The 144,179-nt window shown below is 44.0% G+C and overlaps 1 protein-coding gene across 1 annotated transcript; it reads left to right on the top strand.

Annotated features, from left to right (window-relative positions):
* The first annotated feature begins 53,525 nt into the window (after nucleotides 1-53,525).
* GPD1L (glycerol-3-phosphate dehydrogenase 1 like) lies at nucleotides 53,526-116,180 on the top strand. The gene is made up of 8 exons (XM_059390784.1): nucleotides 53,526-53,800; nucleotides 67,273-67,450; nucleotides 78,626-78,766; nucleotides 80,332-80,470; nucleotides 96,046-96,158; nucleotides 106,677-106,910; nucleotides 107,410-107,516; nucleotides 113,271-116,180. Exons 1-8 carry the CDS (start codon nucleotides 53,754-53,756, stop codon nucleotides 113,365-113,367), a joined length of 1,056 nt encoding a protein of 351 aa, XP_059246767.1. The 5' UTR covers nucleotides 53,526-53,753; the 3' UTR covers nucleotides 113,368-116,180.
* The last annotated feature ends 27,999 nt before the right edge of the window (nucleotides 116,181-144,179 follow it).

Below are 144,179 nucleotides of genomic sequence, written 5' to 3'. Positions count from 1 at the left end.
TGCTGTGTGGAAGGGTTAATGAGACTATCAGAATGCACACCAGAAATCTAGATGCCAACTTCACTTTTAGGATATAGCTGGCTCTGATAGTCAATTTTTATAGTTTTCATAGCATTTGAATTTTATCTCAGGTTCTTTTTATTATTTATAGTTTTACTGAGATATAATTTATATACCATGAAATTCACCCATCATAAGTATACCATTCCATGGTTTTAGTGAACTTATAAAATTGTACAATCATCACACTCAAATTTAATTTATTTATTTTTAAAGATTTTATTTATTTATTTGAGAGAGAGAAAGAGAGAACACAAGTAGGGTGAAAGGCAGTGGAAGAAGCAGACTCTTGCTGAGCAGGGACTTGATCCAGGGACTCTGGGATCATGATATCAGCTGAGGACAGATGCTTAACCCACTGAGCCACCCAGGCACCCACACTACAATTTCAGAACACCCCTCTCCCTAGTTCCTGTGAATCCATTTGCAGACAATCTCCCTTCCCCACCCAGCCACAGGCAACCACTGATTTATTTTTCTGTCTCTCTAAATTTGCCTCTTCTGGACACTTTATAGAAATAGAATCACATTATATGTATTTTCTGGCATTTGGCTTTTACCCACTTAGCATAATGTTTCTGAGATTCAATCATATAGTACATGTACGATTCTTTTTTACTGCTGAATAGAATTCATTGTGTGGGTAGGCTACATTTTGTTTACCGATTCACTAAGTTGATGGACGTTTGGATTGTTCCCCAAAGTTGTTTAATAATGCAGCCAAAAGTAATTGCGTACAAGTTTTTGTTACGTGAAAGATGGAATGCACTGGACTCTCAGGGAGATGATTTTAGTCAGGCTATTGCCATCGGGAGAACATTCATTAGTGAGAAATATCTCCAAGAAAAGGAAGAGGGTCTGGGATTTTTATAGAGGCAGATAAACAAGGGAGTCATCACTGGGTCTCGTTAGACTCTTAAGGAAGGATGGAAGGCACAATGCAAGGGGGTGGGGTGCAAAGGCAATTAGCTTGCTCAGAATACAAAATGGTGGAGGGATTTCTCCATGCTGCTGCTTTCCAGGAGCACAGCTCACACGGAAAACCTCAAAGGATCCTTGAGGACTTGTGTATTCGTTTTTGGGGGGGGGGTTAGGTCCCTAGGAGAAGAATTGCTAAGCAATGTTTAACAGTTTAAGCGACTGCTTTCTAAAATAGTTGCGCCATTTTACATTCCCAAGAATAATGTTTCTCCACATCCTGGCCGGTACTCAGTAATTTCTTTCTTTTCCGTGATGGCTAGCAGATGGGAAGCGGTATCTCACTGTGGTTTTAATTTTTTTCTTTTTAAGATTTTTTTTATTTATTTGACAGACAGAGATCACAGGTAGGCAGAGAGGCAGGCAGAGAGAGAGGAGGAAGCAGGCTCGCAGCAGAGCAGACAGCCCAATGCTGGGCTCGATTCCAGGACCCTGGGATCATGACCTGAGCCCAAGGCAGAGGCTTTAACCCACTGAACCACCCAGGCGCCCCATCACTGTGGTTTTAATTTGTATTTCCCTAATGATTAATGGTATTGAGCACCTTTACATGTACTTACTAGCCATTTGTACATATTGGTGAAATGTCCCTTCAAATCTCTCCAAATTGTGCAATTTTAAATTGGGTTTTAATTGGACCTCTGCATTGTTAAGTTGAAGAAAATTTTGTTTTTATTTGTATTTATTTATTTTTTAAATATTTCATTCATTTATTCTAGAGAGAGTGGGGAGGGACAAGCAGATTCCCCACTCAGTGTGGAGCCCAACTTGGGGGCTCAACCCCCATACCCAGAGACTATGACCTTCACTAAAAGCAAGAGCCAGTCACCTACCTGACTGAGCCACCCAGGCACCCCAGGTTGTAGGAATTTTTTAATATATTCTGTATATAAACCCTTTATCAGATACATGATTTGCAAAAATTTTCATTCAGTCTGTATAACTTGTCTTTTTAATTTTGTTAATAGTATATATTGAAGGGCAAAAATTTTTTAATTAAGTTCAGTTTATCAATTTTTTTCTTTTATTCCTACTGAGAACTCTAACTCAAGGTTACAAAGATATTCTATTTTCCTTGGGAAATTCTATAATTTTTGCTCTAAAATGGAAGTCTATGCCTACTTTTGAATTAATTTCTGTGTGCGGTATGGGTTGTTTGTTGGTTTGTTTATTTTTTTATATTGATATCCAGTTGTCCCCACACAATTTTCTATGAAGACTATCCTTTCCCCATTCAGTTGTCTTAGAACCTTTGTTTAAAATCAATTTAGCATAAATGTAAGGGTTTATTTCTGTTCTTTCAATCCTACATCATTCCTGTATATGCCCCTCCTTTTGTCAGTACCCTAACAGGCATAGTTCCTTATGCCGTACCATCCTGATAACAAGTAGCTTTTTTTTTTTCCAGATTATATTTATTTATTTGAGAGGGAGAGAGAGAACGAATGGAGGTGGGCAGAGGGAGAATGAGAAGTAGGCTCCCGGTTGAGCAGGGAACCCAATGCAGGGGTGGATCCCAGGACTCTGGGATCATGACATGAGCCAAAGGCAGACACTTAACCTGACCGAGCCAGCCAGGCAGCCCAAAAAATAGCTTTAATAGTAAGTTTTGAGATTGAGCAATACAAGTCCTCCAACTTTGTTATTTTTCTTCAAAACTGTTTTGGCTGGCTCTGCAAAGTTATTTACACTTACATATAAATTTTGTGAGCAGTTCACCTATTTCTACAAAAAAGTCGTCTGCTGGGATTTTGATAAGAATTGTGTTGAGGGCGCCTGGGTGACTCAGTAGGTTAAGTCTCTCTCTGCCTTTGGCTCAGGTCATAATCTCAGAGTCTTGGGAATGAGGTCTACTTTGGGCTCTCTGCTGAGCAGGGAGCCCTCTGCTCTGCAGGGAGCCTGCTTCTCCCTCTCCCTCTGCCTCCTCGTGATTTCACTCTGTCTCTGTCAAACCAATAAATAAAATCTTTAAAAAAAAAAAAAAGAATTGTGTTGAATTAAATCCATCTGGGAGAAATTGCCATTTTAACAATATTGAGTCTTCCAATCCATGAGCATATAGTATAGTATCTATTTATATTGTCTTTAATTTCTTACAGCAATATTCTGTTGTTTTCAGTGTATGTATCTGACACTCCGCTTAATAAATTTCTAAACATTTTCTTTTTGATTATCTTCTAAATTGAATTATTTTCTTAATTTCATCTTTGTTGCCAGAATATAGAAATATAATTAACTTTGTATAATATTGCTCTTGTTGTCCTGTGACATTACTGAACAAATTTATTAGTTCTAGACTTTTCTTGGTGGGTTACTTAGGGTTTTCTACCTAAAGGATTATGTCATCTGTAGATAAAAAGTTTACATCTCCCTTTCCAATAGGAATAGTTCTCACTCTCTCTTTCTCTTTTTCTTTTCCTCTCCCCTGCCCCCTCTTTTCTTTTTTTCCTTATTGTACTGGCAAGGACCTCTAGCCCAGAACTGAATAGAAGTGATAAAGAGTAGATAGTATTTTAGGAGGAAAGCATTTTGTCTCCACCATTAGGTCTGATGTTAGCTATAGATTGTTCCCAGATGCCCTGTACTAGTTTGAGAAATGCCCTTTTATCTGGTTTGTTGAGGGTTTTGGGTGTTTTTTTGTTTTGTTTTGTTTTGTTTTGTTTTTTTTATCATGTATTGGTGCTGATTTTTTCTGCCTCTATGGAGATCATCTTTTTTTTTTTTTTTTCAATTTTTGGACTTAATTTATATGATACATTAAATTAATCGATGCATTAATTCAAGCTTTCATTCCTGGAACACAAGATAAACTGGAAATACACTAGGTTAGGATGTAGGGGTTTTTTTTTATGTTGATGACTTTGATTTGATAGTGTTTTGTTAAAGCTTTTTGTGTCTGTGCTCCGGAGAAATATTGATGCATAATTTTATTTTCTTGTCATATCTTTGCCTGGCTTTGGTATCAGGATAACAGTGCTGTCAAATGTGAGGGCTCTTTATTACTGTAGCCTAATCTAGCCTAGCGTGAATGATAGAGTTTCAGAAAAGAATGATGCAACTCTTTTTGTTTTTAAAGGATTTTTAAAAGATTTTATTTATTCACTACATCAAAAACTAATGTACTGGATGGTGACTAACATAACAGAATAAGAAATTAAATTAAATTTTAAAAAGATTTTATTTATTTGACAGAAAGAAAGAGCACAAGCAGGGGAAGCAGTAGGCAGAGGGAGAGGGAGAAGCAGGGAGCCTGATGTAGCGCTGGAACCCAGGACCCCAGGATGACCAGAGCCAAAGGCAGATGCTTAACCAACTGAGCCAGCCAGGTGCTGCTTTAAAGGATTTTTTAAGAAAAATTATTTATGTATTTGAGAGAGACACAAGTGTGGGGAGGGGCAGAGGGATAGAGAGAATTAGAGAGAGATAGAGAAAAAGAGAGAGAATCCCCAAGCCAACTCCTTGCTGACTGGGGAGCCCTATGGGGGGTTTGATTCCAGGACCCTGAGATCATGACCTGAGCTGAAATAAAGAGTCGTATGCTCAACAGACTGAGCCACGCAGTCACCCCAGAATAATGCTGCTCTTCATTTACAGTCTTCAAGATACAGTGTTAGGTGTTAAAAGCATGTTATAGACTATCTAGTATATGGTGTGTTATCCTTTGAATAAAGAAAAAAACATATATACATATGCACAGCATTTCTCTGGGAGAACACAAAAGGCATTCAAAAGAAGATTGCCTTTGTCAAAGAGACATGAGCCACAGGGATAGTGGGAAGGAGACTGCTTTTTCTTGTTTACCCTTTCATACTTTTTGAATTTTGTACTATGTACAGGTATTACCTACACGCACACACACACACACACACACCATGCCCATGCTTTTATTTTATATTAGAAAATATATTTCTATTATAAGTAAGCATAGCCACCAAAGCAAGATGAAAGTCAAAAGAACAAGCTTTTTCTGAGAAAGAAGCTAACCTAGGGCACCACCTCTGACTGTTGCTTGATAAACCCTTCTGATTACAATTTGATTTGTCTTGGAGATCTATCTGTAGAGAGAATGTGTTATCAGATCCCCTTGTTATATATTGTTTACTTCTAAATTAATGAATGGACAGCCCGAGTTTTGTACATTATGGCGATTTTCTTTTTTTTAATACATAAATATCTTTTTTTTAAAGGTTTTATTTATTTATTTGTCAGAGAGAGAGAGAGCACACAACAGGGGGAGCAGCAGGCTGAGGGAGAGGAAGAAGCAGACTTCCTGCTGAGCAGGGAGCCTAATGCAGCACTCGATCCCAGGACCCTGGGATCACGACCTGAGCTGAGGGCAGACACTTAACCGACTGAACCCCGCAAGAGCCCCGCCGCCCATTTCCATTAATGAAAGTCTGCTCCTGAGAGGCAGTGCCAACACCATGAGTAAGTAGGTGTTCAAGACTGAGGACCAGAGCCCAGGCCATGGTGACTTCACCCAGCTTCTCCCCGCCTCTAGTTATATCTGACTTGCTACATAGTCTTTCCTTCTAACAAAGCACTTGCCATTCGTAACATCTGTCCTGTTTGTAGCTTTACCAAAGCACCTGTAATGTATTATATCATGTGTTGTATTATATTATGTTGCATCACATTGCACTGCTTTTTACTTAAAGTATAATATACCTACAGAACAGCACCTAACATGCAAACTGAATGCACCCAAGTAGCCATGTCTAGATCAAGAAACAGAATGCAACCCACACTTCAGATGCCACATTCTTGCCCCTTCAACCATGACTGCCCCAAGGGTAAATACTATTGTTATTTCTAATACCGTAGATAAGTTTCATTGGTTTTTGAATTTTATTCAAATGTAATTGTACAGAATGTACTATTTCCAAGCTTCATTCACTCCCCATTGTTTTCAGATTCATCCATTCTTTTCCATGTTGTAGTTCATCCTGGATGCTTATATAGTTTTTATCGTGTGAATTCTCAACACTGATTATATCCATTGTACCATGCGCCTGAGTGGTTTCCAATTTGGGAACTACAGTGCTGCCATGAATATTCTAGCATACATTGTGATGAGCAAATGTGTGCCTTTCTGTTATGCATACACCTTAAGTGTGAAACTACTGGATCATATCATGAGTGTATTTTCAGATGCAGGGGATGATGGTAGTCAATTGTCCAGCTGGTTGTGCCAACTTATGCTCTCAGCATAAGTGGATGAGAGTTCCACTGCTTGATGTAGTCAGTCTTCCCCATTCCATTCATTCTGGTAGATATGTTGTAGTGTTATTATATTGTGTTTCTTATTTCACTCAGCCCTTTGTGGACAGTCTTCCAATGTCGGTTGATTTCCTGTGTGTCCTGCCTTCCCAGAGTAGAGAGGACAGTCTGTCACTTTCCTGGTCTTCCCTGTGACCCAGGCTGTACTGGAAGACTTCAGCTCAGAAGAGGGAAGTAGCTTCATGGAATCCATCATGACAGCACTGGCAGAAACATGTCATCTGGAAGGACAATGTGAACCTTCAGGCATCTAGCCTCACTGGTGGGAGCCATGGGGTCTGTGGTCAGCAAGATGGTCGCGATGTTAATGCTGGACCAGGGCATCCTCTGGGTACTGTTCATGGCTTCCTGGACAACTAGCCCAACTCCCTGGGCCCCACAGAGATTTCATAAGAACCATAATATTCTTTAAAAAAAAAACAAACTTTATTTACTTATTTGACAGAGAGTGCGCGCACATGAGTGGGGGGAGGGGCAGAGGGAGAGGGAGAAGCAGACTCCCTGCTGAGCAGGGCTCAATCCCAGGACCCGAGGGTCATGACCTAATACCTAGGCACCCAGAACCTTAATATTTTTAAGAACTTCTTTTAAAGTTTTATTATTTAAATAATCTTTATGCCCAACATGGGGCTTGAACTCATGAATGACATCAAGAACAAGAGTCACATGCCCTTCCAACAGAGCTACCCAGGTACCCCAAGAACCTTAATATTCTTTAAGAAGTTCCTTCTCTGCTTAATATAGCTTTGGGTCTGTTAATTTCAACTTAGAACCCAGATGGATGTGATTTCACGGATGTCTAGCATAAGGAACAGCCAAAGGAACTACTGTATATGGTTCTAAAAGGACCCTAAGTGCATACTCCCTACACCAAGGTGCCTCTTACTGAATGCACCACCGGTCATGGGAGAAAGACACATAAAGTCCTTCTTCCAGTTAACATCTGCATTACATTTTGCTTAGTGAACAATGACAGTGCTGGGGAAAGGACCAGCCATACTAACGCTCCCTTCATTTCAGAATAGGGGGCCCACAGCTGCGTTGTGCAGATGGTAAAGAGCTTCCACTATTTTTAGGAGAGATCTCTTTAAGCTGGGAAAACAGACACGGAACCAAAATTCCCCCCAGAGCCCGCTTCACTTCCTCAGCAACACCCTTCAGTTCTGGGCCAGACATGCCTGCACAAGCATCCACCCAGATTTCCATCAGCGCCTCAGCAGGGCTGTTGTCACGCTCTGAGAGAGCATAACTTTGGAGGTGTAGGGCTCCAGCTTGACAGATGATAGCCATAGCCAGCGGAGGAGTAATTTATGGATAAAAAGATTGGTGAAATGATGATGTCTGAAAACTGTAGAGTATGGATTGGAAGATACGGATCAAGCAGTGCGGATAGAAATGAGGGCACAGAGAGGGAGAAGATGCGGTTGGGTGGTGGTTAAAGAAACATGAGCTTCGTCTGTAAGGTTTCATATTTGTTAATGGAAAGATGAAGCAGTGACCCAGGCTTAGGGAACAGTAGTACAAAGATCCTGAGACAAATCACTGGAATGTGACTGATGCAGTGAGTTCCAGGAAGGAAAGCGTCTGTGCAGGGCAGGCTGGAGCCTGGGAAGCTGGAAGAGACAAGGAGGGTTTCTCGCCAGGAGCCTCTAGAGGGAGTACAGCTGGACTCCAGCTTGACCTCAGCCTTCTGGCCTCCAAGACTGCGACAGAATACATTACTGTTGATAAACGCCATCCAATTTGTGGCCATTTGTTATGGCAGTCTTGGTAAATGAATACAAGTACATAACCATTTTTCTATTTTTTTTTAATTGCTCACATAATTATCAAGTGGAGGTCCTGGATTTCATAACGACTAGAGTCATTGATGAATTGTATGTTTATTCTTCACCTGTAAAACAAGTGGTGTTGATGGTGCATAATTGAGGTAAATGTTTTCTTTCTATCTTGTTTGTTTATGTCTTTCCATGGTAAACTTACTTATCAAAGTCAAAGCAAAAATAAACATTAGCCTACTCAAAAAAAAAAAGAACAGCACAAAAAATCCCTGGAAGCAAATAAGACAAATGTTAACAGTTATTACTATTAATTCTTGATGTTGGAAATGGAGTATTCGCTAAATTTTTCTTTCTTTTTTTTTTAATTTTTTATTTTTTATAAACATATATTTTTATCCCCGGGGGTACAGGTCTGTGAATCGCCAGGTTTACACACTTCACAGCACTCACCAAAGCACATACCCTCCCAATGTCCATAACCCCAACCCCCCTTCTCCCAACCCCCCTCCCCGCAGCAACCCTCAGTTTGTTTTGTGAGATTAAGAGTCACTTATGGTTTGTCTCCCTCCCAATCCCATCTTGTGTCATTGATTCTTCTCCTACCCACTTAAGCCCCCATGTTGCATCACCACTTCCTCATATCAGGGAGATCATATGATAGTTATCTTTCTCTGCTTGACTTATTTCGCTAAGCATGATATGCTTTAGTTCCATCCATGTTGACGCAAATGGCAGGATTTCATTTCTTTTGATGGCTGCATAGTATTCCATTGTGTATATACACCACATCTTCTTGATCCATTCATCTGTTGATGGACATCTAGGTTCTTTCCATAGTTTGGCTATTGTGGACATTGCTGCTATAAACATTCAGGTGCACATGCCCCTTTGGATCACTACGTTTGTATCTTTAGGGTAAATACCCAGTAGTGCAATTGCTGGGTCATAGGGCAGTTCTATTTTCAACATTTTGAGGAACCTCCATGCTGTTTTCCAGAGTGGTTGCACCAGCTTGCATTCCCACCAACAGTGTAGGAGGGTTCCCCTTTCTCCCCATCATCGCCAGCATCTGTCATTCCTGACTTGTTGATTTTAGCCATTCTGACTGGTGTGAGGTGATATCTCATTGTGGTTTTGATTTGTATTTCCCTGATGCCGAGTGATATGGAGCACTTTTTCATGTGTCTGTTGGCCATCTGGATGTCTTCTTTGCAGAAATGTCTGTTCATGTCCTCTGCCCATTTCTTGATTGGATTATTTGTTCTTTGGGTGTTGAGTTTGCTAAGTTCTTTATAGATTTTGGACACTAGTCCTTTATCTGATATGTCGTTTGCAAATATCTTCTCTCATTCTGTCAGTTGTCTTTTGATTTTGTTAACTGTTTCCTTTGCTGTGCAAAAGCTTTTGATCTTGATGAAATCCCAATAGTTCATTTTTGCCCTTGCTTCCCTTGCCTTTGGCAATGTTCCTAGGAAGATGTTGCTGCAGCTGAGGTCGAAGAGGTTGCTGCCTGTGTTCTCCTCAAGGATTTTGATTTTTCTATCTTTCTTTAATGTGTTTAGTTGAAAAAAATGAGAAAATAATCAAAAATTGAATGTGTTCAGATTTCTTTTTTAAAAGATTTAACTTATTTATTTAAATATTTATTTATTTATTTAAAGAGACAGCAAAAGACAGAGTATGAATGGGGAGAGGGACAGAGAGAGAGAGATTATTTCAAGCAGACTCCACGATGAGCGGGAGCCCAACACAAGACTTGATCCCAGGATCCTGGGATCATGACCTGAGCCAAAATCAAGAGTTGGACCCTTAACCAAAAGAGGCACCCATGTGCCCCAAATATGTTCAGATTTTAAGTAAGAGACACCTCTGCAAGAAATGGAGATAGCCCTTCAGATGTCATAATTTAGATTTTTCTCACAGCAACACAAGACCTGTGCTTCTTCTTGTGCTTTTTCTTACAGAAATTTGGTGAGAATGGAATAACTTTCCCAATCCATTAGCCATCTCGGGGTTTTGGAAATAACTAGCCACTGGGTCCTGGAAGTGGGCTCAGCCTTTTCATGATGGGTTTGCCACTTCTTCGGGTCCACCCTGTAGGTGATGTCTTTGAACCTATCTCAGCCCAGACCTTAGGTGACTCATGCTCAAGGAGGAGGACATACACACACTCTCTTTTACACACACATATGTAAATGGGGGGGGGTGTCTCGATGTCAAATGTATTTCTAACTGTGGGTATAATCAAAGAGGGTTTTACTGAGAGTCACTATACTAAGCAATTTAACCACAACATGGCCAGATTAGAAATCTTCATTTCATTGACTTTCCTTCCTCTGAACTTCTAAAGATTTTCCTCCTCCATTTTCTCCATTTCAATCAATGGTACCATCAACCAACCCAGTTGCTTAAATCAAAGGCTAGAAGTTATCTTGGCTATCTTCCCTCATCTCTACATCCCAGCCCTCAGTTACAGAATAGATCATATATAATACATGCATGGCAAGTACTGGTTGGGAAACTTGTGCTTTGGACACATATACACATGCCCACACACGTAATATGGACACTGAATTGCAATATGCTTTTATTTCCCTTTCCCTGAAAGGGGAAAATGTTAAAAGAAGGTTTTTATACTCCACCCTCTTTAAGGAGCTTGGAAACATCTGGAGCTCATAGATTCTCTCTCTTTTTTTGTATTTTTAAAATTGTTTGGTATCCTCCTTGTTCTGTTGTCTTTCCTTTTCTACTGCTATGAATCTACTCTTGTGATAAATTGATGGAAAGTAGGAGAAAAGAGAGAACACAGAAGAGACTGTATTTTGACTGTGTTATTTCCCTATCAATAGGTGTGAGGACCTAGTAGATAGTCCATTCTCCCCTCTGGATTTTGACAGCATTCCATTTACAGCACTTACCATTTTGACCTTGTGTTTCAACTACTGGAAAACAACTTTTAACCTTTCTAGTTATCTGTACCCTGGTTTGGGAGAATTCCTTCTATATTTTACCTCTGTGTTTCCACCCCACCCATCCCATCCCCCCAAAACCTAGCACAGTCCCTTAGAAAAAGTCTTTCGAGGGACTGCGTAATTGTAACTTCCTTTCCCCCCTCCCTTCCTTGTCTGCCTGCCTGCCTGCCTTTCCTCCACTCTTCCTCCTTTTATTTCTTAGTGAGCAGGAAAACTGCTTTAGAAACTCTGCTTTCAGCTGGAATTGGGTACAAAAGGGGCAAGACCTTTGGTACCTGCCATTGAATGGTCCGGTCAACTGGCCTGCAGAGAATGAAGTGCACAGTGGGCGTGAGCAAGCGGAAGAAAGGCCATGCTTACTTGTTCAGGTGCAAACAGAGTTTGTCAAGCGTCCTTGCCAGTGTTACAAAAGAAATCCCTTTATCGCATTCCCGTGGAGAAGTTTCTCTTCCAGTGAGTTTTGAATGGCTCTAATCTCCAACGTTATTTCCAACACCTACAAATTCGAGCAATGCCAACGTAATATGGGTCCTGGCATCATGAATCAATGTTATGTGTTAGCAAAGGTCATTCATGTACCTTACTCCTCATAGGGAGTAGTTTCCTCTTAGAAAGTTCAACTTAACTGCTAAGGAACTAATACTTGTGGGAAGCGAGCCAATAAAAATAACGTGACAATGAATCATCTCACTCTAAACTGTGTCCATTCCCTAAAGCAGAAAACACTGGAGGTAGAGCCAGAGGAACCATATAGGAATGTATCGTTTTTATTTGCCAGATATAGGACTAAGGGCAGTGATTATGGCGTCTTTATGTCTCACATTACTCCAAGTACAACCACTGGCAACCAACAAATAATTTTTAATAATACTAATAACGTTATATCTGAGGGCAAGAAATACTCCAACACAGCCCATTAAAAGTAGCCTGTAAACCGTTTCTTGAAATTGCTTTCCAGCCAGTTTCAAACAGGATTCTATTAAACCATTATATGAAAGAGAAGACACTATGTCATAAAATGAGAATAAGTATTATGTCAAAGAAGGTTAGAGGCTAAATTTAAAGTACCTAAATTTTCTTAAGAAAGCAAGTGATAAAATTATACTAAGCACCACCCTTAAGTTACATAAAATATTCTCAGGTTGAAATCACATTTTGTCCAACAGCAATTCTTTATCTCCAGGGTGTGATAAGATTATATGAAATATTTTAACAGGGAAATAGAAAGATTGAAAATAATCGAGAACTGAAGTGAACTTCACCTACAAAAAAAAGTACAGTAAAAAGAAGTAAAATGTTTCATAAATGGAAAGTAAATGGGTTTGTCCTAGCTGAATTTATCTTTAGCTCACAGATGAAAATAAGATTGCTGTAATTTAGAACTTTTTTATTGTCATATGCTGGATATAATTTTTTAAGATATAATTTGGGTCAGAAGCCTAATTCTATCTAAAAAATTTGGGGTTGTCTTCAATTGTTTAATCTGAAAGGCTCTGTATATACAAATGCTGATGTTACTAACTTTTTTTTTAAGTAGGCTGCACACCAAACATGGGGCTTGAACTCACAACCCCAAGGTCAAGAATCAAGACTTGAATGCTCTTCCGACTGAGTCAACCAGGCACCCCTGATGTTAGCAACTTTTAAAGGAAAATTGAGAGACAGACTCAATTTCTCTTAATATAGAAACTGCATAGGAATTGCATTTTCCCATAAGTAAGAGCAAAGAGTGAGAAATACAACATATAAATGCAACAGAAAAAAGAGTCTGAAATCTTAGAATTTTTCAGAACCCCTTGCAGATATAAGGGCAAGAGAAATCGTTTTAAGAATTACTCCCTTAAGGGCACATGTGTGGCTTAGTCGGGTTGGGGTCTGCCTTTGGCTCTGGTCATGATCTTGGGGTCCTGGGATCGAGACCCATATTAAGTATTGGCGTTTTGGTTTTGGCTCAGGTCATGATCTCAGGTGCGTGAGATAGAGTCCCACATCAGGCTCACACTCAATGGAAAGTCTGCTGGAGATTCTTTTTCTCTTCTGTCCATCCCCCCACTTGTGCTCTCTCTCCTCCTCAAAACAAATACATATATCTAAAAAAAGAAAAAAAAAGAATTACTCTCTTAAAATCTTAAGGCAAGTCATATATTTTGTTTTGTGAAATAAGTTCCTTCTTGCATGACATTCCTCGCTTCTCACCCATACACACACACAAAAAAAAAAGCAGGAAAAGGAGAATGATGAAATTTTAGTTTCTTTACATTGAAATGTCGTCTAATCAGGACAGTTTCTTTGGTGAATATGAAAAGAAACAAAAACACAAGGTTTACTATATCTCCAATATTTAATTCTATTGAACAGCTGACTCAAGTTAACACTAATAATTCCCATTTCTTTAATGTCTCTGAAAGAGAATTACATGTCAGCCTTCAACTCAATAGATGTATGTTTCAGATTCTTATTAACAGAACAGGAAAACCAATAGGAAAAATTACATCTGGCACATTCCCAAATAGACTCTCCATTAACATAGAATTTTATAAGATAACATTAGTTGTTGTTAGAGGTCCAGTGAAAGAAAATTCATGTCTTTACTCAAGAATATCCCATGTAACTTCTAGTAATAGTGTAAAAAAAAGCCATCTGAATTATTAATGCCTGTGGTCAGCAGTCATGTTTAGGGGCTTATCAAACCACAATTTATGGGGTTCCTAAAATAGTTATTTAGACTTAACACATTGTGTGTTACTGAACATGTCCCTTATTATTTCCAATACCCTGAAACAATTTGAAATGTATATTAAAGCTCAATGTTTTGTTTGTTTGTAGAGTCATTCTGGCCCAACCTGTCAAAATTTGAAGATCTTAAAAGCTGTTTCAATTCCAAGAAGGCTTTCAAATATCTGTATTAATCTTGTAAGATTAAATTTCATCTTACAGGAAGTCTCATATTTTTAGTGCCTAGAATTAATTAACTTGAACTTACATGATCCAGTAGAATTTAAAGTCTGGCAAACCATCGACACCAAGTCCTAAGGTTAAGAATTTAATTATAAAGTATCTGGCACCTAAAAGAGTACTCAATAAATACTTGTCAGAGGAGAGAATGGAGTGGAGGGGTACCTCCTGGCTAATAAAAGGGTGATATCGTTCTGAATTGCAGCCAATGAATGCTCTGTTAGAAAATACCTAAGAATATTCAGATTCTCATTTCATTGTCAGCTATAAATGACATCAACTTCCACAGCTGGTGTAAAAAAGAGAAAGATTCCATTAAACCTCTTTGACTATTTCTGATCTGTTTCACAGGACATTTAGCCCTGAGCGAGAAGATGAGCTGCCCTCAAGACAACAGGGCAATGAGCCTTTGTTACTATTGGATTTTCTTATTCTGTCTGTACAGCAAAAAAGAAACTTAAGCACTTCTATCAAACATAAATGTCTTCGACTCCAAAAGTTCAAAGGTTCTCCAAGAAAAGTATTCAATAATTACAGAGTCCAGTCCAGAGACCTAAAGAAGAATCAACACCAGGATTCACAAGTGGTCAAGGACAACAATCATTATACTGCTTTGTGAGGAAACAAAAAACTTTCCTGTTCTGGATCCACACTGTGGAAGAGTCTTATTTGTCTCCAACGCAGTACCCAATACACGTAGTCATTCAGTTAACCTCGGTCAAGATACTGTATTTGCCAAGAGAGACCCTGTCAGTGTGAGTTCTGTATTGTTGAGCTTACAACTGTATCTACACTGTGCCAGAGAGTTAGTTGCTATGAGAATGAACCTTCATCAGCGTATGGTCAGTCAGTTTAGAGGTACAAAAATTTATAAAACACATCAAAATAAACACAAGCTACGCAGCTATTCCAGAGTCCAAGAAAAAGAAGATATAGATATAGATATAGATATCTGAATATGTATTCATATAGTCACAGAATGATAATGCTGGCAACAGGGAAGAGTTTTAGTAGCTGACCATTGGATTTTCTTGTAACTGCTACTGAGCTTGTTTTATGGAAGCTTTGGTATCTAGTGTCTATATTCAATCTCCTCAGATGCACAGCTAGTCACATCAGAGAGCATTTGCAGACAGGGAAGTGGGGATATACTGTAAAGGCATTTTCTAGAAAAAAATATGTTAAAATCTCATAACTCTGAAGGAATCAGACTGTCGTCTGTAAAGCAGGATCAGATACTGATTTTTTTTTTTAATAAAAATATTGAGAAAAACAATGTTTGGAAGCAATCTTAAGAGAATATCCACTCGTTTTTATCCCACAGCCTTCTGGCAGGAAAGGATCTTAAGCTATCAGCACAGATCTAAAAAACAAAGAATAAGTAGTAAAGTCATAGAAACAGAAAGTAGAATAGGGCTTAAAATTTTATGTTATAAAATTTACCATTTTTAAGTGCACAGTCTTGTGACATGAGATACTTCCTTGTTGCTGTGCAATCATCACCACCATCCACCTCCAGAACTTTTTTCATTTTCCAAAATTGAAACTATGCCCATTAAATACACACTCCCCAGCCCCTTCCCCTGGTTCCCGGCAACCACTGTTGTACTTTCTGTCTCTAGGAGTTGGACTACTCTAGGTATCTCATTATGTTATCTATATTTTACCACACAAATCTTTTTTCCCCTAGGGAAAAAATAGGAAAGTATTCATTCTTTTCCATTTCAGCTGCACTGCCCTGGCCAGGCCACCACTTTGTTTTCCGCGGATGACGATGGCAGCCTCCTAAATGGTCTCGGTCCCTGTGTCCCAACTCTGACCTATGGCCCACTCAACTCCTCTCTCCACACTGAAGGTCAGCCAAGGGTTTCTAATTCCTATAGATCTAAATACAGAGTCCTTAGACTGCCTCCAGGCTAACATGGGGTAAAACACCAGCGTCCTTCCAACTCACTAAGATGCCACCTTGAAGGACTAAGGCCACCCACCAAAGTCCAAAAGATAGTCCCACTACGTGCCATGTGTTTGGACACTAACTGCAACTAATAGAAATATGTTCCTAATGATACACACTCAGGCTCAGAATGAAGGACAGCCGCAGACAAGGCTACCTGTCCTCATCCCGACCGGACAAGTAGGCAGAAGTCCTGCTCGAATGGGCAAGTTAGCTTCATTGAAACTGATCTGAACCAAAGTTGCGCCTCACCACTCCGCACCCCCAGGAGCTGGCCTCATTTCTCTAACCATTCAATGACAACAACCACCATTGCTCGATACACCACTGCATCTTGGGAGGGGAGTCCCCCCAGAACAGCAAATGTCTCCTGGGCACCCCATTTGGCTGAGAGAACGGGAGCTTCAGGCTCCCTTGGAGAGCCGGGCGGAGCAAGCAGGAGAGAGTCACGGCCCGTTGCTCCATTGCCCACTGCCGAGGCTCTCTCACTCCACTAGGCAGCTTGTTGGACTGGTTCTGCACTCGGAAAATCCTAGAATGTGAGCGCAGGGAAAAGTTCTGCTCCAGAAACGATTCTGTCAGCCTGAGAGGAGAAATCTGAGAGCTTCACTTCGGTGAAGGAGGGTTAGAACAGCGGGTCCCCTGCCCAGGGACCATCCCCAGCCTCTAACAGACCTCTCCTCATTCACAGAGGAGAGGATTTTTACATCCTAGGCAAAGATTCTATAGCTTTTAAGGGAAAGGAAGTGTCTGGAGGACTCAGAGAAAAAAACACTGCTGGGATAATGTTTTTATAAAACAGCAAAAAAATTGTCTACAAAATATCTAAAAGGTATGGAGTGATATATCAGAGATAAGGGAGTTGTCCTGAGAGAGAGGTTCAGAGATTTGCAAAAGGTCCTCAAGTAGTCTGCAAGGTGCTGGTTTCTGTGTGCCTTAAGAGGGAGCTACCTGAATCTAAGAGATACCACCAGAAGGAGTAGGTAAACATATCTAAAACATCCAGGGGCACCTGGGTGGCTCTGGGGATTAAGTGTCTGAGTCTTGATTTCAGCTCAGGTCATGATCTCAGGGCTGTGAGATCGAGCCCTGCTCGGAGCCTGCTTAAGATTCTCTCCCTCTGCCTCTCCTCACTAAAAAAATTAAAAAAATAAATTATAAAGCATCAGAAGTACTGACATGTTGATGGCTCTCCAAAACGTGACGCTCTGTGGAAGAAGTCAGGCACCAAGGACCAGATATTATATGATTCTGTGACATGAAATGTCCAGAAAAAGCTAGTCTATTGGCAAGGAAAGCAAACCAGTGGTTGCCGGGGACTGGAGCAGAGACTGAGGACTGAATATAAACAGGCATGGGGGGAGGCGGTCTATTCATTCATTCATCCATTCATTCATTCATTTTCTTTTTAGTTGCCTTATTTATGGGGAAATATTATTATTATTATTTTAGATTCTTTATTTATTTGTTTGAGAGAGAGAGCAAGGGGGTGGGGAAAAAGGGCAGAGGGAGAGGGAGAAGCAGAACCCCCACTGAGAGGGAGCCCACTACGGGACTCCAGGATCCTGAGATCACGTTGTGAGTGGAAGGGCCCTGCGCTGCTTTAACAGACTGAGCCACCCAGGCGCCCCTATGGGGAGATCTTTTCAGATAATAGAAATGTGTGGATTGTAGTGATGTGTGCACAACTCAGTACATTTACGGAAAAGCACTGAATTGGCTGTTTAACCATGGATAAATTTTACAGTAAGCTAAATCATAACTCAATAAAGCTGTCCAAACAAAACAAAACAAAAACAAATTCTAGGCAAGAAAAACAGAATAAATGGGCAGAATGCCTTATCTAGAAGTTAAAATGGCCTAAAGGACTACTGCAAGTGAACTACAAAGATAGAATAAAAAAATTATAATTGACAAACTGGAAAACAGTGAGGTTAATATAAAATTTTAGGAGCTATTGAAGACATTATAAAGAGACAAACCTATGAAAAAATGTAATTTTAAAAAAATGTAATTTTAAGAAGGAAGACAAGCAAACAGAAATTCTAAAGGAGATGTTAAAAGATAAATGGAGCATATTAACATCTTTAAGAGCTTGAGCAAAAATCAGTTTGAATCAGGCAACATCTGATGTAGCAGATAGGAAGGAACTCTGGGGATCTATACAAAATGAAAGACTTCTACACCAGAAGGGAGATATGCTAGGCTAAAAAGTGGGTCTGCCATTGCACAGTCTCTTCCCTTTAGTGGGTGTCAGGGGTCTATTCGGCAGATGATAGAACTAGTGTTGATCAGGTGACTCCTGACTGACTGGGTTAAGACTCCATTTCCCGGAGAGCTGAAACTGTTATTAAGTCTTGGTTTGGGGCGGGGGTTGTTTTTAGCATAAGCATTCGGGCTCTTATCTTGTTTTTTATAGGCAGGATTTTTTTTTTTTTAATTTAAAAGAAAACAGAAGGAACACCCTCTCCTTAATGTTAACACTGATTCTCTCTCTTTCAGTTGATCATAAGTGGTTCTCATTTTCTCTTTTCCAAAGTTCTTACAATAACACAATCTAAATTATAAGACATTATCTGTGGGCATGTATTTTAAAAGGTAATGAATTTGAACATTTCAATGAAATGGATTATCGTCTAGAAAACAAAAATCAGCCAGAGTGTTTTAAGAAGAAACCACACACACACACACACACAAACACACAATATATGTAAATATAAAGTTTATAATTCAAAATGCTCTTATGTCTGTAACTATGTATTTTTTTAATTTTGGAGAAACAGGTCATTCCCATAACATACAATGCTGCAGAGTACAGAAGAAAATGGGACACTAACCAACTTATGAAGATGACATAATCCTTTTACAAAAGCCTGGAAAGAGGGCACACAGAAGAAACATAGACCTGTTTCACTTACAGCGATCAATGAGAAAATCCTAACTAAAACCCTAACAGATCAAATTCAAGAGTATAGTAAAAGAATAATGGATCTTGGCCCAGGAAGGACATGGGCCAGCTGTGTGTTTGAAGGGCCCAGGATCAAGTGACTCCATCCCCACCACTTTCCACCTCCTAATTTAGTTGCCCCTCAGCATCATCTCTTACCCCGATTTTGAAACCCTGACTGATAGGCTCTCTGTTACATTTTTGCCTACACTGTGTTAGTAACCTTTTTTAAAGCACATCATATTCTATGTTGCAAACCCTTTTAAGCAGCACTTTGCTTTCGAAATAAATGCCAACTTTTCTGCCAAGTTGTCACAGGTTGTGTTTTAGGGAAGGCAGATGCTGAGATGGGTAGACATGCAAAAGACTTCCTGGGGAGCAACACTGGCAAAAGAAAAAAGGGGAGGGAGCAGGATTGGGCATCAGTGACTGTGATGCAGACCTGACAAATTTCTACCAGTCCAACAGGGATCTTTGGAGCAAAGATTGCCTTAAGAGCAGAACTGCATAGGACAGAAACAGCCAAGACTTTCTACCACTGTCCTAGCCAGTCATTAGTCAGGGGGATGCCCCAGAAACAGGGATCTCAATTTAAACGCTGAGGCAAGTATCCTGACTATATAAAGAACTCCTACAACTTAATAACAAAAAGACAATCTAATCTTAAAAACGGGCAAAGGACTTGAATAGACATTTAGCCAAAGCTACACAAATGGCCAGTGCAAAGAAAAGATGGTGAATATCAGTCATCAGATTCATCGTTTGTCATCAAAACCATAATGAGGGCGCCTGGGTGGCTCAGCCAGTTAAATGTCTGCCTTGAACTCCAGTCGTGATCCCAGGGTCCTGGGATTAACTCCCATACAGGGCTTCTTGCTCAACAGGGAGTCTGCTTCTCCCTCTACCTCTCTACCCTGATCATGATCTCTCTCACTCTCCCTCAAATAAATAAATTCAAATCTCTAAAAAAAAAATAATAGAACAAAACAAAACCATAACGAAATACCATTCCACACCCACAGGTAAATAGTAAGGGCTAGTGAAGACGTGGAAACGTTGGAACCCTTACACACTGCTGGTGGAAACATCGAATGACACAGCCAGTGCAGAAAACAGAATCTGGCGGTTTCCCAATACGTTAAGCATAAATAACTCATCTGGCGGTTTCCCAATACGTTAAGCATAAATAACTCTATGACCCAGCGATTCTATTCCCAAATTAATATACCCTCAAAGAATTGAAAACAGGGGGCACCTGGGTGGCTCAGTGGATTAAAGCCTCTGCCTTCGGCTCAGGTCATCATCCCAGGGTCCTGGGATCGAGCCTCACATCGGGCTCTCTGCTCAGCAGGGAGCCTGTTTCCCCTCCTTCTCTCTCTGCCTACTTGTGATTTCTGTCTGTCAAATAAATAAATAAAAATCTTTAAAAAAAAAAAAAAAAAAAGAATTGAAAACAGGTGTTCAAAGGAAACCTTGTACACAGATGTTCATGGCTATTCACAATAGCCAATGAACGAGCTTTGAAAACATGCTAAGTAAAAGAAACCAAGCCCTAAAGTCACCTTCCCCACCATAAATAAAACTGAAGGAGGCCAAGGTATAATATAGTTAAATCTCTTCTAAACCTAAATCTTACTAACAAAAACGATTGATAGCAGGATTGTGAAATCCCACCCCAAATCTCCCAACTATCTTGATGTTAATGGCTGGCCAAAAGACAACATTGAACAAGCCCCAAGGCCTCCGGTATCAGGGCACCCTGTAGGCCCTCTTTAGCATATGAAAGTTCCATTAAAACTTCCCTTCCCTCACCTTCCCCAACCAAAGAAGGGTACAGAACCTGCCATCCCTCACACCCCGGGGCAGCAGCTCTTCCTGCCCCCAGGTCCTGTCCCCGTGCTTTAATAAACCACCATTTTGCACCAAAGATGTCCCAAGAATTCTTTCTTGGTCATCGGCTCTGGATCTCAGCCCACCAAACCTCACCTAAGTTCTAGAACGTCATGAGTTGTGAAATATCATGAGTGTCCTTAGGGCTGCTCTAAGTGTTCTGTCCCTGATAGGAAATTTTATGTTATGTGTATTAAAAAAAAAAAAAATTGCTGAGCCAGATTCGGAAAAGGCGAGAGGCAGGAAGCTGTCAGACAACCACACTTCTCAGAGCCAGGCACCTGGCTCTTCCTTGAAGAGGGATCTTAGTGCACCTCTGTGTCTGCCCTTGGGTTTGTGATGATAATTGTTTCAATATATAAGAAGATCAAGGCGCCTGGGTGGCTCAGTCAGTTGAGTGTCCGCTTTCGGCTCAGGTCATGATCCCAGAGTCCTGGGAATGAGCATTGAGCATAGAGTTTCCTGCTCGGTGGGGAGCCCGCATCTCCTCTTCCCTCTCCCCTCTCTTCCCTACTCGTGCTCTTTCTCTCTCTCCTCTCTCTCAAATGAATACATAAATTTTTTTCAAAAAATAAAATAAAAGCGTAATTCAATGCAGCTTCTACGCTGCAGGGAAGGGAACCTAATTTTCAGAGCAAAAGAGAGTGAGGGGGCGCTGCCAGATTTAAAGGTTCTAGAGGGGAAGGGTCAGATTGTCACAGCCCAGGTGGAGGCCCCAAGGTCTCCAGTCTTAGAAATGTTTCAGCACAGGAATGAAACAAAGTAAGTAGACTGAGGAGAACCCAGACAAACTCACAGAATTCCTGTAGCCCCAGAAAAGGGCAGGAGAGCAGCCACATTTTCCCTGTGTCCCAGGGAAGGGGACAGTTTTATCTGGAATAGAGTGGACCTCAAGGAGCCCTACAGTAAGGGACAGTGCAGCAGGACCCTGCTTGCGTCATCAACCCAGGACAAAATGGGTGCAGGCACATTGGGGCAGATGCCAGCTTGGACAGAAATGAGCAGAGAAGCAGCTCCCTCCCGTTGCAAATGCCCCAGAGGAAGGAAGAAGGAGGACTGAGCTCAGACCAGGCAGAATGGCAGAATTTTACCCCAGACGCAGATTTTCTCACACCCTGATGTAATTTCTCAAAAGAATAAGTGGACTGGCTTGTAAAAAAAAAAAAAGTTTTATTTCTTCCGTGACATATGGCTTAAGATAGGGTGCCTGCCACAAAGGCAGGGAAGATTTTTCACACAATGGCCCCAGTCTACATTTATGGCCCTGCTGTCTGCCACTTTCTACCCCACACTTAATATTCCAGCAGCACCAGACCACCCCCTCCCTGCAAACACAAACAAGAAAGCTCTCATGCTTTCTTGGCATAGCTTTGACATTTTTTTCCCACTGGCCATTTGTCTTCCTATAAGAGGTCAGAGAGTCTATGTCACCTCTTGCAGAATCTGAGCAAGGCCCACCAGGGTCCCTTCTGTAGCCAATAGAATTTGGTGGAAGCAATACCATGTGACTCCCAAAGAAGCTAGTCAGAAAATACCTTGTAGCTCCTGCCTCATCGTCTGGGAACACTCCACTTAGGAGCCCTGAGCTGACAAGTTAGGAATGCCACCATCCTGAGGCTGCCATGCTGTGCGGAAGACCAGGCCACAGGGAGAGGCCTCTGTTAGGCACTTCTGTTGACGGCCCAGCAGAGATCACATCCAATAGCCAGTGTCAATGACCAGACTTGTGAGGGAAGATGCTTCCAGATAATTCCAGCTCCCAGTTGTGGGATCACCCCCACCCTCCAAGTCTTCCTAGTTGAGAAGCCAGATAGTGTGATGCAGAGACAAACTGTCCCCCTTCTACTCAGGCTAAATTCGTGACCCACAGAATCTGTGAGCTTCATGAAATGATTAAGTTTTAAAACAGTTTACGTTTTAGTACAGAGTAGTAGTAACGAATGTAGTCTTCTCCATTCTGAGGGATCAAAGTCCCATTTATTTTATTTTTTTTAAGGTGGGGGAAAGGGATTGAGAGAATCTTAAGCAGGCTCCATGCCTTGAGGGGAGCTGACAAACCATGAGGTCATGACCTGAGCCAAAATCAAGAGCTGGACACTTCACTGACTTAGCCACCCAGTTGCCCTAAAGCCCTGTTTATTCTTGATGGCCCTGGCAAAAGCGTCTCCCCAACCCCACCACCGCCCCCAAAGTCCCTGCTCAGTTCCAGGGTCAAAATCAGTGCATTGGTCAGACTGTTGTAATATTCAGGTCCACACTGTTCTGCCTCTTCCCCCTCTAAAGTCAACACACGGTGTGAGCTGCCATTAGCGAACAGGCCTGCCCAGAGTAGGAACTCAAAAGATATTTACTCAAAAAGAATCTTATTCCTCAGCTTTACATGAAATACTAATTCAATGCATCCCCTGCTTGAAATTTGCAGGGAAGGGAACAGCTGTTTAAAGGACAAACCCCGCCTACCTCGAAATGATCCCCTGGCTTTGAAAGGCTCCAGAGTAGCTGAGCTCTGTCTTTCTCCTAAAATGAAGTTGCAAGGGCAGAGAGCCTACAGCATTTCTTGTCCCCGAGCCTGCATTTTGTTTGTTGCAAGTCTCCAAAATACCAGAGGTTGTGCCTTTTCCAATGAGACAGTGTGGGTGGGGGCCTGAGCTGGTGTGGATGGTAAGGGGTCTGGACGGAGCTCAGAGTGGGTTTTTTTAAAAGGCAGTTCAGAGTATAGTTCCCATATGGCGCTGGCATTCTGCCAGAGAACATTCTGACCCCCTCTGAATGCCGCCTCCGCTGAGCTTCTTGCAGATGCAAGAAAGCACTTGTGAGCCACGACGAGCCAGATTACACTAATGTCAACTGTAAAAGTAAATTTTATAGCAGCTGTTATGGTGATTGTGATCAGAGTAAACTGGTAATTGAGTTTATGCTAACAGATCAATCTGCAAAAACACTGTGAGGACTGTTGGGAAAGAGAGTGTAAAAGGTGAAGCTCTGTGTACACAGCAATAGTCGTCAGGAAATAAAGGCAAGATCAATAATGGCACGCCTCTGAGCTTGACTTTCCACCCGAAGGCGTTCCAAACCGACAGCATTGAGCCCACAGTCCAAACTGACGAGCACTTTTATTTATTTTATTTTTAATTTTTTTAAGACTTTATTTATTCATTTGAGAGAGAGTGAACGAGAGAGAGAGAGAACACGAGCCCGGGGGAAGGGGCAGAGGGAGAGGGAGAAAGCTGGCTTCCTGCTGAGCAGGGAGTCCAACATCCCGCTGGATCCCAGCACCCTGGGATCATCACCTGAGCCGAGGGCAGATGCTTAACCAACTGAGCCACCCAGGCGCTCCAACCAGCATTTTCAAATGTAAGGGGCTCTTTAGCCAGAGCAGCGCCCCGTCGACTGAACAACCATTTTGTTGTTTATGCAGTAAAACTTACATTGACCCTGCCCCCCACAGGGGAAATTACGTAAAAGCAAGTCCGGGAAACCAGTCCCAGGTAACAAAGCCCAAATACAAGGGTGGGTCAGGTCAGGTGGGGATCACAGCCAGAATGCAGGGATGAGTCGGGTCAGGTGGAGACATCCATAATCAGTGGAGCCGCATACTGTCTCCCTAGCTACCAAGGAGTATGGGTCCTGCCTTTTGGGCACCAATTCTGACCAAGGTGATAGGCTAGTTCAAATGTCTACTATAGGGTAAATTGTAATTCAGTTGATCACTTATGTGTGACCTAGCATGACTGTGCAGCTTTCTCGGTGTGATACAATCTCATTGGCCACCTGGGTGTGGCCAGGCCCAACCCCATGGCCTTTGCTCTATAAAAGTTAGTCTGTGAGGCAGGGAGGGGTTGCCCTCTCTGTAAGGGGTGGGCCCGACTGGTCTGTGTGGCAGTAGGTTTGCTTCTTGACACTTGGCACAAAGTAAAGCTGTGCTTGACCTTCACTTTGTATCAGTCTCACTCCTTTGACCATGGACCCATTATGGGGGTCCCAACACAAAGATAGTACTGTCCCCTCCTCCCCGACTTGAAAACAGCTCTCCCACAAAAATCTCCTAGAAGTGAGGGCTGGCTAACAATGTGAAACTAAGCTTCTATCTATTTTAGAGACAGAAAGAGAGGGCATGAGCCGGAGGGACAGAGGCAGAAGGAGAGAGAGAATCTCAAGCAGACTCCCCACTGAGCACGGAGTCCAATGCAGGGCTCCATCTCATGACCCTGAGATCAGGATCTGAGCGGAAACCAAGTCTTGGATGTTTAACTGATGGCACCACCTAGGTGCCCCTATTCCACATTTTTTGGTTTGTTTTGTTTCGCTTTTTCTTTTTCTTTTTTTTTTTAAGCAGAATCTTAGGTCTACTGTTTGTTCTGAACTCGCTTTCCTGGTTTTTGACATTTCTTAGTTATTGTATGGAATATTTTTGTATTGCAAAAATAGGATACTCCATATATAAAAATACTGCTTGCTTTAAAAAGCTGACACTCAGCAAAATCTGTTTTGGGTTTACTCATCTATTCCTTCTGTGTATTCCCTACCCCTAGGGGCTTTATACTCTCACCTTTAGTTTCCAGTCTTCTCTATCCTTCCTTTTGTTTTGATACAAAACAGAAAAGATCAGAGATCCTACCTGCACTGGAAAGGAAATCTTCTTACTCTGATACAGTAACTATCCCAGGCATCTCCGACTGAAACACTGTTCTTTTGCAAAGTAAATGATTCAATTTCATATTAAAATAATATTTCTGGGGACGCCTGGGTGGCTCAGTTGGTTGGGCGGCTGCCTTCGGCTCAGGTCATGATCCCGGCGTCCTGGGCGTCCTGGGATCGAGTCCCACATCAGGTTCCTTGCTCGGTGGGGAGCCTGCTTCTCCCTCTGCCTCTGCTTACCACTCTGTCTGCCTGTGCTCCTGCTCTCTCTCTCTCTAACAAATAAATAAATAAAATCTTTAAAAAAAAAAATAATATTTCTGCCACAGCAGGCAGATGAGAAAGTGGGGAGGATGGGAATGGGGGCATGAAGAAGTGGGGGGGGGGGGAGTTTGAGAGAGAAAAACAAGAGATCTTCCCTGTAAATAAATTGTAAATGTCTAAGATTGGCCCCAAAGCTAAACCAATCAACCACCCATCCATCCATTCTGTAATTTTGCCACACATCAACCAGGAAAAAAGATTCACTCTTATTTATATGAATTCATGTTTCTCACAAGAATAAAATGGGGTAAATACTGTTATCCTCCTCATTTTACAGATGAGGGAACTGAGGCACATTGAGATTCAGTGAAAAAAAATGTATAGCTCATGAGTGCTCAAACAGGGACATGGGCATAAGTGGTCTGAGCCTGTGTCTGCTCCTCTAACCATTGCACAGGGGAGCTGCTACCAATTTTCCTTCCTTTCCTTCTCCTTTTCCTTAGTCCTGGTAATTCTGCCTCCTATCTCTCTGCCCCAAATATCCACTGCTTCAAGGATCCAGAACCCATACTTATGCACTTCTCTCCTGGACACCATTACTGTAGGCTGGCTCTGTTCTCCACCCGTAAACCCCATCCCACTGCCCTTGGGACTAGCAGTATCTGTTCTTCACTGCGTACCACATCATACCACATTACACCTTCCAGCCCCCGCCCTGGAGGGAGGGGTAAAGGGACACATAGAGCCTGGGAAAGGGAGAGGGCCAAGCCTGAGAGAGAATTAGCTGAGACACACATACTTGGCTCTGGTGTCTGAGGAAGGGTAACTTATGCAAAGAAACTGGCAAGGGTGACACTGATCTTTGAGTGCATGGACTGATGTGGGTATCTTGGTAGGAATAATTCAAAACATTGAGAATTGATGGTGTTATCAGGAAATGAAAATACATTCAAAACTTATCTACTAGTACTCTTAAGATCTGTGCATTTCACTGCATAGCATTTTTACCTAAAAAAAAAAAAAAAAAAACCGTAAACAAACCTTGAATTCTAGTTAGTGATGTAACTGTGGATGTATTTAGGGATGAGATACTCTGAGGTCTGCAACTTTAAAGTCCTTTAAAAAAAAAAGATAGTGATATAGGCTAAGTGGATAGATATGTGATAAAGGAGCTTCAGCAAAATGCTATCAACTACAGCATCTAGTCTGTGGGTAGAAGGGTGGTCTTTGTGAGCTTTTGTTTGTTTGTTTTCTTTTGGTTTTTTTAAGTAGGTTCGAATTCACAACCTTGAGGTCAGGACTGGAGCTGAGATAAGAGTTGGATGCTTGGACGCCTGGGTGGCTCAGTTGGTTGGACGACTGCCTTCGGCTCAGGTCATGATCCCGGAGTCCCACATCGGGCTCCCAGCTCATGGGGAGTCTGCTTCATCTCTGACCTTCTCCTCGCTCATGCTCTCTCTCACTGTCTCTCTCTCAAGTAAATAAATAAAATCTTTAAAAAAAAAAAAAAGAGTTGGATGCTTAACCTATGGAGCCACCCAGGTGCCCCAGGTATTTGTAGAATTCTTTCAACCTTTCTGAATGTTTGAATATTTTCATAATAAAACGTTGAGACAAAAATCTTGGTACAAATATGATTGTAGATAGCTAAAACATATTTAGTGTTTTGACTATAGAAAAAGTCATATTTCCCAAACACACAAATGTATTTTGTGTGTCCTGATGACTTCTATATATTTTAACTGATTCCAAATTAGTAAGCATGCATGAAACAAACTTTTTGGGGTATTTGGTTATAACGTTCTACTCTACACATACAATTTCCACTTCGGGTAGCATGATATCTGCCCAGGCAGATACTCTTTGCTTGGCACCTTAAAAAAATGTACAAGAACTCAGAACTCAGGACATTAAAGGAAGACAGCAAAGAGAGACATCTCCGCAGTGAGGGGAGACGACGAGTCCCAGTAAATTAAGGACATTAAGATGTATGGGAACTGTTAAAATGAGCACTGGTCTGATTAAAGCAGAGAGTGAGTTTAAAGTATAAGAGATGTGACCAAATGACAAGGGAATGACTTGGGAGAGCCGATGGATGCTGAAAAAATAAAGAAGTCAAAAAGGAAATGGTTTAAAGAATTAAATTTTAAGAAAACAACCAACACCTGATAGAAAAATGGGCAAAATATATAGGAACAGAAATTTCACCAGGTGAGGAATACAAAAGGCACTGAGTGACCTTGGGCCAGTGAGGGGAGCCAGCCCAGAGGATAAAGACAGCACCCTGTGGACTGCTCAGGAGAAAGGAAGGAAGAAGAGCCTCGGTAAGAGCTTTGAGCCATTACCTTAATCAGGGCTGGAACTGCTTGCTTCTAGACTTCCAAGTGAGATAATGAATGTCCTTACTGCTCAGGCAGCTTTTAGTTGGTACTTAGGTTACTTGCAGCTAGAAAACATCGCTGATATACTGGTACTATTTTGAGGTTATTTATGAAGACTTTATTGCCACATTGTCTGTGATAACAAATGATGGATACAACCGAAATACCAACTAGAGGGGATTGGTTAAATAAATTATGGTACATTCATAACTGGAGTAACACATAGTCATTTAAAAGGATGAGTCAACACAAGAGATTACATACTGTATGGTTCCATGCATATAAATTTTTAAAACAGGACAAATTAATCTAGGGTCAGCAAGAACTGTGGGTAGTGACTGGAAGGTGCATGAGGGAGTTTTGGGGGGATATGGTAGCATTCTGTGATCTCAGTGGTGGTTACACAGACGTAAAGTTATCTTTGTGCAAAGTCAACGAGCTGTATATATACTTTCATTATACATGCTTTTCTATATGTGCCTTCTATACCAATAAAATACAAAAAAGAATGAGAGCTTTGTATGTGCTAATTAGGGGATGATATGCAAATATGTATGCCCTAAAATAATTTAAAAACTAAGCAGACTACTAGATATTATTATGTGTAAAATGTAACACTGATGATCACATTTTTTAAAAACTAAATATATAAGTAAATGCTGTTCAAATTCCACAAATAAGTAAATGCAGGCGAGATCTGGCCTTCTCTGCACTGGTTAGTTCCTCCCTGTTCCCCCTCCTGTACGGATATAGGTTAGTCCACTGTGATTCCAACAAGCTCACCGTCTTTTTACTCACAACCCAGCAGATGCCTGAGCCAGACACCATCATTCTCAATCCCTCCCCCTTCCCAACTTACATGCAGTCTCATCATACACCAAAAACATGTGGGGTTTACCATTTATACCTATTTCAAATCTACCCAGGGCTTTCTGCCTCTACCTCAGACAAGGGCATCACTTTTCTGGAGTTATGATAGATAGCCCTACTTCTTATCTCCAGTTGTCCCCATCCTTCTCTCTAATCGCAACCATAATTATTGGTCAAAAAGACAAATTTCACGGTGTCTCTCCATGAAAGCTTAAAAAACTGCAGTGGGGGCACCCGGGTGGCTCAGCCAGTTAAGCCACTCCCTTCGGCTCAGGTCATGATCCCAGCGTCCTGGGATCGAGTCCCACATCAGGCTCCTTGCTCAGCGGGGACCCTGCTTCTCTCTCTCTCTCTCTCTCTCTCTCTCTGCCTCTGCCTGCCACTCTGCCTGCTTGTGCTCTCTCTCTCTCTCTCTCTGACAAATAAATAAATAAATAACAATCTTTACGAAAAAAACCTACAGTGGTTTCCCCCTACTCTTGGGAGGAAACCCAAACTTTTTGGGATGGAGTACAAGGCTGTCCTTGGTTGGAACAAGCTTACCGCTTCCCTTCTCCTGGGAGCGAGCATTCTCCCGCTCCTAATCTGTCCTTCAGACGCACAGACCCTTCTCAGTTCCTCAGATGAGCCTCACTCAGCCTCCTGCTAAGACCTCACCCACCACCTTCTCTTTCCATCTCACCAGGTTCCGCACATCCTTCTAGCATTCCTTCTAGAAGGGCTTTGTGGAGGCTTCCACTGAGTTAGGTCCTCCTGCTCTGTCCCCTGAACCCTCACACATCCCCTCGCAGAAGGGTCACTCACCACACCTATTGTGATTTATTTAGTACCTGTTTTCCACATAAACCGTGAGGATTATGGGTGCAAGGATGATGGGTGCCCTTGAGCCACTGTATTTCCAGCATGCAGGCCCTGCACATAGTAGGAGCACAATGAATATGTTTTATTAGTGAAATGAATGACAGGATGAACAAACCCTTTTTAAATTATCCACAGTAAAACTAACTTCTTCATCATAAACGGGTGCTTGAGTGGGCATTGCTCACGGCAAAGTCTTTGGGAAAAACCTTGAGATCCTTTACAGCCTACACCCCTTTTAATGAATACATTCTCACTGCATTCTCCCTTCAGTTGCCAAACTTTGCCCTCTGTACCAAAGGAGGGTGAGGTTTTCATTACAAGAGGGTTTAGCAACGTAGAGAGTTACTGAGCCTACTCACAGAGAGGGTAGGGAGGGAGTCTTGTTTGTTTCCTTTGTTGAGAAAAAAGAGGAATGGTTTCCGGTTGGCAGAGAGAAGAGAAAGTAGAAGGAAAGGAGAATCAAAATTGTGTGCCTCGGGGGCGCCTGGGTGGCTCAGTGGGCTAAAGCCTCTGCCTTCCGCTCAGGTCATGATCCCAGGCTCTCTGCTCAACAGGGAGACTGCTTTCCTCTCTCTCTCTCTGCCTGCCTCTCTGCCTACTTGTGATCTCTGTCTGTCAAATAATAAATAAAATCTTTAAAAAAAAAAAATTGTGTGCCTCGGGCGCCTGGGTGGCTCAGTTGGGTAAGCAACTACCTTTGGCTCAGGTCATGGTCCCAGAGCCCCTCATTGGGCTTCCAGCTCCATGGGGAGTCTGCTTCTCCCTCTGACCTCCCCTCTCAAAATAAACAAATAAAAAATATTTTTTTAAAAATTGTGTGCCTCACACGTGCCTGGCTGGACCCCAGTTCGGAGTGGCAGAGGGAAGAGCAGGAAGACAGCTGGGACAAGAGAAAAGGAAGCGAGCAGGACTGACCCTGGAGGAAATGTATAATCTAAGGGAAACCAGGGCCAGAATCCAAGGTGCTCCTGGCACGCAACATCACCAACATGGAGGGACACAAGGCAGACAAAGACCAAATGAGCTGCGTGTAAAAATACCTGCCTAATGGGAAGGTCTGGATTCTGGACTCTGCTCTGACATGAATTTGTGGTGTGGCATTACTGGAACCACCAAGCCTCCCTGGCTGCCAGTTTTCCCATTTGTGGGATGAAGGGTTTAATGTAGACTATGCTTACTGATAGCTCAGAACCTTCGTGAATGCCGCTGTTCAATGACAATGCTTTTCTCCAGAGACAAAATGAAAGAACACTCAGAAGAATTAAACCCTTTCATGTCATGATCTCTACTAAGCATTTAACAATCCTAACCTTGGGTAAAGGTTCTCTAATCCCAGGTATGTTTTCATCTGGGACTAATTTCCCTATGGGATTTCAGTTATGTTTTCAATCATGATGGCTGCTCTTTGTATAATAGAAAGTGTCTAGGCTTTTGAAAGTTCTTTCACGCTGGGCTAGACAAAAGCTCTAAGTGCAGATCTGGAAAGCTGCCCGAGGATACATTGCTCAAACGGGGAGAGCAAAGGTTGGGGTGTGGGCTTCCTACACAATCCTGGACTTAGTGCTAATATGGCCAAAATGCTGGCGTCATCACTCACGTCCATGTTTCCACAAAAGACGTGGGGATGTGTTCTAGACTTCCAGACAGGACAGGATAGAAGCATTTGTCAATTCTCAAATCCTTAATCCTCTGTTTTTATCCCTCAATGTGTTTTGCAAATATTTGAAATTTCAAAATAAAGTCCATCCATTATATTTCTACAAGCTGTTTCGGAAATATGAGAGATAGCCAATCCTTTCAAATGAAAAGTCTTCCCTTTCCCAGTATTTTTCACTTGAGTATACTGCCAGAGCACAAACCCGGATGTCAGGTGTGTATCTTGGATAACTTCAATTCACAGCAGTTTAGGTCCTAGAAGTATTTATGTATTCCCTGGTCTTGATGAGCACAATGGCAGCCTTTCCAAAACCTTGCAGTGGAACGTAATAAAACCTGAACTGTGGCCCTGAATCATTTCTACTTTCGAATCTGTCTCTCCGCTGCTGCTGAATCAACTTGGGCATGTCTCAGGAGAAGAGCAGGACCCTGCATTCTCCTGGCAGACATGAGGAGTGACAACTGATTGACTTTTTGAGGAAAAGGTGGCTGCTGACTCTTGCCCCAGGCAAGAGTGCCCAGCTGCCCCATTTAATCCCGCAGTGGGCAGGAGTCTGACCAGGGAGCCCGGGTTTCAGAGCCACGTGTAGAAGACCAGGAAAGGCACCGGGGGGGGAAGTTCGGGCTCTCAGCTCCACAGCTCAGGAGACTGCGGCCTGAGCACAAACCCAACAGAGTGACCAGGCCCAGGGCAAAGACACAAACACCAGAAGCTAAGGGCGGGATCTTCAGAGTCAGACTGGCCAGGGCACCTGCACACTCTCCGTTTGCTACCAGGAAGATGGGGTCAAGTCCCTTGAGCCCTCTGGATCCCTGTCCCCACCTCCATAAAGAGCGCTGGTGCAACATATCCCTTAGGATTGCTTTGCAGATTAGATCCACAGGGCATAAACTACCTGAGAACAGGAACTGTATCCTGTTCATCATGGCTTATTAGGCACCCGACACTCTGCTTGACCAAATAGGTATTCACTGAAAGGCTGTTGAATGAGTGAATGCAAAATGCTTAGCACAGAGCCTAACTCATGGTATGTACTTAAGGAATTCATTTGTTGATTGAATGGTTTACATAAAGCGCTTGGGACTGGCCAATCACACAGCATCCAGTAAGTGGTCAATATGAAAAATGACACAGGGCTGATTTGCATAAGAAGAGCTCACCTAAGATGAGAAATCTAAACGGCAGGGAAACTTACTGTCGTCAACATATACTCTTTCCAGTAAAGCAACCAACTTGGGAAAGCAAGGTGAGTGAAAATGTAAAAATGAGCACTTTTCTCTTACTCTCAACATTAAATCTGAGGGTGGAAATCGTCTCCCCACACAGAACTTGGGATCTGAGGGCTGAAAGTGCCTGCTCCCCATATAGTCTACATGTCTTTACATGTCTATTATCCGGAAGACTCTGCTCAAACAAATGGCTAAATTGTAGCCAGGACAGAAGCTTCCTGAGAGACCCATCAACTGATCAGTGGAAACCATCAACGGACACTTTGTACCTTAAGATTCTTTGAGTCCCTCACCTCAAAATCCTCACCAGTTCTGGAGGGTTGTATCCTAACCCTTACCCAATCCAAATCACAGCTCCTACAATGGACCCACCAGAAACCAAATTCCCAATCTTAGATCAGCTTTCACCTTGCCTTCCTCCTACCAGCCACCACCAAAGTTCTGTGCTGTTATGATTCTCCCTTAACCACGGTCAGCAATAAATTCAGTGTTATCTTTTCTTTTATATTTTAAAGTTTATTTAGTTATTTATTTGTTTAATCAAGTAATCTCTGTACCCAAGGTGCAGCTTGAACTCATAACCCTGAGATCAACAGTCACCTGCTCCTGGGAGTGAGCCAGCCAAGTGTCCCTCAGCGTTCTCTTTTCAATTGGTTGTGTTGGTGTTATTTAGGAGGTGGCACTGACAAATAGAAACACAGAATCTAGACATTACCAAAAATAGCCTCAGGGCATTTGATCCACCAAGGGCTAGAATCTTCATGCAGTTGCCCTGACAGTCACTCAGGCTGTGCTCTGAGATCTCATGTGCTGCTGGGACCTGTTCCATCTCTGCCAAGCTCTCTCCTTGTTAATTCTCCATGCGAATTATAGTTCTGCTTCTGGAAATTCATCCAAACTGTCTTCCAAGAAATCAACTGACCATCAGCCCTGTATCCTTACCGGCTCTCCAAGAAGGCAGCTGACCATACAGTATGATCTAAAATGGCAAAGGCTCAGAAATCTCCTGATGTCCTTCAAACAGGATTGGGAATTCTCAACCACCTTCTAAGAAGAGTGATTCTGTATCTTCTGCCTTTGGGGAATAGAGATTCTGTATCTTATGAAACCAGAAAAAAGATAATATATTTGTTCCTTCCTTTGTGTTAAGGTCTGGGGACCTCTCTTCAAATGTAAATGATTTTTGAATGGGCAACATTTAAAGTTCCTTCCATTTATAATTGCCTCACTCTTCACCCAAGATGAACTCAGGGAAATTTTTTTTAAGTTGTTTTTTTTTTTTTAAGATTTTTATTTATGTGTTTGTCAGAGAGAGAGAGAGAGCACAAGCAGGGGGAGCAACAGGCAGAGGGGGAAGCAGGATCCCCACTGAGCAGGGAGCCTGATGAGGGACTCCATCCCATCACCCTAGGATCATGACATGAGCCGAAGGCAGACGCTTAACTGACCAAACCACCCAGGCGCCCCTGAACTGGGAAATTTGAATTCTAAGTCAGCTTGAAAATATTTTATTGTTGTTCATTTGCTATGGACATAATGCATATTCATTATAGAAAAGTTAAAAGAGGGGTGCCTGGGTGGCTCAGTGAGTTAAGCCTCTGCCTTTGGCTCCGGTCACAGATCTCAGGGTCCTGGGATCGAGCCCCGCATCGGTCTCTGCTCAGTAGGGAGCCTGCTTCCTCCTCTCTCTCTGCCTGCCTCTCTGCCTACATGTAATCTCTGTCAAATAAATAAACAAAATCTTAAAAAAAAAAAAAGTTAAAAGAGATAGATAAATTTTAAAAGCTTCTATCACCTAAACATTGCTACAGTTGATGTTTTTTTAAAGACCATTCCTTCTTTTTTTTTTTTTTTAAGATCTTATTTATTTATCTGACAAAGAGATCACAAGTAGGCAGAGAGACAGGTAGGTGGGCAGAGGGGCATGGGAAGGAGAAGCAGACTCCCCACTGAACAGAGAGCCCAACGCGGGGCTCCATCCCAGGTCCCCGAGACCATGACCCGAGCCGAAGGCAGAAGTTTTAACCCACTGAGCAACCCAGGCGCCCCTACTGTTATATTTCGAATAATTTGGTTTTCAATCTTTCGGTTATTTTTCCATTAACATGCAGGTATGTATGTATGTGTGTATACTGATAAAGTCAATTTGCATATTGGGACCCACAAAATTGGTGGCCTAGCCCCCATCACAAATGTAAACCCAAGTCAGCCTGCACTTACAGGAACACCTATCAAAGAAACCCAATATATGCCAATCACAATCCTCCGACTGAACTGTAGCTAGCTTACCTTCCCCTGGTAAACAGGACCTACTAGCCTTACAAGGAAATCCTCAGTCTCCCATCATGCCCTATTTCCACGTTGCCTTTTCATATGTTCTAGGAAACTTGCTCTTGCCTTAGGTCCCTCAGGATAGAGCCCACTGCTTGTGAGATGCTGCCCTCCCTCAACCCATGAACTGTTTTCCCCTGAATAAAGGACATCAAAGTCATCACTGAATTGTTTTAGTTTTGTCAATTAACAATACAGACCTATGTTATATACACAATTGTAAACCTTTTCATTTAATATATCTTGGCTATTTTCATATCATTATTTTCCATAACATTATTTTAATGGTTATACAATATACAACTACATAATTTACCTATTTCTGGACACTTTGGCTGTTACTCACTTTTAAACATTATATACTGATACTAATTTGTTGTTTATGTACATAATTAAACATATGTGTAATATACTATTATCTCTCTTTGCCTACCTTTAAGATGTTTTGATAGAAGTGAAATAAAGCCAATTTATTGTCTTGGGAAATTATGCCACTCCTATATTTCTATCTGTCGAGTATGACGGGGCCCCTTCCCCGATCTTCATGAATGTTGGATATTAGCCTACTGTATACATCTAACATCCATATCAACTACTAGACAAGAAACCGAACCTCTTGCAGTGTTTGAACTACCTCTGATCCTAAACATTTCTTCATATTTATTGGTCATTTGTATTTCTGGGTGTACAAATTATCTTTTCATATTCTGTGCTCATGTTTTTGCTAGGATATTCAGTTTTCTCTACTAAGTTATCAGAGATCTTTATATAGGAAGATATAGGAAGATCTTGATATAGAAAGATTCATCACTGCTCTATTCCACATTTTATACAATTTCCTGGAGTTTAAAGGTGAGAGAGGTGAAGGATCAGGGTCCTATAGTAACAGAGGAAAAGTACAGCTCAGGAAATGTCCACAGTGGATCCTAGGGGGTCACAGGGGAATTAAAACTGGGTAATAAGTAGGAGAGAGAATGTGGAAAAGGAAGATGGAGAAAGGCAACACAAACAGACCATATAGAGAGAAAGAGAATGTCTGAATGGATAACCCTGTCCAAAGGACTTGGTGAGTTCCTTTTGCTATATCTAAGTGGTAATTAACCTTTTCTAAAAAGATTTTATTTATTTATTTGAGAGAGAGAAAGCAGGAGCGGGGGAGGAGGAGAGGGAAAGGGGAGGCAGACTCCCCACTGAGCAGGGAGACTGAACTGGGGCTGGGTCCCAGGACCCTGAGATCCTGACCTGAGCCAAAGGCAGACACTGACCCTCTTAACCAACTAAGCCACTGAGGAGCCCCTCAAATTTTTAACTTACTCTTTACTGCATGGAGGGGAGCCAAGACTACTCAAAGATGATTTTTAGAAGTGGGGGAGGGGGTAACCCTAAAAATCTAGATAAGGTAGCAAAGGTTTATTAAGTTCCTCTTCCAAACAGACATGCTTCCCCTTCCTACAACCCTCTCGTGCTGTCAGAGGCCACCTCCTTTATTCTAGAGCCCCTTAATGCTCTACCTAGCTCGGGAATGTCCCATCTGGAAAACCTCCACCTGCCTGCAAAATGACCTTGCCCACTGCACACTTCTGTAAACACCTGGGGCCTATTTAAAAACAACAACAAAAAAAAACCACCAACAAAGCTCTGCTAAGTTTCAGTCATCTTCAAACAATCCTGCCTGCGGAATCCTGTTCTGGGCCCTCCATGATCGTACAGAAGCCCTCCTGAACCTATCTGAATCCAAGCTTCCCAGACTCAGTGATGCGGTGGCTGGAAGGAAAGTGACCCTTTGCAAGCTCCCTTTTGCACCATCCACAGATTTGAGCTCAGAAGACTGTTTTGGTTGTTGGTTGCTCCTTTCTTACTCTATATCTAGGCTTTCTTTCTTTCTTTTTTTTTTTTTTTTTTTTAGGAATTTATTTATTTATTTGACTGAGAGAGGGAGATATCACAATTAGGCAGAGAGGCAGGCAGAGAAAGAGGGGGAAGCAGGCTCCCTGCAGAGCAGAGATCCCGATGCAGGGCTCGATCCCAGGACCCTGAGATCATGACTAGAGCCGAAGGCAGAGGCTTAACCCACTGAGCCACCCAGGTGCCCTGAGGCTTTTTTTTTTTTTAAGTAGGCTCCACACCCAGCGTGGACCCCAAAGTGGTACATGAACTCAAGACCCTGAGATCATGACCTGGGCTAAAATCAAGAGTCAGATGCTTAACTGACTGAGCCACTCAGAGGCCCCTCTCTCCAGCCCTTTATGCTCTGAGACCCAGTGAACTCAGACCTAGGTGACATAATTCTTTCTGGGCAAGCGGATACATTGAGCTTTCTCTTCGGTTGGCATCTAGAGATCTTTATTTCTTACCCTTTGACATTCCATAGCTTAGTTCAGTGTAAGTGATTACCTGGGTAAAGTAATTAATACCAAGATATGAATGACCAACAGTCTCCCATTTCTCAGGATATTGGCACATCAAAGGTTTTATCAAAGCACATTAGTCTATATCATTGGTAGATCTGTTTTGGGGGTGGGGGCAAGCAGGAAAGGAAACTGTATCTGTAAATAGAAAGGAATAGAGTCCATCCCCACCTGACTCCTTCCCCTTCCCCATGAAATAAAAATGAACTCCCTGCCTAGCACTGTCCTGGTGCCTCTATGCTGTCCTCATTACAGTAGTCATTACCCGGACAGACATTGTGATCACATCTGGTATAAGCCAAAGCAGAAATGTGGTTTTTCTCAATTTTGTTTTCCCAGTATTTCTTTCTCGCTCTTCCCCAATCTCTCTCTCTCTCTCTCCTTCTCTTTCTCTCTCTCTCTCTCTCACACACACACAGTGGAGGACTTTTCATAAATATTAGTTAAATGAAAAAACATACATTTGTTAGAACATGCATATGCTATAATCCTTGACTCACTGAAGTGGATGAATAACACTTTTACAAATGAAAGCTAGTTTGCAGTGTAGGCATGATTTCCCTCCTTCCCCCAACTTTGAGGGTGAGGTATATGTTTCCCACCCCACCCCCTGCCTCCACCAGGAAACTATAGAACTTTCCTCTTGAGAAATTAATATGCTCTGGAGAAAAGTTATCAGGAAACTGACATTTGGGAGTGCCTTCCAAAAAAACCTGTTTGCCTCCCAGTCACCCTCTGTGGCCGAGCCTTGCCAATTCACCTACAGCTGCCTCATTCTTCAATATGAACACACCGCAAACTTCTGAAAAAGCCTCCAACCTGAGAGACAACACAATGAACATGAAGTAAAAGCAACAACAAATTGAAGGAAAACACTCTGTACTTCATACCTTCAAAGAGTTAAAGAGAATAACAAGAAAGAATTCTTAGAAGGTGAAAACAGCACAGAATCAAAACAAAACACCAAGAGGAGTTGAAAGATAAAATCCAGAGAGTCGGCGTGGGCAGGCAAACAGAAATGAGGAATGACAAATGCTACGTGAAGAGAAGTTTCAGAAAGAAACTACAGATAAGATGCAAAAAAACTACTTCTTGAAAAAATGAGACAAAAAATTTCATAGAACTGAGAAACACAATAATGCTGATTGAAATTGCACCAGTGAATTTAGAAAGGCCCATGGCAGGGTTATAATCATGAAATTTCAGGATCTTGGTTATAAAAAGAGAATCCCAAAATTTTCAGGGTGGAGGGAGAAAAACAGGTCATGTAGAAAGAAAAGTGTATCAGGGGAGACTCTAAGGCATTTTAACAGGAGAGATAACAAATTTGGCATACTCCAGGTAGAAACAAATTGCTAACTCCCATCGTCACTCAGAGGGAGAGTCGAGGGCTGGACAGCCAGCTCAGGAATCTCCAACATCCCGCTTCCAGTTCTGAGTTCAAGTTCAAATTTGTTTACCTCCCTCCATCATGTACATCTACACCCCACCATGGGGAAGAGGGAAAAGTGAAAGTGGGCTGATTCTTCCTAGGTTACAACCTGAAATATAAAACAGTTTCGACTCACACTCTACTGGCCAGAACATGGTCCCCTGTCCAGAAAGCCCTGCAAGGAAGTCTGGGAAGTGTAACGACCAGCCTGAAAGTTAGACATGATTTCACCAAAGGAGAAGGGGAGAATGGGTGCTGGAGAACTAGCAGAAGCCTCTTCACCAAACAGATTAAGAACTGAATCATATTTCTTTACATCACTAGATACTAATAACCTACAGAGCAACATTTCCATAATTTCGAAGGAAAATTATCTTTATTCAAGAATGTCACGGGCACCTGGGTGGCTCAGTTGGTTGAGCGGCTGCCTTGGGCTCAGGTTATGATCCCGGACTTCCAGGATCGAGTCCCACATCAGGCTCCCGGCTCCTTGGGGAGTCTGCTTCTCCCTCTGACCTTCTCTTCGCTCATGCTCTCTCTCACTCATTCTCTCTCAAATAAATAAAATCATTTAAAAAAAAAAAAAAAAAAAGAATGTCACACTAGTGGGGCACCTGGGTGGCTCAGTCGGTTAATCACCTGCCTTTGGCTCAGGTCATGATCCCAGGATCCTGGGATAGAGCCCCACATCAGGCTCTCTGCTCTGCAAGGAGCCTGCTTTTTCCATTCTCTCTGCCTGCCTCTCTGCCTACTTGTGATCTCTGTCTGTCAAATAAATAAATAAAATCTTTAAAAAAATAGGTATTAAAAATAATAACTTCTTGAAGCAATAGCTAATTATGTTTACATGTTATAATAAGGCAAACCGATTACCAAATGGACCCCAAACCATGATGTAACTATGGAACAGAGAGGAGGTAGGGGAGGAAGCCATGCATGTTTGGGGGGTATGGGGATAGTATTAATGAAGTAAATCCTCCTTTGTTATGATACAATAGATGAATTATAAAAATCAAGAAGTAGCAGAAAACCTCATTCATAAAAGGAGAAATGCAATATAAAAATAAGAATATTTTGACCTATCAGACTGGTGAAATCCCCGAAGTGTGGTAATACACACACTTGGCAAGGCTTTGGGGAGGTAGGTGCTGGCACACGTTGCTGGGAAAATTGTACATTGGCTAGCCCATTGTGGAGGACAATTTGGCCATGCCTATCAAAATTACAAAGGCATGTGCTTGTCAAGATTTTATTTGAGAGAGAGAAAGAGAGAGAATGAGCACAAAATGGGGGAGTGAGAGGGAGAGAGAGAATCTGGAGCAAACTCTTTGCTGAGCAAGAGCCCAAACCAGGGCTCAACATGGGGCTCGATCCCACAACCCTGAGATCATGACCTGAGCTGAAATCAAGAGTCAGACGCTTAACCCCCTGAGCCACCGGGTGCCCCCAAAGGTGTATACTCTGAACCAGCAGTACCACTTATGGGAATTTATCCTAAAGATACACTTACATACGTGCAAAATAACATCTAAATATCCACTGTTGCATTTTTTGGTAAAGGAAATACTGGAAATAAGGCAAATGTCTATCTGCCTAAAAAAAAAAAAAAAAAAAAAGTAAAGATGCTCTGTTTACTCAAGTGGCATGATTCATGAAATATTTCTTAGCCGAAAAAAGCAATAGGCGGAACAGTACATATAGGAAGGAACCATCAGGGCTGTTTCAGCAGTGTGTCTGGCTCTGACTCCTGCGTGGTGGTGAGTGTGCACTTCCCTACCCCCTTATACTGCCAGGTCCACGAGACATGCTTTGGTCAATGAATGGGAACAGAAATGATATGTGTCGCCTCTGGGAGGAAAGCTTTAGGGGCCAGTGAGCAATTTGTTATCTTCCTGCCCTTGACCTTGCAAGCATGGTGCTCCAGATGGGAGAGGCTCTGTTGGTTTGCAGTTCTGGATGAGGACAAGGTAAAATAACCTACGATGGCCATGGAACACGAATGAGAAAGAAGCCGCTTGGATGCCTGGATTATTTATTCCTGCAACATGTCCTACTTTATCATGACTGATAGAGGATTCTGCACCACTTTTTGTATGGGGGAAAAAAAAAAAGGCAGAGAAAGTAAATATACCTTGAAACACATCTGTTCTTTTCTTATATATTGACATGCACAGAAAACTAATGACAGTGGTCACCTGAGAAGAAGCTGAGTTAGGCAGGACTACAAGGATGGAAGAAAGGGGTAGGAGAGGTGCTGTATACCCTTTGGTGTTTTGTTCTCGAACCATATGAATGCACTACTTATTCAAACACTTTATTTTTTAAAAGGATTTTACTTATTTATTTGAGAGAGAGAGAGAGAGTAAGAGGAGAGAGAGAGTGTGAGTGGTGAGCATGGGAGCAGGGAGGCAGAGGGAGAGGGAGAAGCAGGCTCCCCACTGAGCAGGGAGCCGGATGCAGGGCTCATCCCAGGACCCTGGGGTCATGACCTGAGCCAAAGACAGAGGCTTAACTGATGGAGCCACGCGGACGCCCCTTATTCAAACTTTGATTAAACAAGAAGTACTAGCATAAGTACATTATTTAGAAATGTGGAAGTAAACAGATGAAATAGCAAAAGAATTGAAAGTGGTTATTTCTAGGGAGAGGAAGCTAGGGAGGAAGGTGATTGGTTCCCACTTGGCATCATTTAGTACCATACCATTTTAAAACTATGACTATGTATTATATTGATTTTTTTTAAAATAAGAGAAAAAAACATGGAGAGTGACCATGTTAAGCATCTTATAAAGTGATATTTTGAGGGCTAAGCTTTATCCACCTCAGTCTTGCATTGGGAAGTGATATTTGAGTGGAAATTTAAAAACTGTTCCAAAGTGCCAATCTTACAAATTGAATCACATCTTTTATACTTGCAGGTCACTAATGTCAATCTTAAATACTATTTGGCATAAAATGTAACACAAAGATTGGTATCTGATTTCATAGTCTAGGAAAGAGGACATCTAGAAAAGCCAGAGGTTATTTTTGCTTTTGCCACGAAAGGCAACTTCTGCCTCTGAATACTTCCCATCTACCACAACCACTGCCCAGTTGTCTGCATCAGAAATCTGGAAGTCTTAACTCTTCCTTCTCCCTGACCCTGCATTTCTTCAAATGCCAAGTCTATAGGCTCTACCTTTACCTGGACCACTTTTCTCCATCTCTGCTGCCTGCATCTAACAGCTCACAGGGTCACTGTTCTTGTTTCCAGTTTTGCCCCTTCAAGGACATTCTCTTTGCTTCAATCAGAGTCATCTTTTATTTTATTTTAAATATTTATTTATTTCTTTTAGAGAGAGAGCAGGGGTGAGGGGTGAGGGACAGAGGGAGGGAAAGAATCTCAAGCAGGATCCCCACTGAGCACAGAGACAGACATGGGTCTTGATCTCATGACCCTAAGATCATGACCTGAGCCAAAATCAAGAACTGGATGCTTAACTGACTGAGCCACCCAGAAGCCCCCAGAGTGAGCTTTTAAAAATACAAAGACAGGGGTACCTGTGTGGCTCAGTGGGTTAAAGCCTCTGCCTTCCGCTCAGGTCATGATCCCAGGGTCCTGGGATCGAGCCTCACATTGGGCTCTCTGCTCTGCAGGGAGCCTGCTTCCCTTCCTCTCTCTCTGCCTGCCTCTCTGCCTACTTGTGATCTCTTCTGTCAAATAAATAAATAAAATCTTTAACATAAATAACAGACAAATACAACCACATCACTTGGCCTAACACTTCAATATTCTCCAATTGCCTTCTAAATTAAATCCAAACCCCTATACCAGAACTTTCCGTTACCTGGCCCCATCCACCTGTTGGCCTCATCTGTCTTTACCTGTTGGTCTGTCCTCTGTTTACTGAATTTTCAGATATTCAGAGGAACCAATGGCTATTTTACTTTTGCCTTTATGTCTTCATGTATGCTGTTTTCTCTGCCTCAAACACTCCCCTGTTTAACTGGTACTCAATCTTCCTTCTTCCACAGAGTCTTACCTGGCATCCTTGTGCTCAAGTTGGTATAGCTCCCCTGTGTTCCAAGAGTTCCCTGTCTCTTATCAGACCAATAGGAGGGACTCCATAGAAGATAGGTGTTTCTTTATCTGATCTCTCTTCTGGGCTGTAAACTTTGTTTCTTTTTTTTGACTTTGTATCCTCAGCTCTGGCACATGGAGGAGTTTGGGAAATACCTGTTGAATAGGCAAATGAACAAGACTCAAATCCAGAAACAAGTGCAGGTTGATATTTGATTTCCAATCAAGTAGAAATGGAATAAATACCTCTGCCTTTCTTTGGTCAGCTATAATACTAAGTCTTAGTAATTTCATCTTTAAAACTCCCAAGTTCTCCAAGTGACCCAACTTAGCTGGTATCCCAGATATAATCAACAATAATAGTGCTTGGTGAAGAACTGGCACCAAGGTAAGAGCAGTGTGATTTTTAAAAGAGGTAACAGATCCTTACACCCTCCCAATCTAAGGGACTCATGAAAAGATGCAGTTGGTAGACAAAACCTGGTGCCCAGATCTCTTGGATAATTAAATAAACCTTGATATGAACAGATTACAATTGACACTGGCTACTGCTCAATGTCTGGGGCTCTATTTGATTCTTGCAAGCAGTCAAATCTGCCTTTCATCCATTACGTCTCTATTCCTCCAGGTAACTGAGATAAAAGGCCATATAAGTTTACAGAATGGGGCATTGTTTCTTTCAGCCAAAAATCTGTAATTTTTCATTAGACTTTCAATAGCAACATTGAAGATGGGCAATTTGATATGAAGCCAGTTGTACCAAGAACAAATGTCACCATTGGGAATTGTACATCGTGTAATTAGGAGGCAAAATGGTGACACACGCACTGGGAGCACAGAGCAGATAAAATGCTTCTCAGGGGCAGCTCAAGCAAAAGTCTGCCCTGGAACTGGAGGAATTAATTTAACCAATACTTGTGAAAAAGTTTTCAGTGCCACAAAGTAATGAGAAAAGTAGAGGCTTCAGAGAGTTTTCTAAAAAGCTATATTTATTCTTTTCATTTTGCATTTGGAGTTTTCATTACATACATTCAATTGTGCAAATTTGACAGATTTTTAAGATTTTACTTATTTATTTGACAGAGAGATCACAAGTAGGCAGAGAGGCAGGCGGGGGTTGGGGGGGGCGGGCTCCCTGCTGAGTAGAGAGCCTGATGTGGGGCTCGAACCCAGGACCCTGGGATCATGACTTGAGCTGAAGGCAGAGGCTTAATCCACTGAGCCACCCAGGTGCCCCGACAGATGTTTTTAATATGAATTAATGTTAACTAGAAAAACAAGTAATGGGACAATATATAAGATAATAAAAGGTGGGGAAGAAAAACACACTTGTCTATTTATGGAAGATTCTTGGAAGGATGCCCAAGTCACTGATTACGAGGGTTTTCTCAAGGGAGGGAGCTGGTGCGTCACAGGAAAAGGCAGGAAGAGAATTTCACTACATCCTCCTCTAATCCTTCCAGATTTGGAACCATGTGAATTCATTAGTTTTTCAAAAAATATATATTAATTAAGTTAAAATAATAGGAATAAGGTAATTAAATAAGATGAAATGTAGTGGGAACAGTACATGACAATAGTTTATGTGCTTATTTGGAAAAATTTAAAAATTGGCAATTCTTTGTCAGACTTCAAAACAAGTAAAAATTTTTTAATCCATGAAATCCCAAAGTCTGGGAACTATTTCTAAATAATTTTTTCAATAAGCCAGTCTTAAATGAATGCTTTCTCATTCTAGCTAAGGAAGACATATGTGCTAGTTTGACCCATCACTGTTGATGTTGACTCTGGTCACTGGGTTAAGGTATCGTCAGCTAGTTTTCTCTACCATAAAGTTCTTATTTTTTTAAAGATTTTATTTATTTATTTGTTAGTGCGCAAGAGAGAACACACTAGCAGGAGTAGCAGCAGGCAGAGGGAGAAGCAGGCACCCTGATGAGCAAGGAGCCTGACTCAATCCCGGGACCCTTGGGATCATGACCTGGGCCTAAGGCAGACACTTAACCGACTGAGCCACCCAAGCACCCCACCACAATTATCCTTTCTACATAATTTTTTGTGGAGACTTTGAGACTAATATCTTGCCCTCATCAAACTTTTACCCCTATTTTTAGCATTCAGTAATGATTGTGTAAAACTGTCATTTCTTCTATATATATATTAGTTGGCATTCTAGTGTAAGCAAGAGCTTTTCTTTCTGCCTTATTAGTTTGCTTATTTCTTTAAATTATCCTAGACTCATGAAGTTTTTTTTATTTTATTCAAAGTGTTTAAGTCTATTACTGTTATTATTTATTTTTTTAATTTTATAAAATTAAATTAAATTAATGTATTATTTGTTTTAGGGGTAGAGGTCTGTGTTTCATCAGTCCTACACAATTTACAGTGCTCACCATGGCACATACCCTTCCCAATGTCCAATACCCAGCCACCCCATCTCTCCTACTCCCCTCCACTCCAGCAACCCTTAGTTTGTTTCCTGAAATTGAGTCTCTTATGATTTGTCTCCCTCTCTGATTTCATCTTGTTTTATTTTTTTCCCTCTCTTCCCCTATGATCCTCTGCCTTGTTTCTCAAATTCCACTTATCAGTGAGATCATATGATAATTATCTTTCTCTGGTTGAGTTATCATGCTTAGCATAGTACCTTCTAGTTCCATCCATGTCATTGCAAATGGCAAGATTTCATTTTTTGATGGCTGCATAATAGTCGTGTGTGTGTGTGTGTGTGTGTGTGTGTACCACATCTTTATTCATTCATCTGTCGATGGACATCTGGGCTCTTTCCATGGTTTGGCTGTTGTGGACATTGCTGCTATAAACATTCAGGTGCACGTGCCCCTTTGGATCACTACATTTGTGTCTTTGGGGTAAATACCCAGTAGTGCAATTGCTAGGTCGTAGGGTAGCTCTATTTTCAACTTTTTGAGGAACCTCCATACTGTTTCCAGAATGGCTGTACCAGCTTGCATTCCCACCAACAGGGTAGGAGGGTTCCCCTTTCTCTGCATCCTCGCCAGCATCTGTCATTTCCTGACTTGTTAATTTTAGCCATTCTGACTGGTGTGCGGTGATATCTCACTGTGGTTTTGATTTGTATTTCCCTGATGCCGAGTGATATGGAGCACTTTTTCATGTGTTTGTTGGCTATCTGGATGTCTTCTTTGTAGAAATGTCTGTTCATGTCCTCTGCCCATTTCTTGATTGGATTTTTTGTTCTTAGGGTGTTGAGTTTGATAAGTTCTTTACAGATTTTGGGTGCTAGCCCTTTAACTGATATACCCTTTGCAAATATCTTCTCCCATTCTGTCAGTTGTCTTTTGGTTCTGTTAACTCCTTTCCTCTGCAAAAGTTTTTTATCTTTATGAAGTCTCAATAGTTTGTTTTTGACCTTGTTTCCCTTGCCTTTGGTGATGTGTCTAGGAAGAAGTTGCTGTGGCTGAGGTCTAAGAGGTTGCTGCCTGTGTTTTCCTGAAGGATTTTGATGGTTTCCTATTTCACGTTGTGGTCTTTCATCCATTTTGAGACTATTTTTGTGTGTGGTGTAAGGAAATGGTCCAGTTTCATTCTTCTGCATGTGGCTGTCCAATTTTCCCAACACCATTTTTTGAAGAGACTGTCTTTTTTCCATTGGACATTTTTTCCTGCTTTGCTGTTGATTAGTTGACCATAGAGTTGAGAGTCCATTTCTGGGCACTCTGTTCTGTTCCACTGATCTACATGTCTGTTTTGGGCCAGTACCATACTGTCTTGATGATTACGGCTTTGTAATAGAGTTTGAAGTCCGGAATTGTGATGCCGCCAGCTTTTCTTTTCTTTTCCAACATTCCTCTGGCTATTCAGGGTCTCTTCTGGTTCCATACAGTGTTATTATTTATTTTGATGCTTGTGTTGATCCAGATTTGGTTAGTGGAAAAAATCTTTTTTTCTTGTAACTATGGACAATTTAACCTGGCCTGATTGCATTTTATGACTGAAATTCTCTCATCTCACATTTGTTCACTGTATTATATAGTTTTCTGTTTCTCAAAAACACAGGTTGTTTAGTGCCTCAGGGCCTTTACACTGGCTATTCCTTCTTTTTGCAATGCTTTTCTATCCATCTTCCCATGACTGGCTCCTTTGATTCATTCAGGGTCCCCTCCTCAGAGAGTCTCATCTAATGTAAGGCTAATTCCTTTCTCACTTTCTTACTCTCCCTCTCATTCTCTGTCCTGTATTTTCAACCTCTCCCTCTCCACTGGCTCCTTCAGAGGAGTATTCAACATGTTCTAGCCTCTTCCACACAAACTGTTCTAACCTTTACTCATAAAACGAAACAAAATAAAAGCAAAAACAACAACAGAACCCCCAAACCTTAGGAATTCTTCCCATTTCTCTATAGTTTTGGCTTTCTCTTCCTGTATGTCCATCCCTTATCTTGTCATTAGCCAACTTCTTAAAAAACATTGTCTACGTACTCTCAAGCTCCACTTCTTTGCCTTCCATTTATACTTCTACCCACTGCAAGCTGGGTTTATACTTGGAAAAACTGAAGTTAAACTATTCTCACCAGGGTTACCAACAATGACAGTGGTGGTTAACCCATGAAATACCTTTGTGTGACCTGGAAAAAAGTGCCCCTCCTTCAAGGCACTTGGTTTCATCTGTCCGAAAATGGTCACGTTATGCATACCCATCTGCAATGTCCACAGTTCCTTGTGCCCACTGGCATCATGCAGTGCACTACCTGCACAACCATACTCAAGGGCTCTGCCAGGAGCCTCCTTTCTTCAGCTTTATCCTACTTGACCACTCTCAACCCCTCCCATGAACATCCTTCCTTCTCAAAGGCTATCCTCTTTTGGCAACTGCAATACCATACTTTACCTTCTTGCTGCTATTTTCTTATCTTCCCAGGCTCCCCTTTTTTGGACCTTCTCATGACTATTAAGTATATTTCAGAGTCCTTTTCTGGTTTGTCTTCCTTTATTACTTGACTCATCTGAGTGATCTCAATTATTTTCATTCAACAAACATTTACTGAGTGTCTGCTTGGTGCAGACATCTTCCAAATGCCAATGCCTGGCATTGTTCTGAGCACTGACCACTAGACTTTCTATATATGTGTTGATGAATTGTAATCACTTCTATTTCAGATCAACGTATCCAAATGCTTTCCTGAAATGAACTTGAATTCCAAATGAATTCCTCAAGCTTAACTTTAAAAAAAAAAAAAAAAAAGATTTTATTTTTAACTAATCTCTACACTCAACATGGGGTTTGAACTCACAACCCTGAGATGAAGAGTTGCACACGGCAATGACTAAACCAGCCAGGCGCCCCCACTTAAGCTTAATTTGCTCAGAGCTCATCATCCTTCTCTCCAGATCTAGTCCTCTTTCCCTGTTTCAGCAAATTATATTCATTCATTTGCCCAAGCCTGAAAGCTAGAGTCATCCTAGATGCCTACCTCTCTCAAGAAAGTAGTAAGTTGGGACGCCTGGGTGGCTCAGTTGGTTAAGCAGCTGCCTTCGGCTCGGGTCATGATCCCAGCGTCCTGGGATCGAGTCCCACATCGGGCTCCTTGCTCCGCAGGGAGCCTGCTTCTCCCTCTGACTCTGCCTTCCACTCTGTCTGCCTGTGCTCGCTCTCACTCTCTCTTACAAATAAATAAATAAAATCTTTAAAAAAAAAGAAAGTAGTAAGTCTCACTTTTCTTTTTCCTAGGTATGTCTCAGTTTGACCCACTTCTCCCCTTGCTATCACCACCACACTGGTCTTCATCCTAGTTTAACCCACAGCCACTTCTCATATAGAATAAATACCGCAGCAGGCTCTTCCCTGGCCTCTGCCTCCTGGCCCTCCTCCTGAGAATGAATTTCATCTGAGGACTCTTCTTATGACACAGGCTGGTGATTCATTCTCCCCCCAGCCTCAATACTGAATTTCTTCTAGTTTCTGCACATTTCATTCTCTCTGGTCTCTGGGTCTTTGCCTAGGCTGTTCCCTCTGCCTAAAAGAGCTCACTTGTGCACTCCTGTCTCCTCACCTTGCTGACATTACCTTTTCCTTCAGGCTTTAATAGAGATCTTACTTTATCTGGGAAGCCTTCCCAGAAACTCATAATCTGGGACAGGTTTTTTTGTGTTATGTTTTGTTTTGTTTTGTTTTTTCCCCTGGGCTGCCAGAGTAAACCAGTAGCATTTACCACACCATTGGGTAACTATCTGTCCATTGGTCTCTATCTCCTTTTAAATTTATTATTTTTTAAAAGATTTTATTTATTTGACAGAGAGAGGCACAGTGAGAGAGGGAACACAAGCAGGGGGAGTGGGAGAGGGAGAAGCAGCTTCCTGCCAAGCAGGGAGCCTGATGCTGGGCTTGATCCCAGGACACTGGGATCATGACCTCAGGCAAAGGCAGATGCTTAAATACTGAGCCACCCAGCGCCACTCCTTTTAAGTTTAAGCATCTAAGAGGGAAAGGACCCAAGGGCACCTAGGTGACTCAGCTGGTTAAGAGTCTGCCTTCAGCTCAGGTCATGATGCCAGGGTCCTGGGATGGAGTCCTGTGGCAGGCTCCCTGCTCAGTGGGGAGTCTGCTTCTCCTTCTGCCCCTTCTCCCTGATCATGTTCACTCTGCGTCCCTCTCTCAAATAAAAAAAATCTTTTTTAAAGAATAAAAATTTTAAAAATATAATAAATAAAATAAAATTTAAATTTTAAAAAAAGTGGGAAGGGATGTTGACTTTCTTGTTTAATATTTAATCCCTGGGACCTAGCACAGTGACTGGCACATAGTAGGTGCTCAGTAAATATGTGTTGAATGAATGCATAATCGGATGAGTATAAGATATAGAATCCAAAAAGCCTGGCCCTGATTCCCCATAGGACATTTATAAAGTCCTTCTTTTTGAGTCTGTACCTCAATTTCCTCACTTGTAATATGAATATATGCACTTGGCCTGTGAACAAGGCAGGTGTTGCAGATACTAACCACCCCCATAATTGAAAATTCTTATTTAACTTTTGACTCCCTCCAAGGCTTTTGACTAGAAGCCTTACTGATAACATAAACAGTCAATTAACATATTTTGTATTAAATACGTATTACATACTGTATTCTTACAACAAAGTAAAGGAAAATGTTACTAAGAAAATCACAAGGGGGGCACCTGGGTGGCTCAGTGGGTTAAAGCCTCAGCCTTCAGCTCGGGTCATGATCCCAGGGTCCTGGGATTGAGCCCGCATCAGGCTCTTTGCTCAGCAGGGAGCCTGCTTCCCCCTCTCTCTCTGCCTACTTGTGATCTCTGTCTGTCAGATAAATAAAATCTTAAAAAAAAAAAGAAAATCATAAGGAAGAGGAAATACATTTATAGTACTGTATTGTATTTATTGAAAAAAAAATGCATGGGTTGGAACCGAACAGGTCCACTTATACATGGATTTTTTTCAATAAATATACATACAATACCATAAATGATATTTTCTCTTACGATTTTAATAACATTTTAAAATCTGGCTTAACTGTAAGAATTCATTATGTATCCCTTCTCCTTAGAATTTGGATCCTGTGTTGTCTTGACCAAAAGATCATGACAGAAGTGATGCTGTGATAATTTGGGGGGGTTCAGATCTTAAGAAACCAGTGATTTCCATTTCGTTTCTCTTGGGATGCTTGCTGGTGGAACCAGACAATGGGGAAGCTGCTTCTGGAGAGGCCCACATAGAGAAGACTCAGGCCTGCCAGACTGCAGCCCACAGCTGAGGCTCGCAGCCAGCAGTCATCACCAACTAGCCAGCCCTATGAATGGGACATCTTGGAAGTTGATCCCCCAGCCCTGTGGAACGTTCTCCGTGCTCGGGGGACCCCTCCTCTCTGGGACTGGCCTAAGCTGTTGATTCTGGAGCTAAATAATTGAACGTGGTTGCTCGGGGGACCCCTCCTCTCTGGGACTGGCCTAAGCTGTTGATTCTGGAGCTAAATAATTGAACGTGGTTGTTTTAAATCTAAATTTGGGGGCGATTTGTTATGCAACAAGTGATAACCAGAGCAGATTTTGCTACCCACAAGTGGGAGGCGGCTGCCACACAGCGAGCAGCATTGGCTTTGGCTGTGGGACCTGGCAGGGGTGGACGTCAGAAAGGCCTGCGGGAGGGTAGGACGTTGGTGGGAAGGGCTTACCAGAGCTGGGGAAATTGTTACCTGGAGCTAAAGGAGAGTCTAGTTACATAGAGAAGTTTGGCAATACTGTTGCCATTACCTCCTGTAATGCAGAAAATAAAAAGTGTATTTCATGAACTCAGTGACCTAGCTAAGGACTTTTCTGGGCTGTTTCCAAAGTCTGCCTGGCTTCTAGCTGTGCAGCCAGTTTTTACCATGATACCTGTGTACCCTAGTCATGTTCTCAGACACATCGTGTGCGTTCCTGTACAAAATCATATACAAACTATGGCTTTTCCAGGTCCTCGAAGTGTTGGCCCTGGCCCAATGAGACTGGCTAACTCCAGCCTTCTAGGCTTCTCCCTCCTGTTAGGGAAAGTGACACAAAGAAGGCCAACAATGTCAGCACTGCCATCTTAGATGACCAGAAGCAGGTCAGAAGACCAGCTCCCTCAAAATTGGCTTTCCTCAGTCCTTCGGTACTGTCCCTTCTGTTCGCTCCTATGATTTTCATTACATATATATTAAAACATGTTTATAACAGAGGCAAATGTTACAAAGAATAACCAACCGTCCCCTCCACCATAACCACAATCCTGCTTTTTGTTTATCTTTCCCTGTTTCCCTTCACAATTTTATTCCATGTGGGTGTATCCCTATTGATATATTTAATTTTGCTTGTTTCTGTAGTAACTGACAAGGAATTATACTGCATGCCATCTCTTCCACTTTGCTTTGTTCTCTCAACATTATGTTCATGGGTTTCACCTACTTTGTTTTTGTCTTAATCCTTGTAACCAATCTATAAAAGAATTGATAACTTATTATGTTCTGGCACAACGTGTTGTGCATATTGGGTGATCAGTAAACACTGTGTGATAATGCTTTGTGGGGCATGTCCACAGAATCGCTGACAGCTCATTACCATGCAGGTGTCCTTGTCACACGAGATCAGGAGTTTCCAGATGAGGTACAAAACTTTCAGGCAAAGGCAAAAACTGTATCACTTGGGATAAATCTTTGCAATACTCAGATACTCCCTAAGTCCATAAATTCATTATTTAATCTGACAACCTCATTTTTAAAAAAGATTTTATTTATTTATTTGACAGAGATCACAAGTAGGCAGAGAGGCAGACAACCTCATTTTCTAAGAAAAAAATTTTCTGGGTATCTGGATGGCTTACTCGGTTAAGCTTCTGCCTTAAGCTCAGATCATTATTCCAGGATCAAGTCCGCATCAGGCTTCCTGCTCAGTAGGGACTCTACTTCTCCCTCTGCCCCTCACCTCACTCTCACGCTCTCTCACTCTCTCAAATAAATAAAATCTTAAAAAAAAATTTTTTTCCTAGCAAGAAAAAACTAATAAAGCTTGAAAAGCCCATCTTTCACATCATCTTCCTGCCTAGATGTCTTCCCATTAGTGCAAAGAAGTGAGAGCAAACCATCAGTGAAGGAATATAGAAAATCTGTCTCATTCACTCCTTTAAGCATTTAGCTTAAGTATTATGGATAAATCTTTCCTACAATGTAAAGATGAAAACTAAAATAACTGTTAATCCTCTGAACATCAGACTAATAGGCCTAGTATTTTCCTAGGGAGCTTTGGCCAGTCACCACTGCTGTTGTAGCTTTTTGGTGCTCAACTTCAACTGCCTTTGGCAATCACCTCCTGAACTTAAAAAAAAATGATGTTTGTGTCCCCAGGAGACTCTGATGATCCAGGATGGTGCTGGGGCACTCACATGCAGCAGAATTTGTAAGCCATAGTCCTAGGCCACTTTGTCCTCTTCCCATGGTGTCTAGCACAGTGCCTGGTGGAAAGTGACACTCAGAATGAATAAATAATGTTCTATTTGTCAGGAAGGAGAAGCACAGTCTCTAGTGTCCGCACCACAAACTCTCCAGGCGCCCTGGACAAAGACACGGAGGAGGCAAGGGGAGCGGAGAGGGGAAGTAGTGCGATGCCGCTGACGTCCAGGTCTCTCTCTTGACTGACTCGAAAGTGTCCACCCCGAAGCTCAGGTACTGTCCAGAATGCCTCGGAAAACACAAATTCACCACGAGGTTCAAGGGGTGCCAGACTGTCTCCTGTTTCCACAAATGAGGCAGGTGCGGGTACTTTGAGCTTCGGTCCAAGTCGAGTCGACTCCTCTCGGCTCCAGACTGCAGTGTGGCAGCTCTTCCCGCGTGGGGAGAAGGGTGCGAGTGGGAGTGGACAACATGACGAGCCGGAGCAGGCCTGTTCCGCGGGGACAGCGGTGCAGCCGCAGGCGCTAAGAGAGAGCAGTTGCACAGCCACCCGCGGGTGCACGTGGCGCGGCCGCAGCAGCTATTCTGGGGCGTGCGGCGGCGGGGGTGGCGGGGGCGGGGACTACAAGTCCCGGCATGCCTCAGGCAGGGGCCGGCCGGCGCAGGAGCCGGGCCCGGGGACCAGCCAGGCTCAGGCGTGCGCAGTGGTTCTCGGGAGTGGCGGGGCGGGTCCTCCCAGGCTGTCAGCTGGGGCCCGGGGCGCCCGGGCGGCGGTGGTCGCGGCCATTGGCGGAGAGGCGGGAGGGGCGGGGCCCCCGCGAGCCTCTGTGGGCAAAGCCGTGCGCGCGGAGGCAGGCAGGCTGCCGACTGGGGAGGCACGGGTCGGGCTGGTGCGTTCCATCCTGGCCATGGCAGCGGCGCCGCTGAAAGTGTGCATCGTGGGCTCGGGGAACTGGTGAGCGGCGGCGGGCCGGCGGCGCGGGCTCCGCCTTCAGGAAGCCCCTCTCCCGGGCGGGCTAGGGCCGCGCGTCCCCTCCGCAGCGTGGGCACCGGGCACCGCGCGCAGGGAGGCGGGGCGGGTGGCCTCGCGGCTGGGCTGGGCACCGCGCACCCGGGGAGGCCGCGCCAAGACACTGGCCCGGGAGGCCCTGGGCCCGCGTGCCCGCGGAGGGCAGCAAGGCGAGAGGGTACTGCGCGTCCGCGGGCACCTGTCTGCGCTCTTACCCCGCGGCGGGCGCACCGAGGCCACCTGCTCGCCACGCCCGGGTGTTTTGCGCACCATTCTAAGAGCGTTCTCGGTTCTGGGCGGATCTCCTGGGTCTAGGAATCGGTGGAGACGCGAGCATTTTTGCCGTCGTTTCGGTATTGGGGAAACCGAAGCAAAGAAGGGCTAAAGGGCTCTTGCCACCCAGGTGGTGTACGGGACCGGTGCTGTCCTTCCAAGTGCGGGTTTCGCCCACCACCTCTGATAGTCCTGTATCGTAGGAAGATTATGTAGATAAGAAAATCCAAGTTCCAACAGGCCCGACTCACGGAGTAGTCCAGGGGCGTTGGGAATTCTCTGGAGGGCTGTTGCGAGGCTTTGGTCTCCGCTGGGCTTTATTTGACTTCGGACGTTTATACAAGCGCTTTGTGACAGGCGCTCTTCTGAGCACTTTGTAAATGTCAGCCCTTTTAGTGCCCTTTATCAAACTTTGCTACTCTGGTGAGTTGGGTGAGTGTAGAGGAAAGTGGGGCCAGGTGGGTGGGAGGAAGTGGAATATAATAATAGCCTCTGATATTTTCGGTCATTTCCCCATTGTTGTGCACTTTTTTCGCACATCCGAAGGATTGGTATAGAATAGTTCAGAGTTGTGTTCTTTTAGCTTGTGTTTTTCTGTGGCTGGACACTAATCACAGTTCAGGCTTCGTGGAGAGCTGCCCCACTAGGAATGGGCCTAATGACTTGTCTTACTTTGTCTTAATCTTTGACATAGCCCAAAAAGTTCCTGGAGGAAATCTTCATCTGTTTAAATCTTACCTGGCTCTCCACTTTTCCATCCCAGCAAGGCCACTGGCCTCTCCCTGTACCACACCCCCACCCCCAGCAGGCAAGGTAATGATTTACCTCATTACCTGTTCCACTCCTCTCTATCCAGTTCTTAAGAACAACCAACTACACTAGGGCCTGGCATATTGCTAAATAAAAATTAAAATGAATGTTTGAAAATTGATCTTAAAAAAAAGGTAATTCGATTAGGTAATCACATTAAAAAACCAGAAGATACCCCCCCCCCCTTTCCATAAAGCAATGAAATACCTGACACTCACACTTGCTGCGCAGGGTATCTCCTGGAGGAAAACCAGTAATTAGTTTCTTCTGGCCTTTCTGAAGGAATTCCAATGCTTACATATATTGCTTTCCCTCTCTGACCTGCAAATACTAGAATATTATGTATTTTTCTGTAAACTTCTCTTCTTGGTCAGCCACAGAACATTCTACACATATAGTGAAGTTGGTACCTCTGCTGCAAAGCTTCATGTGGACTTCAGGTTGGCTTTGCCAATTTTGATCCCAAGGTCACTTGAATGAGATTACTTTTGGCCATGGGACTGGAAAAGTACTCCTGTAGCACGTGTTTTTTTTAACATTAGTTTTCTCTTCTGTAAGGGGACACAGACCCATAGATGACAGAGCCTTTTCTGAATTTGCAAGGTGCAGAGGAGCACGGCGTTGCCATGCTGGATTTAGGCCAGGAGCAGGAGTAGTGAAGTAAACTCCTGCCCGCCCCTCAGTGGGATTTGGCTGCCTTCCCACGGCTTCACTCTGATGTACTTGACTGGGTTTTCTTGGTCCACTCCAGCCCAAGGAAATGGAGTAGAGCTTGGCTAATGACCTTAGAGCCCAGCAATTGAGAAATGTGCCATCCTGATGGTTTGGGCTGTCTGCCCAGCTCCATTAATTATGGGAGCAGACAGGAACATTGTTGCTCGCACTCAAGTCCTAGAGAGAGGATCACGACCTTCCCGGAGAGATTTCAGAAGTTTGGGAAATGAAAACAGCATGGAGAGGCTTCCTAGGGCTTGGGGGGTGTTCAGCTCTGGTCAGCAGTCATTTCCCCAATCTAGGCACAATGGTACAGAATCCCTGCCTATAAGGAATTTACCTTCAGGGCTGAGATGAAATGGAAGATAGCTTCAGAAGAAAAGGAAAGTGGAACGAAATACCTGTCACAAGGTTAGTTAGATGTTACCTTTTAGTGTTGCTTAAAATGTGGATCAGAGACCACCTGCATCAGAATGACTACTGAAGCTACACTTGCTGACTCATACTCCCTGAAGGTGGGACAAATTTGTCCTTACAGGACATTGGCCTTCTGCTAATTTTGAAATACTGTCTAGAGATGAACCTGCCCTTCCAGATTTGGTCCTTCATTCAATCAAGAATGTGAAGTTGCTTAAGCAATGTTTAATCTTGAGACTCTGAAGTAGCTGAGCGTGGCTGTGTCAATAAAGGTGTTGTCGTATCTAAACTGAAAACAAAAAGGTGGCCTTGTGCTCTCATTTGAGTGCCCTCCCCCACGTAAATGCTTAATATTTGCAGTATAGATAATGAATCTAGCTGACCTGGCCAGGAGTTTCAGCCTGGAATGACATGGGGGTTAAAGTCAAGTTGTCATGCCCTTGTCATGCCCTTTGGCACTTCCTTTCCTATGGACAAGTCAGAGAAGAGGCCAAGAGGGGGCCTTCATGCATCCTGCTCAGTCCCACGATGCTGCCCCCTCCTGGGGTGCAGGGAGATGCTTCCTGGCCTGCCTGGCTTTTCATGGCCCTGGAAACTCAGGAAAACAAGAAAAAACAAAAATAAATCTTCCGAAGTTCCTCCAGATATGAAACAAAGTTTTATTACCCAAACTTTGGGAAAATGACCCAGACACAGGGCAAGATCCAGTTCTAGCACTGAAGCCTCAGGGCTGTGTGTACAGCCAAACCCCTGTGGTAGGGAGCATATGTCCAAGCCCCGGAATGTGTTTGGAGGCGGGGTGGTGCAGGAGGGGCTGGGGGATCCCACTGTTTGGGTTTCAGTCCTGGTCCTCTGTTTCATAAGGCCTTGAGCAAACTGCTCCTTCAAGAATCATTGGTTATGATACTGGTACCTGCTGTCTCGGATTTTGGTTAGGATGAAATGACATGTGTTGGGGAGAGTACAGAGTGACCAGCACTCAGTAGACATCAGCTACTGCTATTGTATTTATTTGATCAACCTTGACCAGCACGGTCTTTAAGTCACCAAATGGATCCAGCTGGAGTCTGACCAAGAAGCAGAGACATAGGAGGGAGAGAAGGTGAAAGAGTATAACTGATAGGCAGCTGGAGGAGTTGGTGGCGTTGTTTCTCTCTGGCCCCCATTTTCACCATCACCCCACAGCAGTACGGATGGGCAGGGAGAGCTGTGGCCTACTTGACACTGATGCCCGGAGCTGGATGTGGGTGACTCCCATCATCTTTTGCTTTTGCTCTGAATGCAGCATTGCGGCACTTAGCTCTGTCACCCTTTTGTGCTCCTCAGTTTCCATGGTACTGCTTGCAACATACCCACAGGCAGTGCTCAGAAGCATCCTGAGCCCCTGTAAATGAGTTCCTCTGCGGTCAGGAAGAGATTCAGAAATAATCCCTTCTGTGGCTGCAGGTGTCACTGCTTTGAGAGCTGGAGGGAGAACTGAATGATAGGGTTGGGTGGGAGCTGAATTGGGAAAGGATCCAGAGTCCCATGTGAACCAGAGTGAGTTTGTACAACTAAAACCCAGAAGAAGCCCTGATACTTGTGCCTCTTTCCATCACCTCTGCCCTCTGTTCAGTACAGAAGGTCCCCAACTTTATAGTGGTTCAGTGTACACCTTTTCGACTTTATGATGGTGCAGAAAATGATGGTGAGAGTGTGAACCATAATCTGAATTGTGAATCAGGCTCCTCTTCTGGGCTGGGGGCTATGCAGTGGATCCTCTGTCCTGATGCCCGGCTGGGGCTGAAGCATCCGGTCAGACACCGATCACGGGAGCGAACAGGTGGTACAGGGACCGCCAGTGTTGGTCACTTCAGTGCAACGTTCAGTCAATTACCTGAGCCCATCAACACCTGGATGTGAAATAGGCTTTGTGTCCAATGATTTTGCGTGACTGTAGGCTTATGTAAGTGTACTGGGCAAGTTGCAGTAAAGCCAGGCTAAGCTACAGTGTTCAGGAGGTGAGGGGAACTAAATGCATTTTAGGATATTAGAAACTTAATGATGGGTCATATGGGATATAACCCCATCATAAGCTGAGGAAAATCTGTATAACAACCATGGCTGCTTTTGTAGGGGTGAGTCAGCAGCTCCCAGTTCTTGAGCCTTTCATCACTGTCATTATCATTCTCTAACCTGTCCTCCTTCCCTGGGGGAGGGGGGGAAGGGTGTCTTTTTTTTTTTTTTTTTGAGTGTCAGGTATGTGCATTACTTCATTGAAGCCTCCTAACATGCCTGTGGCAGTACTATTGTTCATCCCAATTTGCATGACAAGAGGGAGTTGGAGAGAAAACTTTTCAAGGTCCATGGTTAATCCTTGGCGTGGAAGCCCAGATTCTTCTATCTCCAAGGGCCTTGTTTCTATAAATTCTTGGTCATTTTCATTGAGAAGCATACTTAGACCTGCGGACAAATCTTATCATCACAGAAATATTTGAATATCTTGTGTCTTACCCTCCCAACAAAAGTTTAGTATAACAATATTTCCCTTAAGAAAAATCAGATTGAGGGGTGCCTGGCTTGCTCAGTTGGTGGAACATGTGACTCTCGATCTTGGTTTGTGAGTTCAAGCCCTATATTGGGCGTAGAAATTACATAAAATCCTTAAAAAGAGAGAGAGAAAAAAGATCACATGGAAATGTCTTGAAAATTGTCACTTCCCTCTGGAACAGGCGTCCCTCCTCTACACATGGCAGATGATCACAGTTTACTATTTTTAAAGCAACTGATCTTCCTAAAATTAATCTAGCAGATTAATTGTTAGAAAAAGCTTATATCTAAGTGAAAAATCTCAGTCTAACTTCCACCCCTTAATCTCTGTGCTGCCTGGGTGAGCCCACTCTATTCTAAGACACCCCATTGGCTAGAGAAGTCTCATGTCTGCTCCGTCTTCTCTGTGGCAAGCCAAGTAATGTCTCTAGGTCTCTCAATGGTTGCTGGTGGAAAGTTGTTTTGGGGGTCCACACCAGCCAGGTCTCCCTTCTCTTCCCTTCATCCCTCACCTCCATGCTTAGTGATACCAAAACTTACTGGCCTTAAACAGTAGTCACTTACTAGTTCATGCTTCTGGGGATGAGCAGTCTGAACAAAGCTGGGAGGGTCTTCTACTGGTCTAGCCTGGGCTCACTCTTAAGGCTGAGGTCCAGTAATGGGTTGGCTGGACTCCTGGCCCTAGACCACATCTTCTGTGTGTCTGGCAGTGGGCAGGCTTCTGCCAGGCTGAGAGGAGTGACCTGAGAGGACTGTGTGTGTGTGTCACATTAGTCTGCAGGCTAGTTGGACTTCTCCATTTGGTGGTTGGATTCCCATAACAAGAGAGAGCACATAAAAGTACCTCCTATGAGTAGAGTCACAGTATTTGTCTTGTAGCTGGCTCACTTGACTTGCATAATGTCAAGGTTCATCCACGGTGTAGCTAGCTTGTGTCAGAATGTCCTTCCCTTTTAAGGCTGAATAATATTTCATTGTGTTTATATAGTACATTTTGTTTATTCATCCTTCAATGGACACTTGGGTTTCTTCCACCTTTTGTCTGTTGTGAATACAATGGTCCCCCTTGCCCACTGGGGATACATTCCAGAACGCCCAGTGGATGCCTGTAATTTCGGATAGTATGGGAAACCTTATACTGTGTTTTTTCCTAGACATACATACATGTGATAAAGTTTGATTAAGCACACTAAAAGATGAATAACAACTAAGAACAGTTGTAACAATATGCTATCTTAAAGGTTACGGCAGTATGCTCCATCACTCTGAAAATACCTAATTGTACTATACTCCCCTTTCTTGTGATGATGTGAGATAATCAGCTGCCCGCATCATGAGGTGAAGTGAGGTGACTGGCAGAGGGGTTGGGACTTGGCATTTGAGGGGAGGGGGAGTGATAAGGGAAAACATGGCAACCGGAAAAGGAAGACAAGGGGCGACTTCTGTAATGCTGCTCTGACTGATCTGAGTCCCTGCTTTCCCTTCTTGAGGGTCCATACCCTGAAGTGGAATCGGCAGATCCTACGGTAATTCTAAATTTAGTTTTTTTGGCCATCCACCGTATTGCTTTCCATGACAGCTGCACCATGTTCTATGCCCTCCAGCAATGCCCAAGGGGTCCAATTTCTGCACAGCCTCACTGACACTCATTATTTTCCAGTTTTGTTTGGGTTTTTCATTTTGTTTGTTTTTTCCCTGTAGTTACCATCCTAAGGGGTGGGAGGTGGTATATGTCTTTTATTAATTGCATGTTAATGTGGCATGTACAGTTTTGCATCCTGTTTTTTGTTAGATGTAACATTCTATCACCAGCTTTGTCTTCTGCCCTTTGAATTCTGATAGGTGGAAAGGCTTTTTTCAACTTCTCCCCATCCTTTTCTCTGTGAGGTTGTACACATTGATCTTTTCCCCCTCTGTGGTTTCTTCCTTTGATTTTAAGCTGAGGAAGCTTCCCCATCCAAAGATCAAATAAACATTCACTGAGTGGAATCTGTATTTAAAATACTTCAATTTTCACATTTGCATCTAAGACTTTGGCATTTGATTGTACTTTAAAAGCCCTTTAACGCAAAGAATTACATAAAATGCTAACAGCGGTTCTCCCTGGGTGGTGAGATTATTCATAATTGTCTTTTCATCATTCTTGTATTTCTTGTTTGAGTAAAAAAATAGATGTTATTTAAAACAGAATTGACCACCCTCTTCCCTTGGTTCCGTAGTCGGATGAGCGCTGGAAGAGATTGGGGCTTGGAATGTAGAAAATCTGGCTGAACCCTTGCTGATTTCCCTCACTGGGACTTGTCTACTCCATAAAAAGAAGGAGTCACTTCTCTTGGGTTCCTTCTGGCCCAGAAAGGTTCTGCGTTCTGTGGAGGAGGACTATGGACCGCCAGAATTCCATCGGGTTGGTGGCTGGCTGGATGGGAATGCCAAGGGGGGTGCTGGGGTGTGGAGGTATGTCAAGCTGGAGGTTAGGACCTCCAGCAGGTGAGTGTCCCTCCAGCTGGGACACATGAAGGGAGAGCAGAGTGTTGAAGACATACAGGCGGGGTGTGACTCTATCTTCCACCAACCACCTCTGTGCTCTCTGGTTCTTCACTTAAAAAATGGAGATAATAGAGGCACCTGGTAAGTTGATTCAACATCTGACTCTTGATTTCAGCTCAGGTGATGAGCTCAGGGTAGTGAGATCAAGCCTCCCTCCTATCAGGCTCCATGCTGGGCTTGGAGCCTGCTTAAGATTCTCTCTCTCTCTCTCTCTCCTTCCTCTCCTGTTGCTCCCCCTTCTCTTTCTCTCCCTCCTTAAAAAAAACAACTCTATCCCTCTCTGTCCCTTTGCCCCCCTCCTTTTTCTTTCTCTGCCTCTTAAAAAAATGAAGGTATTAGATGGATATTATAATATACTTAGTATATATAATATATATAAAATGATAGTGATAATACAATCTGCCTCAAAGGGTTGGCGAGCCATGAAACATCTAGTTAACATCGGTAAGATACTGAAAGTAATGTGTGTGGATGTAATCATACTGAGGCATGTAAATGTATCAAATCAATAGGGTGTACATCTTAAACTTGTGTACACAATGTTATATGTCAGTTATATTTCAGTAAAAACAGCAACAAAAACCTGGCCCTGACAGCCCAACAGGCCTACCCCTTTCAGGCACGGCCCTCCCCTCTTCTCTTTGTTTTCCCCACCCTGCCCTGCCACCCATTCTCTTCCTTCCTCTACCCTGCTCCCTCCCTCCCTCTGTCTTCCCTCTCCCCTCCCTGTCACTCCCTTTTCCTTCCTTGACCTCTACCCTCCCGGCCTCCCATCCCCTTCTCCCCGTGGAAATGTTGGCTCCAGGTTTGAGCAGAAGATTATCTCCTGGCCCCACCTGTTCTGCACCTTTGCTCCAGGGCCTTGAAGGCTCCCCAGTCCCTCCCATAGGTGAGGGCCTCTCAGCCCTTGGAGTTCAGAGTTCAGCCCAGCTGCACTTGCTCCCAGCTCTCCCTGACCTTAGTGTCATCTGCTTAGCCACTTTGTTCCCCGTGGTGTGGTTACTTTTCTTTGTGAGCTTGTTGGAACAGCTTCATTCTGTCTCCATTTCCCCATCTCCAAGGTCTATGAGGGGGGGGACTCGGGTGCCCAGCAGCGTTTACACCTGATAGGTGTTCCGCATGCATTTTCAACACGTGATGCTCCTCTGTACCAGGGCAAATGTAAAGGAGCAGGAAGTGTGGGCTTTGGAAACAGACCTGGGTCAGAACTGCTGGTGACTAGGTGGGTAGCGTGACTTGTGGGTGACACTCTTTGAGCCTCAGCTTCTTCGTCGGTAAAGTTAAAGGGGATAATGAGCACCTCTTTTGGGGCTGCTGTAAAGATGAAAGGAGATCTTCAGTCCCGGTACACAGCTGTCCCTGGAGCAGGGCTTCCTATCCGTGTGAACTTCTGAGCTTCATTTGGATGGCTTGTAGAAGTTGGGAAATCAGTCTACATGATTTCATGGGAAGTGTGATTTTATACTCCTCTGTGAAAACTCAGGACTGGTCCTGAGCAGCCCTGAGCCCCTCGCCCAGTTCAGCTACTACCTGGTTGTGTGACACAAGGTCAGGGTGTCTTAATGTGGAAGGTCATAAGTTTGGACACAGTTAAAATCTCTGTTTTCCAGGCTCTGCCCTTAACTGCTTTTGGCTCTGCTTCATACTGCGTTATTATTTGCTTTTTCTCCTTTGTGTAAAAGTTGACTTTAAAAGAAAACTTTCTGTCATTACTGTCAATACCATATGTTGGAGGTAACAGCAACCAGGAGAAGGAAAACAAAACAGTGTTAATAGAAGTCTTGCCAAATCCTGCTACCTGCCCAGGCTCAGTGTCTGAAGCATTTAGAGGCTTCGTTCGGGAAGAAGGGACATGAACACATGGTGGAGAGATGGTAACAACATAGTAGCACGCCCAGGAGACATTCTACGCTCTCTCGAAGGCCATGGAGTTGAAGGGGCACAAGTGAGGGGTGCTTGGGTGACTCGGTGGGTTAACCCTCTGCCTTCGGCTCAGGTCATGATCCCAGGATTCTGGGATCGAGCCCCACATCGGGCTCTCTGCCCAGCAGTGAGCCTGCTTCCCTGCTCTCTCTTTGCCTGCCTCTCTGCCTACTTACGATCTTTGTCAAGTAAATAAATAAAATCTTTAAAAAAAAAAAAATAGAAAAGGGCACAAGTGAGTCAGTGTCCTTCGGTGCTGTGTGTGGGGGGTGGCACTTGGCCATGGGGGGGTTACCCCTGGCACCCATTCCTCACTTCAGAAAACACTGGCCTGGATCCTAGACCTGAGATGGACATTAAAGAGCATTGCCCCACCTGTCATTTAGTAGATGAATGAGCTGGGCCAGGTGTGGAAATGGCTGTCCATGCCCTTGACCCTGACAGTGAAAGATCCATGCCAGGATTTGCTTGGGCAGTGGCAAAAAAGCCCCTGAAATGTGGAGGGTTCCACCAGTGGGGCCTGGGACCCCAGCCCCAACCATGACCAGACCATGTAGAAACCGCCTGCATGGACTGTAGCCAGTACTTTTATTTTAAGCTCAGTCTGATATCTGTGAGTGTTTTTGGACTGGCTCTCAGCAGGGCCCTTTTTAAAACAAAAACAAAAACAAAAAACAAAACAGGGTTTGTCACTTACCAGTAGCCTCCAGGCCCTTCAGAAACACTCAGGTTCCTCCAGAAGACTGGGTTTGCTCTGATTCTGTTCCTTTGTGTCAGTCAGAAGTAGTAACATGTGTCATGAGCACAGCTGGTGCCATTTCAGAGCCAAAAAGGAATTTGGGTGTGGATTATAGACTTCTTTGGAAAAACAAACCAAAAAAATCCAGCTTTTTTGGAAACATAATTAATATACAAAACCCACTGGACCTACTTAATGTATATAATTTGCTGGGCTTGGAGATAGGAGTATACTCGTGAAACAACTACAAATCAGGTTGATAAAAATCTTTGATAAAGGGGCGCCTGGGTGGCTTAGTGGTTTAAGGGTCCTGGGATCGAACCCCACATCGGGGTTCCTGCTCAGCAGGGAGCCTGTTTCCCCCTCTCTCTCTGCCTGCTGCTCTGCCTACTTGTGATCTGTCAAATAAATAAATAAAATCTTTAAAAAAATATTTGATTAAAAACAAAAATAAAAAATAAAGTTAATAAAAACAAGAAAATAAATATTTATTTCTTAAATAGAAAGTTCTGCCTGGCGCCCCTGCCCTCCCCCCCATTTTTGGTGGCAGTAACACTCAGTGTCCTATCAGCTGTGGGCTTGTCATTTGTGGCCTTGTTATGTTGATGTGGATTATACTTTCGGAGGTTTTATAAACAACCTCGGAGAAAAGGCGGGCAGTAAGGAAAATGTTTGGTTCAACATGAAGATTGTACTGAACAACAACCAAAATATTTGGTTCGGCTTGAAGATTTTACTAGATTGTCAAAGAGATTATAAAAATAGTGTTTTAAGTCCTGATCCCCCAAAACAAAAACAGATTACTATGTGAATTATTTAGAAAGAACAGGACAAGGCCTCGAAGGCACTAGAATCTTTTTGTTTTTGTCCTTGCTAGGTTTGTCGTTGAATTAAATTCCATGCTTCTCAGAGTGCCTGGGCGGCTCATTTGGTTATAAGCATCTGCCTTTGGCTCAGGTCACGATCATGGGGTCTTGGGATCAAGCCCCAGGTCCCTTGGCCTCCCTGCTCAGCAGGGAGTCTGTTTCTCCCTCTCCCTCTGCTCATACTCTCTCTCTCAAATAAATAAAATCTTAAAAAAAAAAAAAAAACCCTTAAATTCCATCCTCCTTTCTTCTGTTCTGATCACCTTCCCTTATCACCTTACGGATGGATAGACTAAGCTTGTGCGTCTCAACTTTGGCTATAAATTAGATTACTTGGAAGCATTAAGAGTCGTGAGTCCCAGGCCACCCCGCAGACCAATGATACCTGTGCCCCCGGAGTAGGATCCAGTGTAGGTAGGTTGTTTTGTTTTAGATTTTTTTTTTTTAAATTTGACAGATCACAAGCAGGTAGAGAGGCAGGCAGAGAGAGAGGGAAGCAGGCTCCCTGACGAGCAGAGAGCCCGATGCGGGGCTCCATCCCAGGACGCTGAGGTCACGACCTGAGCTGAAGGCAGAGTCTTTAACCCACTGAGCCACCCAGGCGCCCCCAGTGTAGGTAGTTTCTAAAGCGCCCCAGGGATCGACAGCATTGAGAACGGCTGCTCTGCACAGCTGTCCAGAACTTTCCGGAGCTGTCCTCCCTCACAAGAATAGCACATATCAAAGCTCTGTGGCTTTACCTGTGAAATCTTACTCTATGCTGGCAAGACAGTTTGTAGCTAAATACATACTATTCTTCCAGTTCTCCTCCTGAGAATTGTAGAAAAGAGGCCAAGAGGGGTGCCTGGGTGGCTCAGTGGGGTAAGTGTCTGCCTTCGGCTCAGGTCAAGATCTCTGGGTCCTGGGATCGAGCCCCACATTGGGCTCCATGCTTGGCTAGGAGTCTGCTGCTCTCTCTTCTGCTCCTCCCTTCCCCACCCCTAGTTTGTGCTCTCTCTCAAATACATGAAATCTTTAAGGAAAAAAAAAAAAAGAGAGGCCAACGTTCTTCCCAAGATCACTATCACCTTAATTGTAATCTGGGAAACAGCTGCTAACAGACTCCCAGGGAGGTAACAGCTCAGGCTCACAGTGTTCTTGGCATTGAGTAGCGCAACTCACACAAGGTCACAGAGAGCAAGTGTGATTCTGGGGAGCTGAGCAAAGTGGAGGGCGGGGGGAAGCCACTAGGCACTAGGAATCCAAATCTAGTAAATCAAGCAGGAAAATAAGCCAGAACCACCAGATCTTCCCCCGGGATCTTACCAGAACATACTTGCTTTTCTTGTTTACAAAGCCTTCTTACGGGGGAAGCCAAGCATCTGCAACCAAAGGCAAACCTGTAGCATGTGTTGAAATGAGCTAGTTCAGAAAATTCAGATGAATATTAGAACCATTAAACATTAAGCCCATCAGACCTTGCTGTGTATCCTTTGGGATTCACTGGTGCAGAAAATGACATGACCCAAATAACGGGGGGGAAACTCCATTACAATACATGTCAGGTCATCAGGGTCTGGCTCTGCCTCTTCCCTGGTTTCACCAGTAACTTCACTCAATTACCCATTTGCTCATTTATCTCCCATTATCACATACTTGCCATGCACCCACTGGGCCTAATGTATTGGACTAGATGCCATGCCGGTGAGCCAGGAGAGCAAAGGCAGTGCAGTGCGTTCTTTGCACTCCAAGAGCTTTCCACCCCCCAGGGAGGTGAAGGAGGTAAGAGGAATTGCTTCCCCGTTGTATAAAAAAACAGTTCCTCATTCAGAGTCACCCCAGGCCCAGTTAGCGGCCTGTGGCCCTGGAAAGTGTCTACTATGGTGGCCCCGGCCCCGGCCCCAGCCCCAGCCCAGCTGCCCTTGTCCAGGGGACTGGCGTTAACTGGTTGGAGTGCATGATCTTCCCCTGTAGCAAAGCCTACGGGACACTGATTAGTTACCAGAATGTGTCTGGTGAACAAAGATGTGAGAGAAACAGAGCCTGTGGGAGGCTAGAGGCCAGCTGGATCACACAGCTGGGTCACACCAAATACCCAGACAACCGTGCCCTGGCACCCTTGCTTTGCTCCTTTTCTGGAACTTGGAGTCTTGTCTTCCCATTACGAATGCAGCTCTGTTGTAGTTCACTGGAACACAGTTTATCCTATGGTAACTACATTTTAATCTCTGTGATGGATTTGAAATATAGCCTGGTTGCCTCAAAGGCTTAAGAGGATCCGCCAAGTATTACTTTCTTGTTTTATATCTCTTAGGTGGGTTTCTTTTCTGCCTGGGGTACTCTCTTCCAGGATAGGTTGGTTGATGCTTACTAGTTTGAAGAGATCGTGTTTTTGACCTTGTACCCAAATCCTAATCACAGCAGGGTGGGGGAGGGTGTTCTTTCCAGGTGAAAACTAAGCTTTCAAATGGCCTGTGGCTGATACGACGTCCCATCTGAATTATAAGCCCAGTGCTTGAATCAGAATCCGCACTTGTTTCTTCTGAATTAGAGTCGAATGCTTTTCTCTTCTGCCCAAGTGAGTTTAATTTTTTTCTTCTTCTCCGTTGTTTCTTTCGTAGGGGTTCAGCTGTTGCAAAAATAATTGGTAATAATGTCAAGAAACTTAAGAAGTTTGCCTCCACCGTTAAGATGTGGGTCTTTGAAGAAACAGTTAATGGGAGAAAACTGACAGACATCATAAATAATGACCATGAAAATGTAAAATATCTCCCTGGACACAAGCTGCCAGAAAATGTGGTAAGACTTTGGGATGGAAAGTACTTCTGGTTAATTCTGAAAGTTAACGCTTGGCCGAGTTAGCACATGGGGCTTGGGGAAATGGGAAAGCTACTTCCTTCTTCTTTGTCCCTCTCTGCTACCAACTAGTTTGCTTGGTTTTGGTTTTCCTGACTCTGAAAATGGGCTTTGTATTATTTTGCTAGGGCTGCCATAACTAAGTATGATAGAACAGGTGGCTTAAACAACAGAGATTTGTTTTCTCACAGTTCTGGAAGTTTCAGGTCCAAGATGAGGTTGTCGACAGGTTTGGTTTCTTCTGAGGCTTTCTCTTGTAGATGGCTGTCTTCTTCCTGTGTCCTCACACTCCTGTGCCTTTCCTCTGTGTGCCCTACTCTTCCTTTAAAAAAAAAAAAAATATATATATATATATATATATACATATATATATATATAATTTTTTTTTCACTCATTTGAGAGAGATAGTGCATGTAGGAGCTGGGGGAGGGGCAGAGGAAGAAGTAGACTCCCCGCTGAGCAGGGAGCCAGGCTTGGGGCTCAGTCCCATTACACAGAAATGATGACCTGTGCCGAAGGCAGATGCTTAACTGACTGAGCCACCCAGGTGCCCCAGTCTGCTCTTATGACAGGAATCCTATTGAATTAGGGCCCACCCTGATGTCCTCCTTTTAATGCAGTCACCTCAGTAAAGACCCTGTCTCTAAATAACGGTCTTATTCCAAGGTACTAGGGTTAGGATATCAGCTTATGAATTTGGAGTGGGGGGCGGGCAGCACACAATTCAGCCCACAGCATGCAACTTTCTTGGCATTCAAGGTGCTGGTCCCATCAGAGCTGGAACTCACAACCTTGCCTTCAGCTGCTTGAGGACCCCCCCCCAAAGTCCTAATAGTCCCTTTCTAAGTGCATGGACTTTCGTCTGCACATGAGGACAGCTAATGCACTGGTCTGTGATTTAAAATCAGAATCAAGGCCTAAATTACAGAAGGAGATTGAAGAGAATAGAAGGTCAGAAGACTGACAGTTTAAAATTTAGGCCTATTAGGTCTGAGAGGGAAAAGGACAGGTAATTGCCTGGCCTCATTCCGGTGACTTTTGGGAGGTGTGTGGGGGGAGAAATGGGCAAGAAGAACAAGAGTGACCATGCCTGTTTGTCTCAGTGGAATTTGAACTTCTATTGCCAGATTTCACCCCTTGCTGGCTTTCTGTAATAGTCTGAAGGCCAGACCATTGTGGTCTGATTCCCTGCCTGATGCCCTGGTTAACCAGACAAGCTCCTCTTCTTTGTTTATGAAGTAGTCATCTCTGCATATATTTACTCACCGGCCTTTGTGAGCATGTACAGTGCATGCAAAGCTCACTGTTGCCAGAAACGAGAAGAGGAATAGGATGACGTCGGTTCCTTCAAGGAGGCCAGCAGGAGAAATGGATTTGTAAACTGACAAACGCCAGGAAGTCTGGATGTGGAAAGACCTTGCTTGCTGGAGGTCGCTCTTTGGTTTTTGGTTAGTGTTCATTAGTGTCAAGCACTGTGCTAAGTAGCTCGCATATCATATTTCGGCTAATGCTCTCAGTAACCCTCTTAGGTGGATACTGCTGGTTTTCCTGTTAGGAGGGTGGTTCTGATTTTGTAGGGAAGGATGCTTAGGAAGGATGTGTAGGGAAGGATGCTCAAGAGAAGTTAATGGACTTGGCGCAGGGTCACATAGCTAGAGGCTAGGCTTTAAATTTGATTTCTGGTAGACTCATCCCATGGAATCCATTGTCTTCTAGACAATGATCACTTTCTCCTCTGTGTCCCTACACTGTGGGTCAGGCAGCATTTCTGCACAGTCATTCTCGGCATTGTTGGTAGGGAGAGAAAGGATCCCTATGGTTCTGAGTTTAGAAGTTGAGTTGTCCAAATATAAGAGGGGAAGAACAAAGGGAGTGGCTGTTCCACCGCAGTGGGAGGCTTCTGGGGGTCATCTCTGACCCATGCTTGGAGAAGGAAATTCCTGCGTTTCAATTCTCATTGTTGTTGGAATCAAGGGCTGCTTCCCTTCCATAAACCGCATGCTTTGTTAGTACGTTCCTTCCACTCTGCTTTGTGCCAGTCCCTTATGTACCTAGATGTTTGGCCCCACCTGCCCCAATAATGTGAACCTGACTTTCTGGTTTTGGGTTCTTCCACTGCTCCTGGTGCAGTGCTCAAGGCGAGTGGGGGGAGGGGAACCTGCCAAGTGGTTCTGTGAAGCTGAAGCTTGTGCCGGGAGCAAGGAATCCAGGAGGGAAGGAGGCAGGGAAAGAACTGACCTAGAGCCAACAGCCATTGCCACTTAGAGCCCAGTCCCCACAGTGACTGATTCTAACCCCCTGCCCACAGATGTGGACAGAAGGAGGAGAAGAAGGAGGAACCATCAACTCCTGGGACCCTGTTGATGCCTGAAGCCTTGTAGGTTCACTAAAGTGAATGTGTCCATTCTCTGGAGTGGACATTTGTGCAGTTTCCAGCTGTTTGTCATTGTGGACCATGTTCCCAGGGGGTGGAAGTGCAGAGTCACCTGGAGTTCACAGTGGTAGTGTCACTACGTCATACCGCTGGATTACAAAGTGGTCCTACCAGTCTCCGTTTCCCCAGCTCGACTGAGGGGTCACATTGTTCCACATACTTGCCAGTGCTTGGCTGGAGACACCCAGGGTATTAGAAAGTTCTATTTCTTAAGCCTGGTGGAAGGTACACAGGTGGTTTTTTCCCTCTATACTTTCTATAGTTTCTAATGGCACTTACATAATAAAGCGGAGTGATGGTGAAGTGTAGTGGTGGGGGATGTCTAGTGGCGGAGTCAGTGCCTGGATCAGAGGGATGGGTTGTTCTTTATGCTGTATTACCCTTAGGCATTTTGTGAATGAGGTGTTCCATATAGTTAGTTTGCTGTGAAGCATTTTTTTTTTTAAGTTGGGTTTTTTGTTTTTGTTTTAAGATTTTATTTATTTTTTTATTTATTTGACAGATAACAAGTAGGCAGAGGCAGGCAGAGAGAGAGAGAGAGGAGGAAGAAGGCTCCCCTGAGCAGAGAGCCTGATGGCAGGGCTCCATCCCAGAACCCCGGGATTATTACCTGAGCTGAAGGCAGAGGCTTTAACCCACTGAGCCACCCAGGTGCCCCTTTTGTGTTTTGTTTCATATGTTTATTTCAGTTTCTCAGCTATCTCATTTGATCCTTTAAAAAAATCAACTAGTGTTAGGTAAGACTCTTAACCATCGTGAAAGATGGTTAATTGTGAGGTTTGTCAGTCAGTGTGCTGACCCGAGACTGGGAGTCCTTCTTGCTTGGGGGTCCCCACACTGTTTCCCACTGGCCTTCAGGCCCATCCTCATCACACGACCCTCCCCACTTTCACCCCCAACCTCTTGTAACAGGTGACCTCTTGTCACCATGTCATCACCTGTTCGCTAAAAGCTGGGACAGTCTGGTTTCGCAGTTTTTTTCTGAAACTGAGTGAAAAAAACGCTTCCTGTTTCTTGCCACTGTCGGATATAAAATTGTCGATCCTGTCCTCAGTCTCCTCCAGGTAGAGCGCTCCTTTGCCCTCTGGCACCAGGATTTACGATGACAGCATCTTCTGTGAAGTACTGTTGTCATTGCTTTTCATCTTGCTTTCTAAGCCTCAGCCGTACCTTTTTTTTTTTTTTTTTAAGATTTTATTTATTTATTTGACAGAGAGAGATCACAAGTAGGCAGAGAGGCAGGCAGAGAGAAGAGAGAGGGAAGCAGGCTCCCCGCTGATGTGGGACTCGATGTGGAGCCCGATGTGGGACTCAATCCCAGGACCCTGAGATCATGACCTGAGCTGAAGGCAGCGGCTTAACCCACTGAGCCACCCAGGCGCCCCTTAGCCGTACCTTTTTTAAAAACAACTTAAACATTCTTTTTTTTTTTTTTTTAAAGATTTTATTTATTTATTTGACAGAGAGAGATCACAAGGAGGCAGAGAGGCAGGCAGAGAGAGAGAGGAGGAAGCAGGCTCCCTGCTGAGCAGAGAGCCCGATGCAGGACTCGATCCCAGGACCCTGAGATCATGACCTGAGCCGAAGGCAGCGGCCCAACCCACTGAGCCACCCAGGCGCCCCCCTTTTTAAAAACAACTTGACTGAGGTATGATTCACAGATCATACAGTTTGCCCATTCAAGTGTACAGGTCAGTAGTTTTGAGTATATTCAGAGTTGTGCAGACATTACCACCATCAATTTTAGAATATTTTCATCAGCCCAAAAAGAAGCCCTACCCCATGTAGGTGTCACTCCCTATTTCCTCCTGTCCCCTGCCCCAGTCCCAAGTAACCGCTGGTCTTTCTGTTTCAACAGACTTGCCTGTTCATATAAATCACACCATCCAATAGTTTTCTGTGTCTGGCTTCTTTGATTTAAGATTGTGTTTCAAGGTTCCATCCGTGTTGTAGCCTGTGTCAGTACTGCATTCCCTTCCATGGCTGAGTAAGATTCTGTTTTATGGATGTACCACACTGTATTTTATCCACTTGTCCATTGATGGACATCTGGGTGGTTTGTGCTTTTCGGCTCTTGGAATTAATACAGCTGTGAACACTTGTATAGTGTTCTGTGCAAACGTGTTTCAGTTCTTTTGAGCAGGTACCTAGGAGTATCAATTGCTGGATCATGTGATATTGTTGAACTCTTCGAGGAGCTTCCAGGGTATTTTACAAGGTGACTGCACCACACTGCTCTAGCAGTGTGTGGGGGTTCCAACATGCTCCATAGCCTTACGAACACCTTTGTCATTATCCAGCTTTTTGATCCTACCCATCCTAGTGAGTAGGAAGTGGTATTTGTGATTTTGGTTTTCATGTGCCTCATGGCTAACCATGTTGAGCATCTTTTCATCTGCTTATTGGACCTTTGTATATCTTCCTCAGAGAAATCTGTATTCACAGTATTTGTCCATTTAAAAAAATGGGGATGTCTTTTTATTATTAATGAGTGGTAAGAACTCTTTTATTCTTTCTCAAAAATTTTATTTTTAAGTAATCTCTACGCTCAGCATAGGGCTTGAACCCATGACCCCGAGATAAGAGTCATATACTATTCCTACTGAATCAGTCAGGTGCCCCTAGAATTTTTAATATAGGGGTGCCTGGGTGGCTCAGTGGGCTAAAGCATCCGCTCAGGTCATGATTCCAGGGTCATGGGATCAAGCCCCGTGTCAGGCTCTCTGCTCAGCAGGGAGCCTGCTCCTCCCCCACCCCTGCACCCTGCCTGCCTCTCTGCCCGCTTGTGATCTCTGTCAAATAAATAAATAAGAATCTTAAAAAAAAAAAAAAAAGAATTCTTAATATATATTAGATACAAGTCTATTTTCCCAGGTAAAGAATTCAGAAGTGTTTTCTACTTTTCTTCAAGTTTTTGCTTTCTTAATGTTAATCCTTTGAAGCAGGAAGGCTCCTAAGTTTGAAGTAGAATTTGTTTATTTTCCTTTCTTACTAACTCTTTGGATTTGGTTTCTTGCATAGGCCTGCATTGGCTGATGTTTCCTCCACACTTAGAATAGTGATGGGATTTTGGGGAGTCTGAGGGAGTGCCAGGGACAGTGGGCATGGTGAGGAAGAACAAAGCAGGGTGAAGAGTTTCCTTTCTGTGCTTTAAGTGATATCCTGTGCTATAAAAGGTTAGGCCGAGACAATTTAAAAAAAATGGCCCCTTACTTTTGGGTAATAGGGTTGCGATAACAACTATTAATTTTGGCTGCAGTCTTTTTCAGAATGAGAATATCAGGTCAGTGGGAGCCTCAGTATTAACTCCTTCCTCCCTGGGTATCGCTTTTTGGGTTTTGTTAGAGGAGTCTTTGTCGCCATTGCTTCTCCAATGTAAATGTTCCTCGGAATCGCTTGGAGAGCTTAACAGGGATTGCTGTGTCCATCCGAGGCTTTCTAAAACTCACCGGGTCTCTGATGAGGCCCATACATGGGCATCTTTAACAGGTTCACTGGGTGATGATGATGCTGTTGTTCAGGAACCACACTTTGGGCCCACTGGTCTACCTCATCAGTCTGTATTACTGGTGTAGTTTCGGGGGCTCCGGGTGGCAGACAGCTGTGTTTCTCGCAGCAACCTCACTGCTGGCATGTTTACAGAAGACTCATCAGATAAGATGGTCTGTGCCTGAGGATCATTTTTCTGAATATGGAGCCAAAGGATATACATTTCCCTTATGCTCTTGGCTGATACTGAGACCAGAAGACCAGAAGGGCACCATTATATTTTTGAACCTCTGCTTTGCTATGTGTGTTCCTCACATGCCATTGTCTTTCATCTAAATACTAATTCCGTGGAGAATGTAGGCGAGTGGCTTGTAGGTGTCCAGTTAGCTAACTGGTGATAGAGCAAGGCCAAGGTGTGTAGATGGTCTCCAGTGATAACTTGAGCTGGGGGGATGGGAAAGAACCTTTAGGCTTCTTCACATAGATTTTTCAGCTCTGTTTTAAATTATTTTCTCTGCGTGTGTGTATGTGTGTGTGTGTGTGTGTGTGTGTGTGTGTATGGACCAAGAGCCCTGGAGTCCTGGAAGTCTGAACATGAAGAGGACCAACCATGGTGCCTTGGTTCTGACTCCATTTTTCATTGTCCTTGCCTATGAAAGGCAAGCCCCTTTGTTCCCAGTTGTCTTTCCCAGCGTATTTCTGGTTCTTTCATGGTGGACACCCTCAGAAAGATTTTGACAGGAAGTGTGTGAAATAGGTCAGCATTTGTAAAACAGTGTCTTGGTTTCGTTCAGAGTAAAAGATAGGCAAAGACTTAACTAAAGGTTCTATTCTGAAACAGGGTATCCAGTTACTGGCTTAGCTGTGGAGCGCAGTTACTGGCATAGCTGTGGAGCGCTCGGTTGTTACTGTGTGAGAGGAATAGTGTTCTGTGAATGGACCATGCACTCAGTAGAAATGCAGCTCGTTTGTTGCACTTGCTTCTGTGGGTTAAACCCTCAGCACTCCACCAAGGAGAGCAGAAGGACATCTCTGTGTACTGTGAGCCCCCGCTCATCCCCTCCTGGAGAGCCGTCATGTTCCCAACCAACGGCAGGTTCTTTGATTTGTTGAAGAAGGAAATGGAAGGGACAGAAGGAAATCGAAACCAGAGGGTAGCTTCCTTGTGTGTTTTTTTTAAAAAAGGGACCCAGGGATGGGCAGACTCCTTAAATGGTAAGAATTTATAGAAAGCAAGTAGATTTTTCTGATGTGTGATCTCTTTCATTTGTTTTGTATCATTTTGAAGCACTCTCATGCATATTGCTTAATCTGAAAGTGCTCTGTGACGTAGCTGGGTAGGAAAATTACATTTATACCCCTCCGTACATGGGGTAAGTGAGGTCAGTGAAGATACATCTTTGTCCAAGTTCACACAGCTGGTCATTTGCAGATACAGGACTCAGACATACATCTTTCCATATTTGCTCTTCAGTTCTGGTGTCTTTCCTATTTCACCATGTTGGGAAATGTCCCAGAAGGGCGGAAAGGGAGATGCCTGCGTGTGTGCATTTGTGTTGGGGATGGATGGTGAGGAAAAGGAACAAGAGGTCTAGAGAAGAAAAAATATTTTAACTAAAGTTCAGGCCATCCGGCTCTGTGTCTGAGTGTACAGAGCAGAGATTCCCACCTAAGTAGGGCTGGTTGCCCATGGTGGAGTGAGGGTCAGTTTCTACAAAGGCTGGGAGGGGATTGGATGGGACCATAGGCAGATACCCTAAGAACATAGAGGGCTTTGCTAGTCAAGGACAAAGCCGCTGGGGATTGGAGTCAGGAGGCTAATGGAATAGGATAAGAAATTGCTTCTGGGGATGTAGCATCTCCAAATGTGAGGGAACTAATAGGCAGATAGATGTTTGGTGACTCAGCCTAGATTACTAATCCAGAGAAGCCCCTCTGAAGAGGAAGACAGCTTCTCCCCTGCTCTGGGGAATGTGACTAAGAGAAGTGCCAGTAAACTTTGGGTTATGATCTGCTGTTTGGGGGATGACTGTGCTGCCATTCAAACCAACTTAATCTAAAATAAGGGATGATTTGGTTCAGAGGACTAAAAATCCAGGTAGAGCTGGGTTCAGGCACAGCCTGAACTAATGTCTTAAATGAGGTTCATGAGGCCCTGTGTTTTCCTCGGTTTCTCTGCTCTGCCTTCCACAAAGTTGGCTTCATTTCACAAGGGAGCCCCTTGACAGGACTAGGTTCTCCCCCTTACATTTGTAAAAGGGTTGCAGCTGTTCCAGACCTCACAGTGTCCTCCCATCCTGTTCAAGGAAAGACCCTTGTAGCTACTGGAGAAGACTAAGGAAGCAAACATCTTCTTGGCTCTCGTTGTTTTTATGTGCGCACAGGCTTAGATGGAAAGACCATCCTTGGAGTAGGGGAGGGCCCAACTCCACGCACACTGCATGGTTAAAATGGGGAAGCAGTAACTTCTGAAATGAAATTTCAGGGCACTTTTGCCAGAAAGGAGAATCCAGGCTGGGTAAATTATAGAAGTTTTCCATACCAACCAAAGGGGTAAGGGGATGAAATAATTCCAGATAGATTTCCCTGGGCGATTCTTTGAGGGAGGGAGTAATGCTTATTAGCACATGTATTAAGAGAATAGACATAATAATTGCTTGACTTAAAGAACAAAAGGATTTCATTCCCTCTCACATAATAGTGGTCTAGGGCGTTGCTTCACACTGTTAACTCTTGGTCCCATCTTTCTTCCTCATGTCCTGTGTCATCTCTTAGGTCTGGGTTGTCATGGGTTTCAACAACAAAGTGGGGAGAGAAAGTGTAGAGGAAGCAGCTGTCTGTTTTAGGGGTTCTGTGCCATGAGTGTTCTGCACCGCCCCCTCACACTGTGTTGATGAGAACTTGGTCCATGGCCCGTGTCACTGCAGGAGCTGCTAGGAAATGTGGTCCCTAGCAGGTGACCATGACAGGCCTTCAGCTCTGTGATTATAGAAGAAGGCAAGAAGGAATTTTGGTGAGGAGTGGGCAGTCTCCATTGTAAGGGCGTATTCAGCCAGAGCGGCCCCACCGGATTGAACAGCCATTTTGCTGTTTATGCAGTAAAACGTAAATTGACCCTATCCCCTCCCCACCAGGGGAACTTACTTAAAAGCAAGTCCGGGAAACCAGTCCCAGGTAGCAAAGCCCAAATACACGGGTGGGTCAAGTCAGGTGGAGATCACAGCCGTAATGCAGGGATGAGTCGGGTCAGGTGGAGGCATCCAATCAGTAGAGCCGCATACTGTCTCCCTAGCTACCAAGGAGTATGGGCCCCGCCTTTTGGGTGCCAATTCTGACCAAGGTGATAGGCTAGTTCAAATGTCTACTATAGGGTAAATTGTAATTCAGTTGGTCACCTATGTGTGACCTAGCATGACTGTGCAGCTTTCTCTGTGTGTTTCAGTCTCATCGGCCACCTGGGTGTGGCCAGGCCCAACCCCATGGCCTTTGCTCTATAAAAGTTAGTCTGTGAGGCAGGGAGGGGTCATGCTCTCTGTAAGAGGCGAGGCCCCGAGACCGGTTGGTTTGATTCTTGATGCTTGGTGCAAAATAAAGCTTTGCTTGACCTTCACTTTGTATCAGTCTCGCTCCTTTAATCATGGACCCGTTATTGGGGGATCCAACACAGGGGACCCAACACCATCAAATGCCCAAACTAGCTTTCCTAGGAGGCTTAGCCATCCTGAATGATGTTCCTGTGGCACATAGCAGCGCCTCCTCAGGAAAGAATCTTCTCCAGTCCCTTCATTTGGGGAACCAGGAAGGCTTTCAAAGGAGTTCAGTTAGAGTTCGGTTCAGGTATATATGACAGAAAATCTGTCATAGCAGTGACGTAAACGTTTGCTTTTGCTTCTCTCCTGTAAAAGACGTTCATGGTATAAGTGATGTGTTAATGGTGTCAGGGACTCTTTTTATCCTACTCTTCTGTCGTCTCGGCATTTGGTTCCTCCTTCCTCATAGTCCAAGATGACTGTCTGAACTCCAGGCGTTCAGTTTTCTCTGGCAAAAGGAAGAGGAAAGGCCTCAGAGGGCATTTCCTGGGAGTCACACACAGCACTTCCATGGACACCCTGCTGGTCAGAACTTAATCACTTGGGGCACTTAGCTGCAAGGGGGGCTGAGGAACTAACTAGCCTTCCTTCCAGGAGTTTATGAGCTTTACACTGGGGCCTCTTGTGCTAAGGAGGAAGGGGAGAACTCTGGACATTGGACAACAATAAACAGTCTCTGTGAGTGACCACGTGCCCCCCTCACCTCTGCCTGCAGATGTGTGTGCATTTCTCTGCCCATGCTAAATTCTAAAACCCACTTTCATATTTATCTGAAGGAAAGAAACCGCCATCAGCGCCGACGTATTAAGTGCATACCAGGTGCAAAACACGATCGGTATCACTTTCATGAGCGCACTCTCCCAGGGCATTACCCAGCAGAGTTTAGCGTGCGGCTGTTGACAGAGGTGTGGGCAGAGTGGTGGGAGCCAGAAGGACTTCCTGGAGTGCCCAGAGTTTAGCGACGGCAGGAAATCTTAACCTCCCCGAAAGGGCAAGGGGACAGACCTGTGTCACCAAAGCAGCCTGACCAGAGCTGAGAGGCCTGGAAGAAAGGCTGCCGGTCAGGAGGTTATAACCGTGAAACGAAGCCGAGCCAGCACCCCTGTGAGCCTGGGCCAGAATGACCCCTGGAGGGTGATAAATACCCTGACCTGTCTCCCCTCCCACCCTGGATCTCCTAGCAGTGTCCCACTTCGGCTGAGTCCCAACTGGCAGGCTTTAGAGAGCAAGGGCCCCTAGGGAAAACAGTCCAGGAAGGCAGCTCCCCGGGGAACACAGCAGGGAGGAGAAGGGCAGAAAGTGGATTGGGGGTTTGGGAGAGCAGCACAGAACAACCCACACAGTATTACGATTCCTTTTCCCAAGTAGGGAAACTGAGGCATGGAGAAGCTAAGTCACTTTCCTAGCTGGGAAGCAACAGACAGGACTCTCTTAGCTTCAGATGTGTCCTGAAGGGGAAGGCTGAGCACACGGCACACTTGCCTTTCCTGTCCGCTGCCCAGTGCTCTGCACACAGTAGGCATCTATAAATGGTCAGTGATTGAAATCATCCAGAGAGGCATATGTGGGCATACGAGTAACCGTTTCCTTTTTCTTGTCTCGTAGGTCGCTGTCCCAAACCTCAGCGAGGCAGTGCAGGACGCAGACCTCCTAGTGTTTGTCATTCCCCACCAGTTCATTCACAGAATCTGTGACGAGATCACCGGGAGAGTACCCAAGGAAGCGCTGGGCATCACCCTCATCAAGGTAACTGGCCCCCTGACCTCAGGCAGAAAAAGCATTGTTGGGCTTCAGTTACGGGGAAATTGTATTTCCTCTGACTCCCGTTTGTTGGAAGTAGGAGCTGAAAGGGAGGCTATGGCACTTTTTTGTTTTCTGGGTTTTTTTTTTTTAAAGATTCCTAGAAGGTGATCGATGACACATCCCCGGAGCTTCCCTGAGCTCAACTTCAGGTGAGAGCTGCTTTCTATCACAGAGGGTTTTAGCCTTGGCAGTGATGTGAGGATGGGCTTCTCCGGGTGAGCCTTGCTGCCAGAAAGAACCTGTCCAGGACACGGGTCTCAGCCTGCATCCTGGGAATCACCGGTGGTTTGTGGTGCCGGGAAATGCATCCTCGTTCGTTTCCACTCTGGGTACATGATCGAAAGGGAGTTTTTAACCAGAAGTTCATAGGCTACCCCCACACGTCCCTAGACAGAATTCAGGAAGTTCCTGGCTTATATGTGGGGGAGAAAAATTATATTTTTGTTCGTTTTAACTTCTAACTGAAATGAGCATTTTCAGATGCCAGCCACAGGCCAGAGTTGCAATAACTATAACATTAGCAGGACCCGTGGCTCTGTTGACAGAAATCGCAGGTGTTTTCCTTCCACTTTATAACGCCTCCAGGTATCTCAAGGTAGCATTTACGCTGATCATGACCTTGAAACTGTGGTCATTGGTAAACCTGCCAAATCCTCTTTTTCTAATTGCATTAATAAAATAGTGCATTTATGACTTGTCATAGATTTGTGTGATTTCCTTTTTTTAAAACGTTTTGATAACTGTGCTTCAGTATAATTGGCTTCCTGGGTCATCTCATGCATTTTGCTTTATGCATATGAAATTCTGAGAGTGAGTCCATAAAACTTCACCAGACTGCCAGAGGTGAAGGCCACATCATAAAAAAGGTTAAGAACCCTGTGGAGAGATTTTGTTCTCTAAAGCAGTTCACAGATGAATATTTATGGAAGCAGACTTGAACAACTCACATATCAGTTATAAATACAATGGATAAATAAATAGTGGACTTTATTTTGGAATACTACGTGGTGGTAAATAGGAACACACCAGAACGTTCATGCAGCCATATAGATGAGTCTCTAAAATGATAGTGGAGCACCAAGTGGTGCCTCATGGGTGAACCGTACAGTTGCACTTACAGACTTTGAGAAACAGGCAATATGGTGTAACAGATTATTAGGAATATAGCCTTATGTGGCAAAACTTGGTCAAGAAGAGAAGGGAACAGTGCATACAGCCTTGGGTAGTGGTTCACTCTGGTCGGGGTGGGGACCAGTGGTGAGAAGGAGTATGGACTAGGGGAGGAACACACGAGACTTTAGTGGTACAGGCTGTGTTCTGGGTGGTCACATGTCCATTTTCTTCCCCCTTTTGTTGTTAGGCAGACACGGTATGTATGTTACCTTGGAAGAGCTGTTTTTCAAGTTGTGTATCCCCACTGGGTGCCTGTATCTGCATTAGTAACAGAGCAACCATGTCATGAGTATTCATTTGGTTTGTTTTCCTCAAACTTGTCGACATCCTTACAGGGCATAGACGAGGGTCCTGAGGGGCTGAAGCTCATTTCCGACATCATCCGGGAGAAGATGGGCATTGACGTCAGTGTGCTCATGGGAGCCAACATTGCCAGTGAAGTGGCTTCAGAGAAGTTTTGTGAGACCACCATTGGTGAGGTTACCTGGGTGGGGAGGCCTGGGGAGCCCGGATACGGTGTTTCAAAATGTACATTTGTGATTTCTGGTATTTTCTGTACTGGACTCTTCCTCATGTGGATATTCAGTGGTATAGGGATTTAATGTAAAGGAGGTCTTTCTGTGGAACTGAAGTGTTTCAACAGCTTCCAGAATGAAAGTAAAGGCCAGGAGACCATTAGGACCTCCCCTGATCACATAGTGAATTATCAAACACAAAAATGCAGAGTTGCTTATACTGAAAAGCGGGTGATAACATCCATGGAATGGCTCCCCTGGCCTTTGAAAACCCAGATCTCTTTTTTTTTTTTTTTTAAACTCTCAAATGCCAGTATCTGATCCTCATTGGATTCCAGTGCCATTGAAAGCTTTGGCAGCACATATACTAAAAATTGTAACGATAAAAATTGATGGGAATGAGCCCTGTTTCAGGTGAGTTATCTAAAACTCTGTGAACAAGTTACCTGCCCCAAGGTCACATAGCTAGTTTAGAACCCAGGCATGAACTTGGCCATCTTGTTTCCTAAATTAGAAAGCTCTTTCTACTCTTACACAACATTGGTGTTGTGAACATTTCTGCTTCTTTTTAAAAGGGTTGTGGAATTCTCATGTGCCCATGTACCATATGAAAAGATAGAGGGACGTCTGGGTGGCTCAGTGGGTTAAGCCTCTGTCTTCGGCTCAGGTCATGATCCCAGGGTCCTGGGATCAAGCCCTGCATCCGGCTCTCTGCTCAGCAGGGAGCCTGCTTCCTTCTCTCCCTGCCTGCTTCTCTGCCTAGTTGTGATCTCTGTCTGTCAAATAAATAAATAAAATTTAAAAAAAAAAAAAAGGAAAGAAAGAAAAGACTGATAGAAAAGTAATATTGCTATATTTGCAGATGCTTGGAAAGATTTCAGTTTATTTACTACTCCAGAACTTCCTTCTACCTTTGTCAAACATACCAGCAATGTGAATGATTTCTCCCTGCAGCTTTGTAAAGGGAGGCCCTGAGAGAGCTCAGGCACTTTTGAGTAAGATAGAATGCATGGGAAAAAGCAGCTCCTGGTTCTTTTTTTTTTTTAAAACTTTATTTATTTGAGAGAGAATGAGGGAGTGCAGAGGGAGAAGGAGACTCCCTGCTGAGTAGGGAGCCCAACACAGGGCTGGATACCAGGATCCTGAGATCATGACCTGAGCCAAAGGCAGGTAGATGCTTAATTGACTGGGGGTTAAGAGCCCGGTAGCTCTGGATTTTTCTAAATGCCTGCAAGTTAGGACGGTTTTACTTCTTTTGCTTATTTCTCTCTCTCTCTCTCTTTTTTTTTTTTTAAAGACTTTATTTATTTATTTGAGAGAGAGGGATGAGAGGGAGGGGAGAAGGTCCAAGGGAGAAGTAGACTCCCTGCAGAGCTAGGAGCCCCATGCGGGACTCAATCCTGGGACTCCAGGATCATGACCTGAGCTGAAGGCAGTGGCCTAACCAACTGAGCCACCCAGGCGCCCCTTGCTTATTTCTTTTTATTTTTAATTGGCATTGATATGTGGAAAATAGGTATGATCAAAAGAAAACCATTTCTTACATTTAATTTCCATTGTTCTTATGTCTGTAAACTATTAATTTATGTTTATAGTTAAGCTATGTACTGCTTTATAATTGTTCTATTTGTTTAATATATAACATAATTTACATACATTTTCGCAGCTGGATAGTATTCCATCAATAATCCCATATATCTGTGCACTTAAAACTTTTTTTTTTTGAGAACTGCTATCTTATGGAGAACAGAGGTATTGCTAAATAATACAATGAAGAAAACAAAATGGACTGTAGTCAATCCAGGTTGATACTTATAAAAATGACATACATAGATAGAGGTAAGAAAATTCAAACAGTATGAGAAAGTGTGTCGTTAGAATTAAGATTGTGATTTCTGGAGCTTGGGAAGATGGCAGAGCAGGAGGAACGTGAGCTCACCCCATCTCACAGGTACAAACAGGTATCCTCCACATCCAAGTCAATAAATAGAAAGGGATCCAGAGATGGGCAGAACGAACTTCGCGGCTAATACAGAGAAGAAGTTGCATCTGACAAGTGAGGAAGGTCAGAAAGGTGGAGGGAGGCTGCCCACAGGAGGGAGAGAGCTGTGTGCATGGGGAGGGCAGAGAAATGAGCTATTGTACCGGTGAGCTCCCACGGGAACACTAATTCCCAAACATTTGGCTTTAAGAACGAGAGGGGCTGAATTCCATGAGTCTGTATAATAAGTGGGAATTGGAACCTGGAGCTTTGGAGGCCAGCTGACTCAGTACTGAGCGAGCCTGGAGGGTGAGGGATGGCAGGGTTGCTACCCTTAAAGGGCAGCCTGAGGCAGAGAGGCAACATAAAAATAGCAGTTTAGGGGCGCCTGGGTGGCTCAGCGGGTTAAGCCGCTGCCTTCGGCTCAGGTCATGATCTCAGGATCCTGGGATCGAGTCCCGCATCGGGTTCTCTGTTCAGCAGGGAGCCTGCTTCCCTATATCTCTCTCTCTCTGCCTGCCTCTCCATCTACTTGTGATCTCTCTCTGTCAAATAAATAAATAAAATCTTAAAAAAATAAATAGCTGTTTACACAGTGTTGGGGGACCAGTGGGAGACAGATCTGTTCATACTGATTTTGGAGCATGTTGGTGGACTTCTCTGAAAATGAGGGAACTGCCAGGCGCCATTTTCCACCTCCATCCCCCAACATAAATATAGAGCCACCTTTGGAAGGCAGGGCTGCACAAACATTTGTAGCCTCTGCCCAGCATTCAGGGCAAATTTTATTAAAGCTGTGTGCATGCCCTGCCCAGTCACTGGGTGCACACCTATCTCCTTGCGTAGCACCCAGACACCATTGCACATTTTGCCCAGCCTCATGACCCTAGCCACACAGCTTTCCAGCCACAGTGGCACTTCAAGAGATCCAGCATAGGACTAGAGTCCCAACACACATTTTTTTAACACCACCACTTCGCTCCCAAGTTCCCCAGTGGGTACGTCCTCTCAGAGCAGTTCTGCCTGCGTCCCATGAACACCACAGAGAGCACAACCCTCAGGAGGCAGGGAATCAGTGCCAATGTCCACACTGGAAGGAAAAGTGATTCAGACATGACAGCAGGACCTAAGCAACACACATAGGATACTCTCTTGAAATGAGGGGTTCTGGGGAACAGGGGATGTGCACCACAGGGACTTTAGGACCTCCTCTGCATAACATCACTAAATGAGAAGATGTTGTTTTCTTCACTCTCAGAGACAGACACAATGAGGAGACAGAAATTTATCCCAAATGAAAGAACAGGACAAGGCACAGCCAGAGATCTAAGCAAAATAGTACAAGTAACTTGCCTGATAGAGAATTTAAAGCAGTGATCCTAAGGATACTTACTGGACTTGAGAAGAGTGGAAGATGTGAGGGAGATGCTTAATGCAGTGATAAGGAATAACGGAGCAGAGATGAAGGGCTCAAGAAATGAAATGAGAAACATGCCTAATGGAATGAGCAGTGGGATGGAAGAAACAGAGGAAGGAATTAGTGACCTGGAAGACGGAGAAATGGAAAGTGTTCAAGCTGAACAAAAGAGAGAGAAAAGAATTATGCAAAATGAGAATAGACTGAAGGAACTCAGGGACTCCATCAAATGTAGTAATATTTGTATTATAGGAGTCTCAGAAGAAGAGAAGAGGGGGCAGAAAATTTATTTGAAGAAATAATAGCTAAAAATTTCGTTATCTGGGGAAGGAAACATGTCCAGCTCCAGGAAGCACTGAAAACTCCATCGAAATCAACAAAAGCAGGGGCCCGTGGGTGGCGGTCAGTTAAGTGTCTGACCCTTGGTTTTGGCTCAGGTTATGATCTCAGGGTCATGAGATCAAGCCCTGCATCTCTTTCTGTACTCAGTGTGCAATCTGCTTGAGATTCTCTCTCTCTTTTCCCTGTGCCCCTCCCCCCGCCTGCTTGCTCTCCTCTCTCTAAAATAAATAAATCTTTTTTTAAAAAAAATTAACAAAAGCAGGGGTGCCTGGGTGGCTTAGTGGGTGAAAGCCTCTGCCTTCAGCTCAGGTCACAATCTTAGGGTCCTGGGATTGAGGCCCGTATAGGGCTCTCTGCTTGGTGGGGAGCCTGCTTCCCCCTCCCTGTCTGCTTGCCTCTCTGTCTACTTGTGATCTCTTTCTGTGTCAAAAAAAAAAAAAAAAAAAAACACCTTTAAAAAATCAACAAAAGCAGACCCACACCAAAACATTGCAATTAAAATTGCAAAATAAAGTGGTAAAAAGAAATCTTAAAAGCAGCAAGGTAAAAGAACTTGGGCACCTGGGTGGCTCAGTTGGTTAAGCAACTGCCTTCAGCTCAGGTCATGATCCTAAAGTCCTGGGATTGAATCCTGCAGCAGGCTCCCAACTATGTGGGGAGTCTGCTTCTCCCTCTGACCTCCTCCTGTCTCATGTTCTCTCTCACTATCTCAAATAAATAAAATCTTAAAAAAAAAGAAGAAGAAGAAGAAGAAAAGATGACACTTAAAGGGGAAAACCCATAAGGCTAACAGAAAACTCTTCAACAGAAACTTGGCAAGCCAGAAGGGAGTAGCATGATATATTCAAAGTGCTGAATGGGAAAAATCTGAGGCCAAGAATACTCTATCAAGCAAGGCTGTCATTAGAAATAGAAGGAGAGAGAAACAGTTTCCCAGACAGATAAAACTAAAACTAAAGGAGTTCATGATCACTAAACCAGCTCTGCAAGAAATTTTAAAGGGGACCCTTTGAGTAGAAAAGAGAGACCAAAGGTGACCGTGTAAGGTAGAAAACAGAAATGCTGGAAAAATGAGTATTTCTGTAAAAAAAAAAAAAAATCAGTCGAGCAACTCAAGAAAAGAAAGGATATAAAATACAACATATTCCTAAAACAGGAAGAAGAGGAGAAAAGAATGTATTCAAACTTAAAACAACTATCAACCGAATATAGATTACTATATGCAGAAGAGGCTATATATAAACCTAATGATAACCATATATCAAAAACTACTAATAAATATGCAAAATAAATCTAAATATATCACTAAGGAAAATCAGCAAAAATATGAAAGAGAAAGACAATAAAGGATCAGAGAAAATCATATATAACCACAAAACTAGTAATAAAATGGTAATAAATACATAACTATAATTACTTTAAATGTAAATGGACTAAATGCTCCAGTCAAAAGTCATAGGGTATCAGAATGGATTAAAAAAAACCCATCTATATGCTGCCTCCAAAAGACTCATTTTATTTTATTTATTTATTTATTTAAAAGATTTTATTTATTTATTTGATAGTAGATGGAGAGGCAGGCACAGAGAGAGAGAAGGAAGCAGGCTCCCTGCTGAGCAGAGAGCCCGATGCGGAACTCGATCCCAGGACCCTGAGATCATGACCTGAGCCGAAGGCAGTGGCTTAACCCACTGAGCCACCTAGGCGCCCCCAAAAGACTCATTTTATACTTAAATACACCTGCATATTGAAAGTGAGGGGATGGAGAAGCATGTATCCTGCAAATGGTTGTCAAAAGAAAGCTGGAGTAACAGTACTTAATATCAGACAAAGTAGACTTTAAAACAAGAGTGTAACAAGAGACAAAGAAGGATACTATATATCTTAAAGGGGATGATCCAACAAGAAGATATAACAATTGTAATTACTTATGCACCCAAATATATAATAAAACAGTTAATAATAATAATCACAAAGGAACTAATTAGTAATGATACAGTAATGATACAGTAATAGTAGGGGACACACCACTTACATCAGTGGACAGATCATCTAAACAGAAAAGCAACAAGGAAACAATGGCTTTGAATGACACACTGGAACAGATGGATTTAACAGGTATATTGAGAACATTTCCATCCTAAAACAGCAAAATACACGTTCTTTTCAAGTACACATGGAACATTCTCCAGAATAGATCACATATTATTAGCCCACAGAACAGGCCTCAACAAATAGAATAAGATTGAAGTCATAACCATGTATCTTTTCTGACCACAACCTTATGAAACTGGTAATCAACCACAAGAAAAAATATGGAAAGACCAAAAATACATGGAGGTTAAATAACATGCTACTAAATAATGAATGGTCCTCCAGGAAATCAAATAAGAAATAAAAAGATAAATGGAAACAAATGAAAATGAGAACATAAAGGTTTAAGACCTTTGGGATGCAGCAAAGAGTCCTAAGAGGGAGGTAAATAGCAATACAGGCCTATCCAATGAAGCAAGAAAAGTCTCTAATAAACAACCTAAATTTAACACCTAAAGGAGCTAGAAAAAGAAAAAGCAACAAATCCTAAAAAGAGCAGAACAAAGGAAATATAAAGATTAGAGCAGATATAAATGATACAGAAACCAAAATGATAGATCAATGAAACCAGAAGCTATTTCTTTGAGGGGGGAAAAATAAAATTGATAAACCTCTAACCAGACTTATCAAGAAAAAAGAAAGGACACAAAATCTTAAATGAGGGAGGAAAAATAACAGCCACAGCAGCACAGAAATGCAAACAAGTTGGAGAGAATATTATGAAAAACTACAGGCCAACAACCTGGAAGAAATGGATAAATTCCTAGAAACCTATAAACTATCAAAACTGAAATAGGAATAAGGAGAAAACATGAACAGACCCATAACCAGCAAAGAAAGAAATGGTAATCAAAAAAGTCCAAACCAAAGCTAGGACAAGATGGCTTCATTTATTTTTTTAATTATTATTACTTTTTAAAAATTTTATTTTAAAATTTTACTTTTTTCTTTGAGAGGGACCACACAAGCAGGGGGATCAGCAGAGGGAGACAGAGAAGTAGACTCCCTGCTCAGCGGGAAGCCTGATACAGGACTCAATCCCAGGACCCTGGGGTTATGACCTGAGCTGAAGGCAGACACTTAACTGCCTGAGACACCCAGGTACCCCTGAGATGGCTTCATTTTAAAGACGAGTTGATACAGAGGCACCTGAGTGGCTCATTTAAAGCCTCTGCCTTCGGCTTGGGTCATGATCCCAGGGTCCTAGGATCGAGCCCCACATCGGGCCCTCTGCTCAGTGGGGAGCCTACTTTCCCTCTCTCTCTGCCTGGCTCTCGACCTACTTGTGCTCTCTACCAAATTAATTAATTAATTAATTATTTTAAAAAGACGAGTACATACATAGTCTTCTCAACCTATTCCAAAAAAAAATACAAGAGGAAGGAAAATTTCCAGATTCAAAACCAAACAAAGATACCACTAAAGAAGAGAACTACAGGCCAGAATCCCTGATGAACACAGACCAAAAATTCCCAACAAAGTACTAGCAAACCAAATACAACAGTACATTAAACAAATTATTCATATGATCAGGTGGGATTTATTCCTGGGTTGCAAGGGTAGTTCAGTTTTTGCAAATCAATCAATGTGATCATACCAATAAGAGAACTCACCACTGTTGTTCAACATAGTATTAGAAGTCCTAGCCATAGCAGACAACAAAAAGAATAAAAGGAATCCAAATTGGTAAAGAAGAAGTAAAACTTTGACAATTTGCAGATGACATGATACTGTCTATAGAAAACCTGAAAAAGGCTCAGTTAGTTGGGCGGCTGCCTTCAGCTTAGGTCATGGTCCCAGAGTCCTGGGAACAAGTCCCGAATCCCGGCTCCCAGCTCTGCAGGGAGTCTGCTTCTCCCTCTGACCTTCCCCCCATCATGCTCTCTGTCACTGTCAATCTCTCAAATAAATAGATAAAATCTTAAAAGAAACAAACTGAAAAACTTCACCAAAAAACTGCTAGAACTGGTAAATAATCTCAGTAAAGTTGGAGAATACAGTATCAGTGTACAGAAATCTGTTGCATTTCTATAAATGAATAATGAAATAGTAGAGAAACGAAGAAAGCAATCCCGTTTGTAGTTGCACTAAAAATAAGATACCTAGGAGTAAACCTAACCAGAGAGGTGAAAAACCTATATTCTGAAAACTATTATGACACCGTTGAAAGAAATTGAAGATGACACAAAGAAATGGAAAAGCGTTCTATGCTCAGAGATTAGATGAGCAAATACTGTTAAAATGCCTATACTACCTAAAGCAATCTACATGTTTAATGGGGTCTCTATCAAAACACCAACAGCATTTTTCACAGAACTAGAACAAACAGTCCTAAAATTTGTACGGAACCACAGAAGATTCTTAACACTTGAAACAATCTTTAAAAAGAAAGGCAAAGCTGGAGACATCCCAATTCCAGACTTCCCAGTTATATTACAGAGCAGTAATAATCAAAACAGTATGGTATTAATACAAAAGTAGGCACATAGATCAGTGCCATAGAATAGAAAATCCCAAAATAAGCCCACCATTACATGGCCAAGTAATCTTGAACAAAGCAGGGGGGACGTCTCTTCGGCAAAAAGCTCTGTGAAAATTAGAGAGCAACCTGCAAAAGAATGAAGCTGGACCACCTTCTTACATCATATACAGAAATCCATTCAGATGAGTTAAAGACCTAAATGTGAGACCTAAAACCATAAAAATCCTAGAAGAGAGCACAGACAGTAATTTCTTCCTAGATTTGTCTCCTGAGGTAGGGAAAACAAAAGGAAAAAATAAACTATTGGGACTACATCAAAATAAAAACCTTCTGCACAGCGAAGGGAATAATCAGCTAAACAAAAAGGCAGCCTACAGAATGGGAGAAGATATTTGCAGATGACATATCCGGTAAAGGGCTAGTATCCAAAATACATAAAGAACTTACGGGACTCAACATCCAAAACTCAAATAATCCAATGAGAAAATGGGCAGAAGACTTGAACAGACATGTCTCCAAAGAAGACATCCAGATGGCCAACAGACCCATGAAAAGATGCCCAATATCACTTATCAGGGAAATGCAAATAAAAACTTCAATGAGATACCACCTCATACCTGTCAGGATGGCTAAAATCAACAACACAAGAAACAACTGGTGTTGGCAAGGATGTGGAGAAAGGGGAAACGTCTTGCATTGTTGGTTGGAATGAAAACCAGTTCAGCCACTGTGGAAAAGTATGGAGGTTTCTCAAAAAGTTAAAAATACAGGGTGCCTGGGTGGCTCAGTCAAACGCCTGGCTTTTTTTTCCGGCTGAGGTTACAGATTCAGGGTTGTAAGAGTGAGCCCCACATTTGGCTCCATGCTGAGCTGGTGGGATCTGCTTGAGATTCTTCCCCCTCTACTCCTCCCCCTCCTCTCTAAAATAAATTTTAAAAAAGAAGTTAAAAATAGAACTACCCTATAATCCAACAATCACATGCCTGGATATTTACCCCTGAAATACAAGAACACTAATTCAAAGGTATACATGCACCCCTATGTTTATGGCAGCATTATTTATAATAGGCAAGATAGGGAAGCAACCCAAGTGTCCATTGATTGATGAATGGACAAAGATGTGGTGCATGTGTATAGTGGAATATTACTCAGCCATAAAAAAGAACGAACTCTTGACATTTGCAGCAACATGGATGGAGAGAGCTAGAAAGTATAATGCTAAGTGAAGTAAGAGGAGGACAAGACCATATCATTTCACTCATCTGGAATTTAAGAAAAAAAAGCAAAGAGAAAAAATAAGAGAGAAATCAAGAATCAAGACTCTTGAATTACAGAGGACAAACTGATGGTTACCAAAGAAGAGGTATGGGGTGGGGGGATGGGTAAATAGGTGCTAGAGATTAAGGAGAGTACTTGCAACGAGCACGGGGTGATGTATAGAAGTGTTGAATCACTATATTGTACACATGAAACTAAATATAAAACTATGTTAACTAACTGGAATTAAAACTTCTTAAAAAATTAAAAACAAAAATCCACAGCATATCTTTTTTTTTTTTTTTAAAGATTTTATTTATTTATTTATTTGACAGAGATTACAAGTAGGCAGAGAGGCAGGCACAGAGAGAGAGAGGAGGAAGCAGGCTCCTTGCCAAGCAGAGAGCCCAATGCGGGACTTGATCCCAGGACCCTGAGATCATGACCCGAGCTGAAGGCAGCGGCTCAACCCACTGAGCCACCCAGGCGCCCTCCACAGCAAATCTTAAGGTATCCACTAAGATACCTTAACCTAAAACTATTTAAAAAGTTAAAAACAAAAACCCACAGCAAATCTTAAAGTGTCTACTAAGAAACTCGAGATTCAGGGAGTTAATAGTGATTTACCCAAGATTCTATAGCTAGCTATTGGTGGAGTCAAGATTTGGATCAGGACTGACTTCAAGCTCTTGATCTCTAGGTACCATATACTAGTGTCCTTTTTAGTTGGTTCCTAACTCAATGTTGACTTGGGTTCATTCCTGTGGAGATAAAGGAACAAGGGCTTACCCAGTTTCAGGTCCCACCTCTGGAGCTCCTCAGCATGGAAGGAGGCTCGTTTTGTTCACATAGAGATCATAGGGATTTCAGAAAATCACAGACCAGCAGAGCAGAAAGGAACCTCTGATATCACCCCAGACCATCCATTGCTTAACAGATGAAGAATGAGTTACTTCACAAGATCACACAGCCAGGGGTGCCTGGGTGGCTCAGTGGTTAAGCCTCTGCCTTTGGCTAAGGTCATGATCTCAGGGTCCTGGGATTGACCCCGCATAGGGCTCTTGCTCAGCGGGGAGCCTGCTTCCCTTTCTCTCTCTCCGCCTCCCTCTCTGCCTACTTGTGATCTCTCTCTGTCAGATAAATAAACAAAATCTTAAAAAAAAAAAAAATCACAGAGGCAGAAGGGAATGGTCTTGGGTCTGCTCTCCACCTAACCCTACCTTACTGAAGACATTGTGAACTTTGCTGGCTGATCTCATTTGTTCAGCAAATTGTTTAGCAGATTGGAGCCATTTATATAAAATCAGGAGATTAGTGACTTTGAAACAGATATAGTCTGACACAGTACAAAATAGCCAAGAATAGGTCTGTTGTGTAAACATCCTTCAGCCTTGGGGCACCTGGGTGGTTCAGTGGTTTAAGCCTCTGCCACAGTATGAAGTAGACAAGGATAGGTCTGTTGTGCAAATATCCTCCAGCCTTGGGGCACCTGGGTGGTTCAGTGGGTTAAGCCTCTTCGGCTCAGGTCATGATCTCAGGGTCCTGGGATGGAGTCCGGCAGGCAGCAGCAGCATCATCGGGCTCTCTGCTCCGCAGGGAGCCTGCTTCCCCCTCTCTCTGCCTGCTGCTCTGCCTGCTTGTGATCTGTCAAATAAATAAAATCTTAAAAAAAAAAAACAAAAACCCTTAAGCCTCAATTAAATGGCCAGCCCCTCTTATCATAAATAAGCATTACATTTCTTAACTCATTTTCTGTGCCAACATTTTGAACAGTAAGAAGTAAGGGAAAATGTGATCTGTTCTTGTCACAGGAATTGTTCTATAAAAAAGAGGAAAACACATCAAATTTCCACATCCATTCCCCATACTGAAAGCATAGTGTTCCTACATAATTGCAATAGCATCCTTTAAAAAAAAAAAAAAAGAAATTGTAATTCCCATCTCTCTTCCCAAAAGGAATCCCTGTTAGCAGTTTCTAAGTATTCTTCCAGGGGGGGGTAGAAATTGTATGTATACCTGCCTATATATAGGTTTTATTCTCTCACAGTTAATTCTTTTAGCCACCTGTGATTCTAATGTAGCCTGTGAAATTACATAATCACTTTTGTTAAAAAAAAAACTAACTAGTTGTTCCAACTCAGTTTTATTTTGCCAGTAATAAATTGGCAATCAGTCTTGGCAGTCGGTTGGAAATGGCTGGTTGCCCTAATCATTCTGTAGGGCCGAGATCCCATCTCTAATCCTTGATTGAAACCTGTGTCTACCCATAGAATCTGCTAGAATTTTTATGTACCTGTAAGTCGTGTTCATTGTCTGGAAACATTTAGTGGGGCATATTAGGCTCTTTTGTTTTGTAAAGACAGACAAATGCACAGAAATTATTTCTGTTTCCCTCTGGCTTCTGTTTATCCAGTGAGTCCTGCCTTCTCTGTAGATTGGCGACGTCTGTTGGCAACAGGTCACTCTTGGCAACAGTGACCTGAATTAAATTAAGTAAAATATTGAAAGGAAACTAAAACCCAAAGGTGATATTTTCTAAATTGTTTTATAGAACCTGAACTTAACCAGGAGGAAATAACCAGGAGGAAATAACATAAATAATGTTATAAAACAGCTGGCTTGCCCTCTTAAAAAATGCCAATGTCATGAAAGACAGCGAAAGGTTAAGGAGTGTCCCAGATTAAAGAAGACTCCAGAGACGTGCCTGCCAAATGCAGTAGGATCCTGGGTTGGGGGAGGGAAGGTTGCCATGAAAGACAGCATTGTACTAATAGGAAAGATTAGAATGTGAATTGTATATTAGATAATTGTACCAACATTAAATTTCCTGCATTCGATAATGGCGCTGTGGTTAATCCAGATCTCCTTCCTTGATGACATTAGCAACCAACTCATTCTTAATTATGGTAGGTTCAGGAGTTTCCACCCACTGGAGTCTTTTGTGGAGGGAGAAGAAAAAACAGCTTTGTTTTTCAGACACTTGTAAAAACTCTAACTGGCATGGTGAACTGTGGTGCCCCCTTGCGGTGAGAGTTCCCTTCATTCTTGGGACTGACTTCAAGAACTGGAGACTTTTCACTGTCACCCCACAAATACTTTTCAAAGCCTGTTACATATCCAGCATCTGCTAAGTGTCAAGGATACATAAGCTCCCCGTGGAGCTTCCGAGCACACAAACAAGTATGGAATCACACACACACACAATGGAAGGTTCGAAGGTGTCATATTACATAGGTTGATTATCTCTAAAACTTGGCATGAAACAGAAGGGACAGTCCCTGTTTGGTTCATATTGGGTGTGGGGCAGCCTTTCCCCGTGGCTGTTGAGCATTACCCGTTCTAAACCAGATGGTCTGGGTCCCTGCTTCCCTCCTCACTACTTGTGATTGGTAATAATACAGTGAGTGCTTTCCTTGCTGTGACTTAAAATAATCATTTTTTTAAAAGTACAAATGAGAAAAAGTGAGATTGCAGTCAATCAAGCCCACCTCTCTCAGGGACACTGTTTAATTTGCAGCCGCAGAGGACCTGGGAGACCGAGCCCACCTGTCTCGGTGGCAGATGGGGAGTGCCCTTCTTTCTGCCTATGTTGCCTGTCCGCTCACAGCAGCAGCTCGAGCCTAGCTGCAGACAGCTGGATTAGTGACCTCAGCCAGGGGCTTGTCTGTGGAGGTCCGGATCGTCCTTTGTGTTGGAGGCACTGAGCACTGAGCCGTGGTGAGGGATGGAGGAGAAGGACAGTAATGATGTCATGATGTGGAGGCTGGGGGCTGAATTACCCAACCCCGGTGATGAAACAGGGTTGCACAGAGTCACCCACATGGCCTGGTGGACTGTTTGAAAAAGGAAGAGGACAGTTGGCTCAAACAGACACAGTTCTAATGTTTGGAGAACTCTACTAAATAAGCGGTGCTTATAGAATAGGAGTACTATTACAAGCAGTGCTTGTAGAATAGGAAATGTGTTTCTAAGGATTGGATGTAGAGATTTGAAACATTTTATTATGGACAGTTTCTTTAAAGAAAGCAAAAGGAGAGGTGGAACAGGGTCGTGAGCCCCAGATATCCGTCATCCATCCCGCTCTCCCCGGGATTATTTTCACATTATATTACTTACGGATGGAATCGTAGTGGTGGACAGTTATCTTTGTCGTCTTCACTGGAAGAATGCAGCTGTGTGAGTTTATTTGGGTTTTGCTGGTTTCTCTTGCTACCTCTCTGCCCCACCCCCAGGAGGAAGCATAGCATAGACAGAACATGGGCTCCGGAACCCAGTGGAAAGCACTCACTGTATTATTACCAATCATAAGCACCTGGGTTAGAATTGGGCTCTGCCTCCTATGAGTGGGTTGATCCTGGGCACATTGGTAAACCTCTCTGGGGCCCCCTAGGTCTGCAAATGGCGAACCTCAGTCATGAGCATGTGTCAGCTCTCCCCATCATTATTCTGTGGGACTTCTGTGCACTCTAATAGGCTCTTTCACACCTGCTTCTTATTTAACCCCACAACAGTCCTGAGGGTGCTATAGTATTTCACTCCTGAGGAAGCTGAACCCGCAGTAGGTGAAATCAGTTTGCAAGCTTGTCCTCGGGAGTCAGCTGGGGAGCACGAAAAGCCACTGATGCGGGTTCCACCACGGGAGACTGATTTAATCGCCGGGGATGATCCCCAGGTGATTGTAATGTGCAGAGACACATGTGGGAACAAGCTTGGGAACCTGGAGGCAGGCAGAGCCCCAGTACTGTAGCCCTCAGTGAGCCTTCTGCCATTTCTGTGTGGCCACTTGACTTGGGAGACTAGATGTGGCTGGGAAGGTTAATCCTCTGCTTTCCAGAGCCGAGCCCCACCCTTGCACCCTCGTGGATCAGAGTGTTTCACACCAGGCTTTATGTGTAAAGTTTTATTTGTGTTTTAGTTTTAATCCCAAATCCCTAAACAAAACAAAATGAGACAAAGGAAAAACTCCAGAGCCTCCATCCCATTCCAGGTGCCGCCCCAGGGGACAGAAGGTAGCAGTACTCTTTGAATGCATTTCCTTCTGTCTAGTCCTTCGGTAGCTATTGATGTTTGTGTCAGTTCTCTATTGCCATAGTGATGCTAAGTATGGATCACAGAAGTGCAGTGCACACGAAGTAGGCACAGCTAACACCTGTGGTCCTCTGGGGACAGGATGCTCTCAGCCAGGGCTGCTGGGCTGGGTGGCTCCGTCCTTGTGTGTCTCATCTTCCTGCCTGGCCCAAAGGGGGAGCCGGGGAGTGTTCGGGACACATTGAAGGCAGAGGTAGAAGGACACCAGCCCCACTTCTGCAATGAGTGGGCTGGGAAAATCCCCACGTCATGTCTGCTCCTGTCCTGTTGACCAAAGCACATGACTGAGTCCAAGGTTAAGGGGTAGGGAAATATGCCCCATTTGCTTTAAGTCCAAGCACTTCATGGGGTCGAGCCTAACATGAGTGGAAGGGAATGCGCTCTTTCCCAGGGGAAAGGACAGGGGGTGGTTTTGAACGGGAATCTATTACAGATGTAAACCATGGACGTTGCCTTCATGAATGTTGATGGTAGCAGAAAGTTGGCAACAGTTTTAGGTGTTAAACATAGAAAAGATACTTAGGTAGAACAGAACACACATACACAGTGAAACACAAAGCAGATATTTAAAATGATGTAGCAAATGTCACTGAACATTACTTGTGCCGCAAAATGGGGAAAAGCAGATTATGAAATGTTAGTTCCCAGTTCTGAGAAGAACTATGTATATTCATATTTGAGTAGGTTAAAGATGCGTGCCAAATTGCTAATGATCATCTGTGGTAGAATTATGGAATATTTTTGTTTTCTATTTCTACTCCTGAATTTTCTGCATTTTCTGTGATGAATATACATTACTTATGGTAATACGGAAAACACTTGAAACTGTAAGAGTAGGCATACTTACTCCCTTTTTTCCTAACCTGTCAACAGGCAGCAAAATAATGGAGAACGGCCTTCTCTTCAAAGAACTTCTGCAGACTCCAAATTTTAGAATTACTGTGGTAGACGACGCAGACACTGTCGAACTCTGTGGTGCTCTTAAGGTAAAGTCGGCCTTGTTATTTCTGCTCAAGGAGAGGAGCTAATCAGCCGCGGTGCATTATCAAATCTAATCCTGAAAAGTGGGCTCTGTGTTCTGTGTGGCTACTTGAGGGAAGAATAGTGAATTGAGAGCCTTGTTTATCACTTCCTGTTTTACCCCTGCCTGTCCTGGGTGGTTGGACTTCCTCTTCCACTCCACTTGGCTTTCATTTGTAAATTGGGGGGGGTGGTGTGGAGTGTGGTGTTTTGTCTTTTGGAAAATTGGCAGCATTAATATTTAAAAAGCTCGGAGAGTACCTTGATTGTAGAGTTTTCAGGGGAGTGAAGCATTGTTGGGTGTTTCTTCCCCCTGTGAATTCATACATTTCTCTTACACACTGTCTTTGAGTGGGGAAGGGACTTACCTCTCTCTGAATTACACTACTCCTTCAGTTCGATGGCTTGATTGGTTCTTTCTAAAGGGAAAGTAGTCTGCTGACAAAGGCTGCACTAAGGATAGTTTTATCTTTGTCCCGCAAAGGGAAATGGGCCAATGAAAGAAGCAGCTTCTTGAGGCCAGCGACTTGGGAGGTTAGAGGGAAGCGTTTCCACGTGGGCTCCTGACCTGTTCCAGTCGGCCTGTGGAAGTCTTGGTGGTGGGGCCCTCTCTGATGCTGGGAAACAGCCAGTGGGAGCTGGGCTGCACTTCTGATCCTTTTCCCAGTGGAATCAGCTGCCTTCTCAAAAAAAAAAAAGCCTCAGTGTGAATGACTGCCCTGCTTTGAGGCACTTTCGAGTCTTGTCTTTTGTAGGAAAGCTGCTTTTCAGGAATTTGAGCACCTCAGGAAGGAAGTCGGGCAATCTGGCTTGGGTTTAGTCTTTGTCAGGTAAAAATTGCGGATCGGGACGCCTGGGTGGCTCAGCTGGTTAAGCGGCTGCCTTCGGCTCAGGTCATGATCCTAGCGTCCTGGGATCGAGTCCCACATCGGGCTCCTTGCTCAGCCAGGAGCCTGCTTCTCCCTCTGCCTCTGCCTACCATTCTGTCTGCTTGTGCTCACTCTCGCTCCTCTCTCTGACAAATAAATAAATAAAATCTTTAAAAAAATAAAATAAAATAAAATAAAAATTGCGGAGATAGAAAGTATGCTGAGAAGACGGGAATCCAACGAATGCCTTCCTGCTCTTTCTTTCGATTGTACATACGTCCTTTTTTTCTCGTCAGAGTTTTTTTTTTTTTTTTTTTTAAAGATTTTATTTATTTATTTGACAGAGAGAAATTACAAGTACACTGAGAGGCAGGCAGAGAGAGAGAGAAGGAAGCAGGCTCCCTGCTGAGCAGAGAGCCCGATGCGGGACTCGATCCCAGGAACCCGAGATCATGACCCGAGCCGAAGGCAGCGGCCCAACCCACTGAGCCACCCAGGCGCCCCTTTTCTCGTCAGAGTTTAAAACCACTTCGTGGAATTCCTATCTTATGTTTGTGTGGTCACGTGTGCCTGTACAACGAGGATTTTATGAAGGAGAGTCAGTGAAAGGCTCAGGCTCCCTTGGGGGCAGCACACGGCCCTGTTTCTGAAAGTTTGTGGGGGGGCATTTCTCACGTTCTGGGCAGGCTGCATACACAGTTAGGACACTGGCTTTGGCTGCTTTGTGTGGTTTTTCTTTTCTTTCTTTCTTTTTTTTTTTTTAGGTTGAGATTTTCATGTGTTTTTAATAGTCCTTCATTAAGCTAATAACCACCTGACAGCAGGGGCATCATGAATGCCTAATTGCTCAGCACCAGCCTGTGTTGGTCCAAAACAGTGGTTAAGTGACTGGATATTTCTGGTGGTGGATGGGGAAGCTTGTGAGATCCTGCCCACAACAAAGGGGGCTTGGGGGACAAGAGAGATTCTAGATGGAGAGTTCTGGAAAAGCTCCAGCTAATGGGACCTTATGATGGTTTTGTGTCTGAACGTAGATTGGCTTTTCATTTTTGTTGGCAGGAGACCTTTAAGTGGATCCTACTACCAGAGCAGAGCCTGGTTCATGGGGGGCGTGGGGGGGGGCAGAGACAGATGGGGGTTGAGGACCATTTATCATCCTTCCTCTGGCTATCCTTTGAAACAGGATCAGTTATCATCATGCCTATCGGCTTGCATCAGAGCTGGGATTTTTGAAAACTGAGAAACTAGCATTTTTGGCAGTAACTGAGTCTAACCATTCCGTCATACAGATAGGGAAACAGAGATCCAGAGAGATTAAATCACCGAATGTAGCAAATACTGGCACAGTTGGAGTGTGAAGGCGGGTTCCGAGAATCTTAGTTTGGTGTTCTTTGGTTCCTGTGTACAGCCCAACTATTTTGGTTTGTGTCCAGTTGAATAAAATGAAGTCCTCGCTTGTCAGAGGCTGCCAACCAAGGACGAATGGGACGTCGTCTCTTTTATTACATAATAGTTTGTTATTTTTTTCTGATTATAAAATTAGTGCACATTCATTGTGTTTCACACAACAGAAGGATGCAAAGAAAGTTAAAGTCACCAAGACTCCGTTCATCCTAAGATCACCACTGGTTGTTATTTTTTTTTTCCTATACCATTGCAGTCTTTTTAGCGAGTATAGGTATGTATATGGCCCCTTTTTAAAAATAGAAAACTGGATCTTAACTATTCAAATAGTTTGACATGTTTTACTCTTTCGCCTTAAATTAACAGTCTTTGGTAATCTCCATTCTAGGAATCAAAGAAATGTACACTCTCCTTTTGGTGCTCAAAACCATGAGGGCATTTGAGTTACCAAAAAAAAAAAAAAAAAAAAAAAAAAAAGCAAACAGCTCACTACAAGGATAAAACCAAAAAGAAAATGTAAAAACTTTATGCAAAATCATTTTGCTGTAGTGCGTTTTACTGCCTTCAGAATCTCCTTTACCTCTGACCTCTGTTAATCTCCAGTAAGGGAATATCTTTTTAAAATACAACTTTAGGGGCGCCTGGGTGGCTCAGTGGGTTAAGCCGCTGCCTTCGGCTCAGGTCATGATCTCAGGGTCCTGGGATCGAGTCCCGCATCGGGCTCTCTGCTCAGCAGGGAGCCTGCTTCTCTCTCTCTCTCTCTGCCTGCCTCTCCATCTACTTGTGATTTCTCTCTGTCAAATAAATAAATAAAATCTTAAAAAAAAAAAAAAAATAAAATAAAATACAACTTTATTTAATCCTAAATGACATACATTAAACTGCATCCATTTAAAGTGCTTAGTAGAGTGGGGTTTCTTGTTTTGTTCCAAAAATTTCATTTATCTGTTTGTCAGAGAGAGAGAATACAAGCAGGGAAGTGGCAGGCAGAGGGAGAAGCAGGCCTCCCCACTGAGCAAGGAGGCAGATGCTAGACTTAATCCCAGGATCCTGGGATCATGACCTGAGCTGAAGGCAGATGCCCAACCAACTGAGCCACCCAGGTGTCCCCTAATATAGTGGGGTTTAACAGCTGTGTGCATATACCCTGAAAATCACCTCCATAATACAGAACAATTCCATCATCCTTAAGGGATTCCATATGTCCCTTTTCAGTTCCTATCCCAGCCAGGCAGCCACTGATGTGCCTTTGTACACTGGAGTTGGCATTTTCTAGAACTTTCATAATGGAGTTGTCCAGTGTATACTCTTCTGCGTGTGGCTTCTTTCATTGAGGGTGTATTTTTGTTTGTTTTAATGTAAATTTTAAGTGGCAGTCCTCAGAGCAAAGCACAAAAATCATAACTGTACAGCTCAACTTGTGTTAAAATTTTTTTTTAAGATTTTATTTATTTATTTATTTATTTTAAAGATTTTATTTATTTATTTGACAGAGAGAGATCACAAGTAGGCAGAGAGGCAGGCAGAGTGAGAGGGGGAAGCAGGCTCCCTGCTGAGCAGAGAGCCCGATGTGGGACTCGATCCCAGGACCCTGAGATCATGACCTGAGCCGAAGGCAGCGGCTTAACCCACTGAGCCACCCAGGTGCCCTGTGTTAAAATTTTTAACAGATGCTTTATCGGGATTAGGTTTCATTAACAGTGACCCAAAATAATAGTGGCTGAACACAGTAGAACTTAATTTCTTTCTTATATAAAAGTCCTGAATCCATGTGATAGCTTCATTCCACAGAATCTCAGGGACCCAGTCCTTCCTGCTCACAAGGGTAGGTGCTTATCCTCATGTTTCAAAATGGCGATGAGAGTTGTAGTCATCACCTCTGCCTTCCAGTCAGTAGGGTGGAAAAAAAGAAAGGATAAAGGGCACGTGATAAAGGAAGATAAAAAAGAAAAGAAAAGAAAAAAGATAAAGGGCATGTCCTTTAAGGCAGGTTCTGGGGAGTCACAACGTAATGATGGTAATGATCGGCTTCATCTCAGTGGGCAGTAGTACTTAATCCTGTAACGGTACCTAGCTGCAAAAGATGTTGGGAAATGGTTTTTTGTTTTTTGTTTTTTTCTCTCTTGGTTAGCCATACACTTGCGTGAAAGTCAGGGACTGTCTGACTCAAGAGGAGGAGAGTAGATTAGGGGATAACAGCCACAGGACATTCCCTGGCAGGGATGTTCAGTAGTGAGGTTAAGCACCCCTGATACTGGGCATCTAAGTTTCTCCCAGTGCTTTGGCTGAGATAAATCCCGTGGTGAAGCACAGCTTCAGGCCTAGTGTCTAGCCAGGGCCACACTGCTGGATCCCACTAGGCATATGTGGCCAATTACATTTATATCCAAATTAATTAAAACTTAAAAAAAATCAAGAGTTCCATTTTGGAGCCACAGTCCCCCCATTTCAAAGACTCGGTCGCCACATGAGTCTTTGGGGAGTCTCCGTGGCTACCGACTCTGTTGGATGAACAGACAGAAAACATTTACATCATTGCAGAAACTTCTGTTGGACATCACTGCTGTAGGGTGCCCAGCCTGGTGAGCTCAGTGTGGGCTTGAACATCAGCCTGATCTGTAAGCTCTGACAGTGCCTGGCCCGGGGTCAGCCTACACTCTACAGAGTTCTCCCTTAGGCCCACAGCCCTGGGAGCTGGCCTTGGGTAGAATCAGATGGTGTGCTGCCTGTACAGGCAGTAGGGACTAATGCCTGGGTTTCACTGGAGCCCTTCCTCCCGCGTGGTGAGAGTGTTTGCCTAAGGCGCAGGTAGCCTGGGCCCTGCACCGGGAGACTTATGCGTTCTTTCTGGAAGCTAGGAGTGGAAGGAGTGGCGTCCTATCCAACCCGCCCGGGTTCAGAAATGCAAGGACAGACTTTAAGAATTGCAAAGACGGCACTTGAAGGCGAATGATTGCCTCTGAGTATTGCCATAACCCAGGAAATGGGGAAGGGCTTAAGCATGTCTGTCTTCTGAAAATCATGGTATTTTTAGCTCCAGAATAGTTTAAAGCAGATTTAAATGCACAGTGGATAATGATAACTTTCACAGCTGAGCGATCTCAGAGGACATCTGCTCGGATGCTATTCAAACACGATCTGACTGGCTCAGTGTGTTTATTTTTCTTTTGACAGTGATAAGTGGTAGAGGGAGAGAGAGAGGGTTTCAAGATCCATCATAAGGCGATTAAACTGGATCAGTGCCCAGGATCCCCTTGGAAGGCAGGCATTTATCCTGCAGTGGCTTCCTGCTCCTCTCTAACACCCCCGCCCCCACTGTGGGGAGGTCAGCCATCTAGGGGAAACTGAGGTAGGCCTCATCTGTGTGCCCTTTGGTGAGGGGGTCACAGAAGGGCCAGAAGAGCTGCTGTGGTCCCAGGCCTTGGGCACCCTCATCTGTCTTTGCTCTGAGAGCAGTAACATGAAAGGTCAGAAGCATTGGTCTGCAGCTCAGGGCTCGTCCACACAGCTCCTGCTTGGATGCTTCCAGTGACTGAGAGCTCACTCCTTCACCTCCAAGTCCTTTGGTTGGGTGAGGTCAGCTCTTCCTGTTAGGAAGTTCTTACCTCAAATCTGAGGTGGCCCCTCTGTGCCTTTCATTCACTGACCTAGAGTACCACCCTGTGATGACCTTCCCCTCTGCCCCCCTCCCCCCGAACTCTGGAGCCAGGCAGCCTGGTGCTAAAGGTCCCACTGTGTGACCTTGGACCAGCTACTTAACCCTGTGTGTGGGAGTTTCCTCCCCTCTCACTGTGCCTGCCTTGTAAGAATGTTGTGAAGATTAAACCAGTTAATAATACTGGAAGCACTTAGAGCGGTTCAAGAAGGTCAACTGTCATTTTTATTATCCCCCTCCCCCACCAATCGGTTCTTCTCCTAACCCTACCCTTTATACCAGAGAGGCCAGAGAGGCACTCCCCTTTGACATCTGATTGCAGAGGGTTTTGGAAGGTCTCCGACCCTGTGGCGTCTGGGAGTGGCTGGGCCAAGTTTGCTGTACCATGGAAGGGGCAAGGCGCAGGGAACAGAGTGGGCCCAGGGATCTAGGTCCTGGGACAGCGTCACTAACCAGCGAGGTGTTCTCAGTAAGCCACGGAACCTTTGTGAGCAGGCCAGGAGGCAAAGGACACACGAGCCAGGGCTGTCAGGAGAATCTATAGAGGAGACCAGGTGCATGGTGGGCGCTCCATAGGCATTCGTAAATAATCCCTCTCTCCTCCTCTGTGTCTAGGAGCCCCTTGTTGGAAGGAAGTCGTCGTATCTCTCATTTCAGTCTGTAGACTCGCACTGAGGTTGGTTGGTCAAGTAACCTCCAGAATTGGTTACGTTGTGGTGAAGGGGGCACGGGATGGTCCAGGAGACAGCAGAGAGCCATTTCAACAGTCTCACCCTTTGGATCCTAGGCCTTGGCATGTTGCCATGGTAACTTCAGTTTAGCCATTCAGCAGGCTCATCCAACAATTGGCCTCATGGCCTCTGTGCTAAGTACCCCCGTGCCCAGGTATCTCTTTGTTGCCTCGGAGTTGTCCCACTTACCAGCTGTGAGCAGGCCCACAGCTGCACCAGCTTTCCTGGAGGAATGTCACCACCTGAAGGGCCTTGAAAGAGTCTGTCCAGCCCTGAATTTTATCCCCAAGGCACAGAATGCTCAGAGAGGTGGAGTCATTCTCCCAAGGTCACAGAGCAGTGAGATGAAGTGAGAACCAGAGGCTGGAGGCCATCTGGGTTTCCGAGCTTGTGCTTCTAGTGTCTCCCCTGGTTTCCTTAGTCTGGCTTTTCTGCCAGGAGGGGTGTCTGGGTCTCTCTGGAGCCAGCCCTTGGGTTTTCCTGCCATCTCCCCTCATCTTTGCATTGTGCTCTGCCTGGAAGGTTAGGGGATTGTTTCATCCCTCCACATCTTGGCTCCTTTCCTGCTGCCTCTCCCGTTCCCTCTCTTCATGGGAGGCTGCTGGAGCCTAAGAGTGTGCCAACCCGGGAGCTGCCTGCTTCCTGTGTCACTGAGCGCGCACAGCAGGTACTTGGAGAGGGAAAGATGGATGCTGTCGGTGGCTGATGAAACCCGCAGTGTCCATTGCTTGTGTGGGCAGGAAGGAGCTGGGAGGCTTTTGCAGGTACAGACAGAAGTTAGTACCATAGGAAAACATAGGCCAGATGGGCTGTCTCAGGTTCCGAATGCAAAAGACCCAGTTCCTCGTCAGCTCTTCCCACAGCTGTGGGAAGTGGGGTCTCCCTGGAGTCCAGCCTTTGTAGGGGGGAGAGAGTGATCCACCTGAAAGCTGCTTTGTTGGTCTGTTAGAACAGCTCATAACCTCACTAGGAGACCCTCTAGAGCACAGAAGGAGAAGGAATTCATCTAAAATCTGCATGTGCTCATGCCAGCTTTCTAATCATTTTTTTAAGAATTTAAAAAATAATAATTTAAAAAATTTAAAAAAAAAAAGAATTTTTTTTATTCTTCCCTTTCCATGTCAGTAGCCACTAGAAGACTAGCCAGCATCCAGAGTAAGCCCTGGGGTTATTCCCGAGGAAGAGAACAAGATAGATTGTGGGCCCCTCCACCCCTCTCCCCTGTTCTAGCCCTCTTCATTCTGCCCTCAAAACTTGGAAGAAAGGGTGCTGTTTTATTGGTGTATTGGAAGTAGACAAAAGCTTCAGCAGGGCTCAGTGGTTTGGCGTTGTTTTTTTTTCTTTTTCATCTGCAATGGCTTTGTGTCTTTGGTCTCCTGGCGAGTGATAGCTGTGCTCAGATGGCCACTCTGTTTCTCGGGGTGAGCCTGGCCACATCAATACTGGGTTTGATGTGTTTTATTAGAAATGGCATATCAACCAGAAAAGACATTTTTTCTCCCCGGTTTGTTCTGCTTCTAACCTCCTCCCTCAAATTTTATAGACCTGATGTTTTGAGAGATGCTCTTTCATTAATAAAAAAACACTTTTGGGGGGGAGGGGAAGGAAAAGATGTGCTTATTTCATTTCCTTTTCATTACCAGTTAGCTTCATATTTTAAGATCCCTCCAGGCACAAATTCCTAAGTAGTCATCAGGTAGTATGGAAAAATGCTGTGTGGTTAGACAAAGGGAAAATACTTGTATTTTCCCTGGCATCAAGTGTGTGCTCAGTGCAGGAGCTAGTAACGTGGACAGGGCTAGGAACCTGGCGACTTGACCGAAGTCCTTACTGAGTGGGCACATGCAGATACGACTTGTCATATATGGTGGTTTGGTTTTACACAGGCCGTGAGGCCCCGTTGAGAGGCCCCCACCCCGGTGCAGCCTTCCCTGCTTTGAAATGAAGCTTGTGGCTCCTCCCACCACTCCACACGCTCTCGTCCTGGATGCACTTCGTTGTTCATTATATGCCAGCTCTCTTCATCAGCTCATTGGGGACAAGCTCTGTGTCCTATTCTGTCTTGGCAACGCCTCCCTGGGGGCACCCTCAGCCCCCAAGTCCCCCAGCACTGTTCTCTGGGCCCTGCGTAGAGCTTCCCACAGCCCGCAGGGCATGCTTTGGTACACATAGGTTGAAATGACAATCGGAATTTTAGCGCCTCTTGTGGGTTACCACTTTCCGCCCAGGTTAGAAGTATGTGCATCCGTTTTATTTTCCTGTTAGGTCAGAGGTTGGCAAACTTTCTCTGCGAGGGCTACATGGGAAACGCTGCTGGCTTTGTGGCCCATATGGTCTGTGTCCGTAGCAAGTACTGAAATCTTCTGTTAGGAGCACCCAGGCAAGGTCACCTGGGTGGCTCAGTGGGTTAAAGCCTCTGCCTTTGCCTCAGGTCATGATCCCAGAGTCTTGGGACCAAGCCCCACATTGGGATCTCTGCTCAGTGGGGAGCCTGCTCCCCTCAACCCCCGCCACCTGCCTCTCTGCATACTTGTGATCCCCCTCTCTCTCTGTCAAATAAATAAAAATCTTTAAAAAAAAAAAAAGGCACCCAGGCAGCCACAGATGGTGTGCAAACAAGCAGGGGACGCCTGGCCTCTAGGACATTCACAGAAACAGGCAGTTCACCCTTAATGTGCTGATCCCCAAACCAGATTGTCAGCTTCTGAAGAGGCAGGTCTCAGTCTTACCTGCCTTGTGCGTGGCAGAGGGCCACGTGAGAGTGGGAGCTCAGGGACTGGGAATGCTTATATAGGGATACTTCAGTGAAACAAAAGGCTGAAGCTTGAGCAGCACATTTGTAGACAACTGACCCAGCAACTCCACTCCCAGGCACACCCCCAACAGAAATGACTGCCTGTGGTCACGCAGAGCCACGCACCAGCCTGGCCCCAGCAGCAGCATTTGCGGTAACCTCAGACAGGAACTATCCCCTTGCCAATCCGCAGAACAACTGGAAAAAATGGTGCTGTATTCATATGCTCTGAGCGTGGGGTGTGCTACGCAACTCATGGGTCCCTGAACTCTACCTCCGAAACCAATACCGCACTATATGTTAGTTAATTGTTTCAGTAAGATAAAATTTAAAATTGAATGCAGCAGTGAAAATAAAGGTGCTCTAGGTAGAAATACAGCTCAGCCTCACAAACACAATGTTGAATTGAGAAAAAGATGGACATAGGATTGCATACGAGCCTGTTCATGGCTCGAATGGAAAGACAGGTGAAGCAAATCTGGGTTGTGAGTACGTTGGTGAGGGTGGGGACTGGGAGGGGTGAGAGGCAGCTTCCGGGGCACTGGTTAGGTTCTGTTTCTCAGTCAGGGTGCTGGTTCCAAGGGTGTGTTCCGATGTGAGTACGTTGTGAGTGTACGCCAAGCCGTACACTTAGGACCTGCATACATTTCCATGTGAATGGTATAATTTAATCAGGCATTCGGTTTAAGGGGGTGGGGGGAAGGCAGTTTGTCCAAACAGTATCTAGCAGAGCCTTCAGCCAGCCATTTTAATCCTCTGGCTGATGCTCCCCAGCTCCTGCTTCCTGCTAACCCCAGACCTGGGCCCTTCGTCCTATAAACAGGAGCGTTGAAGCCTGGTGCCTTCTTTGCCTCTGGCCATCAGGGCGCAAGGGTAGAAGCTGGGGCTGCGTGGGAACCGGTGGAGCGTTCTGAGGGTGGGCCAGGTGGCCCTGTGTGTCCCCCCCCCCCCGCTCTCCCCCACCTTCTGGCAGCCTAGATCTGTGGCAGGCATGTGACAGGTGTCCTGGGGCTTCCCTGTCTCCTTCACAGAACATTGTAGCAGTGGGAGCCGGGTTCTGTGACGGCCTCCACAGCGGGGACAACACCAAAGCTGCCGTTATCCGCCTGGGGCTCATGGAAATGATCGCCTTCGCCAGGATCTTCTGCAAGGGCCAGGTGTCCACGGCCACCTTCCTGGAGAGCTGCGGCGTGGCTGACCTCATCACCACCTGCTACGGAGGCCGGAACCGCAGGGTGGCTGAGGCGTTTGCCAAAACCGGGAAGGTAGCCCCTGGCTTGTCCTCCCCTGGCACGTGCACCCTCACTGAGACCCCTGGGCTGGGGCAAGCTGCGGTCCCCTGGAAGCAGAGGCAGGCGTTTGTCGTTTGCTGGGCGTATCCCACTGCCACTAGGCTGCTTTGGCTTTAAAGTACCTTTGCCTGAGTCCTTCAGCTTGCATGTCTCTCCATGGCTTGTGCGGAGGGAGGATGCCAGTTCCCCTCTGCAGCGCTCCTCTTGAAATAAGAGATTCTCTGGTCTTTTTTTTCTGAAGACTTACTTATTTGTGAGACGGAGAGAGCACGTGCACATGTGTGCATGGTGGGGTGGGGGGAGAAAGGCAAGCACACTCTGCCCTCGGCACGGAGCCCAACATGGGCGCTCCATCTCATGACCTGGAGATCATGACCTGAGCCGGAACCAAGAGCCAGACACAGAACTGACTGCACCACCCAGGCACCAGACTCTCTAGTCTTTACAGTAGCGATTTCTGCTTGATTTTAAGACCATCGAAGAATTGGAGAAGGAGATGCTGAACGGACAGAAGCTCCAAGGACCGCAGACATCCGCTGAAGTATACCGGATCCTGAAACAGAAGGGGCTGGTTGACAAGTAAGTCCCCCCTGCCCCGCCCCCACTGTCCCTGGGACCAGAGGGCAGCCACCTCCTGCTTCCCTCATGACCACCATCCCAGTCAGTGCACTTGGGCACAGCTGTATGCAGAACTCCGCTCAAATAGTTCCGCCTTTGTGTGATGTGAACATCTGTGGCAGGAAACCTCTTCCTGCCCTGAAAATGAGTGTTGACACAGAACCAGCCTCAGCTTCGGGGAGAGGAACTCAGTTCCCCTTTTTTTTGAGAGAGAGAAAGCACACGCACTTACGAGAGCACGCAGGGGGGGGGGGAGGGGGGGGGGGGGGGGGGGGGGGGGGGGGGCAGGGAAGGGGGAGAGAAAGAATCTTAAGCGGGCCCCATGCCCAGTGCAGAGCCTGACACAGGGCTCAATCCCACCACCCTGAGATCAGGACCTGAGCTGAAACCAAGAGTTGGACACTTAACTGACTGAGCCGCCCAGGTTCCCCAAGAAGAACTTAGTCTTGTAAAGCAGGTTACAAAACACGAAGGTTGAGGTTCTGGTTTATCCTGCAGGGTGTTCGGTAAGAACTGCATGTCATAAGTCTTGAACTCAGAACAGAAGATGACCTTGTTGTTTGTTATAAAAAGATACAGTCTTGTTAATAAAAGGTCAGACAGTTCAGAAAAGAAGAAACGTGCAAGGTAGCCCAGAATGCTCCCACTAGAAGCGACCTGCGTTCAGGTTTGCCCAGGAACTTGGCAGTGTCTGTGTCCCGTGGATGAACGGGTGGGTGCCTCTAGCCTCCACTGCCCTTCCGGGATGGTCATTTGCTAAAGGTGGGCCTGGGACAGCCTGATCAACTGCCCGATTGAGGGAGTAAACCCTGTCGCCCCGCCAAGCCCCCAGCCTCTCTGCAGCTGCCCTGTGGCCCTTTATCTTGCTTATTTTTGCTGAGCCGCCTTCCATAACCACGAGGCCGGCGACACCATCTAGTAACTGCTGCGCAACATATTCTGCGTACCCTCCTCTTTTCAGGAGGGAGGGAGAGGTTTGCTTGCCTGGGAGAGGAGGGGGCTGGGCGGCTGCGTGGACGCTGCCAGGTGTGGTCAGTCCAGGGCACGCACTTCCCCCTGAGCCAGTGATGGTTAGAGACGTGGCTGCTGGTTCTCTGGCGTGTCTCCTTCCTCCTCTTCGGCTCAGTCCAGATGTCTGCTGGTCCAGACCACCCACCTTTACCTCCCCTACATCCAGCTCTCCTCTCCTCTGCACGAGTACACACTGGTGAGCTGTAGAGTTCCCTATAGAAAGTTGAAAAGGAAGGAGGACAGGACATTCGTCTTCCTTCTTTAATTTGCACTTTATCTTTCTGAAATAGCTTTCAAAACCAGCCAGGCAGAGATGGAAGGCATAAACAGGCCTCCAGAGGAGGAGAATTACCTGTAAATTGTGGCTAAAAGGAAAACACCTCTGATGGGCCTGGTGTTCCTTCCATACTTAAGGGGAAACAGTGGAGTGCTTGTCTGTGGTGGGGCGACTTTACTGAACCTTAAATATTTATCAGTTTTCTAAAGTCTTAAGAAAACATTTGGGTGTTTGTGGATGCTGATGATCTCCTAATCACGGTTTTCAAGTGCCATCTGTCTGCTGCCGTGGGGCGTATTTGATAATGGACGAGTCTGTCTCCATCGTGGAACTTGGGGAGGCTATGGATTGGAACTGGTGTTCTGGAATCAGTACCTGTGCCTGTTTTAGAAAAGCAGGTGTAATCAAGCAGGTGAACCTCGGCTCTGAGCAGATGCCCCTCCTCCGTCACATCCCATTTTCTTTCTCTTGATTAGAAATGGAACAGGCTGTGCCTGTGCTTAATGAGGTCACTGCCGGGTTGGAGGGAACACCTCACTTCCCACAGGCTGAGGCGCAGAGTTCTGGGGGGCTCTCCCCCTGCACTCACCTCCTAGAGCTGCTTAGCCAAGTTCTGCCATTCTACCTTGCTCTTTTTCCCTTTGTCACCCCAATACCCCGATCTCCTCTCTTCCCACCCCGCCCCCATGGCCATGGAAAGTGCAGTGAACCGGAGGGCAATGTTCCAGCCACCTGGGGGCTTCCTAGCCATGTGGTCTGGGTCAGGTCATATTTTTATCTGTGCCCTAGTTTTTTCTCTACCCACCAAATCAAACCAGCACACCTGATGATTGCCTTCTACCTCAAGTCTTCTGATTCACTCCTGCTCATCCGGTTGGCATGTAGGTTAGTGCCTCTCAGTTCTGTGCCCCTGGAACTTTCTGTCACTGTCCTGGGACGCCCTACAACCCCTCCAGCTGAAGCAGACCTCCCTTTGTCCCAGTACCCTCTTCTCAGAGGCTTTTGTGCCCTCCTGCTGTTTGGCCTGCCTAGATGGCCCCCCTTAATAGGCGTGTCAGCCCTGACCACCCTTGAGGTGACTGGGTCTGTCCTCAGACCCCCCTTCATCCACCTCCTCCAGACGCAGATAACTCTCCCAGCTTTGAACATCCTGTTTACAGGAGTGGTCGGCAAACTTCTGTAAAGAACTGCATAATAAATATTTCGTCTTTGCAGCCCACATACAACTCTCTGGTGTATATTCTTTTTTTTTTTCTCCCTTATATGGCCCTTGAAACATACAAGAATTGTCCTTAGCTTGCAGGCAGCGCAGAACAGGCCACAGGCCAGGTTGGCTTCTTAAGCTGTGGCTTGCGAACCCCAGGTATAGAGCATCCTGCTGCTCAGGAGCTGTGGGCTTCTTATGTAAATGTGCAATTTACTTAAAGTCTGCAGGCGTGGGGGGAGAGAGGCACATGGCTCCTGTTTGAAAAAAAGGAAATTCGAATCTTAGTAAAAGGCATCCAGTGAAAAGTTAACTCTGGAGCCCCACCTTCACTGCAGGCAGCTTTCTGAGTTTTTAACATATCCTTCCTTTTAGGGGATGGGTGCTGTGTTCCACGTTCCGCTCTGCTTTCCTTTGTTGGAGGATAGGGTTTGAAGAATGTGCCACATTGGCACCCGCAGATCTCTCACGTAATGGCTGCAGAACATTCCACAGTGTGGGAGAACCACAGTTTATTTAAACAGTCTCCTCCTAATAGATAGGCACATCGTCTGGGCTTCTCTGCTGTTCGGAAATTTGCTTTATTACATTTCCTTGTGCATGCCTCTTTAGGGGCATGTGTGAGTATCGGGTGTTTGCATTCGTTTGCCGGGGCAACCACAACAAAATACCACAGACCAAGAGGCTTACACGGCAGAAATTTCCTTCTCACAGTTCTAGAGTCTGGGAGGCTAAGATCAAAGGGTCAGCGCGTGCCTTCTCATGAGGCTCTCTTCTTGGCTTGTTAATGGCTGTCTTTCCTCTGGGTCTTCATGTGGTCTTCCTCTGTTCTGTGTGAGTCCTAATCTCCTTGCCTCATAAGGACGCCAGCCATATTGGTTTGGGGCCCACACTTTATGAACCCCTTTTAACGTAATTACCTTTTTAAGGGCCCTAGGTCCAAATACAAGTCCTGGGGGTTAGGACTTCATTGGATGAATTGGGATCTGGGGGTACTCCTCAGCCCAGAACCGTGTTGTAACCTTCCTGAGGGCTGGGACCTTGCTGATAATACTCCATACCCTGCAGCTGGTTGAAGACTGACACATCTGAAGGCCTCGGTGTCCATTAGTGGGATGGCTAATTGACTGGCTTGTGCCAATATTTTTCAATGAAATAATTGTCTTTCACCCTCCTTTCACCTCTAACCTCATTTAGAGAGTTCCCCAAACTGATCTAACTGGCCTTACGGCATTTTATGTTATAGAAAATAACATTTAGATGGGCAGTATAGGCTTGAATCTTGGCTTCAGAGTTAGAAACTGTGCCTCAGTTTCCTTATCTATGAAATGGGGATAGTGTTACCCATCTCACAGGGTGGTTGTGAAAAATAAACAAGTAACTTGTCCATAAGATTTCCGCCCCCATACACACACACATACTCCAAATCTCTTGTTAGCATTCCATCTACACACTTTGAAAGTTGGGAGCATTTCTGGCTGCAAGAGCAATGCCCAGTTTAAAAAGCCTCAAACAGTAGGGTTATTTTTTTCATGAAACAAGGATTCTGGAGGTGGACATTATTGGTGTTGATGCAGTGCCTCTCAGTAATCCTGTCAGTCTTCCCTCAAAACCTCAAGATGGCTGCAGCAGCTCCATGCATCACATACACAGCTTCACTCAGTGACATGGAGCAGGTGCAGTCTGGGGAAGGAGAATTTTCTTCCAGGGCCTCTCAAGGAGAAGACTATTTTCTGCAGCAGAAGTATTGGGTCTTACTCTCTAGAATTTGCTTCCTTGGCTAATTCTAGGAGAAAGTAAGGCTGGGAAACGGAGCGTTAGGCTGTTTGCAGTGTTGGTAAAGAGTGAAGGGATTTGGGAACAGCTTCGGGTGGCCCTTCATCACCTGCCACCCTGCTCTGGGAAGACACAAATTGTTCTGATCATGGGATCAGGAAAACTAAGCCATGGAAAGATGAAGGGGCTAAAATCTGTGGGCTCTAACTCCCATTCCCAGTGTTCATTCAACAGTATTCGCTGAGCACCTGCTTTCAATCTGTGCACTGTGCCAGAAGTGAATAAAACACTTGGGGCCCTGACCTCCCAAGAGCTTGCTAGGACCTAGGGGCTGTCTTGTGGCTGTGTGTATAAACTGTCACTTAACTGCACACTTGCCACATGACAAGTGTTCTATTCTGCAGGTTACCTGTAAGTCACTTCATACAGTAGGCTTTAACACAACATGTCATGCCCAATTGAAAATTGCCCAGAGCAGACAGACTGTGGATTTGACTGCCTACCTGACTCAAAAAAAAAAAAAAAAAACATTCTGTACCTTATAAAACCCACAGTGATAGACATATGACCTAACAGGGCTGTTTGCCATTCGTAAGTTAAGTTGTCATTATAGGATTCCAGCTAGTTAATTTTCAGAATGGCCTTTAAGACTCTATTGATCTTGTCAAGCTTACTTTGGGCGCGCGCGCTCGTGTGTGTGTGTGTGTGTGTGTGTGTGTGTGTGTGTGTGTGTGTGTTTAGAAGCCTGATTGAAATTAACTTTGTTATTTCCATGGTGATACCTGCTGTTTAAAATACTTGCTGAGCCAGCTGGACCCTGGGATAATGCTGTCCTTTCTCACGGTGGATTATTGGCCCACACCTTTGTACCCTCAGCCATTTCAAACTTTTCATTTATATACATGTTCACAGCCTGGAAGAAAAGGCAAAATAAACCCAGCTTCCATCTTGAGATCAGTGATTCTTGGAGGAATGTTCCAGACTGGAACTATTTATGGTGATACGTGGGCCGCCTCATTCTTTATCCTTGGATGATCCCTTTTGGAGGAGGGAGAATGATACCTCCTTGCAATTTTTTATTCTCCAGTCTCTTAAATTATTGACAGAAGCTTGGACTCATTCCAGACTTGCCCAAGTGCCGGAGCTACAGCTCTTCATGTGAATGGCCGCAGATGGCCCTGCAAGGATTACCGTGGGACTTGTTTGGAGATTGTCTACACCAAACAAGTCGGCAGAGGATGGTCTGGGTCATAGCAACATCTTACAACCACTGTGCAGAGGCTCTCTGCCCACCAAATGATAGAGGAATATAATAGATGGCGTTCACTTTGTTGTCCAAAGTAGCACACGCATCTGTAATCTGTTAGGGAGGAGAGGAAGGCTCATTTGTTCTGTGAGGTAAACCAGATGGCTCAACTTGCCTTTGTTCACGTTTCCTCCCAACCAGGTTCCCGTTGTTTACGGCAGTGTATCAGATCTGCTATGAAGGCAAACCCGTTCAAGAGATGTTGTCCTGTCTCCAGAGCCACCCAGAGCACGTCTAAAGTGGATGGTGCAGCGTTGTGGGGAACGTGTTGCCTTTCTGATCAGTCTTTTTCGGTCAGATGGAAACTGGGACTGGGCAACACGATGTTTGCTTGACCATAATCCCATCATGGGTGAGGATGAATTTTTACCAGTTCATTTTTGAATTGCAAGATGCAGTTCACTGGCTGAGATGTGGTAGGCAACAAATAGACACATGTATGAATGTGTGAGTCTGTGTTCATTTCTCATGCTGTGGATATTTCTATGAACCAAAATTAAAGGTCCTTTTTAAAAAATTACTTTTTGAATTTTCCCACCATGATAGCTTAGAAGATGGGAATGATCTCAGCTAAATTTTTTACATCCAATCCATATGCATTTGAGTGAAGGGATTTTATTTTTTCCTCATTCTCTTTAAGTTAAAACTGAACCAGCATTTCCATGGTAGAACGGAGGAGTGAGTGTGTTCAAAGATCAACATACTGTAACTTAAACTCTATCTCAAAGCCAGCATAATTAACTACTTTGATTGTGGGTTGATCTTTTTTTTTAACAATTAGAGATTTTTAATTGGGTGATCCACTTATGTATCTTCCTCTTCGCAGTTTTCTGCATTTTTAGCCTCTTTCCTCATTTGCTGCCAGAATGTGCTTTCGTATAGAGGCTCAGCAGTGGCAGAAGGCAGAAAACGCATCTAGGCTTTTCCTGTTGTGACTGACACATTCTACTGATTAATGACCCTTGTGTGATGCTTTTTCTTGGGCAGTCCTTTTGTGCAAACATTTCCTCTGAGCCTCACAGATCCACTGAGATGGGACTCCCATGATTCCTCTTTCGAGTTGCAGTCATGGTACCTGGTCACCTGGCAAGTAGGGGGAGAGCTGAGATTGAAGCCCAGTGTTCCTCCACCCTACCGCGGTGCCCAGACCTCAGGCATCACCACGCTGATCCGATCTCCCATGATTCGATGGGTCATGGGAAATGCCATGTGCAGCCTTTCCTGAGACTCGAACAGGGCTTCATGCCACTGAGACTGGCGTGGGCCATTGTCTAGACGGCTGCCGCTTAGTGTCGTCCTCACTCCATCAGCTTCCCTTAGAGTCTCAGAAATGCAGGTTTCCAGGTCCCATCCCAGGCTTCTCAACTGGGGTGAGGTATCTGTCTATACTTCAATATGCCTTCCCTGTGTTTCTGATGGTCACTACAACTTGAGAACCACTACTTCAGAAAGTCTGCTCAGATTGGCATTTCTCAAACCATGTCCCATAGGACATGAGTGTCCTGGGATCCCATGGTGGTCGGGGTGTTCTCCGGCAAGATCAAGTCCATTTGGAAAAAGCTGCCTCTGCACACCCCTCTTGAAGGCTTAGAATGTGTGTTAGTATGTCCGTAGAACTATCTGGCAAGTTCCAAACACTGTAGACGACCAAGGTTTCTTTGAGAATCTTGCCGAGTCTTTAAGGGAACACTGTTCTAGGCCGTGGTGACCTGATGACGGCCCAGGTATACCCTTCACTCCTCGCAGAAGTGAGGATGAATGACTACCCACCTGTGGCATTGTTAGCTCTGAACTTTCACAGTTCAGGCCTGCAATGAATCTTCGATGAAGCTTTAAGGTGACACGGTCGAGTACAACCAAGTGGAGGTCAGCCTCGCTGAAACGCACATTATGTCGAATAAGTGCTTTTAATTCTACAATTAGAATGGAAATTACTGTATCTTCTTAAATGAGATTGATTTCAGGATAGCATTATAGTTATCTTACATAGCACTTGGAAAGTGTTAAGGGAACGTATGAATGTCACTTACATATTCATGGATTTTCAGTCACTTTGTGAGATTTTGACTTTTTTTTTTTTTCTTTTTTTTTAGTTTTCCAGTTGGGACTTTTTTTTCCTTCTATACCTGAAATGATTATAGAAAAGATTTTTGTGGGAATTTTAAAAACTCAATCCAGAACATACAGGGGTAATTTAAATCCTCATACACTGAAGTCTATGAAAGCACACAAAATCTACAAATTTCACTGATCTTTCATGCCACTCTTAAGTTAATCAATTTTTGCTTATCTCATGATTAATCTTTTTAAAAATTTGTACATAGATAATAAAGTGTTACTTTTTAAGATACTTAAAGGGCTGTAAGCTAATTGTGTCTATTAAGTAGGGTAACTAGATGTGAGGAATTAGGATTTTGTTTTACATACGATGTCATCTGCATTCAGCTTCCTGCTCTAGGTTTCCTACTTGTTTTTTCTTCATGAGTGTTCTCTTGCTGATCTGAAGTCTGCCGACTGTACCTCCTGAACATAACTTCTGATACTCTGTACATTAATGGAAAATGGCAAATTTTATGAGTTTGTGCTCTGCTGACTGTAGATATTTATTACTCTCTGAGTTATCTATTTTTGTAACCACCTGTGGTCCATCGTTTGATTTTAATTCTTATTTCTTACTAATTATGGTAAAAGGGAGGGAGACATCTAGAGGAAAAGCTTAATTTGTACTAGTTCAGCCAATCTGTGAATGTAAAAACTTCACTGTTGCCTTGCTATAATCCAGCCTACTATAATGTGGAACAAGTATCTGTCTTGACATCCATCCTAGCAGGTGGAGTTGAGCTAAACAACTGGTCTTTCATTTAACTCTTAAAACCTGGCCCCATGGCATTGGCCCACAGAGTGATGAGGTGCCCGTGTACGAAGGGATCTTTTCGTTTTTCCACCACTTCCAATCTAAGAGCCTTTTACTCACATGTGTACTTATCTGTTTACAGACTGTAGATGGATATAATTTAAAATCTTGATTTAATAAACCTCTAATGCCCCAAACCTGTGCTGCTGGCTCTTTTTTTCTGGCTTAGTTAAGAGCTTTATTTATCTAGGTCAGCTGCTTTTTTGCCTGAATTGTGTTGCATTAACAGTAATAGAAAAGTAATTTTTAAAAGAAGGTTTCCTCTCTAATCCCACTCCTCAAGCACATCTATTTCCATTTGTTTGCATTCCTTCCCATGGCTTGGTGTTATTTTTATATAATCATAATAGTAGGATCCGGCCTTCCAGTTCCAGCCACACAATGGAGGAATTTTATCTTTATCTTTTGTTTATCTTTATCTTTCCTTCCTTCTTTCTTTCCTTCCTTCCTCCCTCCCTCCTTTCTTTCTTTTTTTTTTTTTTTTCTCTTCCTTTCCTTGCCCAGGAAAGGAGAGCACAAGGAGCAGGAGAAGCAGACTCCCTGATGATGAGCAAGGATCCCTGCTCACTACTGGATCCCAGGACCCTGGGATCATGACCTGAGCGGAAGGCACCGGTCTAACCCACCGAGTCACCCAGGCATCCCTGGAGTAGTAAGTTTGAAATCCACACCACCACCACCTCAAATACGTAGAAGAGCTAGGAAGACACAACCCGCATCCCTTTTATATGCTAGGCTGATCTCAAAAGAATGTGAAGGAAATCCCCTGGAGGCTGAAATAATTAGGGATTGACAACCAGATCTGTAAAGCCCCAGGGTACCTCTCTGGCTTCCAAGAGTGAGTGGGAGTACTCTCCATTGTCTGAGGGTTTGGGCTGGAAAGGTTAATGCTAGAACTAGAACCTGCAGGGGAAGAAATGTGCCAAGAAAAGCCATGGATAGGCACAACCAAGGAATGGGTTCCAGGTGGAGAAAAAGGTCTCTGCTAAAAATTTGTAATTTTGAGTCCAACGCCACGAACAGGTTTTGGGTTTGAATTTTGATATCCAGGAGATCACAAGCAAAAAGCAAAGAAAAAGACCATGGCCTAGTAATGCCAGTAAAGAACTGGCAGAAGCAAACAAAACACCAATGCAGAGACACACTCTGGATCCACGCTGCACAGGCCGCCTATGAATAAGGTCCCACTGAACATGCCTTTTAAAGTTCAGAAAATACAAACAAGGGCTGACCAGGGTGCCGAGAACAGGGAATCCTGATGCAGTTTTGGTGGGAATGTAAGTTGGTACAGTCACTGTGAATGGCTTTTAAGGAATACAGAGTTTCCTCAAAACACTAAAATTAGAGTTACCATATGTTCCAGTAATTTCCTTACTGGGTATTTACCCCCCAAAATGAAAACACTAATTTGAAAAGATAAATGCACCCTTGGGGTGCCTGGGGGGCTCGCTAAGTTGAGTGGCTAACTCGATTTTGGCTCAGTCATGATCTTGGGATCCTGGGGAGTCTGTCTCCCTCTGCCCCTCCCCCCACTCATGTTCTCTCTCAAATCTTTTTTTTTTTTTTTTAAACAGAGATCACAAGTAGGCGGAGAGGAAGGGAGGAAGCAGGCTCCCCGCTGAGCAGAAGGCCCATGTGGGGCTTGATCCCTGAGCCAAAGACAGAGACTCAACCCCCTGAGCCACCCAGGTGCCCCTCAAATAAAGAAATCTTAAAAAATAAGTGACTCAAGTTACGGAAGCAAGCCATGTTAGCCTTGGTTTGGAGGGGAGGTTTGTAATGGGGCGAGTGGGAATGGTATGCAGTCTAGCTCACAGGATTACTTGCAATGGTCAGTGAAAAGCAGGAAAGCTTACCAACATTCAAGGAGAAAACCCACATGATCCTATTAATAGTTGCTTGTGACAGATGCCATTCTGCATGTTCATCAAACTAATTTTTTTTTTTTGTGAGATACACAGTTAAATTGTATTTTTCCGCAACCCAACAGTTAGGTGAGGCAGTCTGGCCATGGCACAGGCAAGAAAGAAACGGCACTTGTTGGATTCTTTGCTCTTGGGTGTGCTGATTGGATTATCAATTTCCAGAATGACTTGGAAGCTATCTGTCGAAGATAGCCTGGATTCCTACAGGACTGGGTAGAGAATATCCCCCCCCCCCCCCCACCACACACACCCCTCGGTCCACATTGTACTGTAATAGGTACAAAAATAAAAACTCAACTGTCATTTACACCCCCAAGAGCTGGGAGCTGTTGTTAACAGCACTAGCAAAACTTAACCGAAGATGCTTAAAAAAGATGTTAGTAGTTAAGGGCTGGGGCATGCAGAAATACCAAGAGATGTGGGAGAATATCCACCTGTCATTACAGCATCATGGTTAGTATCCTCTTGGGCATCTTCGGTTTGGACCAAGAGGCTGTGGAATGTGGGTGGGTAAGCCTGTGGCTATATTGGTTCCTCTCCTCCCCAGAACTAACTAGTTCAGTCCAGACTTTGTGTACATAATGGTCCCTCTTTATCCAGAATTAATGCCAGGAAGGTCCAGGATTTATACTCCTGCTTACTTACTTTAAAATATTTTTGAATGGCTATCACAGTCACTCGTACAAAAATAAAGTCTATGGTCCGTTTCCCAACTAGCCACTGTTAACTAGTTTCTATTGTGCCCTGCTAGAATTTTCATTTTATCTGTTGATTTTTAGAAGACTATTTTTAAGTAATCTCTACACCCAGTGTGGGTCTTGAACCCACAGAGTGGAGATCAAGAGTTGCACACTCTCCCGAGGGAGCCAATCAGGTGCCCTTCCAATTTCATTTTATATATGCAAATCTGTATTCTTACTCCCTTTCCCATTTTTCTACACAAAATAGAGATTACTAGAGACATTGTTCTGGACCTTGTGCTTTTTTCACATAATATTCTGTCTTGACATTTTTTTATTTTTTTATTTTTTTAGATTTTATTTATTTATATGACACACACAGACACAGCTGAGAGCTGAAACACAAGCCAGGGGAGTGGGAGAGGAAGAAGCCGGCTTCCTGCTGGAGCCGGGAGCTGAGTATGGGGCTTGGTCCTAGGACACAGGGATCATGACCTGAGCTGAAGGCAGATGCTGTAAGGACTGAGCCACCCAGGCCCCCCTTGACTGTCTTTTTTCTTAGGATTTTACATATTTATTTGAGAGAGACAGCAGGAGAGAACGGGAATGGGGGAGGGGCGGAGGGAGAGGGAGACACAGACTGCTAGCGGAGCAGGGAGCCCTGCATAGGGGCGGTGGGGGTGGGACAGGCGGCGTTTCAATCCCAGGACCCCCGGGATCAATATAAGAGCGAAGGCAGAAGCTTAACCGATTGAGCCATCCAGGCATCCCTTGACAGTCTGTCTCAGTGGCTTGTTTTAAACTGCATTTTTAAAACTTCCTATTTTGAAATAATTACAGACTCACAGGAGCTGCAAGGGTAGTACAGAGAGATTTCATGTCCCCTTCACCTAACTTTCCTGCAGATATCAGCACTTAGTTTTTGAAAGCATAAGATAAAAAAAAAAAAAAGTAGTAAAGCACGTTTAGCACTTTTCTAGTGCTTTATATATATGAATTTATTTAATCCTCAAAATGTACCATCCCCTGATACAGAGGAGGAAACAGATACAAAAGCCAAGGAACTTGACAAAAATCAGAGATCATCATCGATAAAGGCGAGACTTGAACTCAAGCAGTTTGGCTTAAGAGTTTGCATTCCTAGCTTACAGGCTATACTAGCTCCTCAGAGGAATGGCTGTTCACAGTTGAGCAAAATCAAAGAACTCTTTCTGCCAGTTTGCCCACATGTCCTATGTTCGTGCATGTGTAAGATTTTAAAATACTGTTCTAAAACTTTCATTTTTTAAAAAGACTTTATTTTTATTTATTTTTTAAATGTTCCTTTGTCTTTTTTTTTTTATAAGATTTTATTTATTTATTTGACAGAGACCACAAGTAGGCAGAGAGAAAGGAGGAAGCAGGTTCCCCGCTGAGCAGGGAGCCCCATGCAGGGCTCCATCCCAGGACCCTGGGACCATGACTTGAGCCGAAGGCAGAGGCCTTAACCCACTGAGCCACCCAGGCTCCCCGAAAGACTTTCTTATTTTTAAATACTTTCTTAATGTGGGTCTCAAACTTGCAACCCTGAGATCAGGAGACACTGAACCAGCCACGCCCCCCTACAGCTTTCTTTGATAGTCTTAATATTGAAGAATATTAATCTCCCATATCTTTTAAATATCTGCATCATATTTTATTTATGACTATTCCATAATTTATGACAGATGAATATTTAAATTGTTTTCTCCATTTCTCTTATTACAATAATTGCTGCAGTAAATACCCTTGCACATGGCTCTCTGCTCACTTACATGAGGAAATCTAATGGATAAAGCCCTAGAAGTGGGACTGCTGGCTCAGAGGTACATGTGTTTGATATTTTAACAGGCACCGCCAAATTAACCTTCAAAAGGATGGCTTCAATTCATGCCTCTGACCTCACTTCCTCTCCTAATTACTACCATAACCTCTGTCAGGGATTCCTTTATAATAGAGACCTGAAGTGAACCAATAAATCCAAAAACTGCAATTCTGCATTCAGCAAGAACTTAGAAGTCTCTTGTTTCACAGGAAAACGTAAAATTTTGTTGTTCAAAACAACAATTGTGTTCAAGTAGCCAGCTTAACTAATAGTTGTAATAGTTGTGGTTCCAAAGGTTTATATATGCACAGAATGGGTCATTAAGTTAGCCACTTACAAGGGATGTTGAGAGAAGAAACATTAATAAACACCACACATTCACTGTTCAAGCCAAACCCCAGAAGGTTCTTATAAAAAAACAAACAAACAAACAAACACAAGAAACAAAAACAAACAAAAAAGCTGAAAGGGTAGTTAGAAGATGCGCCCATGAGAAAATTCTGGCTTCCAGTGAGCTATGACACCCCTGTCCACTAGAGGTCACTCTTTGGGAAGGACTTTTCCCCAGGCTGCTGTTGGCCGCCTGCAAAAAATGGCATCGCTCCTTGTTCCCGGGATTTTTGGTCAAGTATTTAGGTCATACATTTCTTATGAATGTGACAGCTGAGTCTGTGCTAGGCACTTGTCCATTGTCTTTGTTTTGACTTTTTAACTCAAGACCGACCACATATTTTGGTGCACGGTTGTTTTACTTATACCCTGGCCTGTATCCACTTACACGTCTATTTGATGGGACGTTGGCATTCCACAAAAGCAAAAATACCTGCTTCCTGCTTTTTCTTTTCAGGAAAGACCCCAGCAACATACTGGGGGAAACACTTCTGGAGAACGGCTCTTCCATGCTTTAAAGAAGTTTTGGCAAGGAGGGAGGTAGATAATGAAAGAAGAAACCTCTTTGCCTCCTGAGTTTCCCTCTCGTTTGCCTTTGATGGTATGATTTCCATTTAGAGACCATTTCTTTAGGAAGCTAATGAAATTTAAGCTTCAAGGACCCTTTGTTGTGCGGAGTCCCTTCTATGGCCCTGTACCTTTGTTTTCTTAAATTTGTGTTCTTTTTCTTAAAGAGAGATCACCACCTGCCCCCAAGTTGTGAGAGCTGCGGGCCCTGTAAAATGAGTCCATGTCAAGTTTTGAGACTTTGGAGTCAGGTGGGGATTCAATTTCTGGATCTGTGTGACTTTGGGCAAGTTACTTCACCCCCTGGCCTTCGATTTTCTTAACTCTAAATAGTGTTGGGTTTTTTGAGAAGTCAGAAAATATGTACTTTGCTTTTCACAGTTCCCTGAACACATTAAGGAACTTCAAGAGGAAAAGAATGTGGGGAGAAAAGACAAATCCATACTTGGTTTGAATCGCTTAGGGCCTTCTGGAGAGAGATGTCTGGGGGCAAGAGAACATTCTAGACTACAGATCAAAAGGGTAAGGCACTTACAAAGTCAGAGTAGAATGAAGGAGGTATCTGTGAGGTATGGAGGGAAGGGGAAATCCAGCACCCAGAGGCAGCTATTTTATTTGTTTTAATTTTTTTTTAAATATTGTAATTATTTATTTGACAGAAAGAATGAGCACAAGCAAGGGGAGCAGGAAAGGGAGAAGCAGTCTCCCCACTGAGCAGGGAGCCCGACATGGGGCTCAGTCCCAGGACCTTGGGATCATGCCCCCAGCCAAAGGCAGACACTTAACCCACTGAGCCACCCAGGCACCCCAGCAGCTATTTTAAATAAGATAAAACTGAAGTATCCAGCAGAAGACCTGGACAGAAGTTTACATTTCATTTCTTCAAGGAATTTATAAATCTCGCACTCTGTTCTTCAGGATTTACTCATTCAGGGACTCATTCTCATTTTCTTTTTAGCTTTATTGTGGTGTAACTGACAAACAATGATTGTATATATTTTGGGTGCAAACGTGATGATTCTGTTTACATATATATCGTGAAATGATTGCCACAATCAAGCTAGTTAGCTTATTCATTACTTCATATAGCTACCTTTTTACTAAAGTAGTGGTGAGGAAAAAACGTCATATCCACTCTCTTAGGAAATTTCAGCTATACAATACAGTATTATTAACCACAGTCCCCAGAATTTAATCGTCTTATTACCGATTGTATTTGGTGCCCTTTGACCAACAGATCCCCATTTCCCCTCCCCCCCAGTCCCTGACAACCACCACACTACTGTTGGCTTCTACGAATTCAACTTTTTCAGATTCCACGTATAAGTGAGATCATAGAGTAATCGCCTTTCTATTTGGCTGATTTCCCTTGGCATAATGTCCTCCAGGTTTATCCATGCTGTTGCAAATGGCAAGATTTCCTTCTTTTTGTGGATAAATAATATCCAGGCACGTGTGTGTGTGTGTGTGTGTACCACATCCTCTTATCCATTCATCTACTAACAGACCCTTAGTTCGTTTCCTTATCTTCGCTATTGTGGATAACGTTGCAGTGAACATGGGGGGACAGGTGTCTCTTCAGGATACGGATTACATTTCCTTCAGGTATATACCAAGAAGTGGGATTGCTGGATCCTACAGCAGTTCTATTTTTAATTTTTTGAGGATCCCCATGCTGTTTTCCATAGCAGCTGTACCTTCCCAGCAACAGGGCACAACCTTTCCTTCACAATCTTGCCAACACCTCTTTTCTCTTTCATAACAGATAGCCCCACTAGTATGTGAGAGGTGCTATCTCATTATGGGTTTGATTTGCATTCCCCCCGACAATTAGGCACATTGAGCACCTTTTCCTGCACGCCTTGGGTCCTGTTCCCATTTGATTCCGCAGTCAAAGTAAGGAAGCTGTTGGGAGTCCATTTAAAATGAATTGTTGCGAATGCCCAGAGGAATCACTTGAGGGCAGTACCGCACAAGGGTTATTCAGCCCAAATCCCTGAATCAACACACATTTACTGAGGGCACGTAATGTGCTAAGGGAGCTTGTTGGTAGGGCATTGGCTAACCCTGGGAAGTCAGGGAAGGCTTTCCTGAGGAGGAGACACTTAAACCACATGTCAGGATGCAGTAGAATTGAAGAGGGGAGAGAGGGGTGTTCTTAATAAAGGGAACAGCAGGTGCTAAGACCCTGTGATGGCGGGGAACCGAGTGAGGGAGGGACAAACAGAGAGTAAGGTAGGACCTGAGAGAGGAGTGCGATGTGGAGGGAGATCAGGGCTGGAGCTAAATTTCTAGAGTCTGTTAACATTTATTCAGAATCTACTATGTGCCAGTCACTTTCCCATAAGTTACTTCATCTCAGGGCACATGGCATGAAATCTCCTGTACAAAGGCAAGGGACATGGCTACCACCCACCTTTCCTCCAGCCTCCTCTCTGTCCCAGTATATCCCCTACTCCACTGGCCCCAGAGTCCTGCTTTTCCCTCAGTGCATAGGTCAATTGTCTCCTTAGGTTGAATGTTACTGATCTTTTTGTGTATGTTTTCTGTCTTCCCGATTAGACAGTATGTCCCTGAGCCAGAAGGTTCTGCAGATACCTCAAGTGTATCTGGTATCTAGCCCAGAGCTGATGTCTAGGGGGCATGCTATTCCCCTTGGTTTCTGACGATAATGTTGACAGCATGGCACAAGGTCACGGTAATGTATAGACTGTCGTCATGGCCCCAGTTCTGCACGCCCCCCTGAATGCCCTTAGCCATGAGGCTTTACAGATGGCGTCTATTTCCCCTTCACTTGAATCAGCACTTGGCCTTGTGACTTGTTTACCAATGCCACGTGGCAAAGTAGTGTGCCAGGGTCAAGCAATATACTTACTTGTAAAATTGACTTTCTCCCGGGCCTTGGCTCTCTTTAGTCTCATTTCTGGGAGGTAATATGAATCATATTTTAAATATTTTTATTACACAAAATAGCTCAAATTCATTTATTTTAACTGCAGTCTAATTTTCTGTTATATGAATAAACCCCAATAGAGTTATCCTTTTCCCTACTAATGGCATGTGGGTCATTTGGAGGTTTTTTACTAATACAGGAAATCATGAGAAAATGTTCCTATGCATGCCTCCTGTAAACATCGGTAAGACTTTCTCAAGTGTATATACTAGTAAGTCAGGTGGTATACACATTTCAAATTTGCTGAAATACTGTTAAATATTGCAAATATTTAACAAATATTTGAATTTTTACAAAATATTTTGAATCAATCTATTCTCCCACCAGCAATCCATGAGAATGCCCACAGCTCCCCATTTAGCATCAGCGTTGTCATCCTAATGTTTGTAGTTTCTTTGCCAACCTGATGGGTCTGAAATGGTATCTGGTTAATATTTAAATGTTTGTTTCCCTGATTTCCAAAGAGGAGGAGCCTCTTTCCGTGTGTATATTGGCCCTCCTGGTTTCCTCTTTTTTGAATCATCTGTACATTTCCTCTATTTTCCTGTTGGGTTGTTTGCCTTTTTTTTTTTTTTCCTTTTTAAATAGACTTGCTTCTATGAGTGTGTATATAATCTTTATATGTTATATATTCTATACATAACATATACCTATATAACATAAAGATAAAATATAAAGAATATAATATATAGTGTATATAATACATAAATAATATTGCATATTCTTTATATGTTTCATTGCTTATATGAACTGCAAAGATCTTATCTCAGTAATTAACAACTTGATTGACGTATAGTTAACATATCATACAAGTCACACATCTACACTGTGTAATTCAATGTTTTTTTCAGTAGTCAGTTTGGGAACATTTTCGTGACCTCGGAAAGAACCCTGTGCCCTTAGTTCCCCAACTCTCCAGCCCTAAGCCACCACTAATCTACTTTTTATCTCTGGACATTTCCTGGAAATAGCATATGTATAACCCATGGCCTTTTATAACTGACTTCATTCAGTTAGCCTATTTTTAAGATTCATGTAGGTCAGAACTTCATTCCTTTTTATGGCCAAATAATATTCCAAAACACTTTTGTTTACTGATTCAACAGCTGAAGTAATGTCTACTGAAAACCGTTACTGATTACAAAAATTGTTCTGATTTCTGCATATCTGATCTGATTTTTACTCCCCCATCCTCCTCCCACACATGACAATAAAAATGTTTTTTTATTATTTAAATTCAGTTAGCCAACATACAGTGCATCATTCGTTTTTGATATGATGTTCAGTGATTCATTATTTGCGTATAACACCCAGTGCTCATCACATCACGTGCCCTCCTTATAGGAAAAGTTCTTTTGACCAAGATGATGAAAATGTTTATCACTGACTTGGAATTGTGCTTTACTGGTGAGTATCCTTGGTCCAATCCCCATAGAGAGAAGTTCTAGAAACCCTGGTTATCCTAAGAATGGCCCGTGGATGACAGCATTGCGTCCCCTGAAGCTTAGTAGCAATCAGGCCCTTTCCAGACCTGCCTGAATGAAACTCTGAAGTTCAAGGAGACCAGGTGACTCATTTGCTCATTCAAGTTTGAGAAGGGCTGCTCTATACCACTATGTCTTCCCCGGCATCCATGTTGAAACCACCTGGGAGGCTTCTAGATCAGTGCCAGTGACCTGTCCACTTTTCAGAGGTTCAGATTTCACTGTAGAGTGGGTCCTGAACCCTGGGCTGATTCCACTGAGCAGCCAGGCCTGCAAAGCTCTGACTACACATATCTTTTAGGAGCAATCCCAACTTTTTTCTGTAGATCACTTGAATTTAGGAATATTTATTCTACATGCTTTAAGCCATCAAGATGGCAATTGTGCCTATTTTTTAAAAAAAGATTTTATTTACTTGACAGAGAGGATGAACGGTGGGGAGGGACAGAGAGAGAGGGAGAAGCAGACACCCCAGTGAGCAGGAAGCTTGAGGGACCTGGTCCCAGGACCCTGAGATCATGACCTGAACCAAAGGCAGACTCTTAACCAACTGAGCCATCCAGGCACCGGGGCAATTCTGGTTAGCAAAACTGACCTGATGGCTCTCTGGAAAGGGTCCCCATGTCCCTTTTCTAAGGAACTGGAGTGTGATGGCCAGTCCAGCTTCTGCCCTCTGACCCCCATCTCTGAGTGGGTGTTCAGAGCTCTGCTGACAAAGATGGTCTGTGTTTCGAAGCAAACACAGCTGAAGCCCCTGCGAAGGGAGCGCTGCCAAGGATGCACTTGTTGTTCTTGGTTCGTTTTCAGTATCCAGTTTACAAACTTGCTCTGCTTACTCCTTTAAGCGGTGTTTACCCAAAAATGGCGTCTCCCTTGCTCCTGCCAACAGATTAAATACAGGAAGAACAAACATCTTGGGTAGACACCCAGATTTATCTCTTTTTAAATAAACTCAGTCCTGATTTTATCTTCACTAAGGAAGCTGTGGCAGCTACAAGCAACAAGCAGACTGAGTCTCCCTCCCCCCAACCCAACTCCTTTCCCTGGGGATTTGCTCCCACGCACTGGCTTCCTCACGTGTGTCTCTGTCCCTGTCGCGTCACGGGGATCTCATGGCGATAGTGACGATACCCCCTCACTGGCCAGAGCGGGCAGGACAGTCTTCACCTTGCATTTCCATAAAAGGTTTCACCAAATCGCTGGGGGTTTGTCTACGCCTCCTGGCCATTTATAATCCTGTCTTACCTCTGTGTCACCAAACGTCCCCACAATGCCCCAGCTCCTTGGCCGAGGCCACTTTTCCCAGTTAAAGGAAACAGGAGGGAGGGGAAGGAAGGTATGTTTGTCCAGTACATCCTGCCATTAGCCGAGTCCCAGACACACGTGCAAGGTCCTCTGAATTTTCCATCTACACCCGTTTCGGCCACCTCAGTACTACGCCGCCTGAACTTACTGAAAGGAGTGACTGCACGAATCAGAGGCCCTGAGGTTCCTGAAATCCACACCACGCTGGACGCTTACAGGTGTCGCATAGCTTCTTGGGTTCTCTACTGCCAAGCTGTTCATTTCATCCATTCTCTCATACCGGCCCAAGGAACCCTGCTTTATTTTCCACACATCAAGTGTTACACCTCCCTTGTTTGTGATACTTTTCCCAATTCCAGCTCCAGGACGTCGCCCTATTCCTTGCAGCAGATTCCTTGGAGGTTTTTAATCCCCTAGAGAGTTCTCGAACTGGGGCCATTCAAGGCACAAGTCCCAGTCTCTGAGAGGACAGAGCTTGTCCGACCCAGCATTTCAAAGCTCCCTCCTTGGGGCCAGCTCTCTGTTTCCACAGGAGCCAGCAACCCTGCCCAGTGGTGTGGGACCTGGGGCCTGCCGACGGCAATTACTCTTGTTTTGATCCTTGCCGAAGACTTTTACTTCATTTACTGGTACACTGCCTCTCTGATTACATTACAGGTCTGCACCCGTGGGTGTGGGTGTGGGTGTGTGTGTCTCCTTTATAAACGTCAGCCTTTGCTTTTCTTTCTGCCAGTCCCTACTTACTCCCCTATCCTGCCCTTCTCATTTTTTTTTTTTTTTTTAATTAGAATGCCAGTAAATAACTCAGTAATGTAAGCCTCACGTTCCTGCTCCCTGGAGGTAGGAGCTTGTGCATGGTATTTGCCAGTGATTTCCACTGAAGGGTGTTGAGCAATTTGCAGCACGGTTTGTCTTCCCTTCAGAACAACATACACAACTTCTGAGAAGTCTCTGATGCCCTTTGCACACTCCAGCCGCGCGTGCTCTGCTGACAAGGATTTTATGTGAACACCGTCTTTTTTTCACTTTGGTGCTTGTATCTGCAGAAGAGTCTGTGTTCTTGTCAGTTCAGAGGGATGACTTCTTTGGTAGTTTCTATTCTAGAACCTTCTCAAACAACAACCTGAACAATGTGTGTGTGTGAGAGAGACAGACAGAGATATAGAGAAAAAACAAAACATTGTCGCATGATTTCATTTGTTCATTCTCCCTAAATGTCGAGGTCTTTCTGTCTCTCCTGCTGCCTCCCCTACATGATACTCTCTCTCCTTCCCCCTCCTGCTTCACTTCTTCATTTCTAGCTACCACATCCAGTTCCAACCACCTTAACTGACCTTAATACAGAACATTACATATAATTCCAAATTAATTGAACTTTATACACTTTAGTATTCTCTTATTAAATGGCAGCAAAATAGAATAATTTCCTCTTTTCCATTGAAGAGGGGGAAGGGTTGGTAACAAAAATGCTTTCTTTTTTTTCCTCAAAAACCTTAATGCCATATATATGGTTTTATTGTCAAAATTTCAGTCGCCCTATAGGATCCCACCTCTCTCATTTTACATTAAATCAAGAGCGTTTCCCCATGCCATTAAGCATTCTTAGAAAGTGTATTTGACTATCTGTAAGCTGATGGCATTTTAGTGTTTGTTTTTTTTTAATTTTAGGATACACAACTTAATTATATCCATTGATTGAATTGCCAGTGCTAGAATTATAGAGTTTCAAGGGCATATTTTAAAAGCTCTCAGCAAAACATTTGCCACGCGGTCATGCAGGTGGGCCCGTCTAGCTGGCACTGAGCCATATCTTGGAAGAAGACAACTTTGTCATCTAATAAGTGAGAACAGCATCTTGATATTTTAATATGCATTTCATGGATGACCAGTGAAGACTCAGAGATAATAGCATTTAGAAAAGGAAGGACGTTTACTTGCAAAAAATACGAGACACGCAGAAGGACCTGCTCATCAAATAAAAAACACAACGGGTCATTAAAGCCAAACACCACAAAATTAGCAACAGGACTGAATTTACAGTTGGCATGTTCATGACCAAAACCCAGTAATTTTCTTACAGGGCTATCATTTCTGCAAAAATTGTGGCCAGTCTTCAGACTGCAGCATTGCAAAAGTCAGGGATAAAGTTGTTTGCATTAAGCAGTCAGCAACTTAATGCTCGGGCCTGTTCATGTACATGGGGTGCTGAAGTTAGGGTTAAAAGTATTTATTGTCCCTCAACCATGGGACTTAATGGAGGCCATATGTGTATAAAGGATGTGCAGAAAACATCGTGTCTTCTTTTGTAACTGCATATTTTTCTGTCTTTTGCCCAATTTATTGAAGAAAGAGAAAATGAAGGAAGGAAAGAAAGGAGGGAGGGAGGAAGAAAGGAGAGAAAGAAAGAAAGAGAAAAGGAAAGAAAAGAAAAAGAAAGCAAGCGACAACACGTGTTTGTAATGATGTGCACAAATTGGAGGGTTTGTGCCTGGCTACTGAGAATGTAAGACGGTGCAACTGCTTTTGAAAACAATACAGTGATTCCATGGTAAAAAAAAAAAAAAAATACAATTACCACAGGATCTAACAATTCCACTTCCTCAAAAGTTGAAAATTGGGGGAGCTTGGATGGCTCAGTTGGTTAAGCGTCAGATTCTTGGTTTTGGTTCAGGCCATGATCTCAGGGTTGTGAGATCAAGCCCTGTGTGGAACTCTGCCCTCAGTGCGGAGTCTGCTTGGGATTCTCTCTTTCCTTCTCCCTTTGCCCCTCCTCTCCCTCTCTCAGATAAACAAATTGAAAGCAGGAACTCAAACATATTTGCACACCCGTGTTCATAGTGGCATTATTCACAACATTCAAAAGATGAACCTTGAAGACATTATGCTGTGTGAAATAAGCCTCACCTAAAAGGGCAAATGCCATCTGTTTTCACGTGAGGTACCTCGAGTAGTCAAAGTTAGAGATGAAGAGGAGAACGGTGGTTGCCAGGGGCTGAGGGGGGAAAAATGGAGAGTTGTTTAATGGATATAGGGTTTCAGGGTTACAGGATGAAAAAGTTCTAGAGACGGATGATGTGGTTGTACAGCAACATGAACCCACATAATAGCACTGAAATGTACCCATAAAAATGGTGAGAATGGTTAAGTTTCATGTTATGTATATTTTACCCCAATTTGAAAAATACATTGCAGGGCGCTTGGGTGACTCCGTTGGAGAAGTGTCCGATTCTTGGTTTCGGCTCAGGTCAGGATGTCAGGGTTTTGAGATCGAGCCCCATGTCTGGCTCCACGATGGGTGTGGAGGCTGCCTGAGATTCTCTCTCTCCCTCTCCCTCTGCACCCCACCCCGACTTGCGTGTGCTTTCTCCCTCTTAAAAAAAAAAAAAAATCACATTGCTTATATTTTCTCAAATTACTTTTAATAGGCTGTGGGTTTCTAATTGTGCCATGGGTTTTTAGGAATGATTCTGACTGAAAATCATCGACAATTCCTATCCACAATTCAGGTTCACCTGTTGGTAGTAGGAGGTTGGTGGCTGGGGGCTGGAGACCTGGTGAAAACGAAATTAAGGTGAGTTATGAACAGGGACAGACCCTGAGAGATAGAGTTGGGTGGGTTTGTTATGCTCTTTTGAGGATAAGGAATTACAGATTTTCTTAGGGTACCTGTTCCAAGTACTGTTGCTGTGTGACAATTGTCACCAAACTTTGTTGATTAAGCAACAGCCATTTTATTTTCTCATGGATTCTGTGAGTCGGCAATGTGGGCAGGGTTCTCATCTCATGGTGTGGACTGAGATCACTCAGTGGTACTCAGCTAGGGGATAGATTGGTCTGGGTCCAATATGGTGCCTTGATAAAGAATAGCTGGGTGGCTGGCTTCAGATGGGCCTGTGAACCGGATAGCCCACACTTGCCCTACTCACCTTGTGGTCTCAGGGCTGTCAGATTTCTTCCATGGAGCCTCAGACCCCCTGAGTGAAGGTCCCAAGAGAACAGGTTGGAAGCTGTATGGCTTTTCTGACCTAGCCCTGAAAGTCACACAGTGTTACTTCCACTGAATTCTTTTATTTTTTTAAAGATTTATTTATTTATTTGAGAGAGTGGGGAGGCGCAGAGGGAGAGGGCAAGAGAGAATCCTCAGGCAGACTCCCCACTGAGCCCAGAACCCGTTGCAGGGCTCCCTCCTAGGACCCTGAGATCATGACCTGAGTCAAAATTAAGAGTCAGTGCTGAACCGACTGAGCCACTCAGGCACCCCACACTGCATTCTGTCAGCTCCAGTACAAGGTCAAGGAGAGAGGGATTACAAGCCATCTCCCAATAGGGGAGTGGCTAGGTCATACCGATGAGAGAATGTGGGATGGAGATATTGTTGTAGCTGTCTACAGACAACACAGTATACCCTGCTGCTAGAAAAACACAGTAGACTAGAATTAGGAAAACCCTGGAATGGAAGAAGGGCAGGACAAACACAGCCGGTCTGCGACCTCCTGCATATCTGCTTAGGTCCCTGTCTGGCTCCCTGTCTTTTCCTCGGTCTTCCTCTATTTTCTCTGGCCCCTGCTCTTCCTTCAACCCCCCACCCCACTTCTCCGCCTGTGACATTCCCCCAAAATGTCTTCGTTCAAATTCCTGAGAGCGACTCTGATTGGCTCAGCTCTATTCCTCAGCAAACTGTGATCCAATCATGGAGAGGCTGGGGCCAGTTGGAAGTAAAGGGAAAGGGGGCCGGGCAGCTGTCAGATCACAATGCCATTGGTTCCAACGCCAGGCTGTACCCTTGAATCTCCTGGGCAGCTTTTAAACAACAACAGCAATAACAACAACAAAACTCATGGGGGCGCCTGGGTGGCTCATTCAGTTAAACAACTGCTTTCGATTCAGGTCATGATCTCGAGGTCCTAGGATGGAGCCCCACATCGGGCTCCCTGCTCAGCAGGAAGTCGGCTTCTCCTTCTTCCTCTCTCTCTGTGATCTCCCTCTCTCACTTTCTCTCAAATAAATAAATAAAATCTCTCTCTCTCACTCTCTCTCTCTCTATATATATACACACTCTTGACTTGGGTCCTATCCAGAGGATGTTCTGATTTAATTAGTTTGGGGTGAGAGACTGACCACAGGTATTTTTAGATACATGGAACCCATGCTTCTCCTGCAACCTGGCTGTAATACTCTGGGAATGACAAAGGTGTGACCCCAGCTTGACCAGGGAGTATCGGCTACCACACAGGGAAAGAAAAACAGGTTTTTCTTGTTTTTCATCTTTGAGTACTTGTGTTTCTTTGTTTTTCACAAATAAAATCTCAACGAATTTGTGACCTAGAAAGCAACCCAGAGACAACCAAATATGACACATTCATTTAGATACAGAATAGAGTGATCAGTTCACCCTGGTTGGCCTGGGACTGTCCCATCTTTAATACAGAAAGTCCTACTGCGTCCCCAGGGAAATCTCCCAGTCCCGGGCAAACCGAGAAGGTTGGTCACCCTATATGGAAACTCTATCCCCGTTGGCAGTCACTGCCCATTGTCCCCTGCCCTCAGCCGCCGGCAGCCACTTAATAGCTACTTTCTGTCTGTATGGAAATGCCTGTTTAGACATCTCATATACATGGCAGCCTACAGTGTGTGGTCTGTTGTGTCTGGCTTATTTCACTCAGGATAACGTGTTTAAGGATCATTCACGTAGCTCGGATCAGTACCTCATTTCCTTTTATGACTGAATATTCCATGACATGAAATAGCATATTCATCAGTTCATGGACATGTGGGTCATTTCCATGATTAGCTATTATGAAAAATGCTGCTATGATCACACATGGAAAGGTTTTTGTGCGGATGTGTGTTTTTAACTCTCTTGGATATTCTCTGAGGACCGGAATTGCTGGGTCATATGGTAACTTTACATTTAACATTTTGAGGAACGGCCATATTGTTTTCCACAGCGGCTATGCTATTTTGCAATCCCACCAACAGTGCAATAGTTGTGCCAAGTTTTCCACATACTTACCAACATCTGTTATTATCTGTCTTTTTAATTATAACCATCCTGGTGGATATGAGTGGTATCTCATTAAGGTTTTGATTTGCATTTTCCTGATGACTAATGATGCTAAACATCTTTTCATGGACTTATTAGCCATTTGTATATCTTCTTAGGGATACGTGAATTCAGAGCCTTTGTTTGTTTTTTATTTTTTTGGAGAGATGGGGGCCAGAGAGAGAGAGAATCTTAAGCAGGCTCCATGCCCAGCATGGAGCCCAATACAGGACTTGATCCCATGACCCCAAGATCATGACCTGAGCTGAAATCAAGAGTCAGATGTTGATCCACCCAGGCACCCCCCCACCAGTTTACTCATTTTTAAGTTGACTGTGTTATTAAAATTGAGTTTAAGAATTTCTTACATATTCTAGTTACAAGTCCCTTATCAAACACATGATTTGCAAATATTTCCTGCCGTCCAGTGGATTTTCTTTTTTTTAAAGATTTTATTTATTTTATTTTTGAGAGAGAGTGAGGCACCATGAGTAGGGGGGAGGGGCAGAAGGAGAAGTAGGCTCCCTAGTGAGCAGGGAGCCCAATGTGGGACTCCATCCCAGGACCCCAGGATCATGACCTGAGTCAAAGGCAGACACTTAACTGAGCCACCCAGGCACTCCCTTTTCATTTTCTTGATTGCATCCTCGCAGCATGAAATATTTTAAATTTTGACTAAGCCCTATTTGCCTACTTTTTCTCCTCTTGCTCGTGCTTTCGGTGTCATACCTAAGAAATCATTGCCTCTCCAGAGCTGGGAAGATTTCAGCCTGTATGTTCTTCCAAGAGTTTTGTAGTTTTAGCTCTTGCTTTTAGGTATTTAATTCACTTTGAGCTCATTTTTGTATATGGCATGATGTAAGGGCTTACTTCATTCTTTTGCATGTGGCTCTCCAGTTGTCTTAGCACGATTAATTAAAAAAACTTCTTGCCCATTGAATGAGTTAGCACCTTTGTCAAAAACAAACTAACCACAGATAAATGGGTTTCTTTCTAGACTCTCAATTCTTACTTTCCCTCCTTCCTTCCTTCTTTTTTAAATTAAAAACATTTTTTTAAAGTAGGTTCCATACCCATGGGGCTTCAACTTATGACCCTGCGGTCAAGAGTCGCATGCTCTATCCACTGAGCCAGCTAGACACCCTCTAGACTCTCAGTTCTATGTCATTGACCTATGTCTATCCTTACGCCCATACCAACACTGTGTTTAGCTTTAGAGTAACTTTAGAAACAGAGAAGTGTAAGTCCTCTAGCACGGTTCTTTCTTTTTGATTGTTTTGGCTATTCCAGGTCCCTTGAATATCCGTACGTGATTCTCACTCTCAGAATCCAGTGGAAATCCAGCCATGTCCACTGGCAGCCTGCAGACTTTCTGCCATCAACTCCCAGGGCCCTTCATTGGGGGTAGTGCCAGCCTGTTCAAGGCCATACTTCGGAGGTAGCTCTGATCCTCTGGCACCTTCCTTAGCTAATGCTTGAGGACTCAGCCAAGGAAACTGCCACTCTGCTTTCCCCAGCAGTCATAAGATTCTCAAATAAAACAAAACAAAACAGGAGAGACTGGCCATTCTGTGATCATTTTAGCTTCTCTCGTTGGGCCAAGGGTTCCCGAGACCCAGTTTTCTGGTCAGTTTCTATGTGATCTACCAGCTAAATGGCTCCTGGAGAACATGCATGGGTCTCTCACCTGCTTTACAGGTGTCTTAGAACAAGATAACCCACCCAGGACCAGAATAAAATATGTGGATATTTTGGGTAGGCTCATGATTTGGCATTCCCTCAAAGTGACGCTCTTTAAATATTTGCTTAGCGGGAGTGGGAAGAACTGATTTTCTATCCATACACAGGCCCAAACAGCTCAACTCACTGCATCTCCCTCTGCTGGAGGGAGTCAGTAGGCTCAAAACTTGGGGCAAAAGAGATTCCCTCTGTCTGATGGCCTCCCTCTTTCTCCAGTTGTCTGTTGGGGTTTTCTGAACCAGATGAATATTTTTAGCCTCAATTACAAAATTATGTTACTTGTATTCGTCAGCTTATCACTTACTATCATCTCTCTGAGCCATGTCTCCCTCTTGTATTCATTTCACTGGATTCTCCCCACAAGCATACACTGCAATGTGTACTATTTCCTGGGACATGACCTTACCTTAGAAAAGTCCAGGAACTTGTGCAATGTGTGTATGCATTTCAAATGCATGTAAATGGTAACCTGACTTTAGTGGCATCAGAATTACCTGGAGAAAGACCCAGATTCCTGGACGCCACCCCAGACCCGGATTCTGCAGATCTGTGTGGGGCTGGAGAGCCTACATTCATAACAGTGGGATGCTGAGGCTACCGGGCAGTGGGCCATACGTTGAATAGCACTAGTTTAGATCTCCCTCTGTTTTTAAAGTTTAATCATTCAACCTTTTATTCTCAAGATCTGTCTGTATTATTGTATGTGCCTTCAGTTCATTCATTCTGACTGATCCAAGAACTCCATGGTCTTCCTCTCCTCAACAGCTTACTCTTCCACTCTCCTAGCGATGGACACCATCACCCTCTTTCACACCTAGGATGCTGCAATAATGTTCCCTCTTGTCCTTGTGGATGTAGGAATGAGTTTCTCTGAGGCTGCTTTCCAGGGGCGGGGAACCCAGGACTAGCAGTACACCTAATTTTTCTAAGTACTTCCAGACTGTTGCTTTCCAAGATGATCAAACCAGGCTCACTCCCATAGGTGAAGAGTCCATAAACTTCTTGGAAGGCATAAAACATTTAAATTTTTTTAATTTTTTAATAAACATATAATGTATTATTAGCCCCAGGGGTAGAGGTCTGTGAATCGCCAGGTTTACACACTTCACAGCACTCACCATAGTCACATACCCTCCCCAATGTCCATAACACCACCACCCTCTCCCAACCCCCCTCCCCCTGGCCACCCTCAGTTTGTTTTGTGACATTAAGAGTCTCTTATGGTTTGTCTCTCTCCCGATCCCATCTTGTTTCATTTATTCTTTTCCTACCCCCCAAACCACCCCCCACACTGCATCTCCACTTCCTCATATCAGGGAGATCATATGATAGTTGTCTTTCTCCGACTGACTTATTTCACTAAGCATAGTACCCTCTAGTTCCATTCATATTGTCGCAAATGGCAAGATTTCGGTTTTTGAGGGTTGCATAGTGTTCCATTGTGTGTGTATGTGTATGTATATATGTATATATACACACACAATGGAATACACACACACACACACACACACACACACATATATATATATACCACATCTTCTTTATCCATTCATCGGTTGATGGACATCTAGGTTCTTTCCATAGTTTGGCTATTATGGACATTGCTGCTATAAACATTTGGGTGCACGTGCCCCTTCGGATTACTACATTTGTATATAAAGCATTTTTAATTTCGATAATCGGGGGCATCACTGAGGTGGCTCAGTGGGTTGAACCCTCTGCCTTCGCTCAGGTCATGATCTCAGGGTCCTGGGATCAAGGCCCACGTCCGGCTCTCTGCTCGGCAGGGAGTCTGCTTCTCCCTCTCTCTGCCTGCTCTCTGCCTACTTGTGATCTCTGTCTGTCAAATAAATAGATAATAAAAGAAATCTGTCAGTCCCTGTAAACAGCAAGATGAAAAACAACACCTGGTTTCAGAATTTTACCTGACGACACTGCACACTGCAAAAGCACTGGGCAGAGATAGGTCTAGGCTGGCAAGGAGTCCACACGCAGGAATGCACACCCACGCACACACCCACCTGCCTGCCCCCAGCCCTGAGGCATGGAACTGCATCAGCACAAGCAGAAACCATTTTGATGTCCTTGTCTTCCCTGAATGTGAGCTCCCCACACAGACCAGGGAATGGTTCAGGATCTACCTCTGATCACTGCTCTGTGAAGCCCATGGGACCAGAAGTTGCTCCAGGGTTGGAGGGAGACCCGGAACTCTCTCGAAAGCTCAGGCAGAAGAAGCTTGGGACAACCCATTCTCTTGATTATCTGATCTCACTCAGCAGGATTTGCTTTCCTGTTGATACCTGATGTTCTCAACAACAACCATAAAAATAGAATCTTCATAGTAGTTGTGCCTTTAAAATTACCCACAAAATTCTTTAGCAGATGCCTTTGTTGACCTTAGCTATTCTTCTAAAGCACATCCCTTTTTGATACTTACAATTGAAGTTAAACTGGGCATGATATTCAAATGACACAATCTTCCTTTCTAAAGGAGTAAGGGGGGGGTAGGGAGGGTTAGTGGAGGTGTGATAATTTGGGCAATCCTCCAGACAACAGATACTTGTGTTGATGTACGGTTATTATGGTTCTTTATAATTCAGTTCTGTCCTGAATTATGTTTGAGATGCCACGACCAGTCTAGCTACACTGAACTGCTCGGACTCTCTGGAAAAAATAGTCCGTTGATTTGGAAAATAGCAAGTAAAGAGACTTTAGAAAAGAAAGTTTTATCAAATGTCAGAGAAAGTACATAAATATTCATTCAAGTATATATGAGGGTCTTTGAACTGATGTGGTATTTCGTGGGGGTACTGTTTATTGCTTTGTCCACATTTTGTAAAATGAACTATTGATTTAAAAACATGAATCTTAAAAGTCACACTTATCAACTTGGCCAATGACCCCAAACTGGGAGAATGGGCAAAATAAAAAATTGCATGATGCATATTTAAATGATTTCAACATATCAGAAGGCTGAGCTGAAACCTGCAAGATAAAATGGAAACTGCCCCTGTATTTAAGTATAGAATGAAGAAGCCCACACAGGTACGGGACACCAAGCGCCTGGCATTGTCCCCATCCCTGTGAAAAAGGGTTGTGGCAGAAACCAAGTGAAATTACACAGTTTTAGCAGAAAACTTTTATGAGAAAAAGGAGTTATGATCCTGATAAATAGCAGCCCCTGGTACTCTCACAGTCCCCATGAAGGTGAGGTAGGGATCGGGCCCTCCCTGCCCTTAATTGGATCCCGGAGCCTGGCTGGCAGTTGGTGCCCAGTGCACACTTGGTGAAGGAATTAAGACATACTGAACTGAACACAGGCACTCCACTGTCAGGGGGAACACTGAAAACTAAGGTCCATCCTGAGGAAAACCAAGATGGTGAATCCGGGGTAGGATTAATTGGTGACAAAGAGGCAGGACAGATTGTGTGGGATGATTTGATGGGGATCTTAGAATATCCAGAGGGCAGTCGGGGGAAACAGCAGAATTGTGTGCCTTGGTCCAGAGCCCAGAAGTGCACTCCTGGGTAAGAGAGAGGCAGGTTCAGGTTTAATGTAATAACCTTCTCAGGGCGATAACCGTCTGGCGACGGAAGATGGACAGCCTTACCTGGCAGTAAGTTCTTTCCCATTGGAGAGTTCCAGCCTCCCTTGACAGGTTTGAGAGGATCCCTCTATTGAGGGAAGAATTTTATTTCCCCCCAAATAGTACTTATTAGGTTCCCTGAAATACACGAAAACATGAAGAAGCACACAAAAATGGCCCATAAGTCACCTCCTTTGGAAACTACCACAGGTGAAAAGGAAAATGATGGAAAGGCATTTAAAATGCTATTTTAAATTCTACTTGTTCCAGTTTAAACTGTAGTGGAAATGGTGGTAGTTGTTTAACTGGAGCCAGGTTGTGGAAGGCCTTGAATATCCAGCCCCCAAATAGCTAGATTCTATTTTGACGGTCTCCAGTAGCTTCTTGTTTTTGTTTTTTTTTTTTTTTTAGGGCCAGCGCTGGCATTCAAAAGCTGAAGTGTTGAACCAAAGTTGTTTTGAGAAACATATGTGGGTTTCTTGCATCAAGAAAGCTATATAATCCTTTCTCACCAAGGATTATATAGCTTGAAACTCCATCCCTTCTCAGGGTGGAAACTTCCAGAAAGAACTGAATCGCATTTATCGCTAAGCTGGCTGGGTTTGTTTCTTTAAACATAAATCTCTACAACTTCCACCCAAAGCTGTAGTTTTAGTCTCAGAATTGGGTCTATAAAGTCTGACAAGTCTTCTCCTAGGGCTGTAACTAGGAGCCCATTTATTAGGCCCCTGGCCGCAAGCCTTTGTCACTCAGTGGAGCACGGGAAGGGCAGCCTTTACAGCAAGTCCTCTAAGAGAGCAAACCTTAAAGTCAGGACTTCTTGCCTGTGGTGCACAGTTATCGCTCTGTCAGCTCATGATAGGGCTCCTTCCCTCTTCTGGCTCTGTGCCTGGTCCCTATATTATCCCTAATCTCATGCTCCCTTGGGCCACAGTGATGGGTGGAGTGGTAGGCCCCTGACTCAGAATAAGCCAAACCACATTATTCCATCTCTTACCACCGCAACTGCCACAAAGATCCAGCTCAAACTGTTTCATTTTGTTGCATCGGACCATTATTTTAAAACGTCAACTACTATCTACTTTTACTATTATTATCTTACATAAAAAAGAATATTTAAAAACGTAGGAAGGACAGAATCTCAGAATAAAGAAGAGTCCTTTAAATTGAATACATTTGGGGCGCCTGGGTGGCTCAGTGGGTTAAGCCGCTGCCTTCGGCTCAGGTCATGATCTCAGGGTCCTGGGATCAAGTCCCGCATCGGGCTCTCTGCTCAGCAGGGAGCCTGCTTCCTCCTCTCTCTCTGCCTGCCTCTCTGCCTACCTCTCTGCCTACTTGTGATCTCTCTCTGTCAAATAAATAAATAAAATCTTTACAAAAAAATAAAAAATAAATTGAATACATTTGGTGTCATACAAATACTGATGGTGTCAGTATTTGGTGTCATACCATACTGATGCTTTTTCACCCCTTCTCATTCACTATGGCACAGTGCAAAGTTTATCATAGCCGCGTATCAGTCCCTGATGCTTGGAGACTGGAAAGTGTGCTGGGTACCACTGGGAAGGGGAAGCAAAGCTCCACATAGCACAGTCTGCCCTCAGAAAACTCACTTTAAAGAACCCCAGCATTGGGGATCTAGAGGAGACTGCCTCCATATGGCTGTCCCTGCCTAGCCATGGTGTTTCCAGAGTGGTCCTTCTCCAGACAGACTTACATGTTAATAGATGACCTTGTTTCATGAAGCAGTATTGAATATTATGGCCAGGTATGCAGACCGGAGAATCAGAAGGAAGCCAGGTTTAAAGTGTCAACCACTTTATTTATATTTTATCTATTTTCTTTCTTTCTACCTATCTATCCATCATCTATTTACTTATTTATTTAGTGCTTAGGTAATTTACACCTCAATTTCCCCTGACTGCTAGATAGGAATGTCTTAGTTTGAATTTCCCAGAAACAGAACCCGAGACTAGGATTCTCCTGAAAGTGACATACCTGGTATTTAAGAAAGAAAAGAGATCAACATATGGGGAGGGGTAAAGAAAAAAAGGAAAGAGGCAAACAAGCCATAAGTGACTCTTTAGGACGGGGAACAAACTGAAGATTGATTGAGGGAGGAGGGTGGGGGATGGGCTAGGTGGGCGATGGGCTAGATGGGGGGATGGGCATTAAGGAGGGCACTTGTGATGTGCACTGAGTGTTGTATGCAAGTGATGAATCACTGAATTCTGTGCCAGAAACCAATATTGCACTGTATGTTAACTAACAACATTTAACTTAGGAAAATAAATGAACTGAACTGATATTGATTTACTGGGGGCAAAAAAAAAAAAAAAAAAAGAAAGAAAGAAAAGAAAGTGACATAGCAGGAAGGATTCCCAGGATAGATCCGGAGGAGGGGAAGGTGGGACAGGCAGGGGGAGAGGGCCAAGCCAAAGTGCAAAGCAGGTCACATCCCACTGGGGCTCATTCTGGCTCACTTCCATGGGAGTTAAGGACTTGTTAGCGGAAGGGTGCTTGGAAACCGCCGGGTATTTGCAACAAGGCTTCCGGCAGCCTGAGGGCCACTCTAGGGCAAAGACACTGGGTGCCGGCTGGGGGCTCGAGTGCTCAGAGTGATGGAGAAACCCAGGATGACATGCAACACTGACAGTTCCAACTAGGGGGTCTTGGCATACTGACATGGCATACACACAATCATTCCATGGTGGTGCCTAGCTCTGGGTCCCTACTAGTTCACAAGGAAGAGGAGAAAGAGAAGAGGAAGAAGAAGAAAAGAAGGAGATTCTTGTGAGCATTTTGAGAAAAATTGATCTGCTACAGGTATCCTTCTAGGTAGCCAGCCCTGAAGGGGAAAGGATAAAAATTCCAGTAATTTGGGGGAAATTCATTATATGTGAGCACACTGAAGGTGCCTGATGGCAAATAAATTGTGTACCTTTGCTTAGCAAGGCACATTCCACGTTTTTTTCTGATTCATACTCGTGCACAGAACACTCTTGTAGGGACTTCCCTCCGCTGAGTTCAAAGCTTCCAGAAAACCCTTAACCCATCACAGAGTTGGGGTGAGTGACATCCACCCACTTCTCCACGCACCTCCCTCCCCCACACCATAGTGCCTATTGACTTGGATAGAGCCGTGTTCTTTGAAAGACACAGTGTTGATTATCAATTCAGAATTCTTTGAAGCATCTTTCCTGTGAGCCGGGCACAGTGATAATCAAGCCTTCATCCTTCCAGGATGCTGCAGGAGGAAGAGGCTCTGGCTGCCTATTCTGGAGTCAACCTGGTTGGTTGTATGGGTTTGAGGACGTCTGATGGAGCCTGCCCCAGCCATGGGTCTGGAAAACAGTCCCTCTGTGACATTGTAGCTGTGGCCTGGCAATAACCTTTCCATGGTCCACTTGACATGGAAACCAAAACTGCCCTGTGGCTGGCATATCCCAAAAGGCTCCTGCCCCTGGGCAGACTCCCACTGCCTGCCCATCCCCACCTCTCACTGGGCTGCATTCCAGAAGGTGGCTTATAGCTTTCCAGCAGCTGCAGACCAACTTTGGCCTGGCAGAACCAGAAATTCTCTGCTGTCCAGTGGGTTGAACCATACCTTCCCCAACAAGATCTAAACATCTTCCAAGTTTGGTCTTCCTTGGGTATGCTCCCTTGGCTTAGGGTACCATATAATTTCCTTTTATCTTACAGTTACTCTTTTATCTTAGTGAAATTCTCCTTTATGTAAAACTTCCTCTAGTCAATCTACTGTATTTTTCTCTCTCCTGGTTGGACCCATACGGCTATATGTATGAAGTGAAGTTCATTTTTACAAAAGGAAAATATTAAGAAAGAGCCGTCAGAGTACTCAGTTCTGATTAAGGGTCAAAAAAGTGTAACTTCAATTTTCAAATAATATGAAGCTCTCTTGCCAGCAGTTTGTGTTAAGTGCTTTTAGGAGCAAACAGTTGTTTTAAAAAATGATTTATTGGAGCCCAGATTCATACTTTCAACCATTGGTTTGAAAACGGATAAATCTAAATCACATTAGAAATAGATTATGTCAGGTAAGGATCTGTGTGTTTCATATGACAAAAATCAAAATGAAACAAAACCAACCTCCCCCTCAAAACCTCCCAAACCTCAAATTGCCTTAACAGTAAATGGATTGTTTTGGCTCATGTAACGAAAATACCCAAAGGAAAAGCTAGCTTCAGGAGCAGTGTGATTCAGGGCCCGAATGATGTCACCATGGAAAATTCTTTCCTTCTATGTTTTTAGATTTATTCTCATACCAATTGTCCTTCCTCCAGCAGATTTAGGCCCTCCCCTCTATGGCAGCAAAATGGCCCCAGTAAACAAACGTCTTCTCTCACTAGTTCTGATCAGGTTATATTCCTTTTCCTAAGCCAGTCAACATGGTGATTTAAGCCAATCAGGGCCCAGCCCTAGAACCGAGGGTAGGATCAATCCCATCTAAATCATGTAGCTGAGAAAAAGAAATGGTTTCCTATGGGATATCCAGGATAATGTTTTAAGGAAGAAATAGATGCTGAGTATTTTTAATTAAGTAATTAATTAATTAATATTTAAGATTTTTTAAAAAAAGTAATCTGTAAACCCAATGGGGGGCTTAAATTCACAAACCCAACATCAAGCATTGCTCTACATCCCTTATGCTGAACAGTTTTTAAAGATGACAAGTGTCATCTGTAGACACATGGTGAAAATAAAACAGTAAAGCAAAGAATCTGTGGCTTCAGCTCAACTTCCAGAACTTTGAAGAAACGGATATATCTTAGGGAAGAAAAAGTAGAATAGTAATGTACAATATGAGAAAAACACTTCAGAATGCCAGCCCTGAAAATCCTAGGAATCTAATATATCAGTATGTTTTATATACACTGTGAAAAATATAAGTCATTCACAAGGTCACCCCAGTTAATTTGGTGCCTCTGTACAAAAAGGACACTCCTGGGGCTCCTGGGTGGCTCAGTGGGTTAAGCCTCTGCCTTTGGCTCAGGTCATGATCTCAAGGTCCTGGGATCAAGCCCCACATCAGGCTCTCTGCTAGGCGGGGAGTCGCTTCCCTCTTTCTCTGCCTGCTGCTCTGCCTACTTGTGATCTCTCTCTATCAAATAAATAAATAAATAAAGGCACTCCTGATCCAAGGCACTTTAATGCCAACCGCCAGGAAATTTATCCAGATCCAAAATACCTACCATGTAAATGGTGCCTCTCCAGATAAAGATTCCTTTGTGCAGTGCACAACTGGTACAGCAGTACGCACAGTAACCTGTACATCCCAATGGTTCAAAATTCCAAGGGCAGGAATAATATATCTTCTTCCAGCCCTAATAGCTCCCACTAGGGGCAGTGTTCTCAGAGAATGTGTGCTTCCCAACATGTTTTCTGGTATCACTTCACCTCCTGTGTTTGGAGAATATGGGGAGAGGAAAGAAGTGTCAGAGACAGCTTCAGATCAGATAAGCTGGCTTTCCTTCCAGTTGCAGGCAAGCTACAACTTGTTCTTCTCCCTGCATGTCCAAGGGAGTGTGGCTAATGTGCTTTCAACAGGAACCCTAAGGCACAACTTCTTTTATCTATTTGAAATATTTATGATCACTC

The sequence above is a fragment of the Mustela nigripes genome, chromosome 2 (assembly GCF_022355385.1).
Source record: "Mustela nigripes isolate SB6536 chromosome 2, MUSNIG.SB6536, whole genome shotgun sequence".
NCBI lineage: Eukaryota > Metazoa > Chordata > Mammalia > Carnivora > Mustelidae > Mustela > Mustela nigripes.
Note: the sequence above shows the minus strand (reverse complement) of the source record. Positions and strands in the feature narration are given on the sequence as shown.

What these genes read in the sequence shown, in the direction of transcription:
- GPD1L (XM_059390784.1), top strand. Translation starts at nt 53,754, where the DNA reads ATGGCAGCGGCGCCGCTGAAAGTGTGCATCGTGGGCTCGGGGAACTG. An exon ending in ACAAGCTGCCAGAAAATGTG is followed by an intron (nt 67,451 to 78,625) that starts GTAAGACTTTGG and finishes CTTGTCTCGTAG; the next exon opens with GTCGCTGTCCCAAACCTCAG. An exon ending in TGGGCATCACCCTCATCAAG is followed by an intron (nt 78,767 to 80,331) that starts GTAACTGGCCCC and finishes ACATCCTTACAG; the next exon opens with GGCATAGACGAGGGTCCTGA.